Source organism: Salmo salar, chromosome 04, assembly GCF_965601325.2.
Source record: "Salmo salar chromosome 04, fSalSal1, whole genome shotgun sequence".
Taxonomy (NCBI): Eukaryota; Metazoa; Chordata; class Actinopteri; order Salmoniformes; family Salmonidae; genus Salmo; species Salmo salar.
The window spans coordinates 41,405,213-41,549,391 of NC_138294.1; the positions used below are offsets into that span (position 1 = coordinate 41,405,213).

Here is a 144,179-nt window from a genome sequence, read left to right on the forward strand (position 1 = left end):
TCTGTAGTGAATCGATAGTCTCAGAGTTTAACCATTTGCAACCTTAGCTTACATCGTGGTTTGCATGGTCCTAACCATTCGAGACGTCTGGCTTACCGTGGGTCTCTTTGGCATGAAATGTACATTTTGTCACGGGTGGTTTTATACGTTTCAGTAGAAAAGGCCGGTTCTATGACGCCGACGTAATGCCTATGCTCACGTGGGCGTGGCCACTGACTAGTTAATCTTTATATGAAAATCCATCTTTTCTCACTTAGAAGGTTAACATCACATTACATCTTTTCACAAATAGTTTCATTCTTAATGACATATGTTTCACAATATTTAGATGGAAACCTGACAGCTGGGAAATGAACACTTTGTTAGATACCGTTATGTGTGTTTCCTGTCCTCCATGAGATCACCAAATGAAACACTCATCATGACTGTCCCCTAAGTGTCCACGGACCATTCCCACATTCTCAAAGGTAGAAATAGATCCTCCCCCCAGGGCATGTCATGACACTGTAGTCAGTACAAAACCATTTAAACATCCGTATCATTGTATATTTTGCAATAAAATGTCAATTCTTACATTAGTTGACAAATATACACTATATATAAAAAAAAGCATGTGGACACCCCTTCAAATTAGAGGATTCGGCTATTTCAGCCACACCCGTTGCTGACAGGTGTATAAAATCAAGCATGCAGCCATGCAATCTCCATAGACAAACATTGGCAGTAGAATGGCCTTACTGAAGAACTCAGTGACACCGTCATATAATGCCGCTTACCAAACAAATCAGTTTGTCAAATTTATGCCCTTCTAGAGCTGCCCCGGTCAACCGTAAGTGCTTTTATTGTGAAGTGGAAACATCTAGGTGCAACAACGGCTCAGCCGCTAAGTGGTAGGTCACACAAGCTCGCAGAACGGGACCGTCGAGTACTGAAGTGCGTAGCACGTAAAAATCGTCCATCCTCGGTTGCAACACTCACTACCGAGTTCCAAACTGCCTCTGGAAGCAATGTCTGCACAAGGACTGTTCATCGGGGGCTTCATGAAATAGGTTTGCATGGCCAAGCAGTCGCACCCAAGCATCGGTTGGAGTAGTGTAATGCTCGCCGCCATTGGACTCTGGAGCAGTGGAAACACGTTCTCTGGAGTGAGGAATTACGCTTCACCATCTGGCAGTCTGACGGATGAATCTGGGTTTAGTGGATGCCAGGAGAGCAATCCCTGCTCGAATGCATAGTGCCAACTGTAAAGTTTGGGGGATGAGGAATAATGGTCTGGAGGTGTTTTTCATGGTTCGGGCTAGGCCCCTTAGGTCCAGTGAAGGGAAATCTTAACGCTACAGCTACAGAAACTGTAACTCGACTGAGGGAAGTCACAGATAATTGTATGTGTGGGGTACACAGATGAGGTACTCAAAAATCATGTTAAACCCTAATATTGCACACAGAGTCCATGCAACCTATTATGTGACTTGTTAAGCAATTTTCTTTCTCCTGAATTGATTTAGGTTGGCCATGACAAAGGGGTTGAATACTTATTGACTTTATGGTTTATTGTGTGTAGGCCAGTGACAAAACATCTCAAATTTAGGCTGTAACAGAACAAAATGTGGAAAAAGTCAAGGGGTGTGAATACTTTATTAAAGCACTGTATGTCTTACTGACACGTAGCTGGATCATGGTGCTATGCACGTAGTACTCAGTGGATTCTCCATGCAGCGGCAGGATTGGACGACGGCTTCGAGGAATATGAAATAAGGAGTGTGTTTCTTTTCATAAATAAAAACTGGTGTGCTGTAACGATCGTCGTATATAGTGGACCAAGGCGCAACGGGTGGAGTGCTCATTTTATCTTTTATTGAACACTAAACAAACAAAACAAGAAACCGTACGAACGAACAGTATTGCAGGCTAACACACAGAAGTGCAAAAACAACTTCCCACACTTCCCATTACAAACACACCCCTACACATACGACCTTCATTCAGTGGCAACGAGGAACAGCTGCCTCTAATTGAAGGCCAATCCCAATTAACTAAAGAGAACTAAACACCCTAGATCTAACATAGAAATACACTAACCTAGAACATAACCCATAAACCCCGGAACACTCTAAACAAACACCCCTCCACATAACACATATCCCAACAAACCCCGAACCACATAAAACAAACACCCCCCTGCCACGTCCTGACCAAACTACAATAACAAATAACCCCTTTACAGGTCAGGACGTGACAGTACCCCCCTCCCAAAGGTGCATACCCCGGATGCACCTCACACAAAAATAAACACAAAAATAAACCCCCTCAACTAAAGGGAGGGAAGAGAGGGTGGCTGCCGTCACCGACGGTTCCCGTGCTACACCCCCCCCCCTCCCCCAAACCTTCTACTGTGGAGGTGGCTCAGGCTCTGGCCTTAGTCCCCCACCTAACCTGTCCACCCCCGCTGAATACCTCGGGCTGAAGCGCGTCGCTGTAGACCTCGGGCTGAAGCGCTTCGCTGTAGACCTCGGGCAGAAGGGCGACTCTAGGAGCTCCGGACTGTAGGGCGACTCTGGGAGCTCCGGACTGTAGGGCGACTCTGGCTGCGACGGTTCCGGACTGTAGGCCGTCTCTCTCGGTCCCGGACTGTAGACCGTCTCACTCGGTTCCGGACTGTAGGCCGTCTCACTCGGTTCCGGACTGTAGGCCGTCTCACTCGGTCCCGGACTGTAGGCCGTCTCACTCGGTCCCGGACTGTCTCTCTCGGTTCCAGACTGTGGGCCGTCTCTCTCGGTTCCGGACTGTGGGCCGTCTCTCTCAGTTCCGGACTGTGGGCCGTCCCTCTCGGTTCCGGACTGTGGGCCGTCTCTCTTGGTTCCGGACTGTGGGCCGTCTCTCTCGGTTCCGGACTGTGGGCCGTCTCTCTCGGTTCCGGACTGTGGGCCGTCTCTCTCGGTTCCGGACTGTGGGCCGTCTCTCTCGGTTCCGGACGGTTCCGGACTCTCTACGGGGCACTGTCGCCGGAAGCTCTGGACGGGGCACTGTCGCCGGACACTCTGGACGAGCACTGTTGCCGGACACTCTGGACGAGGCACTGTTGCCGGAAACTCTGGACTAGGCACTGTTGCCGGACACTCTGGACGAGGCACTGTTGTCGGAAGGCCTGATGCGTGGGGCTGGCTTAGGACGCGCCAGACTAAGGACATGCACCACAGGGCTAGTACGAGGAGCAGGAGCAGGAGCAGGACGAGCTGGACTGGGCTGACGCACTGGAGGCCTAGTGCGTGGGGTGGTAGTGGAGGTACCAGACTGGAGACATGCACCCCAAGGCTAGTGCGAGGAGCAGGAACAGGACGAGTTGGACTGGGCTGACGCACTGGAGGCCTGGTACGTGGGGATGGTACTGGAGGTACCAGACTGGAGACACACACCTCAAGGCTAGTGCGAGGAGCAGGAACAGGACGAGTTGGACTGGGCTGACGCACAGGAAGCCTGGTGCGTGGTGCTGGCTTTGGAGACGCCATACTGGATACACGCACCTCAGGGCTAGTGCGAGGAGCGGGAACAGGATACACTGGGCCGTGAAGGTGCACTGGCGGTCTCGAGTGCAGTACTGGCACCACCCTTACTGGCTGGATGCCCGCTTCCCCCTGGCAAATGCGGGGCGCTGGCACCGCGCACACCTGCCTGTGAATGCTCGGCCTCGACGCCGTGTGCATCACCCCATAGCACGGGTCCTGACCAGTAACATGCTGCCTCCGGTAATCACGGGGAGTTGGCTTGGGTCTTAACCCTGGCCCAGCCAAACTACTCATGTGCCCCCCCCCCCCAAAAAAAATGCTTGGGGCTGCCTCTCAGGCTTAAATGCCAACCGTGTATCAATATAACAGTCCCGGTCCACTCCAGCCTTCCTGCATGGTCCATTCCCAGCTAAAATCTTCTCCCAGGTCCACGACTCCCGATAGCCTTTCTCCAGCTCCTTACCCCGCTGCTTGGTCCATTGTTGGTGGGAAGTTCTCTAACGATCGTCATATATAGTGGACCAAGGCACAGCGGGTTGAGTGCTCATTTTATCTTTTATTGAACACTAAACAAACAAAACAAGAAAATGTACGAATGAACAGTATTGCAGGCTAACACACCGAAGTGCAAAAACAACTTCCCACACTTCCCATTACAAACACACCCCTATACATAGGACCTTCAATCAGAGGCAACGAGGAACAGCTGCCTCTAATTGAAGGCCAATCCCAATTAACTAAACATAGAACTAAACACCCTAGTGTAACGGCCGTCGTTAGAGAAAGACCAAGGTGCAGCGGAGGATGTGTTCATCTTGAATGAATTTGAATACAAAAAGAGAACACTTGACAAAATAAACAAAATGACAGCCGATAGTTCTGTCAGGTACTAACAACGAAACAGAAAGCACTAAACAGAAATAATCACCCACAAAAACCCAAAGGAAAAACAGGCTACTTATGTGTGACTCCCAATCAGCAACAACAAACTACAGCTGTGCCTGACTGGAAGCCACACGGCCAAAATCAACTAAACAAACCAACCTAGAAAAAAGAACATAGAACGCCCACCCAATGTAACACCCTGGCCTAACCAAAATAACAAACAAAAAAAAACTTTCTATGGCCAGGGCGTTACATCTAGATCTAACATAGAAATACACTAACCTAGAACATAACCCATAAACCCCGGAACACTCTAAACAAACACCCCTCTACATAACACATATCCCAACAAACCTCGAACCACATAAAACATACACCCCCCTGCCACGTCCTGACCAAACTACAATATCAAATAACCCCTTTACTGGTCAGGACATGACATGTGCTGCTTCAAGTGTGAAGGAAATCTGAAGCTTTTGCTCACCTGATATTGAATACCTCATGAAAAGCTGCAGATTATTTTATCTACCAAGAGAGTTCTCATCCATAATTATCATGGCTGTCTACATCCCTCCACAAGCCAACATAACTCTTGAACAACAAAATGTATAGGGCCATAAACAAACAAGAAACGCGGGTAGACTTAAAACCGTCCTACCTCACTTTTATCCACACGTCTCCTGTGCCACTAGGGGCGCTAAACCACTTTTATTCTACCCTCATCCTCCCTTTGGCGAATCTGACCATGACTCCATTCTTCTGCTTCCTGTTTACAAACAAAAGCTCAAACAGGAAGTACCAGTGATGCGCTCAATACAGAAGTGGTCGGATAAAGCGGACATGAGGCTACAAGATTGTTTTGCTAGTACAGACTGGAATATGTTCTGGGGTTTCTCCGATAGCATTGAGGAGTTTACCACAACAGTCACAGGCTTCATCAATAAGTGCATAGACGATGCCATCCCCACAGTGACTATAAGAACTTATCCAAACCAAAAACCATGGATTACAGGCAATATCCACGCTGGGCTAAAGGCTAGCGTTATCGCTTACAAGGAACAGGACACGGACATGGAGACATACAATAAAGCCCGCTACGACCTCCGACAATACATCAAACATGCAAAAGAACAATATAGGAGGAAGGTGGAATCCTTTTACCCTGGCTCCAAAGCTAGTCGTATGTGGCAGTGCTGGCAGACGATAACAGATTAAAAAAGGGAAACCCAGCTGTCAGTTGCCCAGCGATGCAGAGCTCCCAAATTAGCTAAATGCCTTTTATGCTCACTGTGCCTTGTGTGAAAGCCGCTGTTTTTCTGTATGACTGAGTGATCTGATGTGAACAAAGTGTTTAAACAGGTTAACAATCACAAGGTGGCCGGGCCAGACGCAATACCAGGGTACGTTCCCAAAGAATGTGCAAACCAGCTGGCAAGTGTCTTCTTGGACATTTTCAATCTCTCCTTGTCCCAGTCTGTAATCCCAACATGTTTCAAGCTGACCATCATTGTCCCTTTTCCCAAGAGCCTAAATGACTATCGCGCTGTAGCACTCACATCTGTAATTATGAAGTGCTTTGAAAGGCTGGTCATGACACACATAAACACTATCATCCCAGATACCCTAGATCCACTGCAATGCGCATACTGCCCCAACAGATCCACAGATGACACAATGTTAATTGCACTTCACACTGCCCTCTCCCACTTGGACAAGAGGGGAAATTACTATGTGAGAATGCTGTTCATAGACTACAGCTCAGCGTTCAACACCATGGTCCCTTCAAAGCTCATCACCAAGCTAGGGACCCTGGACTCATGTACATACAGTGCATTCAGACCCCTTGACTTTTTCCCAAAAATTTTACGTTACAGCCTTCTTCTAAAATGAATTAAATTACATTTTAATGACAAAGCGAAAACATAATTTGTAGACATTTTTGTAAATAACAGAAATACCTTATTAGTATTCAAACCCTATGCAATGAGACTCGAAATTGAGCTCAGTTGCATCCTGTTTCCATTTATCATCCTTGAAGTTTTTCTTGATTGGAGTCCACCTGTGGTAAATTCAACTGATTGGACATGATTTAAAAAGGCACAAACCTGTCTATATGAGGTCCCACAGTTGACAGTGCATGTCAGAGCAAAAACCAAGCCATGAGGTCGAAGGAATTGTCCGTAGAGCTCCGAGACAGGATTGTGTATTATTGTTTACTTTTCTTATCATTACATCCTGTGATGTGATTCTCAAGGATGTCTCTTATTGCCACTTATTCTGTGCGTCCTAACATTGGTCTCCACAACATCTGTGTTCTTCTGGACTCCCCGGGGTCCTCGGATGTTTCCCTGCCTCACCTACATGGAGCACAACCTACGGGTGGATTGAGTTCCCAGGACCTCAGACTGGGGGCGAAGGACTGGGGCAAAGGTTCACCTTCCAACACGACAACGACCCAAAGCACACTGCCAAGACAACGCAGGAGTGGCTTCTGGACAACTCTCTGAATGTCCTTGAGTGGCCCAGCCAGAGCCTGGACTTGAACTCGATCGAACATCTCTGGAGAGACCTCAAAACAGCTGTGCAGCGATGCTCCCCTTCCAACCTGACAGACCTTGAGAGGATCTGCAGAGAAGAATGTGAGAAATTCCCCAAATACAGGTGTGCCAAGCTTGTAGCATCATACCCATGAAGAATTGAGGCTGTAATCGCTGCCAAAGGTGCTTCAACAAAGTACTGAGTAAAGGGTCAAATCAAATCAAATTTTATTCGTCACATACACATGGTTAGCAGATGTTAATGCGAGTGTAGTGAAATGCTTGTGCTTCTAGTTCCGACAATGCAGTAATATCTAACAAGTAATCTACCAAATTCACAACAACTATTTTATGCACACAAATGTAAGGGATGAAAAAGAATATGTACGTACAGTTGAAGTGAAAAGTTTACATACACTTAGGTTGGAGTCATTAAAACTTGTTTTTCAACCACCCCACAAATTTCTTGTTAACAAACTATAGTTTTGGCAAGTCGGCTAGGACATCTACTTTGTGCATGACACAAGTAATTTTTCCAACAATTATTTACAGATTATTTCACTTATAATTCACTGTATCACAATTTCAGTGGGCCAGAAGTTTGCATACAGTTGTTGACTGTGCCTTTAAACAGCTTGGAAAATTCCAGAAAAGGATGTCATGGCTTTAAAAGCTTCTGATAGGCTAATTGACATCATTTGAGACAATTGGAGGTGTACCTGTGGATGTATTTCAAGGCCTACCTTTAACTCAGTTCCTCTTTTCTTGACATCATGGGAAAATCAAAAGAAATCATCCAAGACCTCAGAAAAATAGTTGTAGACCTCCACAAGTCTGGTTCATTCTTGGGAGCAATTTCCAAACGCCTGATGGTACCACGTTCATCTGTACAAACAATAGTAAGTAATAAAAATCATGGTACCACGCAGCCGTCACACCGCTCAGGAAGGAGACACGTTCTGTCTCCTAGAGATGAATGTACTTTGGTGCGAAAAGTGCAAATCAATCCCAGAACAACAGCAAAGGACCTTATGAACGCTGGAGGAAACAGGTACAAAAGTATCTATGTCCACAGTAAAACGAGTCCTATATCAACATAACCTGAAAGGCCGCTCAACAAGGAAGAAGCCACTGTTCCAAAACCGCCATAAAAAATCCAAACTATGATTTGCAACTGCTCATGGGGACAAAGATTGTACTTTTTGGAGAAATGTCCTCTGGTCTGATGAAACAAAAATAGAACTGTTTGCCCATAATGACCATCGTTATGTTTGGAGGAAAAAGGGGGATGCTTGCAAGCCGAAGAACACCATCCCAACCATGAGGCACGGGGGTGGCAGCAACATCAAATCAAATTTATTTATATAGCCCTTCTTACATCAGCTGATATCTCAAAGTGCTGTACAGAAACCCAGCCTAAAACCCCAAACAGCAAGCAATGCAGGTGTAGAAGCACGGTGGCTAGGAAAAACTCCCTAGAAAGGCCAAAACCTAGGAAGAAACCTAGAGAGGAACCAGGCTATGAGGGGTGGCCTAGATGTTCAAATGTTCATAAATGACCAGCATTGTCAAATAATAATAATCACAGTAGTTGTCGAGGGTGCAACAAGTCAGTAACACAAGAGTAAGTGTCAGTTGGCTTTTTCATAGCCGATCTTTGAGAGTATCTCTACCGCTCCTGCTGTCTCTAGAGAGTTGAAAACAGCAGGTCTGGGACAGGTAGCACGTCCAGTGAATAGGTCAGGGTTCCAGCAGGTCTGGGACAACAGGTCTGGGACAGGTAGCATGTCCGGTGAACAGGTCAGGGTTCCATAGCTGCAGGCAGAACAGTTGGAACTGGAGCAGCAGCACGGCCAGGTGAACTGGGGACAGCAAGGAGTCATCAAGCCAGGTAGTCCTGAGGCATGGTCCTAGGGCTCAGGTCCTCCGAGAGAGAGAAAGAAAGATAGAGAAAGAGAGAATTAGAGAGAGCATATTTAAATTCACACAGGACACCGGAAAAGGCAAGAGAAATACTCCAGATGTGACAGACTGACCCTAGCCCCCCGACACATAAACTACTGCAGCATAAATACTGGAGGCTGAGACAGGAGGGGTCAGGAGACACTGTGGCCCCATCCGATCATGTTGTGGGGGTGCTTTGCTGCAGGAGGGACCGGTGCACTTCACAAAATAGATGGCATCATTAGGCAGGAAAAGGATGTGGATATATTGAAGCAACATCTCAAGACATCAGTCAGGAAGTTAAAGCTTGGTTGCAAATGGGTCTTACAAATGGACAACGACCCCAAGCATACTTCCAAAGTTGTGGCAAAATGGCTTAAGGATAACAAAGTCAAGGTATTGGAGTGGCCATCACAAAACCCTGACCTCCATCCTGTAGAAAATGTGTGGGCAGAACTGAAAAACTGTGAGCGAGCAAGGAGGCCTACAAACCTGACTCAGTTACACCAGCTCTGTCAGGAGGAATGGGCCAAAAGTTACCCAACTTATTGTGGGAAGCTTGTGGAAGGCTACCCGAAACATTTGACCCAAGTTAAACAATTTAACCTCCCTGGACAAGGTGGGACGCAAATACCTCATAAATGCTATAACTTCAATTTCTCAAACATGTGACTATTTTACAGCTATTTAAAGACAAGACTCTCGTTAATCTAACCACACTGTCCGATTTCAAAAAGGCTTTACAGCGAAAGCAAAACATTAGACTATGTCAGCAGAGTACCCAGCCAGAAATAATCAGACACCCATTTTTTCAAGCTAGCATATAATGTCACAAAAACCCAAACCACAGCTAAATGCAGCACTAACCTTTAATGATCTTCATCAGATGACACTCCTAGGACATTATGTTATACAATGCATGCATGTTTTGTTCAATCAAGTTCATATTTATATCAAAAACCAGCTTTTTACATTAGCATGTATTTGATACATTATGAATATGGTATTCAGGTGAGGTTATCTATGAGATTATCTGTTTACTGTTGTGCGCATTCAGTTTGCCTACAAAATAGCTTTACACACATACCTCAATGGAATATTAAACTAGTAAACTTCCGGCGAATTTACTAACAATTTACTAAATTACTCACGATAAACGTTCACAAAAAGCATAACAATTATTTTAAGAATTATAGATACAGAACTCCTCTATGCACTCGATATGTCTGATTTTAAAATAGCTTTTCGGTGAAAGCACATTTTGCAATATTCTCAGTAGATAGCCCGGCATCACAGGGCTAGCTATTTAGACACCCAGCAAATTTAGCCTTCACCAAAATCAGATTTACTATTACAAAAGTTTGATTACCTTTCCTGTTCTTCGTCAGAATGCACTCCCAGGGCTTCTACTTCAATAACAAATGTTGGTTTGGTCCAAAATAATCCATAGTTATGTTCCAACAGCGGCATTTTGTTTGTGCGTTCTAGACACTATCCGAATGGTAAATAAGGGTCACACGCACGGCGCATTTCGTGACAAAAGATTTCTAAATATTTCATTACCGTACTTCGAAGCATGTCAACCGCTGTTTAAAATCAATTTTTATGCCATTTTTCTCGTAAAAAAGCAATAATATTCCGACCGGGAATCTGCAATTAGGTAAACAGCCGAAAGAAAATATATCACTGGGTCGACTCGGGCACGCGCCTAATTCCTTTGTCCTCTGATCGGCCACTTGGCAAAGGCGATTATGTGTTTCAGCCTGGGGCTGCCTCGATATCATTCAGCTTTTTCCCGGGCTCTGAGAGCCTATTGCAGCCATAGGAAGTGTCACGTTACAGCTAAGATCCTGACTCTTCAATAAACAGAGGCAAGAACAACAACACCTTGTCAGACAGGCCACTTCCTGCATGAAATCTTCTCAGGTTTTTGCCTGCCATATGAGTTCTGTTATACTCACAGACACCATTCAAACAGTTTTAGAAACTTTAGGGTGTTTTCTATCCAAAGACAATAATTATATGCATATTCTAGTTACTGGGCATGAGTAGTAACCAGATTAAATCGGGTACGTTTTTTATCCGGCCGTGCAAATACTGCCCCCTATCCCCAACAGGTTAAGGTGACTAGTGATACCTTTATTAAGTCCATTTATTAGTGGCCAGAGATTTGAGTCTGTATGTTGACAGCAGCCTCTCTATGTTAGAGATGGCTGTTTAACAGTCTGATGGTCTTGAGATAGAACCTGTTTTTCAGTGTCTCAGTCCCAGCTTTGATGCACCTGTACTGACCTCGCCTTCTGGATGATAGCGGGGTGAACAAGTAATGGCTCGGGTGGTCGTTCCTGTGACATCGGGTGCTGTAGGTGTCCTGGAGGGAAAGTAGTTTTCCCCCGGTGATGCGTTGTGCAGACCGCACTACCCTCTGGAGAGCCTTGCGGTTGAGGGCAGTGCAGTTGTCATAACAGACGATGATACAGCCCGACAGGATGCTCTTGTGAGTTTTTAAGTGACAAGCCACATTTTTTCAGCCTCTTGCGTCTTCTTCACCACGCTGTCTGTTTGGGTGGACCATTTCAGTTTGTCCGTGATGTGTACTCCAAGGAACTTAAAACTTTCCACCTTCTCCACTACTATTTCATCTATGTGGATGGGGAGCGCTCCCTCTGCTGTTTCCTGAAGTCCACAATCATCTCCTTTGTTTTGTTGACGTTGAGTGAGAGGTTATTTTCCTGACACCACACTCCGAGGGCACTCACCTCCTCCCTGTAGGCCGTCTCATCATTGTTGGTAATCAAGCCTACCAAACTTGATGATTGAGTTGGAATCGTGCATGGCCACGCAGTCATGGGTGAACAGGGAGTACAGGAGAGGGCTGAGAACGCACCCTTATGGGGCCCCAGTGTTGAGGATCAGCGAAGTGGAGATGTTGTTTCCTACCTTCACCACCTGGGCTCGGCCCGTCAGAAAGTCGAGGACCCAGTTACACAGGGCGGGGTTGAGACCCAGGGTCTCGAGCCTAATGACGAGTTTGGAGGGTACTATGGTATTAAATGCTGAGCTGTAGTCACTGAACAGCATTCTTACATAGGTATTCCTCTTGTCCAGATGGGATAGAGCAGTGTGCACTGTGCAGTGTGATGGCGATTGCATCGTCAGTGGACCTATTGGCGCGGTATGCAAATTGGAGTGGGTCTAGGGTGTCAGGTAGGGTGGAGGTGATATGCCCCTTGACTAGTCTCTCAAAGCACTTCATGATGACAGAAGTGACTGCAACGGGGCGATAGTCTATTTGTTCAATTACCTTAGCTTCCTTGGGAACAGGAACAATGGTGGCCATCTTGAAGCATGTGGGGACAACAGACTGGGATAGGGATTGATTTAATATGTCCGTACACACACCAGCCAGCTGGTCTGCGCATGCTCTGAGGACGCGGCTAGGGATGCCGTATGGGCCTTGCCTTGCGAGGGTTAACACATTTAAATGTTTTACTCATGTTGGCCACGGAGATTGAGAGCCCACAGGCTTTGGTACCGGCCGTGTCAGTGGCACTGTATTGTCCTCAAAGCGAGCAAAGGAGATGTTTCATTTGTCTGGGAGCAAGATGTCGATGTCCGCGACGGCTCTGGTTTTCTTTTTGTAATCTGTGATTGACTGTAGACCCTGCCACATACGTCTCGTGTTTGAGCCGTTGAATAGCGACTCTACTTTTTCTCTATACTGACTCTTTGCTTGTTTGATTGCCTTGCGGAGGTAATAGCTGCACTGTTTGTATTCAGTCATGTTTCCAGTCGCCTTGCCATGATTAAAAGCAGTGGTTTGTGCTTTCAGTTTTGTGTGAATGCTGCCATCAATCCACGGTTTTTGGTTCGGAAATGTTTTAATAGTCACAGTGGGTACAACATCTCCGATGCACTTGCTAATATACTCGCTCACTGAGTCAGCGTATACATCAATATTGTTGTCTGAGGCTATCCAGAACATATCCCAGTTCACGTGATCGAAGCAATCCTGAAGCGTGGTATCTGGTTGGTCAGACCAGCGTTGGACGGACCTGAGCACGGGCGTTTCCTGTTTTAGTTTCTGTCTATAGACTGTGAGCAACAAAATGGAGTCATGGTCAGATTTGCCGAAAGAAGGGCGAGGGAGGGCTTTGTATGCATCACGGAAGTTAGAGTAGCAATGATCCAGAATGCTAGCAGCCCATGTCGCGCATTCGATATGCTGATAGAATTTAGGAAGTCTCGTTCTCAGGTTAGCTCTGTTAAAATCCCCGGCTACAATAAATGCAGTCTCAGGATATATGGTTTCCAGTTTACATAGAGTCCAATGAAGTTATTTCAGGGCCGACAAGGTATCTGTTTGGGGGGATATACACAGCTGTGACAATAATCGAAGAGAATTATCTTGGAAGCTAATGTGTTCTCTGTCAGATGAACAAAAGGACTTAAGTTCCTGTATGTTGTTGTGATTACACCATGAGTCGTTAATCATAAGGCATACACCCCCACCCTTCTTCTTACCAGAGAGATGTTTGTTTCTGTCGGCGGGTTGCATGAAGAAACCGGGTGGCTGTACCGACTCTGACAACATATCCCGAGTGAGCCATGTTTCCGTGAAACAGAGAATGTTACAATCTCTGATGTCTCTCTGGAAGGCAACTCGTGCCCTAATTTTGTCCTCCTTGTTGTCTAGAGATTGGACATTGGCGAGTAATATGCTCGGGAGCGGTGGATGGTGTGCTCGCCTTCTGAGTCTGATCAGTAGGCCGCTCCGTCTGCCTCTCCTGTGGCGCCCACTTTGTTTTGGGTTGGCCTCTGGTATAAGATCCCATGTCCAGGGTGGAGGTCCGAACAAAGGATCCACTTCGGGAAAGACCTATTCCTGGTCGTAATGTTGGTAAGTTTTCATCACTTTAATATCCAATAGTTCTTCCCGGCTGTATGTAATAACACTTGAGATTTCCTGGGCTAACAATGTAAGAAATAATACTTAAAATAATACATAAAAACAAATAACTGCATAGTTTCCTAAGGACCTAAAGCGAAGCGACCATCTCTGTCAGTGCCCTCTTAAATCTGAATACTTAAGTCTGAATACTTATGTAAATGTGATATTAAAGTGTTTTTTTACATATATACACTGCTCAAAAAAATAAAGGGAACACTTCAACAACACATCCTAGATCTGAATGAAAGAAATAATCTTATTAAATACTTTTTTCTTTACATAGTTGAATGTGCTGACAACAAAATCACACAAAAATAATCAATGGAAATCCAATTTATCAACCCATGGAGGTCTGGATTTGGAGTCACACTCAAAATTAAAGTGGAAAACCACACTACAGGCTGATCCAACTTTGATGTAATGTCCTTAAAACAAGTCAAAATGAGGCTCAGTAGTGTGTGTGGCCTCCACGTGCCTGTATGACCTCCCTACAATGCCTGGGCATGCTCCTGATGAGGTGGCGGATGGTCTCCTGAGGGATCTCCTCCCAGACCTGGACTAAAGCATCCGCCAACTCCTGGACAGTCTGTGGTGCAACGTGGCGTTGGTTGATGGAGCGAGACATGATGTCCCAGATGTGCTCAATTGGATTCAGGTCTGGGGAACGGGCGGGCCAGTCCACAGCATCAATGCCTTCCTCTTGCAGGAACTGCTGACACACTCCAGCCACATGAGGTCTAGCATTGTCTTGCATTAGGAGGAACCCAGGGCCAACCGCACCAGCATATGGTCTCACAAGGGTTCTGAGGATCTCATCTCGGTACCTAATGGCAGTCAGGCTACCTCTGGCGAGCACATGGAGGGCTGTGCGGCCCCCCAAAGAAATGCCACCCCACACCATGACTGACCCACCGCCAAACCGGTCATGCTGGAGGATGTTGCAGGCAGCAGAACGTTCTCCACGGCGTCTCCAGGCTCTGTCACGTCTATCACATGTGCTCAGTGTGAACCTGCTTTCATCTGTGAAGAGCACAGGGCGCCAGTGGCGAATTTGCCAATCTTGGTGTTCTCTGGCAAATGCCAAACGTCCTGCACGGTGTTGGGCTGTAAGCACAACCCCCACCTGTGGACGTCGGGCCCTCATACCACCCTCATGGAGTCTGTTTCTGACTGTTTGAGCAGACACATGCACATTTGTGGCCTGCTGGAGGTCATTTTGCAGGGCTCTGGCAGTGCTCCTCCTTGCACAAAGGCGGAGGTAGCGGTCCTGCTGCTGGGTTGTTGCCCTCCTACGGCCTCCTCCACGTCTCCTGATGTACTGGCCTGTCTCCTGGTAGCGCCTCCATGCTCTGGACACTACGCTGACAGACACAGCAAACCTTCTTGCCACAGCTCGCATTGATGTGCCATCCTGGATGAGCTGCACTACCTGAGCCACTTGTGTGGGTTGTAGACTCCGTGTCATGCTACCACTAGAGTGAAAGCACCGCCAGCATTCAAAAGTGACCAAAACATCAGCCAGGAAGCATAGGAACTGAGAAGTGGTCTGTGGTCTCCACCTGCAGAACCACTCCTTTATTGGGGGTGTCTTGCTTATTGCCTATAATTTCCACCTGTTGTCTATTCCATTTGCACAACAGCATGTGAAATTTATTGTCAATCAGTTGTAACGCCCTGGCCATAGAGAGGGGTTTTTTGTTCTTTATTTTGGTTAGGCCAGGGTGTTACATTGGGTGGGCGTTCTATGTTCCTTTTTCTATGTTTTGGTATTTCTTTGTTTTGGGCCATGTGTGTGGCTCCCAATCAGGCACAGCTGAAGCTCGTTGCTGCTGATTGGGAGTCACACATAAGGAGCATGTTTTTCCTTTGGGTTTTGTGGGTAATTGTTTCTGTTTTGAGTATTTTCCTAACAAGACTGTTTGCTGTCGTTTTTTGTTCATTTTGTAGTGTTCTCTTGTTTCTTGAATTAAAATTCTAATGATGAACACATCCTCTGCTGCACCTTGGTCCCCTCTTCCAGACATCCGTTACAGAATTACCCACCGAAAACGGACCAAGCAGCAGAGGAAGGAGAGGCACCAGGAGAAGGACTCATGGACTTTGGAGAAGATGGAGAGGATCGTTCAGGATTCCTGGAGATGGGAGGAATTACTGGACGAAGGTGAACCATGGGCTCAAGCTGGGGAGTATCGCCGCCCGCAGTGGGAGATCGAGGCGGCGAGAGCTGAGAGGCGCTGGTACGAGGCAAGGGAGCGCAACGGACACGGGAGGCAGCCCCACAATTTCTTTTTGGGGGGGGGCACACGGGGAGATTGGCAGAGTCAGGTGGTAGACCTAAGCCAATGCCCCGTGCTTACCGGAAGCAGCGTGGTACTGGTAAGACACCGTGTTATGCTGTGGAGCGCACTGTGTCCCCAGTGTGCGTTCAAAGCCCGGTGCGCTACATACCAGCCCCCCGCAAGTGCCATGTGAGTGCAGGCATCGAGCCAGGGCGGATGGTGCCAGCTCAGCGCGTCTGGTCTTCAGTGCGCCTCCTCGGTCCAGGTTATCCTGCGCCAGCGTTGCGCACTGTGTCTCCAGAGCGCTGGGAGGGTCCAGTTCGCCCAATGCCTGCTCTCCGCCCGTGCCGGGCCAAAGTGGGCATTCAGCCTGGAGTGTGGGTAAAGAGTGTCCGTACCAGAACTCCAGTGCTCCCCCACAGCCCGGTTTATCCTGTGCCTCCTCCTCGGACCAGGCCTCCAGTGGGTCTCCCCATCCTGGTCCATCCTGTGCCACCTCCCAGGACCAGGCCTCCAGTGGGTCTCCCCATCCTGGTCCATCCTGTGCCACCTCCCAGGACTAGGCCTCCAGTGGGTCTCCCCATCCTGGTCCGTCCTGTGCCACCTCCCAGGACTAGGCCTCCAGTGGGTCTCACCTGTCCAGAGCTGCCCGCCAGTCAACAGTCGTCAGAGCTGCCCGCCAGTCAACAGTCGTCAGAGCTGCCCGCCAGTCAACAGTCGTCAGAGCTGCCCGCCAGTCAACAGTCGTCAGAGCTTCCCGCCAGTCAACAGTCGTCAGAGCTTCCCGCCAGTCAACAGTCGTCAGAGCTTCCCGCCAGTCAACAGTCGCCAGAGAGGTCAGACTGCGCTGAACTGCCGGAGTGGCCAGACTGCGCTGAACTGCCGGAGTGGCCAGACTGCGCTGAACTGCCGGAGTGGCCAGACTGCGCTGAACTGCCAGAGTGGCCAGACTGCCCTGAACTGCCAGAGTGGCCAGGGACGCCCGCCAGCCCGGTGAGTCCTGTGCCTACGCCTAGGGCCAGGCCTCTGTCCTGTCTCCCCAGCCTGGTGAGTCCTGTGCCTGTGCCCAGGGCCAGGCATCCATCATGTCTCCCCAGCCTGGTTAATCCTGGGTCAGTGCCGTCGGAGCCGCCAGGGACGCCCGCCAGCCGGGCGCAGCCAGGGACGCCCGCCAGCCGGGCACAGCCAGGGTCGCCCGCCAGCCGGGCGCAACCATCGCCGCCCGCCAGCCGGGCGCAACCAGGGTCGCCCGCCAGCCGGGCGCAACCAGGGGCGCCCACCAGCCGGGCGCAACCATCGCCGGTCGCCAGCCGGGCGCAGCCATCGCCGCCCGCCAGCCGGGCGCAGCCATCGCCGCCCGCCAGCCGGGCGCAGCCATCGCCGCCCGCCAGCCGGGCGCAGCCATCGCCGCCCGCCAGCCGGGCGCAGTCAGCGTCGCCCGCCAGCCGGGCACAGTCAGCGTCGCCCACCAGACCTTCGGCGCGGCCAGGTGTTCCACATAAGAGGGCGACGTCAAGGGTGGAGCAGAGGCCATGTCCCGCACCTGAGCCGCCGCCGTAAGAAGGCCCACCCAGACCCTCCCCTTCAGAGTCAGGTTTTGCGGCCGGAGTCCGCACCTTTGGGGGGGGGGGGTACTGTAACGCCCTGGCCATAGAGAGGGGTTTTTTGTTCTTTATTTTGGTTAGGCCAGGGTGTTACATTGGGTGGGCGTTCTATGTTCCTTTTTCTATGTTTTGGTATTTCTTTGTTTTGGGCCATGTGGGTGGCTCCCAATCAGGCACAGCTGAAGCTCGTTGCTGCTGATTGGGAGTCACACATAAGGAGCATGTTTTTCCTTTGGGTTTTGTGGGTAATTGTTTCTGTTTTGAGTATTTTCCTAACAGGACTGTTTGCTGTCGTTTTTTGTTCATTTTGTAGTGTTCTCTTGTTTCTTGAATTACAATTCTAATGATGAACACATCCTCTGCTGCACCTTGGTCCCCTCTTCCAGACATCCGTTACATCAGTGTTGCTTCCTAAGTGGACAGTTTGATTTCACAGAAGTGTGATTGACTTGGAGTTACATTGTGTTGTTTAAGTGTTCCCTTTATTTTTTTGAGCAGTATATATATATATATTAGCAGAAATGTCTTCACCCGTTTTTGCTTTGTCATTATGAGGTATTGTGTGTAGATTGATAAGGGGGAAAATAACGAATTAATTAATTTTAGAATAAGGCTGTAATGTAACAAAATGTGGAAAAAGTCAAGGGGGCTGAATTCTTTCCGAATGCAGTGTATCTACCTCATACCTTGTACCTCTGCACGTTGGTCTTGTACTGGTGCTCTCTCTATATAGCTCCATTCTTTTGTATTTTATTTTATTCCTTGTGTTCTTGTTTTTAAGCTCTGCATCGTTGGGAAGGGCTCTGAGCAAGTATTTCATGGTAAAGTCTAAAGCAGGTGTATTAGGCGCATGTGAGAAATACAATTTGATTCGATCATACTAATTTGAGTGTCGTGTATTTATGTTTACTGTTACCTCTAATCTATAAAACCAGGCTGGACTGCACAGCAGCCATGTAATCGCCCACGCCCTCCCTACTCTGGCACTGTATCAGCCAATGACTGTATATACGAAGGTATCAGCACGCTTGGCTACATCGCATCTCCTTGCCGGATAGCCTTTGCTGTATCAGGACAGGACGTCACGGCTTTGACCTAGGGCAAAGAAGCACGAGTTACCCCCTTCCATCAGGTAAATGCGACAGAGTTATTTGATTGACTATTTGATAATGTTATATGCTTTCATTCTACAATTGGGTATAATGCACCATCGAAAATAGTAGGCTCTAGCAAATCGCCCTTTTCGAGACGCTTTCAAGCTGTCCTCTATTTAAACTCTCTATAAGGCTATGCTGTAAACGTGCTGTTTCATAGAAGCCGGTTTGGTGCAGTGTTATTTAAAATGAGACCGCATGGGCGTAGGCTTGTCTCCCCGCAGGCTCTTAGGATTTGTGTGGGTCCCGTTTAGACGAAAATATTATGTAGATTGTGCTGGCTGTGTGGGCTCTTTAGCCTACTCTCCAAAATATATGTCCAATGTCATTTTGGCTACAATGCCGAGTTTAACAGCCAAAATATTTTTTTATCCTGTTGGGATGATTTACATTTTTACATGATCGTGGAAGACGTGTGCTCTTGATAAGGCATGCAATGTGAAGGTATTTTTTATTTCACTTCTGGTTCTTAGTAGGGATGTAGTCTATCCCACTATTCACAGTGGTCTTTGTTGAAATTTGGCACGCAGAGCATCTGAACATACTTCAGTTTATCGGGCCGAGCACGCACGAGCCAGCAGGTGCCATGGAGTCGCATCTCTCTGCCACCGCATATCTCGTCCTAGGTAATGCACTCACTCTGCATGACAATCATCTGGGGTTTTTTGGGGGGGGGGGGGTCTACAAAACCTGCTTTCTAATCTTCCTTTGGCTATGAACTATTTCCTCTGTATTATTGTTTACGTTTCTTATCATTACATCCTGTGATGTGAGTCTCAAGGATGTTTCTTATTGCCTCTTATTCTGTGCGTCCTAGCATTGGTCTCCACAACATCTGGGTTCTTCTGGACTCCCCGAGGTCCTCAGATGTACCCATGCCTCACCTACATGGAGCGCAACCTGCGGGTAGACTGTGAGTTCCCTGTGGAAGACAACCCTGCACACCTAGGCCCCTACTGCGAGTACAAGCAGGACAGCCGACTGGTGGGATTTGATTGTTTTTGATAGATTTTCGTTCTCTTATTTTTCTCTTTCTTTATTTACACTGAGTGTAAAAACATGAGGAACGCCTGCTATTTCCATATCATAGACTGACCAGGTGAATCTAGGTGAAAGCTATTATCCCTTATAGATGTCACATGTTAAATCCACTTTAAATCAGTGTAGATGAAGGGGAGGAGGCAGGTTAAAGAAGGATTTTTAAGCCTTGAGACAATTGAGGCATAGATTGTGTATGTGTGCCATTCAGAGGGTGAATGGGCAAGACAAAAGATTTAAGTGCCTTTGAACGGGGTATGGTAGTAGGTGCCAGGCGCACGTACTGGTTTGGGTGTGTAAAGAACTGCAACGCTGCTGGGTTTTTCACGCTCAACAGTTTCCCACGTGTATCAAGAATGGTCCACCATCCAGCCAACTGTGGGAAGGATATCCAGCCAACTGTGGGAAGCATTGGAGTCAAAATGGGCCAGCATCCCTATGGAATGCTTTCGACACCTTGTAGAGTCCATGCCCCAACGAATTGAGACTGGTCTGAGGGCAAAAGGGGTGCAACTCAATATTAGGAAGGTGTTCCTAATATTTTGTACACTCAGTGTATATTTATTAAATTATTTATTTATTGCATTTAACCTTAATCTTCCCCTATATGCATTTAGCAGCGGCACACTGTTGATTTTAGACGTTTAAGTGTAAACTTAAATGACTAAACCAGATATAAAGTATGTAGAAAATATAATGGTATCAAGGCACAAGGCGAGACCCAAATGCAGACACAGGAGGCAGTTGGAGTCTTACAATGTTTATCAATCCAAAGGGGTAGGCAAGAGAATGGTCGTGGACAGGCAAAAAGGTCAAAACCAGATCAGAGTCCAGGAGGTACAGAGTGGCAGACAGGCTCGTGGTCAAGGCAGGCAGAATGGTCAGGCAGGCAGGTACAAAGTCCAGAAAACAGGCAAGGGTCAAAACCCAGGGGGACTAGAAAAAGGAGAATGCAAAAAGCAGGAGAACTGGAAAAACGCTGGTTGACTTGAAAACATACAAGACGAACTGGCACAGAGAGACAAGAAACACAGGGATAAATCCACTGGGGAAAACAAGCAACACCTGGAGGGAGTGGACAATAACGAGGACAGGTGAAACTGATCAGGCTGTAAGAAATGGAGCAATATATTTAAAAATAAGATCATCTTTGAGAACTAACAATCACCAAAGGGAAAAACTAGACAGACAGTGAGAATCTAAAATACCAAAAATGTCATGAGGCCCCCATTGATTTTGTTATAATGTTTGAGTCACTCAGATAGCATAAGAATAGCATCTGCCACATGGCAAAATGTGTAGAATTGCAGGAAATTAGTTTTCAAACTATAAAATGTTCTCTATGCCCCATAACAAAATGTGTGGAATTGCAAGAAATTAGCTTTAAAATGCCCACTACCACGCTAACTTAGCCACCGCTGCTGAAAATAATCATAGTAGAACACTGAAGCAAGTAAATTAAGAAAAACATCTAATTCACAATAGGTGGGCAGCACCTACCCCAACGCTGTGTCCCTGGTGTCCACAGACAACCGAAGGAGGGCCAACGTGAGCCTGGTCAACCCCACCGTGTGTCGTCTTACCTGGGCTCCGATGGCGGACGATAAGCCCTACACCTACACCTGCAGGGTGTACCAGGGGTCTACCTGGAAGGAGAACAGCATGGCTGTACACCAGCGTGAGTCATCATGGGTACAGGGATGAGCAGGAGGAAGGACAACTGAGATAGGAGTGGGGAGGGGAGTCAATATAGTTGATGGTGCAAACATATACAAACATAAATGATTGCAAAAAATGCAAACATATACAGCATTGGAGTTGTTCAGTGGGTTGCCCAAAGATATTAATTTACTCAATCAAATAAGCAGTAGGGTAGACAAGAATTATGACAAGAATTATGAAAGTATTTCCAAGCAAAATTCTCTTTGTGGATCTCTTTGTGTATATGTAGACCTATTTGTTCTTGTGTTATTGCACATCCATACAGATGAAGTGTGCATTTCGAAAGACATTTGAGTAATTTTAGTCTGGAAAATAAGTATGAAATCAAAAACTAGTACCTAAGTATAATTGAAAGAGAAGTGTGATGACATGATCTTTCAATAATGACTTGATGTAGTAGACAATATTAGCATTTTTCTAAATGCAATTTTATTTGTTGCAAGGGTTTGTTTGTTGTGTTTGTGTACAAGTGTTTAAATCTGATGGTCTGTTTTTGTCTGTCTAGGAATTCTTCCAATCTGTTCAGCCCTCAGCGTGATGTTCCATACTGGGCTATTTCTTCTGTCCCTTGTGATGTCACTTCCTGTAACTATGGGTCTCCTCTCTCCCTGATCTCCTTTCAATGTACAGATAGCTAGATGTTGTTACATGTTTTTAAACAGATTTTCATATCATTATTATAGTACACAATAATAACTACAATTTATTGAGATCATAGTCAATGTGTAATGAAACAGTGGTACGTTGGAGGCTGTGGCTCCATATTCACTGTTTTCTGACCACTTCAATGATCACTTTAAAAACTGATCCATCAGACTAGATCTTATTCTGTATTATCTATTCTCTATACTTTAGGCTTTGCTTTTGGAGTATCAGGTGAGAATCCTGTCAAAACAATTTCTTTATATCAGTCAAACTTTCAGAACGTCCAGACTTTCAGGCTCTCATCAGCCCTTTGGCTCAGGGATGCTAGTACTGGAATGGGTGGTCATGTCCTAAAGAGATTCACAATGGCTATGTTTACACAGGCAGACCAATTTTGATATTTTTCCACTAATCGTTTTTTTAAACAATCAGATTAGTTAAAAGCAGCCTTTGTGTAAAAGCAGCCTTTTTTTGGGGGGGGGGTATATTTTACAATAGTTATCTTGTTATTTTTAGAACCACCCTTCAGCTTCATTCAACCCCTCCCATCTATCTCTGAAAACCCTCAGGTTTTTTGCAGAGTTAGCTCCAGGTAAACGTTGCAATTCTTCAGTACCAAAACAAATGATCTAATGATTCTGTTTCTTCACAGCAAAATCTGCAGAGCTGGGATGGTTGTATAATCATTTAAATTATTTAACTAAGTTTTGAATCCAGCATCATTTTATGTATCAGTTCATGAACCATGAATTCATTAGGCCTATGGATTTTACATGTCTGGGCAGGTGCACAGCCATGGGTGGGTGGGAGCCTTTTATTGTCCCCAGCACAATGTGCACCTGTGTAATGATCATGCTGTTTAATCAGCTTCTTGATATGCCACACCTGTCAAGTGGATGGATTATCTTGGCAAAGGAGAAATGCTCACTAATAGGAATGTAAACACATTTGTGCACAACATTTGAGAGAAATAAGCTTTTTGTGCATATGGAACATATTAGATCTTTTATTTCAGATAATGAAACATGGGACAAACATTTTACATGTTGCTTTTATATATTTGTTCAGTGTATATAGCACAGCTGTATTGTCACAGTTGACTTGGACTGGTGTAAGGCGGAATCAGATGCAGGAGACAGGTGCTGGAGATGAGTGTCCTTTTAATAATTTGACACACAAAACAAAACCGCACAAGGCACAGGGCGCTACAGACAGACTGCCTGGGAAAAACACATTCCCAATGAACAAAATATATATATAAGTGGCACAAAAAGGCACGGGGCGCAGCCCGGTAAATCCTCTCTTCGTGAAACTGTCAGAAACAAACCCATAATAAAACACGGACCACCGTCCTGAGTAGACAATGAACAATCCGACACAAAACCCCAACTGAAAACACACACTAATAAGGCCCCACTAATGACAGACACAAAACAGGTGCGGAACAGACAGACGAAACCAAAAGACACAGAACCAACGATCGGTGGCAGCTAATAGGCCGGCGACGACGACCGCCGAGCACCGCCCGACCGAGGAGGGGCGCCACTTTCGTTGGATCCTGTGACATGTATATTTTTTGCTCCGTAAATGAAACTGGCATACTTTTTTTATTCATCACAATTTTCATTAACCAATTTTGGTCTTTAATGAAGGGGCGACAGACAAGTTTGCAAACGCAGCCTTTGTGAATCTCTTTAGGACATGATCACCCATTCCCATAGTAGCATCCCTGTAGCATTGAGGAGATAGTGGGGGGTGAAAAGTAAGGCCAACACTACCGTATCAGAGTGTGTATTTGGCTCACAGCCCCTGATTCTGGGGCACTTAAAGCTGCAATATTGTATGTAACTTTTTGGTTGACCCAACCAAATTCACATTGAAATGTGATATGTCATTCTCATTAAAAGTCTTAAGAAACTGTGGATCTGTTCTATGTGCGCTATGTCTATGCTTTCCGTGCTTAAGTTTCTTTTTGTATCTTTTATGTTTGGTTTTGTACACCAGCTATAAAGAGCTGGTTATACGTTGTTTTTGTACTTGAAAAAAATTAGGGCAACTATTATAATTTTAGTAACTAGGAAATGGCAGAGTGATTTCTGCCTATTGCATCATTAAGGATTTCCTCTGAATTACCATTAAGATAATGGATGAAATGGAAATGATTGGCTATGGAATGACTAAGATATTTACATGTCAGGTGGTATATGTTGTAACTATTCAATAATTGGTTAATGATCAACTCTTGCCTTTTATTTCAATCTCAAAGTATTTAGAAACCTTTCATGGATGCAAAGAAATCTGACGCTCTCTTTAGTTTGAAAGTTTTGTTTACATTTTGTCATTCCCATATGTTCTTGTAGATTTCATACAGTAGAAGCTTGAGCTTAGCTAAATTGTATATCAAAGGAAACATTACACTTAGTGATATCCCCTGTATTGCATAATTACCGATTGCTGATTAGCCATTGAAAGTTCAAGACATGTCAGGACTGTGTTAAATGTTTTGATACTCAGCTTCACATGGCACATTATTCGTTATTGTAATAATGTATTAAATCTATAGGCAACAATTATATTCAACATTTTGTAATGTTATTTTTAAGAAAATTATTAAGTGGAATTGCTTACAGATGTATCTTGCCAAAAATGATTGATCAAATTGTACTTTCACTGCACCATAGCATTATTTTGGAAATAATTATATAGGTTATTACAAGTAAAAGTCTTTCATATGCTTTGCAGATGTAAAAATTCTTGTAGCAATTTTTTTTAGGACTCATCATGGAGGTCATTCTAGATCTTTGTCCTCAAAAACCTCCAATCACTGTGAATGAGTTCAGAGTCTAGAAGACCACGCTGAAATCGAGGCTGTTTTAGGACAAGCCCAAATGATAGAAAAGTTATTTAGATAATAAGATCAGGTGGTGAATGAATGAGATAGTTATGGTAGTAAATCAAATGAACTAACTAAATGTTTCTGGACAAAAAAACTGACTAACTGAAATTAGCACTTGGAAATGGACCAGGGTCTCTGATACACATGACCATCACGTGTCCTGATAGTCGTTAGTACGTTGATAGTTTGTTGATGTTAGTTTATGGTATGTGCAGAATGAAAGAACATGTAGATGTGATAAATATGTCTAGTTGATGATGTCATTAGCTGCTTTCATTCTCTTCCTTTCTCATTCTAATGCTCTTATTGCTCCCACGCACAGCTTACACTGGCACTGCGCTAGCTATCTGCACATGCTTCAAGTGCCTAGGCTTTTTGAATGCTGCGTTATTGTTCATATCGGTATCTGTGTCCTTGCAGACAATTCTGCTTCTCTTACACGGCACACCTTACTTAGCAAATATCCTATGTGCTGTACCTTTTTGTTTTTATCACTGTAATAATAGTCTAGTCTTCCATGCACTGAAATCTCATTGTAGTTTGACTGCTTTGCAAAGTGGGATTTGTGAATGTGATGTGTACACATTAGTTTGCCAAACCAGTGTTTTCTCTCCTTTCTTTCTTGCCACTGAATGTGTACAAAATGCAATAGCAAGAAATAAAAGGTATAACAGTAAAAATTGTATTTTTGTCTTGCTAACATTTCAGCATCTTCACTTTATTTCCATGATGTTCACAGACAATCTACTGTATATATGCTATTGGCAAGTTTGGTGTTGGTACAGTATACATTCATTTCAGATTTTGGAGGAAGTTATTATAGAATCATAAATCTCTCTTTGGAACATTAAACTTTTTTTGACCAGGTCATGTGTTTTGTTCTCGTCCCTGGGGCCTATGCCTCAGGGCTCCAGTACTGTGACAATGCAGTCTGACACTAGAGAAGAGGAGAGCACCTTCACTGTGGATCAAACCAACACGCTTCTGTAATTGCTGAGGGAGCTGAGGGTACTGCCTGTGTCTCTGTAGCAGAGTTGGAGCAGACCTTATGCCACTAGATGGCGGTCCAATATGAAAATAAACATGGCTGAGAATAGTATTGAGAATTGTGCCATTACAGACCCAGCATGCCCTATATACACTATACAGTGCATTCGGAAAGTATTCAGACCCCTTCCCTTTTTCAACATTCTGTTACATTACAGCCTTATTCTAAAATTGCTTAAATATATTTTTTGTCCTCATGAATTTACACACATAATGACAAAGCAAAAACAGGGTGTAGCGAAATGCTTGTGATCCTAGCGCCAACAGTGCAGTAATATCTAACAATATACAAGAATAAACATGATGGAATGTATAGACATTATGGACAATATATGGATAGAATATGTAGTATATCTGAAGAATACATAGGATAGAATAGGGTATGTTCTCATCAATCTACACGTAATGACAAAGCAAAAATAGGTTTTTAGATTTTTTTGCAAATGTATTAACAATAAAAACAGAAATACCTTATTTACATAAGTATTTAGACCTTTTGCTATGAGACTCGCAATTAAGCTCAGGTGCATCCTGTTTCCATTGATCATCCTTGAGATGTTTCTACAACTTGATTGGAGTCCACCTGAGTTCAATTCAATTGATTGGACATAATTTGGAAAGGCACACATCTATCTATATAAGGTCCCATAGTTGACAGTGCATGTCAGAGCAAAAATCAAGCCATGAGGTCGAAGGAATTGTCCGTAGAGCTCCGAGACAGGATTGTGTCGAGGCACAGATCTGCGGAAGGGTAGCAAAAAAAAGTATGCAGCATTAAAGGTCCCCAAGAACACATTGGCCTCCATCATTCTTAAATGGAAGAACTTTGGAACCACCAAGACTCTTCTTAGAGCTGGCTGCTAGGCCAAACTGAGCAATCAGGGGAGAAGGGCCTTGGTCAGGGAGGTGACCAAGAACCTGGTGCACTCCGACAGAGCTCCAGAGTTCCTCTGTGGAGATGGCAAAACCTTCCAGAAGGACAACCATCTCTGCAGCACTCCACCAATCAGGCCTTTATGGTAGAATGGCTAGACGGAAGCCACTCCTTCGTAAAAGGCACTCGACAGCCCACTTGGAGTTTGCCAAAAGGCACCTAAAGGACTCTCAGACCAAGAGAAACAAGATTCTCTGGTCTGATGAAACCAAGATTGAACTCTTTGTCCTGAATGCCAAGTGTCACGTATGGAAGAAAACTGGCAACATCCCTACGGTGAAGCATGGTGGTGGCAGCATCAATCCAGTCAGGATTGGGGTGAAGATGAACAGAGCAAAGTACAGAGAGATCCTTGACGAAAACCTGCTCCAGAGCACTCAGGACCTCAGACTGGAGCGAACGTTCCCCTTCTAACAGGACAATGACCCTAAGCACACAGCCAAAACAACGCAGGAGTGGCTTCGGGACAAGTCTCTGAATGAGCTTGAGTGGCCCAGCCAGAGCCCGGACTTGAACCTGATGGAACATCTCTGGAGAGACCTGAAAATAGCTGTGCAGCGACGCTCCCCATTTAACCTGACAGAGCTTGATAGGATCTTCAGAGGAGAATGCAAGAAACTTTCCAAATACAGGTGTGCCAAGCTTGTCACGTCATACCCAATAAGACTCAAGGCTGTGATCGCTGCCAAAGGTGCTTCAACAAAAGTACTGAGTAAAGGGTCTGAATACCTATGTAAATGTAATACTTCAGTTTTTTTAATATTTATACATTAGCTAACATTTGTAAAAAAAAACATTTTTTGCTTTGACATTATGGGTTATTGAGTGTAGATTGATGTTTAATTTAATTTAATTCATTTTTAGAATAAGGCTGTAACGTAACAAAATGTGGAAAAAGTCAAGGGGTCTGAATACTTTCCGAATGCAATGTGGGAGTGTATCATCCTATTTCACAGAAGTGCAGATGGCTCCTAATAAGAATACATGTGATAAAGTTTCACCCGACATTTCCTTCGGTAGATTAAACATGAATTCCCCCATCTACATTCAAACCCATCTACACACGTCCTCAGGGCAGTACTGCAGTTATCTAGAAATAGATGGGAAGATAAATTGAGGGCAAGTGGTGGAGTAGAGGTGGGACTACAAATAAAATAAAATGTTATTGGTCAGCATACACATATTTAGCAGATATTATTGAGGGTGTAGCGAAATGCTTGTGTTCCTAGCGCCAACAGTGCAGTAATATTTGACAATATACAATAATACAAATGATGGGATGTATAGACATTTTGGACAGTATATGGACAGAATATGTAGTATATCTGAAGAATACATAGGATAGAATAGTATATGTACAGCAATAGTTAAATAGGATATGCCTTTACAAGAACACAGATTATAATGTACATATGAAGTGGGTAAAACAGTATGGAAAGATTATTAAAGTGACCAATGTTCCATTATTAAAGTGACCAGTGTTTCATGTCTATGTACATAGGCATCAGCCTCTAAGGTGCAGGGTTGAGTAACCAGGTGGTAGCCAGCTAGTGACCATGACTAAAGTTCAGGGCAAGGTAGTGGTGACTATTTAACAGTGATGGCCTTGAGATAGAAGCTGTTTTTCAGTCCCAGCATTGATGCACCTGTACTGACCTCCCTTTCTGGACGGTAGCGGGGTGAACAGGCCGTGGCTCAGGTGGCTGATGTCCTTGAGGATCTTTTTGGCCTTCCTGTGACACCGAGTGCTGTAGATGTCCTAGAGGACAGGCAGTGTGCCACCGGTGATGCATTGGGCAGACCGCACCACCCTCTGGAGAGCCCTGCTGTTACGGACGATGCAGTTTCCGTACCAGGCGGTGATACAGCCTGACAGGATGATCTCAATGGTGCATCTGTAAAAGTATGTGAGGGTCTTGGGGGCCAAGCCACATTTATTCCGCCTCTTGAGATTGAAGAGGCGTTGTTGCGCCTTCTTCACCACACTGTCTGTGTGGGTGGAACATTTTGGATTGTCAGTGATGTGTACGCCGAGGAACTTGAAGCTTTTCACCTTCTCCACTGCCGCCCCGTTGATGTGGATAGGGGCGTGCTCCCTCTGCTGTCTCCTGAAGTCCACGATCAGCTCCTTCATTTTGTTGACGTTCAGGGAGAGGTTATTTTCCTGGCACCACTCCCCCAGGGCCCTGTAGGCTGTCTTGCCGTTTTTGGTAATCAGGCCTACCTCTGTTGTGTTGTCTGCAAACTTGATGATTGAGTTGGAGACGTGGATGGCCACGCAGTCATAGGTGAACAGGGAGTACAGGAGGGGGCTGAGCACACACCCTTGTGGTGCCCCTGTGTTGAGGATCAGTGAAGTGGAGGTGTTGCCTACCTTCACCACCTGGGGGTGGCCGTCAGGAAGTCCAGGACCCAGTTACACAGGGCGGGGTTCAAACCCAAGGCCCCAAGCTTAATGATGAGCTTGGAGGGCACTATGGTGTTGATTGGCTGAGCTGTAATCAATGAACAACATTCTTACATAGGTATTCCTCTTCTCAAGATGGGATAGGGCAGTGCGCAGTGCAATGGTGATTGTGTCATCCGTGAATCTATTGGGGTTGTATGCAAATTGCAGTGGGTCTAGGGTTTCAGCTAAGGTGGGGGTGATATCATCCTTAACTACTATCGCTAAGGGGCGATAGTAATTTAGTTCAGTTACCTTCGCTTTCTTGGGTACATGAACAATGGTGGACATCGTGAAGCAAGTGTTGACAGCAGACTGAGATAGGGAGAGATTAAATATGTTCGGAAACACTCCAGCCAGATGGTCTGTGCATTCATATGGCTACACTGCGTTGTTGAGAGGGAGTGATCTATGAATACTCTGTTGACCACATATGGTAGCAGAGGGAAAAGTACCAACATTTACGAGACCAAAATCCATATGGTCTTGATTCCCAACATATTGCTTTGTATGGGGAAAGGAGGAGTGGAGAAGATACATTCTCATAGAAGTATAGCCTGCATTAATTTATTGTTAAAGGGGAACTGGTAAAAGTATACCGGATTGTTTATTTGATTTAGTGAGAGTGCAATGGTTAGAGATGGGGGGAGAGAAAGGGAGAGCGAGAAAGAGAGAAAAAGATGGGGGGGTGGGGACAGAAACAGTAGAAGTCGTCTAAAGTCAAAATAAAACTGTTACAGAGCTAAGTGAAAGTGAGAGTTAAACATGAAATACAACTCAATACATGTGCAATAAATCTGCCCGGCTGGTTTCTTGACAAAACACAATTTTACTGTTCTCTCTTCCATTCTCCTGCTGCCCCCTCCTCCTATCAGCAGCTTGGTTTTACTTCTGATGTCTATGGGGCTGTGAATTAAGAGAAGTAGTGAAGGTGAAGCTCAACACGATGAGGTGTGACATTGACTATCTGGAAGATGTCTCTCTCTCTCTCTCTCTCTCTCTCTCTAAGGATTTTCCAACGAAAAGATAGGGCGTGACAAACACAATAATGTCCAAACGAGGATATCAAAAGGTTTAGCATATCAAAAATCAGTAAATGGGCCAAAACTTAATAATCTAAAAATAATAACATAAAACCCCCAAAATATTACATACATACCAAAAACAACACAGATAAATACAAATTTAAATATTATTCACAGTTACACCACAATAGAAATGGACTTCAGTTATATCCATTTTTACCTTTAAGGTCCATTAGACAAAGCAATAAAGGGGCCCAAAGTATATTGAAAATCGTTGTTTACCCAGAAGAGAGTACGTTACTTTCTCATAGCTAGCCAGCTGTGCCATAGTTGTGGCCCACTCATCAAATCAAAGGGAGGTGGACAGTCTTTCTTCCAATACCTTAGGCTTCGGAGTAAGTGTTTAGCTGTCATGATGGCCAGAATAAGCCATCTCTGTAACAAAGACACAGGAGTCAGGTGCAGTTGGAGAGTTTAATAAAAACAAACACGTAATGATACAAAAACAAGGACTGCATCTGAACATAGAAACAGAGACAATAACACCTGATGGGAAATAACAACAGAGTGCTATATACAGTGGGGAGAACAAGTATTTGATACACTGCCGATTTTGCAGGTTTTCCTACTTACAAAGCATGTAGAGGTCTGTAATTTTTATCACAGGTACACTTCAACTGTGAGAGACGGAATATAAAACAAAAATCCAGAAAATCACATTGTATGATTTTTAAGTCATTAATTTGCATTTTATTGCATGACAAGTATTTGATCACCTACCAACCAGTAAGAATTCCGGCTCTCACAGACCTGTTCTTTAAGAAGCCCTCCTGTTCTCCACTCATTACCTGTATTAACTGCACCTGTTTGAACTCGTTACCTGTATAAAAGACACCTGTCCACACACTCAATCAAACAGACTCCAACCTCTCCACAATGGCCAAGACCAGAGAGCTGTGTAAGGACATCAGGGATAAAATTGTAGACCTGCCCAAGGCTGGGATGGGCTACAGGACAATAGGCAAGCAGCTTGGTGAGAAGGCAACTGTTGGCTCAATTATTAGAAATGGAAGAAGTTCAAGATGACGGTCAATCACCCTCGGTTTATAGCTCCATGCAAGATCTCACCTCGTGGGGCATCAATGATCATGAGGAATGTGAGGGATCAGCCCAGAACTACAAGAAAGGAGCTGGTCAATGACCTGAAGAGAGCTGGGACCACAGTCTCAAAGAAAACCATTAGTAACACACTACGCCACAACTTTGGAATCATGCTTGCGGTCATTGTCCATTTGGAAGACCCAATATCCCTTTGAGCATGGTGAAGTTATTAATTACATTTTGGATGGTGTATCGATACACCCAGTCACTACAAAGATACAGGTGTCCTTCCTAACTCAGTTGCCGGAAAGGAAGGAAACCGTGACGCAGAGAGAAACAAACCGTGACGCAGAGAGAAACAAACACTACTCAAAATATAATAACCCACAAAACCCAGGAAGAAAAACCTCTACTTAAATATGAACTCCAATTAGAGACAACGAGGACCAGCTGCCTCCAATTGGAGATCAACTCCCCAAAAAACAACATAGAAGTAGAAAACTAGAACTAAACATAGATATAGAAAACATAGGGGGAAAAAAATACAAAACACCCCCTGTCACACCCTGACCTACTCTCCCATAGAAAATAACATCTTACTATGGTCAGGACGTGACAGTACCCCCCCCCCCCCCCCACCCCCCAAAGGTGCAGACTCCGAATGCCACTAAACAAAACACAAACAAAAACTAAAGGGAGGGTTGGGTGGGTAACTCCTATCTATGGCGGCTCTAGTGCAGTCCACATAACCTTATCCTCCAGCAGAGGAGGCGGCTCCGGTGCGTAACCCCCGCTCCACCCGCTGATCCCTTAGTACCACCGGACCGTGGATCATCGTCGGAGGAACCGGACTGTAGATCATCGCTGGAGGTTCTGGGCTGCAGGCCGCCGCTGGAGGCTCCGGACTGGGGAGCGTCGCTGGAGGCTCCGGACTGGGGAGCGTCGCTGGAGGCTCCGTGCCATGGATCATCACTACAGGTTCCGCGCCATGGATCATCACTGGAGGCTTTGTGCCATGGATTATCACTGGAGGCTTTGTGCCATGGATCATCTCTACAGGCTCCGGGCCATGGATCATCCCTACAGGCTTCTTGCCATGGATTATCCCTACAGACTCCGGGCCATGGATTATCTCTGGAGGCTTCAGACCATAGATAATCACTGGAGGCTTCTTTTGTGGAGCTGGAATAGGTCTCACCGGACTAGAGAATGTAGCTGAGAGTTCTGGACTAGGGAACGTCGCTGGAGGCCAGGTGCGCGGAGCAGGCACAGGGTATACTGGGCCATGGAGGCGCACTGGAGGTCTGGAGCTTATGGCTGGCACAACCCTTCCTGGCTGGATAACCTCCGTGGCCTAGCAAGGGCGGAGCGCTGGCACGGGACGAACTGGGCTGTGCAGGTGCACTGGCGACACAGTGCGCAGAACTGGCGCAGGATATACTGGACCGTGGAGGCGCACTGGAGGTCTGGAGCGTATGGCTGGCACAACCCGACTTTGCTAGATGCTCAACCCAGCTCGACAACTGCAGGGTGCGGGCACAGATCGCACCGGCCTGTGAGTGCACACTGGCGACACAGTGCACATCACCGCATAACACGGTGCCTGCCTCGTCACTTGCTCCCCACGGTAAGCACGGGAAGTTGGCTCAGGTCTCCACCCTGACTCCGCCAATCTCCCCGTGTGCCCCCCTCCCCCCAATTTTTTGGGGGGGCTGCCTCTCGCACTTGCCTCGTGGTCGGTATAGTGCCTCATAATATCGCCGCTCCGGTTAACCTGTTGAGGGTAGGGGGCAGTATTGACACGGCTGGATAAAAAACGTACCCGATTTAATCTGGTTACTACTCCTGCCCAGTAACTAGAATATGCATATAATTATTGGCTTTGGATAGAAAACACTCAAATGGCAGGTCAAAACCTGAGAGATTCCTTTACAGGAAGTGGCCTGTCTGACCATTTATTGTCTTTCTTTGACATCTCATTCCAAAACTTAGGATCTCTGCGGTAACGTGACACTTCCCACGGCTCCAATAGGCTCTCAGAGCCCGGGAAAAACCTGAATGTCGTCATTCCAGCCCCAGGCTGAAACACATTATCGCCTTTCTCAAGTGGCCGATCATGGGACAGTGGGCTTAGGCGCGTCCACTGGCCGCCCCCGTCTTTGTGTTTTTTCCTCTGTTTACCGAAAAGGAGATTCCCGGTCGGAATATTATCGCTTTTTTACGAGATAAATTACATAAAAATTGATTTTAAACAGCGGTTGACATGCTTCGAAGTACGGTAATGGAATATTTAGAATTTTTTTGTCACGAATTGCGCCTTGCTCGTAACCCTGATTTACCCTTTAGGTTAGTGTCTAGAACGCACGAACAAAACGCCGCTATTTGGATATAACGATGGATTATTTGGGACCAAACCAACATTTGTTATTGAAGTAGAAGTCCTGGGAGTGCATTCTGACGAAGACAACAAAGGTAATAACATTTTTGTTATAGTAAATCTGATTTTGGTGAAGGCTAAACTTGCCGGGTGTCTAAATAGCTAGCCCGTGATGGCTGGGCTATGTACTTAGAATATTGCAAAATGTGCTTTCACCAAAAAGCTATTTTAAAATCGGACATATCGAGTGCATAGAGGAGTTCTGTATCTATAATTCTTAAAATAATTGTTATGTTTTTTGCGAACGTTTATCGTGAGTAATTTAGTAAATTGTTAGTAAATTCCCCGGAAGTTTGCTAGTATGCTAGTTCTGAACGTCACATGCTAATGTAAAAAGCTGTTTTTTGATATAAATATGAACTTGATTGAACAAAACATGCATGTATTGTATAACATAATGTCCTAGGATTGTCATCTGATGAAGATCATCAAAGGTTAGTGCTGCATTTAGCTGTCTTCTGGGTTTTGGTGACATTATATGCTAGCTTGAAAAATGGGTGTCTGATTATTTCTGGCTGGGTACTCTGCTGACATAATAATGTTTTGCTTTCGTTGTAAAGCCTTTTTTAAATCGGACAGTGTGGTTAGATTAACGAGAGTCTTGTCTTTAAATAGCTGTAAAATAGTCATATGTTTGAGAAATTGAAGTAATAGGATTTTTAAGGTATTTGAAAATCGCGCCACTGGATTACACTGGCTGTTGCGTAGGTGGGACGAATTCGTCCCGCCTAGCCCAGAGAGGTTAAAAAAGGCACACGTAGCCTACATATCAATGCATACACACAAACTATCTAGATCAAATAGGGGACACTGTATCATGAGGTGTTGCTTTATCTGTTTTTTGAAACCAGGTTTGCTGTTTATTAGAGCAATATAAGATGGAACGGAGTTGCAATAATGGCTCTATATAATAATGGCTCTATATAAAATGCTTTCTTGAATATGTTTTAGATTTGGGGACTGTAAAAAGACCCCAGGTGGCATGTCTGGTGCTGCAAGAGCTTTATGTAAATTGACTATGCAAACAATTTCGTATTTTCAACACATTAATGTTTCTTATAAAAATAAGTGATGCAGTCAGTCTCTCCTCAACTCTTAGCCAAGAGAGACTGGCATGCATAGTATTTATATCAACCCTCTGACTACAATGAATAGCGAAACATGCCGCTCTGTTCTGGGCCAGCTGCAGCTTAACTAAGTATTTCCTTGCAGCACTGGACACATGACTGGAGAATAATCAAGATAAGACAAAACTTGAACCTGCAGAACTATTGGAGTGCGGTGTCAAAGAAGCAGAGCATCTCTTAATTACGGACAGATCTCCTCTCCCCATCTTTACAACCATTGAATCAATATGTTTTGACCATGGCAGTTTACAATCTAAAGTAACGCCAAGTAATTTAGTCTCCTCAACTTGCTCAGCAGCCACACCATTCATTACCATATTCAGCTGAGGTCTAATACCAAATACAATGCTCTTAGTTTCAGAGATGTTCAGGACCAGTTTATTACTGGCCACCCATTCCAAAAGGCTACATATATTAATATGGGCTATTTTCAGCCCTTTCCTGGGTAGCTAATCAGAGATAGACATAATACTGGAAAGAGCAAACAAAGCAAGAGAACAAAATACATTCAGCAGTCTATTAATCAATTGGTGTGTGTGTATGTGCTGCGGGGTTAAAGCTACGAACCCATAGGATTGGCTCTCTCATCCCCTCCAGGCTTCTGGGAGGGAGGGTGGACAATGAGCCTGTCATAGCGGATGTAAACAATGTCCTCATGCGCTCTGGCAGCTTTCATGGCTGGGATCAGTTCTTTCCTCCTCTGGCGCACAGCTCTTTCCTCTGGCACACAGCTTCAGGATTATCCTCATTGAGGAAGATATACGTTCCTCTCAAGTTCTTGGCTCTTTCCAGAACAGCTACCTTGTCCTTAAAACTCAGGAACTTGACCACTATCGGCCTGGGCCTGTCACCTGGGCCGGTGATGGGTTTTCCAGTCCTTTGGGTGTGCTCCACCTCAATCTTCTTGTGGTCCATCTTCAATTTATCAGAGATAATTTCCTTCACTTTGTCCTCGGACTCCGTCCAGGTCTAATGTGGAAATTCTGCAATTCAGTCCACAACCATGTTGCTCCGCCTTGATTGTCCCTCAATATTTATCCGTCATTGTTATCATGGATTCACACACAGAACTGATGTATCTCAATGACTTACAGATTGCTGTCATCTTGCCGTTCTCCTGTTTCACCTCATCGAGCTGACCCTGGGAGAACTTCAAACTGATCTTCAGGTCCTGTACCTCTCTGGTCAGGTCGTCCATTCTTTTATTAGTTGAATCGACCAGTATTTGGACAAAACACTTGAAGCTATTTTCTTGTTGTTGTAACAACTGCTTGTAGAACTATTTCTGTTCGTTTAAAAGATCTTTCATGTGTGATAGAGAGACACCACTGTCCTCAATGATACTCCCGCCGGCTTTGGCCTTTGTCATGGTAGCTAGCAACGTAGGTTACAGTGTTAGTCGTTGCGGTTCCAGACAGGTCAGGTCACATGGAAGATTGAAAACAACAAACAGCAGGAATCTAGACAGACATCAACCCGGGACAATCCACGGTCCCAGCCACAATGGCTAACTGCGTTGCGGGCTGCGTTCAAGCTCTCAAGAAACCCAGCTAGCTTGATAAGCAGCTAGCTAGCAGCTAGGCTAGCTGAAACCCCAAATACCTCCTTAGTCAGCAGGATCACTGGACAGACACTAGCAGTCCCAGCAACTGATGCCAACTGCGTTGTGGGATCCAAACTAAAAAGTTAGCTATCTACTAAGAAATTTCCAATACACTTTCAAAACAACAAACAACAAACTTTTTCAAAACAACAAAACCAAGCTCTTCCTCGTTCAACCGGAAGTGGTGATGTTAGTTCTGCATGTGCATTTATGAGCAATGTGTGCTGCTTTGTTTTGAGCCACCTGCAGCTTTGCTAGGTCTTTCTTTGCTCCTCTTGACCATATTAACAGACAGTAATAAGATGGGACAAGACCAGAGCCAACCTCTTAAGGATCTGCCCATTTTGTTCAATTTTCGCCTAAAATGACACACCCAAATCTAACTGTCTGTTGCTCAGGACCTGAAGCAAGGATATGCATATTCTTGATAAAATTTGAAAGGAAACACTTTGAAGATTGTGGAAATTTGAAATTAATTTAGGAGAATTTGTGGGTATGTAAGTTTTAGGTTTCCCATTGGTTTTGGGAACGAAGCCATACATTTCCTGACCAGTAAAACTGAACATTTTTTAAACGTTCTGAGAATGGAAGTGAACATTTTGCCTGTTCTGGGAAAGTCCATTTTTAGGTTGCAGGGAGGTTCTAAGAACATTTTACTATGGTTTCCTAAATGTTTTGCTGGGAAGTTTTATTAACGTTCTGAGAAGAGAACATTCTCTAAATGTGAATGTTTCAATGAAATTTAAAGGTTATTTGGAGGTTTTTGAATAACTTTCTTTAAAACCTCTAATTAGCCTGTTGGGGCTAGGGGGCAGTATTTTCACGGCCGGATGAAAAATGTACCCAATTTAAACAGGTTACTACTCTGGCCCAGAAAATAGAATATGCATATTATTAGTAGATTTGGATGGTAAATACTCTGAAGTTTCTAAAACTGTTTGAATGGTGTCTGTGAGTATAACAGAACTCATATGGCAGGCAAAACACCTGAGAAAAATTGAATCAGGAAGTGGGAGAAATTAGAAATGTAGTTTTTGTTTTGAACCCCTTGAAAAACTACAGTGACATAGGATTTACGTTGCACCTCATAACTCTTCCATTGGCTGTCAACAATCTTTAGGAACTGGTTTCAACCGTCAGCTGTTACCAGGCAGATAATTATGGCTCAGTCAATCATTGGCCAGTCTGAGGGGAGGTGTCTTATGATGCAAGTGCATGTGACTTCGTCGTTTTTTTATTTTTCTTCTGGGATGAATACCTATTGCCCGGTTGTAAAATTATCGCAATTTTACGTTAAAAAATACCCTAAAGGATTGATTGTAAACATCGTTTGACGTGTTTCTACAAATGGTAATGGAACTTTGAACATTTCGTCTATGGATTTGCGTCCACGCCACATGGCATTGTAAAGTGTTCTGGATGGGTCAACAAAACGGACGTATTTGGACATAAATGATGGACTTTGCAGAACAAATGAACATTTCTTGTGGAAGTGGGTGCCCATCCGAGTGCATTCCGCCGAAGATCAGCAAAGGTAAGTAAATATTTCGAACATATTGTTAGAGATTTGTCGACGCCGTGGTTGTAGGCTAACTGTATAGCTTAGCATTGAAGGTTAAGTTCTGTACTCAGAATATTGAACAATGTGCTTTTTTCCGTAACGTTATTTTGAAATCTGACAAAGTGGTTGCATAAAGGAGTAGATTATCTCTAATTCTTTAAATAATTGTTATACATTTTTATCAACGTTTATAAGTTCTTCTGTAAATTAAATGTGCCTATTCACCGGAAGTTATGGGGAGAAAACATTTTCTGAACGTCACGCGCCAATGTAAAAATTGGTTTTGGATATAAATATAAACTTGATCGAACAAAAAACGCATGTATTGTCTAACATGATGTCCTAGGAGTGTCATCTGATGAAGATTGTCAAAGGTTAGTGCTTCATTTTAGCTGTATATCTGGTTTTGTGATGGCTATCGTGCTTGGAAAATGGCTATTTTTTTTTTTGTTGCTGAGGTGCTATGCTAAAATAATCGAATGTTTTGCTTTCACCATAAAGCCTTTTTGAAATCGGACAATGTGATTGGATTAACGAGTAGAGTATCTTTAAAATGCCGTATAATACTTGAATTTTAATTTTGAGATTATTTTGTTTTGAATATCGCGCCGTGCTATCTCACTGGTTGTTGTCCAACCAATCCCGTTAGCGGGATTGTATCTCGAAGGGGTCCTCAAGAGGATCGGCCCCTTTTTTTTCCCAATTTTCGCCTAAAATGACATACCCAAATCTAACTGCCTGCAGCTCAGGCCCTGAAGCAAGGATATGCATATTCTTAATACCATTTGAAAGGAAACACTTTGAAGTTTGTGGAAATTTGATATGAATGTAGAAGAATATAACATAATAGATCTGGTAAAACCAACTGTTTCTTTTTGTACCATCAATTTTGAAATGCAAGAAAAAAGGCCATAATGTATTATTCCAGCCCAGTTGCAATTTAGATTTTGGCCACTAAATGGCAGCAGTGTATGTGCAAAGATGTAGACTGATCCAATGAACCATTGCATTTGTGTCCAAAATGTTGTCTAAAGACTGCCCAAATGTTCCTCATTTGTTTATTAAGAACTTTTCATGTTCAAAACTGTGCACTCTCCTCAAACAATAGTATGGTATTCTTTCACTGTAATAGCTACTGTAAATTGGACAGTGCAGTTAGATTAACAAGAATTTAAGCTTTCTGCTAATATCAGAGATGTCTATGTCCTGAGAAATTTTCTTGTTACTTACCACCTCATGCTAATTGCATTAGCCTACATTAGCTCAACCGTCCCTAACCCTAACCCAGGGGACCCACTGATCCTAAAGAAGACCCCTTGAATTATGAAACGTGCAAATTGTTATTAGCCCATACAAATGTCCTAAATACAATTTAAAGGAAGTTTGTTCTGAAGTGTTTGTCCTATATCTGAGAGATACTGTATAAGAAAGATCAGAAAACATTTGTCATTTTTTGTATTTAACCCCTTCTGCTTGGCACTAAACAATCTCTATATACAGTATACTTCCATAAATGTTTTCAACTGGTTCCGGGGGACCTTCAGACGAGTCTTATGAGGCCTGCGGGCATCCTAGAGCAAAACAATGTGTTCGTTGTGTTTGTGAGAGTCTCACGAACACTATTGGTGTGTAGCTCAAACCATTTGGACACTACTTACAGAAGTTGTCAGATCGGCTGTATCGACATCAGATGAGTCCCAAGACGCTTGTGGGGGTAGTAGAGCAAAACAGAGAACACCATCATGTTCGGGAGAGTCTCATGTTTTGAATTAATATCCTAATTACATTTCTGCAGGGGTGTGGACATTAACCTTAGGGGTTAATTAAACAACATTCTTAGAAAGTTCTTTAAACTTTACTTATTTTTTCTTGTGGCTTTTCTGGAAAGTTTTCTTAATGTTCTGAGAACATGACTTTAAAATAGAACCATGAGGAAACCTGTAGAAAACATTATGCTAAAGTACTGAAATTCCCACAGAACGTTGATTCTTAATAGTCTCTGTACGTTCTGAGAACATTACTTTAAATAGAACCATGACGAAACCTGTAGGTAACATAATGCTGAAGTACTGAAATTCCCACAGAAGAATGTTACTTCTTAAAGTTCTCTGAACTATTTGAGAATATTACCAATGTCAAACCAATTGGAGAACATTCCTAGGCCATTGCCAAAATTTAAATGCAATGTAATCATGTTTGAACATTTAGGAAACATTCTGTTAAAGTGATAAAATACCAAAAAAAATCGTTTTTTTGTCAAGTTACTTAAATGTGTTGAGAACGTTCCAAAGCCAAGCAACTATCCTGCACCAATTCCAGAAATGTATGGGAAGGTTGTATGCAAAATAACCATAGGTCAACCACACTCTCATCAAGCTCTAAGAAACATATGGTTCTCGGAATGTTATGTGCTAGCTGGAAGATATTTCATCCCTAATAATCTTGATGAATATACTATCTTTCAACAGAGACATGCTTAAACTCCTTCTTCGGCTCTTACGAGTCTGCGAGAACTGGGAGAGGTAAATAAACACAGGTGCGTGGTCCGAAATGACTATATTACCTATGGTAGAACTGACAGTGATATCCACTAGTGACTGAGATTAGGAAGTAATCAATCCTAGTGTAAACAATATGAGGAGAAAAAATATAATAGTCCCTCCAATCTGTGTGCATTAAACTCCAGGTGTCTTTTAAACCTAGGTCTTCAGCTAGTAGTCTTATTGCAGCTGCAGATTTACCCTCCACACTATTTCTCAGCTGAGACTTGTCCAGATCTTGGTCTAGGATCTGATTGAAATCGCTCCCCCCAATATTATTGAGATGTCTCCCAATTCTAAAACAGTTTGAGATAACCCATGACAAAAATCGAGCATGTTTGCAATAGGTGCATATATATTGCATAGAACAACTGATGTTCCCATCAGGAGCCCAAACACTATTATATAGAGACCGTCTCAGTTAGAACATTAGTTTCTGTAAAGTTGACAGTCTTGTGTATGAGAACAGATACGCCTTGTTTTTACCTGTACCTGGGCTAGAGAAAGCCTTTTATTCAAATGTGTCTCCTGGACAAAAGCTATATCAGCTTTAGATTCATTGAGATATGCTAACGTTTTCTATTATTGATTATATGATTATCCCATTTGAAAATTCCAGCTGGCTACTTTTAATTCAGCTCAGTCTGTCAATAGCTAGGTTTCTATCCAATTGGCAACAGATTTTCATGCAAATATTTAACAATCGGCATAAAAACAATGTGCGCATTTTCCCACCATATAAGAAGTTATGCGTGATGACGTAGTGCACATAAAAATACCTTTTGTGGTTAAATTCCCATTTACCAAATAAAAAACACGAATTAAATGGGTTTCCATCGCATTTTAAACTGTACTGACGGTTTTCTCACTAAAAATGTTGCGTTATATAGCGAGTGTGCCAACAGCCCGCAGTATGCTGTTGGCTACAGTGCACGTCTAGCCTACGTGATGAGATTATTATGGACAAAAGAGCAAAATAATTTTTACTTGCCAAACGCAAATGTGTCACCAGAATAAGAATAAAACTCTCGATAATGACTGAAAAGGAGCATCAAGCTCATCACCTTGCAGTTTCACCATCATGTGAAGTTCATCATAATTGATTTCATCTGTAGCCTAATAAACTGCTTGCTTTCCAGATGATTCGTAGTGGGAGGACCACACGACCTGTCACATTTCCACATTTTGTTAAGTTACAGCCTTATTCTAAACTGGATTAAATAAACTGTTTTCCTCATCAATCTATACACAATACCCAATAATGAGAAAGTGAAAACAGGTTTCTAGAATTATTTTCTAATGTATTAACCCATTCAGACACTTTTCTATGAGTCTCGAAATTGACCTGTTTCTATTGATCATCCTTGAGATGTTTTTGCAACTATGGTAAATTAAATTGATTGGACATGACTTGGAAAGGTACACACCTGTCTATATAAGATCCCACAGCTGACAAATTAAATTGATTGGCCTTCCCTGTAGCTCAGTTGGTAGAGCATGGTGTTTGCAACACCAGGGTTGTGGGTTCGACTCCCACGGGGGGCCAGCACAGAAAAAAAAAAAAAGAAAAAAAAAAAAAAACATGTATGAAATGTATGCATTCACTACTGTAAGTCGCTCTGGATAAGAGCGTCTGCTAAATGACTCAAATGCAAATGTAACTTGGAAAGGCACACACCTGTCTATATAAGGTCCCACAGTTGACAGTGCATGTCAGAGCAAAAACCAAGCCAAGAGGTCAAAGGAATTGTCCGTAGAGCTCCGAAAGAGGATTGCGTCGACACACAGATCTGGGGAAGGGTACCAAAAAATTCTGCAACATTGAAGGTCCACGAGGATAACAGTCTCCTCTATCATTCTTAAATGGAAGAAGTTTGGAACCACCAAGACTCTTCCTAATGCTGGCCGCCCGGACCAAACTGTACAATCGGGGGAAAAGGGCCTTGGTCAGGGAGGTGACCAAGAACCCGATGGTCACTCTGACAGAGCTCCAGAGTTCTTCTGTGGAGATGGGAGAACCTTCCAGAAGGACAACCATCTCTGCAGCACTCCACCAATCAGGCCTTTATGGTAGAGTGGGCAGACGAAAGCCATTGAAGATTGAACTCTTTGGCCTGAATGCCAAGCGTCACGTCTGGAGGAAACCTGGCACCATCCCTATGGTAAAGCATGGTGGTGGCAGCACCATGCTGTGGGGACGTTTTTCAGCGGCAGGGACTAGGAGACTAGTCAGAAAGCGAAAGATGAATGGCGCAAAGTACAGAGAGATCCTTGATGAAAACCTGCTCCAGACCTCAGACTGGGGTGAAGGTTCATCTTCCAACAGGACAACGACCCTAAGCACACAGCCAAGACAATGCAGGAGTGGCTTCAGGACAAGTCTCTGAATGTTCTTGAGTGGTCCAGCCAGAGGCCGGACTTGAACCCGATCTAATATCTCTGGAGAGACCTAAAAATAGCTCTGCCTCGATGCTTTCCATCCAACCTGACAGCTTGAGAGGATCTGCAGAGAAGAATGGGAGAAACTCCCCAAATACAGGTGTGCCAGGCGCCATACCCAAGAAGACTCGAGGCTGTAATCGCTGCCAAAGGTGATTCAAAAAAGTAGAGTAAAGTGTCTGAATACTTATGTAAATGTGTTATTTCAGTTTTTTTTTAATACATTTGTAAAAAAATTCTAGAAACCTGTTTTTGCTTTGTCATTATTGTTTGAAGATTGATGAGGGGGAAAAATGATATAATCCATTTTAGAATAAGGCTGTAATGTAACAAAATGTGGAAAAGTCAAGGGGTCTGAATACTTTCCAAATGCACTGTAAATGGAATTTATAAATTTAAGAGAGTCACCCTAATTTCACTCTCCGACAACCTGACACTCTATGCAACTGCAATACCCATGTCAGTTATAGTAGGCTTTTTGAAGGCTTTCTCTCACCTATAAGTAGAGCCCTGTATTTTGGTTGATCATGTCACATGACCTGGATTTTAAAAATGCTTTAAAGCCTCTTCATCAAAAGTTCTATATATGACAGATGGCCCAGCATCATCCTCAGACAATTGCTTAAATTTTTGGTCTAATATTCATTTCTGAAAAATTAGACCCCCCTCCCACAAATCCAACTCCAGTAACTTAAATTAGGAGAGAGGCGTGGGTGTAACGATCGTCGTATGAATTGGACCAAGGCGCAGCGGGTTGAGTGCTCATTTTGACGTTTATTTTAAATAATCACAACACTTCACAAAAACAAGAAAACATGAAAACGGACGACAACATAACAGTTTGCAGGCTAACCCTAGCAGTGCAAAACACAATCTCCCACAATCCCCAAAATAAACAAACTCCTAATTATAGGACCTTCAATCAGAGGCAACGATAACCAGCTGCCTCCAATTGAAGGCCCCAATCCCAAATACTAAACATAGAAATAAACACCCTAGAAACAGACATAGAACTGTACAACATAAAACTAAACCAAAAACCCCAGAAACATAAATAAAACGCCCCTCTACATAAACACACACTCAAAACCATATAAAACAAATACCCCCTGCCACGTCCTGACCAAACTATAATAACAAATAACCCCTTTACTGGTCAGGACGTGACAGTACCCCCCCCCCAAAGGTGCAGACCCCGGATGCACCTGACAACAAAAATACCCACAAAATAAACCCCTAAACTAAAGGGAGGGAAGGGAGGGTGGCTGCCATCACAGACGGCTCCAGTGCTACACCCCCCTACCCAAACCTCCTACAGTGGAGGTGGCTCAGGCTCAGGCCTTAGTCCCCTACCTGACCAGTCCACCCCCACTGAATACCTCTGCCTGAAGTTTGTCACTGTGGACCCTGGACTGTACTCTGGGAGCTCGGGACTGTAGGACGACTCTGGGAGCTCCGGACTGTAGGACGACTCTCTTGGTTCCGGACTGTAGGACGACTCTCTTGGTTCCGGACTGTAGGACGACTCTCTTGGTTCCGGACAGTGGGGCCCGTCTCTCCTGGTTCCGGACAGTGGGCCGTCTCTCCTGGTTCCGGACAGTGGGCCGTCTCTCTTGGTTCTGGACACTCTGGACGAGGCACTGTTGCCGGACACTCTGGACGAGGCACTGTTGCCGGACACTCTGGACGAGGCACTGTTGCCGGACACTCTGGACGAGGCACTGTTACCGGACACTCTGGATGATGTACTGTCGTCGGAAGCTCGGGACTGGGCTGACGCACTGGAAGCCTGATGCGTGGGGCTGGTCGTGGAGGTACCAGACTGGGGACACGCACCTCAGGGCTAGTGCGGGAGGCAGGAACAGGACGTACTGGACTGGGCTGATGCACTGGAAGCCTAGTGCGTGGGGCTGGTACTGGAGGTATCAGACTGGAGACACACACCTCACGGCTAGTGCGAGGAGCGGGAACAGGATACACTGGGCCGTGAAGACGCACTGGCGGTCTTGAGCGCAGTACTGGCTCCACCCTTACTGGCTGGATGCCTGCTTCCCCCTGGCAAATGCGGGGCACTGGCACCGCGCACACCGGCCTGTGAATACTTGGCCTCGACGCCGTGCGCATCACTCCAAAGCACGGGACCTGACCAGTAATAGGCTGCCTCCAATAAGCATGGGGAGTTGGCTTGGGGCTTAACCCTGGCCCAGCCAAACTGCCCGTGTGCCCCCCCAAAAAAATTATTGGGGGTGCCTCTCCACTTCTACCTGCTTCCCAGGCAGGCTGTCACAATGGTCCAGTAGTTGTTCCCACGTCCAGTCTATCCTTGCCTCTAATACCTCCAGCGACCAGGATGCCATCACCTCTCGAGCGCTCTGCTTTCTCCACTCCAGGTGCTGCTCCCTTCTTTCCCTGGCCCAGGATCCTTGCTCCTCCTGGGACAACTGCTTGGTCCGTTGTTGGTGGGAGGTTCTGTAACGATCGTCGTATGAATTGGACCAAGGCGCAGCGGGTTGAGTGCTCATTTTGACGTTTATTTTAAATAACCACGAACACTTCACAAAAACAAGAAACCGGACTACAACATAACAGTTTGCAGGCTAACCCTAGCAGTGCAAAACACAATCTCCCACAATCCCCAAAACAAACAAACTCCTAATTATAGGACCTTCAATCAGAGGCAACGATAACCAGCTGCCTCCAATTGAAGCCCCAATCCCAAATACTAAACATAGAAATGAACACCCTAGAAACAGACATAGAACTGTACAACATAGAACTAAACCAAAAACCCCGGAAACATAAATAAAACGCCCCTCTACATAAACACACACTCAAAACCATATAAAACAAATACCCCCTGCCACGTCCTGACCAAACTATAATAACAAATAACCCCTTTACTGGTCAGGACGTGACAGTGGGATATAAAAGAAAAAAGTAAAAGATGACTCGTTCCAGTAGCCCAATAACTCTACCTACATTCTAAACCAACATGGTAAGAAATAATCATAGCAATGGCTAAAATAAATAACTTATCTGACAGTCCTTGATGGTCCTGATTCAAACAGATTTTTGGATTCAACAGTCCTCCCTGGTGGTGCATCTCTAGATGAAGGCTGATGCTTCATCTGGTGAGTCAAACTTGTGCTTGATCTCCAGTATTGCAGAACTAACTCAATCCCCCACCATTTCAGATCTGTTTTCACCTGTTTGAAGGCCATCCTCTGGTCTGCAAAGCTGAGTGTGCAAAGCTGTCATCAAGGCAAAGGGTGGCTATTTGAAGAATCTAAAATATACTTTGAGTTGTTTAACACTTTTGTGGTTACTACATGATTCCATATGTGTTATTTCATAGTTTTGATGTCTTCACTATTATTCTACATTGTAGAAAATGTAAAAAACAAAACAAAGAATGAGTAGATGTTCTAAAACTTTTGACCGGTAGTGTATTTAAAATCATGTTCTCAGGACATTTAAGAAAACTTTTCATAAAAACAAAAGAAAACATTAATGACGTTCAAAGAATGTTCTAAGAATGTTATTTAAAAACATATACATTCCGTTCTCGGCATCAACAAAACTCTCTCTGTCCTCTATCTTGTTAAGTGTGTTCAATAGTTTTTGCCGCTCCCACTAATTGGTCTTAATGAGTGCTTATTTCCTTTTGAAATGGGGTCTGTTTGAATAGATTAAAATGATCAGCTTTGTATTAGTTAAAAAACAAGGCACGTTAGCTCCATAATGGTGGCGCAGTGGACAAATTCCCATGGATGGAGAACCGAAGATCTTGGGTTCAAATCTTACTCATTGGTTTAAATCTCACTGATGCTTTGCCACAATATATAAATATATTTTTGCATGATTAATGCCTAAGGAAATTAGTTTCCATGTGTCCTATTTCAAAACAGTTCAACTAAGCTAGCAATGTTGTTGAAACGTTCTCAAAATGTTATTTATCTACCTTCATATATTCTATAATTTCCGTTCTGAGAATGTTAATACAATCTCCCAGGAAAACTTTCAGGGAACCATAGTAAAATGTTCTCAGAACCTCCCTGCAGCCTACAAATAAATTAACGTTCCCAGAACAGGCAGAATTTTGACTTCCGTTCTCAGAACGTTTTATCCATCAGGTAACTCATGGCGTCATTCCCAGAACCAATGGGAAACCAAAAACGTATGTTCCCACAACTTCCAAGGAGCCAAATGTGCTAGCTGGGCTGCCATGTCACCTTTCTCTTCCTCTCACTGCCTGGAAAATCTCCTCCTTCCCCTAACGCAGCATGTTGACCATGTTGTTCCAGCATGGTCGGAATCTCCTGTATGTAGGGGTATCATGTCCTTGTTTTCTGCCATCTCAGGACCGCCCAAGATTTTAATATTATCTCTGTTATCCAAATGATCCATTTTTGCATTTCCTTCTGGATTTCTTCTATCCAGTCTTTCACAGTGATGGCGGCATTTTCCAATGTTGCTATACGGTCCTTTGCTTCGCCAACGCAGTTGCTCAGTGTATACATTTTCCCCATCTTGGTCTTCATTTCTGATGATTCTTATTTTGCAGGGACACACAAATTGCTCTGATTTCTGAGGCAAGAATGCTCAGTGTGGGCTCGCCAGTGGCAGTATCTGGCTTGGCTGGCCTATCTGGCCTGTGAGAAGCGTTCATTTTCTTGCTAAACTTGGGGGGTTGTGTCAGCAGTGAATCCTTTGCGCACTTTGATTTACGGCTATCCCGGATACATTTATTTTTTGTTGTAACAAAGCTGCCTCTCACTTGCATGAGAATAATTATGCTCCAAAATTGCTAAATATCATTGTCAAAATCAATTTAGTGTCGAGTTCCCCGGAGGTCCTCAACTACACAGCCACCCTCGTCGAGCGCACATGTGCCCTCCCTCTTTCTCAACCTCTACTCTCTCTTTCTGTAAGTGAGCTTTGAAAGTAATCACTGTCCATCAAAAGGCTAAGGGAGAGTCACATAACACATTACCAATTAACCAAATTGCCATTTGAAGTGAAAAATAAGACATTGAGAGACTTATTGAACTGACCGTGTGTTATATTGATTTTCTATTGCCTTTAGCTGCAGGCTGTCCCCTTCAATGAAGTGGCGTGTTTACTAAAGGTCTGGCAGTGGACCAATGACATCACACTCTCTAGACAACAGTTTGGTGATATAGAACACTTTTCAAACCATCTGTGAAAATCACTTAACCCCCCAATTTACTGTTGACTTTTCACTAAATAGCCAGGTGTATTGCAAAGAGCATGAGCAGTGGTTTGTGGGACTAGTGAAGAGGTGTGTGTTAACCCTTACTAATGATTTACCTCCAGCAGCATCTGTTGAATGGTTCATTCCCCTCTCTTCCTGCTGTTCATAGTAAAGCCTAAACTCCAACAGAGCTCATAACAGCCACTGAATGTTGTTAGAGCTGACCATCATCAATTAAGATAAACATGACAGATCATTTTAACCAGGATTAACCAAGCATATGAATCCCCATAATCACCAAAATTGCTGTTACAGTTTTAAGAAAGAGTAATAGGCTGATGCCAAGTGATTCAATTCAGATAAAGTGGCGCAGCAGTGGAACTACAACTTCTCCACTGCTGAACGTTTTATTTGTTAATTAAGACTTCAAAGTAACAATATTTATTTACAATGTATTTACAAAACCAAGTCAAATTAGACATAGTGTTTCATACAAAAGGTGCGAATATGTTATTATAATAGAATAAACATAATACACAAAACATACATCATTCAAATTTGACAGATGTACATGGTTAGGGACTTCAATAGTCCCTGTTTATAGATATACTGTAAATAGACATGATAACAGTTCAAGATTATTGCAAGTTACCAGTAAAGGTTTATATATTTAAGGCAACACTAAGCCAACATGGGGGTACATAACATATTAATTAAATACAGGATATAAAATACTCACAATAACAAAGTAACATCAAAAGTAGAGTAATTTCTCTTTACCACAGGTTGTGCCATTACTTCAGTTACGATGAAGAGTTATAGTATAGGGACTGGAACACGACAGACTAGAGGGGGAATAGAGGAGCAACCAAACAAAACATGGAAAATAGAAAAGAGAGATGGAAACACATGTTGTTGCTCTTACTGTCAATGACAACCAAGTATGTAGACTCCACTCTTTGAAGTGCTCTGCAGAACAATGGAGTGTCTCATTACATGTGTTGTGTATTGCTTTCTACTGCAGCATCAAATACAGCACAAGGTGGTCCGCTCTTTTACTTTTCACTTATGACAGAGTGCATAGCTAGCCTACAGACTCTGTCCCCCTGATATTCTCCCTTGCTCTGAGTCTCAAATGTTTGGTGATGACAAGTGTTGTTTCAAGTTGTCATCATGGCTGTCCTGCCTTGATGCCATCAGTACGGGTATTGCTTCTGTCTCTTCCCAGCGAAGCAGGCCATCCAGGTACATAACATCATGGCTGCTGCTGCCCCTGCTCCTGTGCAGTAGAACGCCCAGCCAATCTCACAAGAACCTGGAGACAGACAGACAGACAGACAGACAGACAGACAGACAGACACAAACAGTGAATTAGAATCAGAGCTAACATAGCATAATATGAGCTGTGACCAAATTGAATGACTTGTTAATAATCAACGTGTGACTTGAATATGATGATGTTGTGTGGATGTGACTGTGTGTAGATGTTTGACCCGTACCAAGCTCAAAATGGTTGGATATGTTGCTGCATGTCTGTCGGACTTCCTCACTGTCCCAACCTAGAGGGTAGAGTGCACACCCCGACCCAATCAGCAACGCTGTGCAGAGAGAGAGAGCGGAGAGAGAGAGAGAGAGAGAGAGAGAGAGAGAGAGAGAGAGAGAGAGAGAGAGCATGTGCTAAGCTATGTCATAACAAACCCATCATACAGTGAATAGTGCAGCTTGCATTATTCAAAACCACTTAAGTTAAAAAGCTAACACGTTCCACTATGTCACATGATTTCCTGAGATGGTACTTTCATCAAGAGCCTACGAACACTTCCCAACATATTTATGTGGGCAGTGAAGGCAAAACTTTTACTCCAGCATTGTGGATTTGATATCAAATGTGTTATATGAGGAACCAGTACAGAACGTAACCTTTTATTTGAGGGTATTTTCATACATATCTGTTTTACCATTTACAAATTAATGCATTTTATTTATCTAGTCCCCCCATTTGAAGGTGTCATAAGAATTTGGACTAATTCACTTATAGTATTAAATTTAGCATTTGGTCCCATATTCTTAGCACGCAATGACTACATCAAGCTTGTGACTCGACAAACTTGTTGAATGCATTTGCAGTTTATTTTGGTTGTTTCAGATTATGTTTGCCCAACAGCAATGAATGGTAAATAATGTAGTGTCTAAGGCACTGCATCGCAGTGTTACGGCGTCACTACAGCCTGGGGGTTGTGTCACAACTGGCCGTGACTGCGAGTACCATAGCATGGCGCACAATTAGGCCAGCGTCCGAGTTAGGGGAGGGTTTGACAGGGGGGGCTTTGCTTGGCTCATCGCTCTCTAGCGACTCGAGGGGGTTTGCTTTGCTCATCGCTCTCTAGCGACTCCTTGTGGTAGGCCAGTTGCCTGCAAGCTGACTTCGGTTGTCAGTTGAACGGTGTTTCCTCTGACATATTGGTGCAGCTGGCTTCCGGGGTTAAGCGAGCTGGTGTTAAGAAGCAGTGTGGCTTGGCAGGTCATGTTTCAGAGGACACATGACTCGACTTTCGCCTCTCTCTCGAGCTTGATTGGGGAGTTGCAGCGATGAGACAAGATCGTAATTGGATATTACAAAATTGGGGAGAAAAAGGGCGTAAAAAAATAATGTAGTGTCATTTTGGAATTTAGTATAGACGCAACGATGTGTTTTGATTGGCCAATGCATCTTAACTAAAGTGAGTTTTTCCCCTTCCTCTGTCAATACCCATATTCTTGAACAAAATTTGACACCTCAGCTGAGAACTCCATTCCCTAAATGGTCAGCCGATGGCGCCACGTCTGTTTGCTAGTTTTCTGTCAAAAAGGGGGGTCGAAATATTAGCATTATGCCATAAGCGAGACCTCAGGAGACATTTAAGAAATGACACTCGAATCACAGGAAAGGATAAAATGCTAACAGCTAATAATTATATTTTGTTGGAGGAGAAACAGAAAAGATAGACACAATTAGGTTTATAGATCATACAGTCTCAGTTAACGTGAGAATGTAGAATGTCTTGATTGGAAATCTATTTAGTCTATGTTGAGGAATGTGACGTCGTTCTCTTGTCTAGACTAATTGGCACCGTTAGCAACCAGTAGCTAGCGGCATAAGTTATTAGCTAACTAGCTAACTACATAACGTTATATTCTGACATCATTGACGCTATATATATTTTGTTAAATTGTTAGCAATATTCACAATTGAATTCAAATCAGAATGCTTTAATTTAATATGTTTCTGTTAGCTTATGTTGTAGCTAGGTAGCTAGCTAGCTAACTGTTGTTAGCTAGAAGGCTCCAGAGTTGAATGTCCCTTCCCAGTGACCAACAACTAGCTAGTAACATTATAGCCATAGCTACCTCTCCGACCGGTGATGGCCACAGAGGAGGAATGCCTCTGCTGTCAGGAGTGTGTACAAGGGCAGGGACTGCTAACAGAAATTGAGGAGCATGCATGCCTCCTCGCCCACCCCAGCATTGCACCCCACACTGACAAAGGTATACTTTCCACCTTCCACATGCTGAAGAGGAACTGTAGTAAGCAGCCCAGACCAGAGGGAGCGGGAGGACAGATGTCCATCAGGTTTGTTATTTCATTAAATTCATTACTTTTTTGACAAGTTCCTTTGCTGCACATAAGTTAGCTAACGTTAGCTAGAACCAGTCTAGCTAACTAGCATTAGTAACTTGTCACGCCCTGATCTGTTTCACCTGTCTGTGTGATTGTCTCCACCCCCTCCAGGTGTCGCCCATCTTCCCCATTATCTATCCCCTGTGTATTTATACCTGTGTTCTCTCTTTGTCTGTTGCCAGTTCATTTTGTTCCTCAAACCTACCAGCGTTTTTCTCCTTCATCCTGCCTTGTCTATTTTCCTGTTTTTCTAGTTTTCCCGGTTTTGTCCTTTCTGCCTGCCCTAACCCTGAGCCTGCCTGCTGTCCTGTACCTTTGCCCTCTACTTTGGATTACCGACCCCTACCTGCCCTGACCCTGCCTGCCATCCTGTACCTTTGCCTGCCTGTATTCGAATTAATACACTTTTGTTACTTTGACATTGTCTGCACCTGGGTCTTACCTTCAAACGTGATAGTAACTAGCTGGCAGTAGCCAGCTAACTAGCCACGGTAGCTAGCTAGACTGGTTCTACCTAGCTAGCTGACTTGCGTCACCAGGTCACGTTAACCTTACATTAATTCATTTCCATACGAATAGCTAGCTACATTGTGAAAAAGTAATGAAACAATTTAGCTAGCTACCAAACAAACTTTCCCATACTGATGTACTCATACCTTTCTGAAAAGCCCATGGCTTTGTATAAAGACATGTTCATTCAACGTTTTGTGTGGAGGATGTAGCATAACTGGAAGGAATGTCACTTTTTATTTTCACCCATTCAAACCTACCCATTCATTTAAAAAAATCCCCCAGCCCCACATATTGCAATTATCAATGGCAATGATGGTATCGGGAGAGACAGAACCTGTTACCAGGTGAGGGACATGAATGTCTTGCTATCTATGGTGCCCGACAGATATTTGTTTAGTTCTTTGTAGACAATTCTGCCTGCCTTCTGGTGCCTGGAGTGGGTCATGCGAGGATAGTGGCTGGGGCCAGAACCCCAAGTGGTGCTGTGGCATGTGTTGTCAGCTCCACCAGGAGCAAATTCCCCTTTCCTGGTGGGCACTACGTGGGGTTCCTGGAGGTTGAGGATTCGCAAGATATATAATATATTAAATGTTTTATTAAACAAAAGTATAAAAACAGGCCAACTGCACGTCCTTGTCATTATTCGATTCATAACTTTGGTGAGGGGTTTGAAACAGTGGAACAGGTTTAGAGGAGGGTAAATAAATCAGGCCACAAAAGTAAAATGCATGCTTTATTCAGATACACAGATGTCTCCAACTACAGACTCGTGCTGTGAACTTCAGGTAGCCACTATTCATGGTGGGCAGGGTAGCCCTAACCCTACTGAGAAGACTGGTGGTACCTGCAGGGAAGAAAATACAGACAGAGAAAAGTCAGGTAGTAATAAGTCTTACCAGGTACCATTGGTCTCTAAAAATCCATTCTCTCCTACATCCACATCTCTGTGACTGGGAAAGTAATACCTTGACACAATATGTAAGGTCAGGGTTAAGTTTAAAATAAGGGTTATGGTAAGGGTTAAGGTTAGTGCTAGGGTTAAGTTTAGGGTTAGGATAAGGGTTACGGCTAGAGCTAGGGTTAGTAGGTAGAAATGTTACTGATGGTCTGTAGCAGAGGTGGGACCAGTTCACTATTATTCGAGTCACAAGCAAGTCTCAAGTCACAAGCTCCGAGTCTCAAGTTGAGTCCCAAGTAGAATGGGTTGAGTCAAGTCCAAGTCGTGCATTCTAAGGGCAAGTCAAGTCAAGACAAGTTTTTCAAGTCAAGTCTCAAGTCAAGTAAAAAAAATATATAATGGAAAAAAATGTAACACGAGGAATAAATACACAATGAGCAATGATAGCTTGACTATATACATGGGGTACCAGTATCAAGTCGATGTGCAGGGGTACAAGGAAATTGAGGTAGATATGTACATATAGTAGTGCAATGACTTTGACTACAAATCATTGTCTATTTATTGAGGCTACCAGACAGCCCTTTACATTATTTTGGCTACAACACATTTTGATGATGTAATTGTCAGCAGAAGACAAGGCATGTTGACGTGCTCTGTGTAGATTTACACTGATTGTACAAGACATTAAGAACACCTGCTCTTTCCATGACATAGACTGACCAGGTGAAAGCTATGATCCCTTATTGATGTCACTTGTTAAATCCACTTCAAATCAGTGTAGATGAATGGGAGGAGACATGTTAAAGAACGATTTTTAAGCCTTGAGACATGGATTGTGTAAGTGTGTCATTCAGGGTGAATGGGTAAGACAAGCTATTTAATGGGGTATTGTAGTAGGTGCCAGTCGCACCTGTTTGTGTCAAGAACTGCAACACTGTTGGGTTTTTCACGCTTAACAGTTTCACGTGTGTATCAAGAATGGTCCACCAGGACCTGAAACAAGGATATGCATATTATTGATACCTTTTTAAAGGAAACACTTTGAAGTTTGTGGAAATGTGAAATTAATGTAGAATATAACATTAGATCTGGTAAAAGACAATACAAAGAAATAAACATGCGTTTTCAATTTTTTTTATCATCTTTGAAATGCAAGAGAAAGGCCATAATATACGGGATCAATATCATGCCAAATGTAAATCACTTTCCACAAATGTAAATCACCAATCCACAAATGTAAATCACTTTCCACAAATGTAAATCATTTTCCACAAATGTAAATCGCTATCCACAAATGCTGTTCACTATCCACAAACAAACACATTTTGATTTGTATTTGTAAATCGAGGGCCTTAAGTAAAATGACTGCCATAAAGATATGCACATAGGAGAGATATGCACAAACATGACAGATATGGCAAACCTGCAACTCCATATTTGGAAGAGTTTAGGTCACTGGACTTTTGTCAGGGATTCAATGAGAACAAAAAGACAAGTTCTCATACCTAGAAAAACGTTCTCATGGCAGAAATCGATTTGTAGTCGTAGAAAACAGTTATCACGCGTATAAAAAAGTTAGCACGCATAGAAAGCGATTTGTAGTCTATAAAAAAAGTTGATCCAATAATGCTGTTGACCAGGATCAGTCGTTGGTGCGGAAACAAGTGGGTGAGTGTAACCGGTGTGAAATGGCTAGTTAGTTAGCGGTGTGCGCTAATAGCGTTTCAATGAAGTAGGTGTTTCCTTTGCTCTGCAAGGGCTGCGGAATGTTGTTGAGCAATGGGTAACGATGCTTTGACGGTGACTTGTCGATGTGTGTAGAGGGTCCCTGGTTCAAGCACAGGATGGGGCGAGGAGAGGGACTGAAGCAATACTGTTACAAAGTCTGATCCCATATCCTACACCTCCCCTCTACCTTTTACATGCCTCTCCTGGGGAAATAGTTAGAGGCCTCAGGAATACTTGTCTCCTTAATGCTCATCGTCTGTGCAACATGAGACAGCAGATGGATTATAATCACTTACAATGTATGACATGTGCTATCACACTGGCCAGCTAATTCAACTATTTGGGTGATGAACGGGTGTACACCGCAATAATGTTGCAAATATAGAGTAATCTAGGGCTATGGTTTTGATTATTTACGTTGGACATAGTATGGGTACAAATATGGTTAACATATTTGTCATGGCAGTTTGAAGGAGCGGACCAAGATGCAGCGTTTTCGTAGTTCCACATGTTTTATTAAATTAGTGTGTAACGGTCGTCGTACGTAATGGACCAAGGCGCAGCGGGTTGAGTGCTCATCAAATCAAATCAAAATCAAATTTATTTTGAACACGTAACAAACAAAACAAGAAAACGATCGAACAGTATTGCAGGCTAACACACAGCAGTGCAACATCAACTTCCCACAAAGGGACAGGTGAAACAGGGCTACCTAAGTATGACTCTCAATTAGTAACAACGATGTACAGCTGTTCCTGATTGAGAGCCATACCAGGCCAACACAAAGAAATACACAACATAGACAGATCCTAGAAATACAAAACATAGAACATAACCAAAAACCCCGGAATACTCTAAACCAACACCCCTCTACATAAACACATATACTAACAAACCCCAAACCACATAAAACAAACACATTCCCCTGCCACGTCCTGACCAAACTACAATAACAAATAACCCCTTAACTGGTCAGGATGTGACACAGTGAAACCGAATGCAACCATTAAACATTACAAGTATATACAAAACAACAAACCGTGACGCTGGAGGAACAAAAACCTCACGAAGAACAATCACCCACAAACACCTGTGGGACAAACCTAACTTAAATAGGACCTCCAATTAGAGACAATGACAACCTGCTGCCTCTAATTGGAGTTCATGCCAAACACCACCAACATAGAAATGCAAACCTAGAACCAAAACATAGACATACAAAACCCAGACAAACACCCCCTGTCACGCCCTAACCTATTCTACCATAGAAAATAACACTCACTATGGTCAGGACGTGACAATATTAGGGTTAAAATACTATAATTTATGCAGCCTTGAAAGGCAGGCATCAAAATGGCCGAACGAGAGGCTGCCAGCAGTTTATAGAAATCGCTTTCTACGGGTACAAACCTTTTTTCAATGACTACAAATCGCTTTCTACCGTGAGAACTTGTTTTCTATGTGTGAGAACTTCTTGTCTACGCGTGAGAACTTCTAGTGTTTTTCTTGTCGTTAAATCCCTGCCAAAAGTGCGGTGACCTAAGCGCTTCCAAATATAAAGTTGCAGGTTTGCCATATCTGTCATGTTTGCGCATATCTCTCCTATGTGCAAATCTTTATGGCAGTCATTTTACTTAAGGCCCTCGATTTACAAATACAAATCATAAGGTGTTTGCTTGTAGATAGTGAATTGCACAGGGCGGCAGGTAGCCTAGTGGTTAGAGCGTTGGACTAGTAACCAACTAGTGCCTATTTTCAATGTTAGCTAGTTAGACACGAATAAAGCGACACTTATGCCTCGATCATACCTACAGCGTCACTGCTCAATATCATATGCAGCATAATCTGGCTATGTTTTAGGGACTCCTGAGAAAACCAGCAAACCAGGCTGTCGTCTCGGGAAACAGAGGATGTAAAGAATCTAGCTAGCCAAAGCATTTACTGCAAATTGAATGTACAATTGTGTAAGCTTACCTTGCCATGCAATGCAGCTGAAGTAACATAGCTAGCTAACTATTTACTTGTTATTGCGTAGTGGAGGATACAAATAACTGTATGCCTATGCATGTGTAGCTAGCTACAGTATGCATGTGTAGCTAGCTACAGCTATCATAGTTGTTGTATCAACTTCAAGACTGAATGGCATTAATGAAGCCTATGGATTGAGTAGAATATAATAACTTGATTGTGCCAAGGAAGCAAGTTCTATATACATGTACTGTAGTTATTACCACGCATGAGATCCCCACATTGTAGCCTGTACATTGAATACATTCACTGATCATGTACTCTTCCTTGGCAAATAAAGGTGTGGTTCAGGTATGAATCTCTGTGAGACATTCTTTTTCAGTCATATCCAACACCAGGTGTATCAAACTCCATTATTTGAATGATGCTGTAACTATGCAATAGACTTGAAACATGATTTAAGTAAAGGCTGATTTGTAATTCATATATACAGAAACAAAACTATGCATATCTAACTCCCTTCATCTGAATTAATCTGAGGACACTGGATAGTATTTCAATGAGATACTTCATTTCAACCAGTGGAGAATGTGAAACGCTTTATTGAAAGAAGTTCATTATCCAGGTGTTATAAATATATAATACATGCATTCTACTTATGATAATTGTAATATTATAAATACAAGTTCAATCTGTACTTCAATGCACATATGGTGTGCATTATAAAACGAGGAAGAGAGACGGTGTAGAAGACAGAAAGGGAAAGGGGTAAGAACAGAGGCTGACAGCATATGATTAATGAATTACAGTGCTACCTAAATATTCTCTCAGTTCATCACAATTACAGTGTCTCTAGCGGTGTCTCCTAACCAGCCTTGGGCCCCCAGTTGGCCCGAAGGTTATCTTAAGAGCGGGTGAGGTGGCGATGACGGGACTGGCTTCCTCTCGCACATCAAAACATAACTGCAGACAAGAGACAGATGGATAGAGAGAGGGCACGATTAAGCCTTTTTTTTTTTTTTTTTTTATTCTAACACGGTCAGTCATCATAATCGTCAGGAGGTGAAATGCAAAACTGACCTTGGAACATTAACTTTGGGACTACTACATCTCTATTTCAAGGTAAAGCATCTCTTTAATAATACTTCCTGTTGACCTGACCTCTCACTTATGATCATGCTGTGCCCTCTGTGTCAGCCAGTTCAGATGCGGGAGGGGTTCACCAACACAGCTGATATAACCTAGAGGATTTAGGGAGAAGGGGGAGAGACTGTTATTGTGTGTGTGTGTGTGTGTGTGTGTGTGTGTGTGTGTGTGTGTGTGTGTGTGTGTGTGTGTGTGTGTGTGTGTGTGTGGTCTCACCTGGTGTCCACACTAAGTGGCTACAGAGTACTTTATGCTGAAAAACAGACACATGAGGACAAACAATAGAAGATAATGTCATTATTAGACATAAATACCACTTTAAGCTTGGTGATGACTTGATCATTTGAATCAGCTGTGTAGTGTTAAGGCAAAAACCAAAATGTGCCAGATGTTTGGAGCATTCCGATATTCCACAACTGGTGAGGCGTCAGGTTCGCCTCTGTACTTAAAGGGTGATTATTCCAACTCTCTGTGAAATGCTGCAGATCTGCCCGCAGACGAGGTAGGAACACATATCCCACACATAAGAGGTGGATAGAATTCGACAGGTCAAGGTATCCTTCTTCCTCTAAACTATGCATGTGAGACAGGTACCATGTACAACAAGACAGGCAGAGAGGAAGAGAGAAAAAGTACACAGAACAGTTTAATTACCTCTGGTTATGGACACTTTTGCCAGCAATAAAGCTTCCATGGCCTGTTCCTCGGACAGTGAACGTTTGGAAAAATCTACATTTTCGACTCCTTTATCAGCTCGGCACTCTGAAAGTAAAGAAAATATCTTATTTTTTGTAGATATGAAAACAATAACTGAGACATGACTTTCAATCTAAAGCAGCAGATGTCATTTTCTGGATGCGTCAATACAGCACAGAAAGCTTAACACCAGACTGGTATTGTGGTTGTTCAATAGGTGATGGGAAATATGCAATATGTATACAAAATAATATACTACCTGTAGTATCGTGAAAAAAAGCATTAGAATAAAAGTGAAATGTTTAACCTATTAACCTGCTTCATTATTTATGTATTACCAGTTGATGAAGAACAATTCCAATTTCATACATCATTGAAAATTTGTCTAGGAATAAGTAAGAATAAAAAAAGTTAAAATAACTTCTTAGATTTGATGGAGACATTATACATCTTAATACCTTAATACCAATTTATGATTTGTATCAATGTGGATGAGAGACAGGGGTGCAGCATGGGGATGGGGCATCCTTGCCTTAATGGTGCTGACTTTCTGGTCTAACTCTTCATCTGACATATCAGAATAGCATTCCCTGACAGACATATTGTGTTCTTTCATCCTTCTGTAAAAAAAAGCTAACCGTTACACTGTCATGAAATATGATTATATATCGACTATGAAACAAATAGGACATGGCCTGCTTATGAGTTGCCATGAAAGAAAGTTTGATTAATTCAGCTGAAAATGGTAAGAACAGGCATTCGTAGCTAAATGCTTTTGGTTAGTTTGAGAATAATAATTGCATGATTTATCATTATACGGTATGTATGTAATATAGTAGAATGTTACTAACCGACACTGTTGTAGGAGCTAACTACTAGATATGTAGAAGTTGGATGGAAGAACGCCCAGTGCTGCTTACCTGAGATGCCATCATCACACAGTCCTTCTTCGTAGGTGTCCGCTATGACTTCCTTTGTATCGGAAAGAAAAGCTGAACAGTATTGGTTGTAGCCAAACTGACACTCAAAAAAATGGCCAAAATGGAGGACGGTTGATAGCGAGTTTTGTTTTCAAATACATTTTTTGTTCTGAAAATATTTTGGGGGAATAAAATGCATAAACTTTTGCTCTCTATTACAAAATATTTGACTGCAAAAAATGTTTTCACTTTGAAGCCTCGTTTTTGCTTTCAGAAAAATTATTTGTGACTTGAAAATAAAAAAGTTTTGCTCTCGACAAAAATACATTAATTTGTTGCAAGTTGGAGAGGGGTGCTAATAGCGGAACAATAGACTATTCAACATTTACTAAAGAATAGCCGAGCTAGGTGTGAAAAAAAAACGTCCTATCATAGACCAGATTTGCCCTAACGACCATGGGGGAGTTAGAGCATTGATTATACTTTTGGGTCCCAATGCACTACTGTGTCTCTAACTGACAATGAATGGGCAATATAAACCACATAATCAACTGATAAATGTGCAGGACTTCAAATGAAACAAGCAGGGAGCAGGTTTCTAACCCTCAACCTTCTTGCCTGAAGTCCAGTGCGCTATCGACAGTGCACCAAAAGCATGCTCAAGCCGCAAAGTCAATAGAGCGCGTTCTCGCGGTAGCTTGCTACTCAATGTAATAAAGTAATGACTTTTCAAATAAGTTACCTTACACGTTTATGTTGGCTGACAATTTGCTAGCTACGCTGTGTACTTACATTCTGTGTGTGTACTTACATTCTGAAATCTTGCTCTGATTTATCATCCCAAGGGTCCCAGAGATAACATGAAGTGTTGTTTTGTTAGATAAAATCATTTTTCATATCCTAAAAAGGTCCATATAGCATACACAATCGATTTTGTATTTCCACTCGTCCAATTTGCAAAGAAAGGAATCTGTGAAAATCTAACCTTAAACATTGTTTCAACCAGTAAAATGACATTCATATTTATTCCTCAGAGATCCTAGAATGTAACCAGACTTCACTATATCATTAGGAGTGTAGTATATCCTATAGGACACCAAATCTGGTCAGAGTGCGACGCCTTCATGGCACGCCGATGATACGGGTGGTCTTCACTTTGATTGACTATAACTTTGTCAAATAAGCACCAATCGGGGTCAAACAAAGCTGGCTAGATAGCCAATGAGCTGGGCTCTACCGGAGTATGCAGAACCCTGTATCTGTCACACAATTTTGCTGCTAACCTTGTGCGACTGCAAGCCTTTTCCTTTTGGACAAAAATTGCTTAAAATATGGAGAGTTATGAAGTTATGACAACTGGGTGTTTTGCAAATGTTGAACTTACAATATGGCTACTAATACTGGAAAAGCTAAATCAATTCCAAGTATACAGATTTGACGCTATTCTTGCAGAAAAATGTAATGTAAATGTAAATGTGTCATTCACGATTTGCCCAAATGAACCTGGGTGACTTCACACTAAATGTCATGTAGCTTGCTCATACTTCAAGTTATCAATCTGAAACTTTGCACATACACTGCTACCCACTTGTGGGACACCATCGGAATTACAACCAGAGTGATGGCTAAATTTGGGACCTTTCTGTTGCATTTCAAAGATGGTGGTTGAAAAAAATACAAAAAAACAGTTGTTGTTTTTCTTTGTATTTTCTTCTACCAGATCTATTGTGTTATATTCTCCTACATTCAATTCACCTTTCCACAAACTTCAAAGTGTTTCCTTTCAAATGGTACCAAGAATATGCATATCCTTGCTTCAGGGCCTGAGCTACAGGCAGTTAGATTTGGGTATGTCATTTTAGGTGAAAATTGGGGAAAAAAGGGGTCTATCCCTAAGAATTAAGAACTAATTCTTATTTACAAGGACAGCCTACTCCTTCCTCCCCATTGGGGGATTGAGCCCCTGTCTCCCGCATGCCTGCAATATGGAAGACTATCAAATGCTTCTCAAAGATGCCCTCTGGTGGTCAAACTAGCAATAACTTGCATTAACAAAAGAAATGGCTGACAAATAGATAACGTGCCACAGAATGCTGCAGCAGCCCGCAAGGTGTGCCGCAACTTTTAAAGGAGGAACCACTGTAGTGTGAAATACTCACAGTGCCTTCAGAAAGTACACCCCTCAACTTTTTCAACATTTTGTTGTGTTACAAGGTGGGATTAAAACTTATTTAATTGTAATTTTTTGTCAACGATCTACACAAAAACATAGTTATGTCAAAGTGGAAGAGAAATTCTAACATATGTAAAACATTCATGAAAATAAAATACCTATAAGTATCTTATTTACATAAGTATTCAACCCCCTGAGTTAATACATGTTAGAATCACCTTTGGTAGCGATTACAGCTGTGAGTCTTTCTGGGTAAATCTCTTAGAGCTTTGCACACCTGGATTGTATAATATTTGTCAAATTGGTTGTTGATCATTGCTAGACAGACATTTAAGTCTTGCCATAGATTTCAAAGCAGATTTAATTCATTCACAGTCTTGGTAAGCATCTCCAGTGTAGATTTGGCCTTGTGTTTTAGGTTATTGTACTGTTGAAAGGCGAAATCATCTGCTATTGTCTAGTGGAAAGCAGACTGAAACAAGTTTTCCTCTAGGATTTTGCCTGTGCTTAGCTCCATTCCATTTCTTTTTTATCCTGGAAAACTACTCAGTCCTTAACAATTACAAGCATACCCATAACATGATGCAGCCATCCCTATGCTTGAAAATAGTGTGAGTTGTATTCAGTAATGTGTTGTATTAGGTTTTGCTCTAAACATAACAATTTGTATTCAGGACAAAATGTTAATTCTTTGCCACATTGTATGCAGTGTTTCTTTAGTGCCTTGTTGCAAACCGGATGCATGTTTTGGAATATTTTTGTTCTGTACAAGCTTCCTTCTTTTCACTCTCTCAATTAGGTTACTATTGTAGAGTAACTACAATCTTGTTCATCCATCCTCAGTTTTCTCCTATCACAGTCGTTGAACTCTGTAACTGTCTTAAAGTCACCATTGGCCTCATGGTGAAATCCATGAGCGGTTTCCTTCCCCTCCAGCAACTGAGTTAGGAAGGACGCCTGTATCTTTGTAGTGACTGGATTTATAGATACACTATCCAAAATGTCATTAATAACTTCACCATGCTCAATGGGATATTCAATGTCTGTTTTTAAAAACATTTTTAAACCATCTACAAATAGGTGTCCTTCGTTCACTGCTCGACTTTACAGATAATTGTGTGTGAGGTACAGAAACGAGGTAGTTATTCGAAAATCATAATATGCACTATTATTGCACACAGAGTGAGTCCATGCACCTTATTATGCGATTTGTTACGCAAATTGTTACTCCTGAACGTATTTAGGCTTGCCATAACAAAGGGGTTGAATACTTATTGACTCAAGACATTTCAGCTTTTCATTTTTAAATAATTTGTTTAAAAAAAAATCCTAAAATATAATTCCACTATATTGTGTGTAGGCCAGTGACAAAGACATCTCAATTTAATCCATTTTAAATTCAGGCTGTAACACAACAAAATGTGGAAATAAGTCAAGGGATGTGGATACTTTCTGAAGGCACTGAACTGAAGGCACTGTGCATGATCCTGCCAGCTGTAGCTTATTGATTTACCACATGAAAAGGTGTCAGGATTGTTTTTGTGAAATTATATAGCTACTTCCTTTTCAAACTGTGTGAAAAGTTGGACACCACCGTATCTCACTTTATGTGCAGTAAATGTCCCTCTAACTGACTGTGTATTTTTTAACAGTGATGGTAGTAGCTAAACCAGACTGAAAGTGTTGATTTGAAGGTGTGATGTGAGATGATAGTGGAGGTCCAAGCAACTGGAGCATGTGGCAGGAGGACTTTGGGCGGTGTCCCAAATAGCACCCTATTCCTTATATAGTGCACTACTTTTGATCAGGGCCCATAGTACTCTGGTTTAAAAGTATTGCACTCTATAGAGAATAGGGTGCCATTTGGGACGCACACAGACACTGTGGTCTGGGTTTATAACCTGGAGTCAAATACAGAAACACCACAGATAGTCTGCATGGTGACATGCTGTTTGTCTTTGACTGTCTGTCTGTTTCTTTCGGGAGGTTGTAAGAAGTTACAGATGAAAGCATGAATGCAGTGTCACCAGCAGTAGGCTATATCTAACAAAGTATATTGTTATGGGAATGGCAATTATTCAGAATATTCTGAAACCCTGACCTGAGAAGAAGAAGAATTTATGTTTTGCTCTTATTGAAAAGCAAATTCATTGGGAGCTTAGGGAGAGGTATTTTATTTAAGAGCCCTCTGAAGAACTTTTCGAATATAACTCAGCCAGCTGACACAAGTAGAAACCACTCACATGCATAGATAGATACATTGCATTGTCTTGTATTCAAATCATCCTCTTAGTTTGCTGCCAGCCCAGGCCCACTATATCATTGTGTCTTTCTCTAAGCCCCTTTTGTCTGTATGCATTGAATCCTTTCTATAGACATTCCACACATGCCTAAGTGTCTCCCTCCATTTCTTATGAATACAACCCCAGAAAATCCAGTATGTGTCATTTTAGACTCTTTACAATCGAATCCCAAATCATTCAAGGCATTTTCATCTGGGTTAAAAGGCTTTGCGAAATGTCCACAGACTACTGACTGCAGTATATGAGAGCAGGAGAGAGTAGTAGGAGAGAAATGCCTGTCTGGGAATAAACCACACCCTGAACATGACCTATAGGTTATTATGCCCTGAGTGATGCCATAAAGGAACAAGGTGATACAATAGAGGTTGGGTCCGTCTGTGAACGTTATCAGATAATACAGATAACAAAACCAAAGTGGGAAAAACAAAGAGGGTGAAAAATAGAACAAAATAAAACAGATAACAATCACAGAATATTAAAAGCGACACTTCACTATTTTAATTAAACAATAATTTTCTTAGGACCTTTTCTTATCTTTTGGACTACAAAACATAGAAAACTTAAGTTTTTACTTATGTAGACACTGGTATGGTGCTTGAGATGATAGGACGTTAAAAAGTGGTGGTGTCCCTTTAAATGGTTACTGCATAGTGTGAAGGTTTAGGGAAAAGTGAGTCACGCCTAATTAACATTATACTGACTCTTGAGTGATTTGGTAAACATTTATCTACAGCTCCGAACTTATCAGGATGGTGAAATGCATACTACAGTGAAGAACTCCAGCCAGAGTCCTGAGCTCTACCACTCTTTAGGAGAGCACACACGCACGCACACACACACACTTCAACATTTTGTCTCTCAGACTTCGATAAGATTTCCAAGATGTCTATGTTAGCTCTTAGAAGAAACATTGACCAGATTTTCACCACAGATTTTCCTTCCAATCCTCATAGTTTTCACGACTGGCAAGTTCATTCCTTTTAGTTGAGTCATTATCTGTGCACCCCTTAGAATAGTCTTGCCTAGTTAACTGACTTGCCTAGTTAAATAAAGCTTAAATAAAACATTTTAAATAGTCTTGGAAGGAGAACTGCCTGATGACCCACGAGAACAGCTGCCCTCTCTGCAGTGAGTGTGTTCAAACGTCGAGCCGTTGTTGTGTCCCAGAGAGAGTTCCTACCGACAGCTCTCTGATCTCACTACAGAACAGGTGGCATGCTGTCGGCAGCCCTCTGTCGGAGTCGCTCGACAGCACAACCAAACCTTAAAACTGTTCACTAAACTTGACGTCTCTACAGAAACAGGTGGTGCGCCGCACCGTCAAGAGGCTCTGCTGTCGAAGACTAGCTTTACAGGACCTTAAAACTGTTCACTCAACACAAGAGCCCCAAACAACATAGAGACAGCTGGAATGACAACTGTGTGTTGTTTAAACTGTTATGGCTAGGGGCAGTATTTTCACGGCTGGATAAAAAACGTACCCGATTTAATCTGATTATTAGTCCTGCCCAGAAACTAGAATATGCATATAATTATTAGCTTTGGATAGAAAACACTCCAAAGTTTCTAAAACTGTTTGAATGGTGTCTGTGAGTATAACAGAACTCATTTGGCAGGTCAAAACGTGAGAAGATTCTGTACAGGAAGTACCCTGTCTGACCATTTCTTGCCCTTCTTTGTCATCTCTATCCATTACAAAGGATCTCTGCTGTTACGTGACACTTCCTACGGCTCCAATGGGCTCTCAGAGCCCGGGAAAAAGCTGAATGACGTAATTCAAAGCCCTGGCTGAAACACAGGAGCGCTTTTGCTAAGTGGTCTATCAGAGGACAAAGGGCTTAGGCTCGTGCACTGGCCGCCCCCGTCTTTCTGTTTTTTCCTCTATTTACCGAAACACAGATTCCCGGTCGGAATATTATCGCTTTTTTACAAGAAAAATGGCATAAAAATTGATTTTAAACAGCGGTTGACATGCTTCGAAGTACGGTAATGAAATATTTAGAAATCTTTTGTCACGAAATGCGCCATGCGCACGACCCTTATTTACCATTCGGATAGTGTCTAGAACGCACGAACAAAACGCCGCTATTTGGATATAACGATGGATTATTTTGGACCAAACCAACATTTGTTATTGAAGTAGAAGTCCTGAGAGTGCATTCTGACGAAGAACAGGAAAGGTAATCAAACTTTTCTAATAGTAAATCTGATATTGGTGAGTGCTAAACTTGGTGGGTGTCTAAATAGCTAGCCCTGTGATGCCGGGCTATCTACTGAGAATATTGTAAAATGTGCTTTCACCGAAAAGCTATTTTAAAATCGGACATATCGAGTGCATAGAGGAGTTCTGTATCTATAATTCTTAAAATAATTATGTTTTTTGTGAACGTTTATCGTGAGTAATTTAGTAAATTCAATGCAAAAACTTCAATTTTTCAAACATATGACTATTTTACACCATTTTAAAGACAAGACTCTCGTTAATCTAACCACACTGTCCGATTTCAAAAAGGCTTTACAACGAAAGCAAAACATTAGATTATGTCAGCAGAGTACCCAGCCAGAAATAATCAGACACCCATTTTCAAGCTAGCATATAATGTCACATAAACCCAAACCACAGCTAAATGCAGCACTAACCTTTGATGATCTTCATCAGATGACAACCCTAGGACATTATGTTATACAATACATGCATGTTTTGTTCAATCAAGTTCATATTTATATCAAAAACCAGCTTTTTACATTAGCATGTGACTAGCATTCCCACCGAACACTGCCGGTGAATTTACTAAATTACTCACGATAAACGTTCACAAAAAACATAACAATTATTTTAAGAATTATAGATACAGAACTCCTCTATGCACTCGATATGTCCGATTTTAAAATAGCTTTTCGGTGAAAGCACATTTTGCAATATTCTCAGTAGATAGCCCGGCATCACAGGGCTAGCTATTTAGACACCCAGCAAGTTTAGCACTCACCAAAGTCAGATTTACTATAAGAAAAATGTTATTACCTTTGCTGTTCTTCGTCAGAATGCACTCCCAGGCCTTCTACTTCAATAACAAATGTTGGTTTGGTCCCAAATAATCCATTCTTATATCCAAATAGCGGCGTTTTGTTTGTGCGTTCAAGACACGATCCGAAAGGGTAAATAAGGGTGACGAGCATGGCGCATTTCGTGACAAAAAAAATCTAAATATTCCATTACCGTACTTCGAAGCATGTCAACCGCTGTTTAAAATCAATTTTTATGCCATTTTTCTCGTAAAAAAGCGATAGTATTCCGACCGGGAAAGCCTGTATACGTACAAAGAGAGAGAAAATAAATACATCTCGTGCCCTCGTGCACGAGCGTGAGTCTCAGAGTACTCTGACCAACCACTATCCAAACGCGATAATGTGTTTCAGCCAGAGGCTGCCTCGATATCATTCAGCTTTTTCCCGGGTTCTGAGAGCCTATGGGAGCCGTAGGAAGTGTCACGTTACGGCAAAGATCCTCAGTCTTCAATAAAAAGAGCCAAGATGAACAACAACTTGTCAGAGAGGGCGCTTCCTGTTTGGAATCTTCTCAGGTTTTTGCCTGCCGTATGAGTTCTGTTATACTCACAGACACCATTCAAACAGTTTTAGAAACTTTAGGGTGTTTTCCATCCAAAGCCAATAATTATATGCATATTCTAGTTACTGGGCAGGAGTAGTAACCAGATTAAATCGGGTACGTTTTTTATCCGGCCGTGTCAATACTGCCCCCTAGCCCTAACAGGTTAATGGGGGCCTGTTTTTCCCTCCTTTTCCTATAGTCCACAATCAGCTCCTTTGTCTTGCTCACATGTAGAAGCAGATGTAGAAGCATCTTTCACACCGCCCTCCTCTCATAAAACTCACCCAAACAGGCCTACTCCACTCACAAGACTAATTGTATGCATAGTATGCAGTGAGCAATGCAGAGTGGGGAAAGATCATTATTTTTTACTCAATACACTGTACAACTTGAACTATTAATAACTTGACACAAGCTAACTTTTTCACCATATAACAAGATAATATTTTCATCCAGCATGAACTCTGACTCAACTTTCTATATTCTTCTTTAGCCCTCTCAAAGATAAGGGAATGATACAGTGTTTGCATTAAGCACAGCTATGTGAATGATAATAACAAACCAAGGATATGCCTTTGAGAGCATGAAGGGGAGAACAATGAGGAAATTAGCTAGAGGGATAAGGATAACAATAGTTGGGCTAACTTACTGTGATTATGGTAAGACTTTTCCATCCTCAGTGTCTGACACATTTCAGCTTTGCTACATCGCTGCAAAAGTAATTTCCCACAACCAATCTATCGTTGTCTGATTCATTTTTGAAGACTTCATCTTTGAAGACTTTTTAAAATACTAATTAAAGGTCAATTGTCATTGTCTATTGGCATTGCCTGCAGCAACGAGTGTATTATAGTGTTTCCCACGACCTTCTTTTCACTCTAGGAAAAGAGACCATGGGGAGACATGGAATGAGGTTGGGCCAAGGGCTGGAAAGTAGGAAAGGAAAACACAACCCCCACAATTCTGTCTGGGGAAAAATAGTTTAGCTGAACATCAAAAGCAATATGGATTCTAAACTCAGCAAAAAAATAAACATCTCTTTTTCAGTGCCCTTGTCTTTCAAAGATAATTCGTAAAAATCCAAATAACTTCACAGATCTTCATTGTAAAGGGTTTAAACACTGTTCCCATGCTTGTTCAATGAACCATAAACAATTAATGAACATGCACCTGTGGAACGGTCGTAAGACACTTACAGCTTACAGACGGTAGGCAATTAAGGTCACAGTTATGAAAACTTAGGACACTACAGAGGCCTTTCTACTGACTCTGAAAAACTCCAAAAGAAAGATGCCCAGGGTCCCTGCTCATCTGCGTGAACGTGCCTTAGGAATGTAGATGTGGCCAGGGCAATAAATTGCAATGTCCGTACTGTGAGACGCCTAAGACAGCGCTACAGGGAGACAGGACGGACAGCTGATCGTCCTCGCAGTGACAGACCACGTGTAACAACACCTGCACAGGATCGGTACATCCGAACATCACACCTGCGGGACAGGTAGAGGATGGCAACAACAACTGCCCGAGTTACACCAGGAATGCACAATCCCTCCATCAGTGCTCAGACTTTCCGCAATAGGCTGAGAGAGGCAGGACTGTTGTAAGGCATGTCCTCACCAGACATCACTGGCAACAACGTCGCCTATGGGCACAAACCCAGACGGGACTGGCTGGACCAGACAGGACTGGCAAAAAGTGCTCTTCACTGATGAGTCGCGGTTTTGTCTCACCAGGGGTGATGGTCGGATTCGCGTTTATCGTCGAAGGAATGAGCGTTACACCGAGGCCTGTACTCTGGAACAGGATCGATTTGGTGGTGGAGGGTCCATCATGATCTGGGGCGGTGTGTCACAGCATCATCAGACTGAGCTTGTTGTCATTGCAGGCAATCTCAACGCTGTGCATTACAGGCAAGATATCCTCCTCCCTCATGTGGTACCCTTCCTGCAGCCTCATCCTGACATGACCCTCCAGCATGACAATGCCTCCAGCCATACTGCTCGTTCTGTGCGTGATTTCCTGCAAGACAGGAATGTCAGTGTTGTACCATGACCAGCGAAGAGACCTGATCTCATTCCCATTGAGCATGTCTGGGACCTGTTGGATCGGAGAGTGAGGGTTAGGGCCATTCCCCCCCGAAATGTCCAGGAACTTGCAGGTGCCTTGGTGGAAGAGTGGGGTAACATCTCACAGCAAGAACTGGCAAATCTGGTGCAGTCCATGAGGAGGAGATGCACTGCAGTACTTAATGCAGCTGGTGGCCACACCAGATACTGACTGTTACTTTTGATTTTGAACCCCCCTTCGTTCAGGGACACATTATTCCATTTCTGTAAGTCACATGTCTGTGGAACTTGTTCAGTTTATGTCTCAGTTGTAGAATCTTATGTTCATACAAATATTTACACGTTAAGTTTGCTAAAAATAAATGCAGTTGACAGTGAGAGGACGTTTATTTTTTTGCTGAGTTCATAATGGTTGGAAAAGGATAGTGCTCCAAATTTGGTAGGAAATAATCTTCAAAGGAGAACCTTTTTCATTATTTCCTCGACCTGATATGAATATGCCAAATGCATACAAAATCCTCAACTTTACTGGCAATTTATCAGTCTGTAACAGATAAGATCTGTTAGGTATGCCAGTGCCAATGGAACCACTTTGAAGATTTTGCTTCCCTGAAATAGATCATGCAGCTGCTTAAGCGAATCTTGACAAAATTATTACAGAACAAGTGCACAATATTGCTCATACAGAACCCCGAGGCCCCCTAACGGCACTACTGTAGTTCGGCTATAACATTTCTCTGACAGCCATCTGCTTACTGTATGAATCAGCTTAAATAAAGAACTGATATGCCGTCATAGCTGCTCTGATGTTGCCCTTTTATGAAGCTGCCAAGTGCTATTTTTGGATACAGGAAAAGGACCTTGTCTTAATGGAATAAGATACACAGTGACATTATTTGTGTATTTTAACTGCTTAGCAACTCCCTTTGGGGATTCCAATTCCAGCCTGTTTTGATTAGTGACATTCTATACATTCTGCAGAACTGAGGTGACTTTCACAAAAACAACACAATAGTGTTCGCTCCGAATTCACAATAACAACATATTGTTAATGCAGCTCCCTTCAGGTGGCTAACCTACGATAACCTTAGTGTTTGTGCTAACTGAACTGCCCAACAGGGCATGAAGTCATTACAATTCGGAGGGCACAGAGGAGCTGCAGCAACCCTTCACTGTTACCCAACCTTAACCTCAAGCTGACCTGGGACAGTCAAAACAGCTCACTTCCTACCTTGCTATTGTATCAGAACCTGGTGACCTCACCCCATTGGGAGAGGGAGGGGGGATGAGGGAGGGAGATCTATTGTCAGCCGCAAAAACATAATTTGTTCCAGTCACAGAGCAGAACACACACACTTTAGATTAGATAGGTGAGGCCTCAACTCCACACCTGCTTGCTCACGTCACAACAGAAATGTCTTTCTGCTGAAAAGGTCAAGTGTGGAATTCTAGTGCCACTGACCTACAATTCCTTGTCTTTGTTATGTTGAAGTGATTGTTTTTCCCCATTTCTATATTGGAGTGAATATAGAGCCTCCGGTCAAAGCGGTAACAGAAAAACATCTCTCTTCTTCTACCCTTTTTAGAGCCTTTCCCTTCTTAGGCAATAGACAAACATCATCCATCAACTTTCTATGACAAAGCTGAGGCTTTTTTTAAACAAAAAAATAAGAGTACAGATTATTGTATGGGACAATATACAAACGTTTTTGTGAAAGATAATTTTGAAAAATAAAATGTATTTGTTTCCTTTTCATTTTGAAAATGTAATGGATTGAAGTTTATCTGTTGATGTAAAAATCGAAATTCACAATTTTAAGGTTGTGTCATTAGTTTTGGGGTGGGGTTGTGAGAAATTATTGTGAAAAAAATGGGGTCCCCAGAAATTCTGGCGGAAAAAAATTGGGTCCTTGCTGAATACCACTGGGCTAACTCAATCAGCCAAAGACACAAAGTGTAAAAACAAAAGTTGAAGTAGTATCAGTCCTACTGGCTCCAATCCCTTTCGTGTTTAGTTTTCTGTTACTTTTTAATATGACTCCTTTCAACATGCTAGGGAGTCTTGTGTCCTGCTACCCTTCTCTGCTCATTATTCATTACCAGACGCCGGTGAAATCCTGGCTCACGTATACAAGCTGCTGCAGATGGCTGCATTAAAACAAATACTATTAAGGGAGAGGCGACACCTTAGGGCTGTCAAAGTTTATTTTATTTGAACCTGATGCACTTCAAAAAATGTCTAATGTTTCTGGATTCCTCAATAAACAGGACAGGTCCACGACCTCCACAATGAGAGAGAAAATGCTAAGTCATTCCTTAAAGAGCAAGGGCATACTGCACCTCAAGTGTACTTTTTTCCAAATACAGTAAGACTAGTGCAAGTGTATTGAGTCAAATCCAATAAAAAAATCTAACGGAAGCGAGATGGCGCATGCGAGCAAGATGTAACATCATTGCCAGAGCAAATACTTGAGTTGAGAGAGAAGAAATGTGGTAGAGCAAGCAAAGGATGGTCCAGCGAGCGCAGGCCAGCGTGGTGCACGCAAATTAAACTTCAGAGCTTGTGAGTGGGACTTTGAGTGAGCAGAACTGCATTGCTGCATGTAGTAAATTCATTGGAGGAGCGATTTTTGTTTTTTGTCAAGACTCAGAAATTGCTGAACTCTTCCGAATACACCAGATCCCCAAACAATGTCTCCTCTCCCTCTCACACCAATTTTCCAATTTGCTCTCCAAAATCCATTTTGCTCTCAACTGTTTACTATAATTTTATATCAGGGGAAAATTCTAGCCAATGAACATAGCCTGTAGCAGTCTACTGAAACGCAATTGGTCAGGTTTTGAACCAATCCGGCTTTACTGCCCTTTTTTTATCACAGATGAATGGGGATGGTGAAAGGTGAATGATGGCTGACAAAGAGGTAAGTTTGCTCATTTTTAGTAGAGAAACTAGCTAAACAACGAACTAGCTAGTTAACCAACTAGGATTACAATATTGAAATTTAAGTAGATAGCTATTTGGTCCTTGTTCTTAAAGAAAGCAATTGATGAGGCAAGCTAGGTTAACGTCAGTTAGCTAGGAAGCTAACTAACGTTAGCTAACTAGTTAAGGTTTAACCCTGTGGTTTAACCAAAGCCAAGGTGGTTTCGTTTTCTATACCGTCTCTGGTTTAACTAAAAGCATTGTAGCTAAGTCTAGGGCTCCCGAGTGGCGCAGCGGTCTAAGGCACTGATTGACGAGGGGGAGCCAAGAGAGGTCAAGTGCCAAACCAAATAAAGATTTGATAACTTTTAGTCTGTCAGTTTTTGTGCAGTTACAATAAATGAAGTCAAACCATTTATCTCTCCATCCAGGTCCACGGTCACTAATATGTGGTAGTGACGTTTTTATCTGCTTAGCTGACAGAGATAGGAGATACAGAAGTCCATTCTGTTCCAAGTAGGTTACATTGGCCCTCCTCTATCCACAGCACTCTGGAGATTTCCTGCAGGTAACCACGCCACCCACCAATCACCCTCATTACTTAATCATTAGTGGTACTGAGAGTTCCTCTAATTACTTTGACGGTGTATGAAGGCATTGTATATAGGACATTTGTCATGTATAGATGATGATAATGATGACCAGCTGCTGTCTATTGGTTAGAAAGATGGTTCTATACAGAGTATGGTTCTATACTGAATGTATAGGATAGTCATTGCTCAAAAATATGTGGAATGTAGGTAAGGGATGAAGCTCTCCACAAGGTAGGTTGGGCATGAAATTACAGCAGGCTGTTTAATACTGAGCCTTGTTGACTGACAAGTGGCGTGGATTCGAACAGGGTAATTCCATGGAAACAGAGTGATGCTGAGACTCAGGTTTTTCCACTTTAAAATGTATGTCAAACAAACCAATAATTGCAAATTGTTAACAGTTCATAGAGTTGTATGGTTTGTTACATTTTGAAATCAGAGGTTTTTGTTTGACATACATTTTAAAGTACAAATCTGAGGGATCACTCTATTAACATGTAATTGCCCTACAGCTCAGTCCCACAGTGTGTTATCACTTATCTGGCTAAATGATTAGCAATATTTGCCTCTTTTGATACAGCCACAGCTGTCTTAACCTGTCTGGGCTAGGGGGCAGTATTTTCACGGCCGGATAAAAAACGTACCCGATTTAAACTGGTTACTACTCTTGCCCAGAAATGAGAATATGCATAGTATTAGTAGATTTGGATAGAAAACACCCGAAAGTTTCTAAAACTGTTTGAATGGTGTCTGTGAGTATAACAGAACTCATATGGCAGGCAAAAACCTGAGAAGATTCCAAGCAGGAAGAGGCCTGTCTGACAATTTGTTGTCCTTCTTTTGCATCTCTATCGAAATTACAGTATCTGTGCTGTTACGTGACACTTTCTAAGGCTTCCATTGGCTCTCTAAAGCCTTCAGAAACCGGATTGATGCGTCTCCTGTCTCTGGGCAGATAACAGCAGCAGAGTTTGTCAGTGGACTGCCTGGTGACAGAGAGATTGGAGATGCGCGTTCACGAGACCTCGCCATTTTTTTCTTTCCCTCTTTGAATGAATACAACGTTGTCCGGTTGGAATATTATCGCTATTTATGAGAAAAAGGAACATTTTGAATTTTTTTGTCACGAAATGCGCTCGCGCGTTACCCTTTGGATAGTGACCTGAACGCACAAACAAAACGGAGGTATTTGGATATAACTATGGATTATTTGGAACCAAAATAACATTTGTTGTTGAAGTAGAAGTCCTGGGAGTGCATTCTGACGAAGAACAGCAAAGGTAATCCAATTTTTCTAATAGTAATTCTGAGTTTAGTGAGCCCTAAGTTGGCGGGTGTCTGAATAGCTAGCCTGTGATGGCCGAGCTATGTACTCAGAATATTGCAAAATGTGCTTTCGCCGAAAAGCTATTTTAAAATCTGACATAGCGATTGCATAAAGGAGTTCTGTATCTATAATTCTTAAAATAATTGTAATGTACTTTATCAATGTTTATGATGAGTAATTTAGTAAATTCACCGGAAGTTTTCGGTGGGTATTCTAGTTCTGAACATCACATGCTAATGTAAAAAGCTGGTTTTTGAAATAAATATGAACTTGATTGAACAAAACATGCATGTATTGTATAACATAATGTCCTAGGAGTGTCATCTGATGAAGATCATCAAAGGTTAGTGCTGCATTTAGCTGTGGTTTGGGTTTTTGTGACATATATGCTTGCTTTGAAAATGGCTGTGTGATTGTTTTTGGCTATGTACTCTCCTAACATAATCTAATGTTTTGTTTTCGCTGTAAAGCCTTTTTGAAATCGGACAATGTGGTTAGATTAACGAGAATCTTATCTTTCAAATGGTGTAAAATAGTCATATGTTTGAGAAATTGAAGTTACAGCATTTTTTAGGTATTTGTATTTCGCGCCACGCGATTCCACTGGCTGTTGAATAGAGTGGGATGCTAACGTCCCACCTAGCCCATAGAGGTTAAAATGGACTGTTACCTTGAATGCAACATTAAGATCTTAAAACATTTTAACTCTAATTGAACTCTGCGACATTTCCTGACATCTTATTTCCTCTCTCTCGTTCACTCCAGCTGTTCTCAGGAGACATGTCAGTGTGTGTAGAGAACACGTTTGACCAGGTGGAGTCAGGCTTCTACTTCATCACCCTGGACCACTACACGAATGAGGCAGAGGATCTCAAGTTTGGACCAGTGAGTCACCAACTCATCTTATGCCCTACACAACTCAGCACATATGTATCGCTCCACCTTCCACAAACTCCCGTACCCTTCTTTTGTTTATCTTTTTAACAATGTTAATGGATTGTACAAGTTGGGACTTCGATTCCATGCTAAATCTAATTCCATCTTCTGTATTGTTTTGCCCTCTCTATAGATTATGCTGATGCTCCACTGTAAGAACCTGGAGATCTTCACTGGTTCTGAGGGAGGTGACGTGGCCACAAACAGTGCCTGGGACGCCTTCAGCTCTACCGCTGTCTAGAGAACAGTCGGAGGGTGGTCAAGACATCTGCCACAACTTCGTGTCAGCTCTGCTTCACCTGGGATCTAAAGGTATGGCACCGCACTACCAACAGTCATGTATAATGACCTTTTAAGGAGCCGGGTAAATAGAAAAAGGGCTTGATTGAAAAAAACAGACCACTATCCCTTTAAAGAACAGTCTTGATAATAAAACGTAGTGAAAGCGCATTTATGTTTGTCATGACTTGGATATCACAATCTTCCCTGCTTCTATCTTAAAAATCCTGACATTGCTGACATGTAAAGTAAGGATAGTGAGGAAAAAGATTGTGATAAATTCACTGCTGCTTTGCAGTTTTAAACCAAGTCAGGATTTTACATAATCCACCAACTGCCTCCCCCTGAAATTGAGTGTAAGCACCTTCTGTGTATATTTCTGTAAATATAGACAGTACTGTAGCTATTCCTGCATAATGAGGTGAGTGTGTGAGAGAGAAGCATAAAGTAGCCCACCACAAAAATGCTGTGATTAAAATGATTTCGCAGAAGACCACTCACTCTCTCCCTTAGAATACCACAGAAATAAAGCTTTCCTCTCAGAAACGGAATATGACACAAATAGAACTCAGCTGTAAAGTAGACTTGAGCCTTAAAGAGATTCCCCAGACAGATGTTGACGGCCTCCGTGAACAGAACACAGTCTTTCTGACATCTTTGTATGTCTCTCTGTGAAGTCTGTATACACTGAGTGTATACAGACTTCACAGAGAGACATACACAGAGACTGACCAGGTGAATCCAGGTGAAAGCTAAGATGAAAGCAATGATCCCTTATTGATGCCACTTGTTAAATCCACTTCAGTCAGTGTAAATTAAGAGGAAGAGACAGGTTAAAGAAGGATTTTAAAGCCTTGATATAATTAAGATGGGCCAACATCCCTGTGGAACGATTTCGACACCTTGTAGAGTCCATGCATGGACTAATTGAGGCTGTTCTGAGGGCAAAAATGGGTGCAAATCAATATTAGGAAGGTGTTCTTAATGTTTTGTAAACTCAGTTTACAGTATGTCTCCAGTGAGCACTGAGCAGCAGATAGAGTTTCCCATACTAGACATGAAGGATCCTTACAGCCAGGATCTCTGGTACAGGAATATGATAGGGGACAATGTTTTAATTCACCACTAGTACCAATAGAAACCCACATCTGGACATACTTGAGCTCCAACACACGAGGTGGTTCAGCCAAAAGTACCACACCTAGAAAGTAGCTTGGCCTTCTTTGTATGGGGGACAGTGCTCTCTTTCTCTTAAAAAACCCATCTGAAACATCTGGACACACTCAAGCTCTAACTTAACACAATATAGCTAGTGCAGCCAAAAGCACCACAACTAGAAACACATTGGTAAAAGGTGAAGAGTGGGGAAGCCTGCAGTTGTAAGAAAAGTCTCACTGATTACAGGACTCAAAGAAGCAGATGCTGACATACTTTTGGTCATGTAGTGTATGTGGACACCTGCTTGTCAAACATCTCATTCCAAAATCATGTGCATTGATATGGAGTTGGTCCCCCCTTTGCTGCTATAACAGCCTCCACTTGTCTGGGAAGGCTTTCCACTAGATGTTGGAACATTGTTACAGGGACTTGCTTCCATTCAGCCACAAGAGCATTAGTGAGCTTGGGCACTTTCTCTTAAAAAACCCATCTGAAACATCTGGACACACTCAAGCTCTAACTTAACACAATATAGCTAGTGCAGCCAAAAGCACCACAACTAGAAACACATTGGTAAAAGGTGAAGAGTGGGGAAGCCTGCAGTTGTAAGAAAAGTCTCACTGATTACAGGACTCAAAGAAGCAGATGCTGACATACTTTTGGTCATGTAGTGTATGTGGACACCTGCTTGTCAAACATCTCATTCCAAAATCATGTGCATTGATATGGAGTTGGTCCCCCCTTTGCTGCTATAACAGCCTCCACTTGTCTGGGAAGGCTTTCCACTAGATGTTGGAACATTGTTACAGGGACTTGCTTCCATTCAGCCACAAGAGCATTAGTGAGCTTGGGCACTTTCTCTTAAAAAACCCATCTGAAACATCTGGACACACTCAAGCTCTAACTTAACACAATATAGCTAGTGCAGCCAAAAGCACCACAACTAGAAACACATTGGTAAAAGGTGAAGAGTGGGGAAGCCTGCAGTTGTAAGAAAAGTCTCACTGATTACAGGACTCAAAGAAGCAGATGCTGACATACTTTTGGTCATGTATTGTATGTGGACACCTGCTTGTCGAACATCTCATTCCAAAATCATGTGCATTGATATGGAGTTGGTCCCCCCTTTGCTGCTATAACAGCCTCCACTTGTCTGGGAAGGCTTTCCACTAGATGTTGGAACATTGTTACAGGGACTTGCTTCCATTCAGCCACAATAGCATTAGTGAGGTCGGGCACTGATGTTGGGCGATTAGGCCTGGCTTGCAGTCGGTGTTCCAATTCATCCCAAAGGTGTTTGATGGGGTTGAGGTCAGGGTTCTGTGGAGGCCAGTAAAGTTCTTCCACACCGATCTCGACACCATTTCTGTGTGGACCTGGATTTGTGCATCGGGGCACTGTCATGCTGAAACAGGAAAGGGCCTTCCCCAAACTGTTGCCATAAAGTTGGAAGCACAGAATCGCTTAGGATTTCATCGTATGCAGTAGCGTTAAGATTTCCCTTCACTTGGAACTAAGGGACCTAGCCCCAACCATGAAAAACAGCCCCAGGCCATTATTCCTCCTCCACCAAACTTTACAGTTGGCACTATGCATTCGTGCAGATAACATTCTCCTGGCATCTGCCAAACCTAGATTTGTCCGTCGGACTGCCAGATCATGAAGCGTGATTCATCACTCCAGAAAACGAGTTTCCACTGCTCCAAAGCCCAATGGCAGCGAGCTTTACACCACTCCAGCCGATGCTCGGCCATGGAAATCCACTTCATGAAGCTCCCGACAAACAGTTCTTGTGCTGACGTTGCTTCAGGAAGCAGTTTGGTACTCGATATTGAGTGTTGCAACCGTTAAGCACTATGCTCTTCAGCACTCGGCGGTCCCGTTCTGTGAGTTTGTGTGGCCTACCACTTCGCGGCTGAGCTGTTGTTGCTCCTAGACGTTACTGCTTCACAATAACAGCACATACAATTGACCGGACCAGCTCTAGCATGGCAGAAATTTGACAAACTGACTTGTTGGAAAGGTGGCATCCTATGACAGTGCCACGTTGAAAGTGACTGAGCTCTTCAGTAAAGCCATTCTACTGCCAATGTTTGTCTATTTAAATAATATTTTTTTACCTTTATTTAACTAGGCAAGTCAGTTAAGAACAAATTCTTATTTTCAATGACGGCCTAGGAACAGTGGCCTTGTTCAGGGGTAGAACGACAGATTTGTACCTTGTCAGCTCGGGGATTTGAACTTGAAACCTTTCAGTTACTAGTCCAACACTCTAACCACTAGGCTACGCTGCTGCTGCCTATGGAGATTGAATGGCTGTGTGCTCGATTTTATACACCTGTCAGCAACGGATGTGGCTGAAATAGCCGAATCTACTAGTTTGAAGAGATGTCCACATACTTTTGTATATGTGACTCGTTTCAGGAAACCAGGCATATGTCGCGTGTCACTACTTTACAGGAGACCATTTCGACATAAACTTTTTTAATCAAAATGCGTTTTTGGGCAGAAATGCCTTCTGGAACATATGAACTTTCATGTGCCTTAATAACAAACTTGTATGCAATCTGTAAATACTAATACAATTGTTATATTACGAGCGTAGTTGGTTTAGCCACAGAAAAAGGTGGCAATCTTCCCATTAGCCATGATTGGCTTAGATAATAAGTGGGCTAGATATGCCGAGAGATGAGTTCGGATTGGTCTGCCATGTAGCATGCTTCTGTCTACTTGAGCTGGTCAGTATGTGTAGGTAATCCTGTCTAACGCAGCATTTTTAAATAATATATTGCGTAATAGAACTGCATAAGCATTGTCAACATGCATGTGTAAAGTTATATTGTCTGACATTTTGTCATTTATACCATTGATTTTTGTTGTTGGTAACATTAGAAATAATTGATGTTGAGTCATCAAAATTGAATGATCATATCCTTAAAATGTTTACTAATGAATGTAGCAACAGTTAGGTAGATACAAAAACCATATTCAATTGGGCCACTCTGATGCCAGAACACCAATACGCAATACCAGTGACGCAAGGTAACACCAGTAACACAATGTGAAACCAATGACAAACATAAGATTATTTCAAACAAATGTTATAAATTCATTAGTAATATTTTTAATTACAAATAATTTCAGATTTCATAAGATGGGTTGATTTAATATGAACAATAAAATGAGGGTTATTGTTCAAAGACTAAGATCAAAAGATGAAGCCTATTGACTAAAATGTGTCTTTCATAACACAACATTGTTATACAATCATATAAAACATGTCCACTAGAACATTAGAAACAAAAAAATGTAACATAAACTAAAACTGGTTTCCTAACCACACTGATAAACATTTTGTATGCAGTAAAACATGTTCATGGAATTTTTCCTGTATTGTTCTTCACTTTTACTTCAGACATGTTTGTCTTTGCCAAGTTATTGTGTCACGTCCATCTCTTATCATCTCCATTGCTTTCTAGCTACTGACGGCTTCTTCACTAGTAGCCAGTTCACATATGCCACTTTCACACAGTCAGGTGCTCTTCCAAGTACTTCCAGATACTGTGACAAATTTGAACTGATCTTTTGTTCACTTGCAGTGGCTCTGGCATCAGACAAACAATCTGGTCATCCCCATACCAGTTTATATTATCTCTTGGGCTTGGCCAGTAGAACTTGTTGACACCATTCCTGTGCATGCACTTTACTTTGACATTATGTTCTTCAACCTCCAGTACAATGCAAGGGTATGGTTGTTCATCGTAGTTCACGATACACCACTGTCCACTGTGGTGAGACTCGATGACATGTGGACGAAGTGGAGCTGAGGTATCCAGGTCGATGACATCTGGTTGTTGTGGAGGTGAGAGATCATGGCCATTAGCCGTCATTGTCGGGAGGGTGACTTCTTGGAGTCCGTAACATGGGCAATCCCACATGCTTGGCAGAGACAATTTACGTTTCTATATTTTAGGATGCCAGCAGTGATTACTTACAACCTGGTGCATTCGCATGGTTCCTTTTATGGTAACCAGAGATACTTCCTCTGTGCCTTTCTTTCCACCTCTTCCTCGCTGACATAATGCAACTGTATTTGACTGCCAGAGTCCCTCAACTCCTGGTAGAAAGACATTGCATCCGTTATGTCTCTCCCGTGGCCGACCAAGAGGTCGGCTGACCTCTTCATTGAACCCCCCACTCCACCCGGAGCACCTTTTCCGTGACTGGCGTCAAAAAAGTTCCACGTAGTCCCCTGGAAGCCCTTCATGTAAGGTTCTGTGTAAACTATGTAAAAGTTGCCCTTCTATTTACAGTTGAAGTCGGAAGTTTACATACACCTTAGCCAAATACATTTAAACTCTGTTTTTCACAATTCTTGATATTTAATCCTAGTAAAAATTCCATGTCTTAGGTCAGTTAGGATCACCACTTTATTTTAAGAATGTGAAATGGCAGAATAATAGCAGAGAGAATGATTTATTTCAGCTTTTATTTCTTTCATCACATTCCCAGTGGGTCAGAAGTTTACATACACTCAATTAGTATTTGGTAGCATTGCCTTTAAATTGTTTAACTTGGGTCAAACGTTACGGCTAGCCTTCCACAAGCTTCCCACAATAAGTTGGGTGAATTTTGGCCCATTCCTCCTGACAGAGCTGGTGTAACTGAGTCAGGTTTGTAGGCCTCCTTGCTTGCACACACTTTTTCAGTTCTGGACACACATTTTCTACAGGATTGAGGTCAGGGCTTTGTGATGGCCACTCCAATACCTTGACTTTGTTGTCCTTAAGCCATTTTGCCACTTTGGGGTCATTGTCCATTTGGAAGACGCATTTGCAACCAAGCTTTAACTTCCTGACTGATGTCTTGAGATGTTGCTTCAATATTTACATTTACATTTTAGTCATTTAGCAGACGCTCTTATCCAGAGCGACTTACAGTAGTGAATGCATACATTTCATTTCATACAATTTTTTTTTTTTTTTTTTTCTGTGCTGGCCCCCCGTGGGAATCGAACCCACAACCCAATATATATCCACATCATTTTCCTGCCTGATGATGCCATCTATTTTGTGAAGTGCACCAGTCCCTCATTCAGCAAAGCACCTCTACAACATGATGCTGCCACCCCCGTGCTTCACAGTTGGGATGGTGTTCTTCGGCTTGCAAGCCTCCCCCTTTTCCTCAAAACATAACAATGGCCAAACAGTTCTATTTTTGTTTCATCAGACCAGAGGACATTTCTCAAAAAACTAAAATCTTTGTCCCCATGTGCATTTGCAAACCATAGTCTGGCTTTTTTAATGGCAGTTTTGGAGCAGTGGCTTCTTCCTTGCTGAGGGCCTTTCAGGTTATGTCGATATAGGACTCATTTTACTGTGGATATAGATACTTTTGTACCTGTTTCCTCCAGCATCTTCACAAGGTCCTTTGCTGTTGTTCAGGGATTGATTTGCACTTTTCGCACCAAAGTACGTTCATCTCTAGGAGACAGAACCCGACTCCTTCCTGAGCGGTATGATGGCTGTGTGGTCCCATGGTGTTTATACTTGCGTACTATTGTTTGTACAGATGAACGTGGTACCTTCAGGCGTTTGGAAATTGCTCCCAAGGATTAATCACACTTTTTTTTCTAAGATCTTGGCTATTTCTTTTGATTTTCCCGTAATGTCAAGGAAAGAGGCACTGAGTTTGAAGGTAGGCCTTGAAATACATCCATGTCAATTAGCCTATCAGACGCTTCTAAAGCCATGACATAATTCTCTTGAATTTTCCAAGCTGTTTAAAGGCACAGTCAACTTAGTGTATGTAAACTTCTGACCCACTGGAATTGTAATACAGTGAATTCCAAGTTAAATAAATCTGTCTGTAAACAATTGTTGGAAAAATTACTTGTGTCATGCACAAAGTAGATGTCCTAACCGACTTGCTAAAACTATAGTTTGATACCAAGACATTTGTGGAGTGGTTGAAAAACTAGTAAACTTACGACTTCAACTGTATATTGTGTGGCAGGGCAATCACTGAAGAAATGAAGGTGTTGCATGGCAGGGTACTGGTGTTTTATCATGTCCAGAATGGGGTCCAGGTGAGCCCATATGGTTGCTGGATAATGCCTTCTGCTGGGTGAGATGGTGCAGAAGGAGATGGGGGGCTCCTCTGCCACATAGAGGACACCAGTGTGGAGCGTCACTTGCTTGTGTGACCCCCGAAGTGAACTGACTGGATCTCTGAATCATACTTGCAAGTGATGTGTGATTAGAATATTGAAACAGTTATACAATGCAAAGTATTTTTTTATATAATTGTTGAGGGTTTTATAAAACATTACGTTGAGAAAAAAGTTTGTGCTGTTATTGGCGTTATCGTCACTGGGGTTACCAGCAAGAACAGTGACGATAACACCAGTGACAAATCTGCAGACAAGATGGCATATCTAAGATTGTGGCCACTGTGGCTCAAATCACACTTCTTAAATAGTAAATAAATGACTTAATCATGCAATTTTATCAATAATTTTAATCCAATTTCCTTTCTCCTTACTATAAACTGTATAACAAAAGTAACACATCTTAAGTCCCCACATGAAATTACCAAGTTAATCATGAAATTGTTGACATATGAAGAGAGAGTGCACACTCACCATGTGCTTTTCAAAACAGTCTCATCTCCAATGAACCTTTGACCCAGGAAGAACTTGGCAAGGATGTTGCATTTTCATACATTTTAACACAAGTGACATGAAATTGAGGGACAGCTATTACTTGTAAATTGCATGCTCTACAATATCTAAAAAAATGTTTTGCAATATAACTGTCTTACATATGGTTTATTAATAATAAAACACTTAAATATGGAAAGCCACCATTTTCGTAGACTGACCTGCTTGGGTTATTGATGCTGGGTTATTGGTGCTTGGTTATTGAGATATGACTCAGTGGGTCAGATCAAAAGACTGAAGGTATTGTTTAGTAGGGGTGTGGCTTTCAGATAGTTATTTTTAGCCAGCTGTGAGAGTAAATGTCAATCCTGTTAATCTGTTCTGTTGTATCACATGTTAAGGTTGAACTAAGGTTGAGCTTCAATGACGTTCCCTAAAAGCCTATGTAAATCCCATTGTTGTGATGCAACAAGGTGGTATACCTTAATATGCAATATGGTTGTATAAATTATTATAATATGTAATAAATAATCAGAATATTCTAGAATGTGCAAAATAAAAAATACAAATCGCCTAAATTAAATGCAGTATGTACACTTAACATAATGAACAGAAATGACATACTACTTGTCAAACAGAGAACTGATACTGTATACTGGTTGTTAGGTTGGGATTGGCGTGGGGGGTCCGTGGGTGGTTTTTACATTTTTGGGGGAATCCCTCATGTCTTACTCATTGGTAGGAAGAAGGTGGATCCAAATCAGATGTTCGGTACTATATTTATTTAAAATGATCTGAATCCTATAAATGAAAATTGAGAATTTGGGTGCAATCAATTAGCTTAATTTCTCTGAGATAAAATTCAATTTCAACAAAATAATGTTTCAAGAATGCCAATCTTACCGGTTTCTAACTACATAAATAATTTCAGAACATTCTGTGATGGTGGGTGTAATGCCTTGCTGAAGTGACATGCAATGACTCTCCTGTCTGTGGCTGCAGCCCCCAGATCCTAACCCTGCTGGCCTGACTGAGCAGTGGAAGCAGAGGACCAGGTGAAAGAGACAGGCTCAGATAAGATAATATTCATCCCCCCTATTGAGGCATGAAGCAGACAGCAGGGGAGCTGGCAGGCTATATGGTCACAGAAGAATATCCAGCCAGCCAGAGCCTGTCGAGGATGCATCCCAAATGCATCCGAAAAAACTAGATCACCTTTACCCCACACACAGAAACGCATACATAGCTCTCCCTTGCCCTCCATTTGGCTAATCTGACCAAAACTCTATCCTTCTAATTCCTTTTTACAAGCATAAACTCAAAAACAGGAATTGCCAGTGATGTGCTTAAAACGGAAGTGGTCCGATGAAGCGGATACTAAGCTACAGGACTGTTTCACTAGCACACGCTGGAATATGTTCTAGGATTCATCCGATAACATTGAGGATTTTTACCACCTCAGTCACCGGCTTCATTAATAAGTGCATCGACGACGATGTCCCCCCAGTGACTGTACGTACATATCTCAACCAGAAGCCATGGATTACAGGCAACATCCGCACTGAGCTAAAGGCTAGAGTTGCCGCTTTCAAGGAGCGGGACACTAATCCGGATGCTTATTTATTTTATTTATTTATTTTATTTCACCTTTATTTAACCAGGTAGGCAAGTTGAGAACAAGTTCTCATTTATCTTGGCCAGGTCGCAATTGTAAAGCAAAGCACTTCGACAACATACAACAACACAGAGTTACACATGGAGTAAAACAAACATACAGTCAATAATACAGTAGAAAATAAGTCTATATACAATGTGAGCAAATGAGGTGAGATAAGGGAGGTAAAGGCCATGGTGGCAAAGTAAATACAATATAGCAAGTAAAAACACGAATGGTAGATTTGTAGTAGAAGAAAGTGCAAAGTAGAAATAATGGGGTGCAAAGGAGCAAAATAAATTAAATAAATAAATACAGTAGGGGAAGAGGTAGTTGTTTGGGCTAAATTATAGATGGACTATGTACAGGTGCAGTGATCTGTGAGCTGCTCTGACAGCTGGTGCTTAAAGCTAGTGAGGGAGATAAGTGTTTCTAGTTTCAGAGATTTTTGTAGATTTTTGTAGTTCCAGTCATTGGCAGCAGAGAACTGGAAGGAGAGACAGCCAAAGGAGGAATTGGCTTTGGGGGTGACCAGAGAGATATACCTGCTGGAGCGCGTGCTACAGGTGGGTGCTGCTATGGTGACCAGTGAGCGGAGATAAGGGGGGACTTTACCTAGCAGGGTCTTGTAGATGACCTGGAGCCAGTGGGTTTGGCGACGATTATGAAGCGAAGGCCAGCCAACGAGAGCGTACAGGTCGCAGTGGTGGGTAGTATATGGGGCTTTGGTGACAAAACGGATTATAAGAAATAAGAAATTCAGCTACGACCTCCGATGTGAGTAAGACCTTTAATCCTTTGACACGTACGAACACACGGTGTGATCATTCTGCAGTGGTCCCTGCAGTGTACGCTCAAACCGGTGTGATTAGAACACTTCACTAAAACGTCTAGTTATGATTGACGAAACAGTCAGCGTTTGAGCTCGCCACACTGTTTTTTCAAATAAACATTTTGCACAAACTCAGTCTTTACAACATTGTGTCATCAATGTGAACAGTTTATTTTTGGATGCAGATGTTCAGACATTCACAGAAGTAGCAACAGCATAACACAATTCTCAACCAAATCTGAAAAAAATGTAGACTGCAACCGAGTAAAGAGTGAGATAACACAAGCGGTCATATTTAGCCAACTCTTGGGTGATAGAAACCATAATATGAATTAGCGTATAGCAATTACTATTTACAATTCATCACATCATGGGTGAGCTCACCAGTGATCGAAATAATTGAGTAAAATTATGGTGGGTAGTTTATGCACGCCGCCATGATTGTTTTTCTTCGTCAATCAAAGATGAGAAGATTAGTTGGGTTTGTTTGCAGAATGCATGTTGAAGGCGAAGGGGGTGTGTCGTCTACCTTCATTCACTTTCCATCATTAATTTCTGGAAGTTTGCTTGAAAGACGAGTGAACCATCCCTTAACCTCATTTGGCTATAACATCTTTGGTCTGACAGACATTTACGTGACACCCAGAATGCATTGAATGATGTCAACAAACATGGCTTCACACATAGCTGGCAAATAGCTTAGCAGTAGCTCATCATAAATCAGTACAACCTTCAAAAAAGTACTTTACACGCGTGTCCATTACAATCTATGCAAGAATCAACATTTTTGATTAGTCAACAGTACTTGAAAATGTGAATAAAACAGAAAATAAATAAATGATTACCACACAAAACATTTTCTAATAGTTATTTGTTGATACAAGTTGCCCGTCCTGGTGTTATGATAACTGATGACAGAAGGTTTGTTTATGCTTCTACCAGTGGCTAGATGGAGAAGCTAGGCCTACAACAGCTCTATCTATCTATCTATCTATCTATCTATCTATCTATCTATCTATCTATCTCTCTAACTGTAGCATTGTAGCTAAGCCTAACCCTTTTCCTAACCTTAACCTCATTCTCTTAACCTCCTATGTTAATTCACCTAATCTACCACGTTAATTATCCTAACCTGCTATGTAAACAAACCATCTGTGGAGACAAATCATCAGTATCACCACACCGGCAGCCAATCACGTCACCCCTGACACTCACTTGGAGACAGTGTTGTTGATTACAAGACCATGGTGATTGCCTACGGAGCTGTGAAGGGAACGGCACCTCCATACCTTCTGGCTCTGATCAGGCCCTACACCCAAACAAGGGCACTGCGTTCATCCACCTCTGGCCTGCTGGCCCCCCTACCTCAGTTCCCGTTCAGCCCAGTCAAAACTGTTCGCTGCTCTGGCACCCCAATGGTGGAACAAGCTCCCTCACGACGCCAGGACAGCGGAGTCAATCACCACCTTCCGGAGACACCTGAAACCCCACCTCTTTAAGGAATACCTAGGATAGGATAAAGTAATCCTTCTAACCCCCCCCCCCCCTTAAAAGATTTAGATGCACTATTGTAAAGTGGTTGTTCCACTGGATATCATAAGGTGAATGCACCAATTTCTAAGTCGCTCTGGATAAGAGCGTCTGCTAAATGACTTAAATGTAAATGTAAATGATTATGTATGTAGCTGTAGCAATAGCAATGTATTTCAAAAGGAGACAACTGTCCCTCTGAAGTCATAGGTCCCTCTGAAGATGCTGGTGGTGATGTAGTCAGACCAACAGTGGGTGAAGTACAGTTAGTCTGCGATAGTTGGAAGGTCTCCAGCCATTTCACCCCTCCTGGCCCTGCAGTTGGCTTTGATGAGTTCTAGTCTGGAGTGCAAAGCCACCTTTAGGCAGGGCAGAGCTATGCAGGCCAAATACAGGCCAACGCAATGGTCATGATAAGGTCAGCCTGGGCAGCTTCAGGATATAACACAAGGTAATACTTATTTGACGGAATTAGCATTTGCATTGTTTTATAGAATTAATTGAAAAATGCGAGAGCCTGAAGTTCCTCGTTGTCCACATCACTAAGGAATTATCATGGTTCACACACACACACCAACACAGTCACGAAGAAGGCACGACAACACTTCTTCCCCCTCAGCAGGCTGAAAAGATTTGGCATGGGCCTTCAGATGCTCAAAACATTCTACAGCTGAACCATTGAGAGCATCTTGACTGGCTGCATCACTGCTTGGTATGGCAACTGCTTGGCATCCGACCGCAGGACGCTGCAGAGGGTAGCTCCCTGCCATCCAGGACCTCTATACCAAGGGGTGTCAGAGGAAGGCCCCCAAAAAATTGTCAGACTCCAGCCACACAAGTCATAGACTGTTCTCTCTGCTACTGAACAGCAACTTTTGGCTCATCACATACTGTATACTGCTGCTACTGTTTATTATTTATACTGTTGCCTAGTCACTTTATCCCTTCCTATATTTACATATTACCTCATACCCCAGCACATCTACTCGGTTACCGGTACCCCATGTATATAGCCAAGTTATCGTTGTGTATTTATTTCTTGTGTTATATTTCTATTATTTATATTTGTCTCTCTCTGCATTGTTAGGAAGAGCCTGAAAGCATTTCACTGTTCGTAAACAACAGGTGTAGACTAAGCATGTGACAAATAACATTCGATTTTGTTTGAAATGGCACCCTATTCCCTTTATAGTGCACCACTTTTCATCAAAAGTAGTGCACTATAATAGGGAATAGGTTTTTATTTGGGATAGTCCCAGAGACTTCAACATCTAAAACACCACATTCCAGAGATTATAACACTCGGCTCTCTACTGCAGATCTGCATAATGCTGGGAAGAGAAAGGAGCAGAGAAGGGCATGATTCCTCTGATCAAATTTCACTATTGCAGACATCTACAGTATAGTCCGCGTATTTTATAGCACTATTTATTTTCTGTCATATTAATTTGATCCCAGTGTATGTAAACAGTTTAACTTCCAAACTAAAATGTTGATATTTTGGTGAAAAAACTAACTGGGAAGGAGTTTGACTGTGTCTATTGGAAAAGATCAGAACAACGTGCCAGAGAAAGGAGTGAGGAGGAGATTGTGAACGAGTGGGAGAAGATAACTTCAGTATGTACTGATAATGAAGTGTTCGTAGATTAGGAGGTGTGTGTGAGAGAGAGTGAAAGAGTGAGAGTGTGTGAGTGAGAGAGAAAGAGAGAGACAAGGGGGTGCAATGAAGCTGGAAGGAAATATAGTGTGACGGTTTACAGTGAGTCTGTGACTATGGTTATAGAGGCTGGGAATAGATACGTGTGAGTGGGAAAATTAGGTCAAGACTGACTGACTGAACTGAGCAGTAGCGGCAGCACTACAGAGCACAGCATGGGTCGATGTCTTCTTACAAACCTCTGAAGTGCCATAGGCCACAACACACCGGCAGAATAGGTGCCAGGAGAAAATTCTGTGTTTACATCCGGCACCGTATAAGACTTCTTACACTATCTTATGGGGATGGCATCCTTTTAACTAAAGCAATAACATTCTCTCTTCATCTCGTCTCACTTCGGTTATGGGTACTGTATACACAACACTAAGGGCAGGATTCAATCCAATGTCAAGTGCGTAACACGGCACGATGGGATTGTATCCCGACCTAAATGCCAAACACTGAATAACATGTAGTTGCTGGTTTAATACTGAGTGGATGTCCTTCAATCAGTCAGGTAGCCATAACTCCTCTCGTCTGCCAAAACAATGTTGAGGTACTCTCATTTAGCCCGCACAGTTCTGTTTTAAATCAGGACACCCCCTGTGAGGATTCTTAATTATTGTGCCTCTAGATGTCTCACCACCATGACTCATACATATTCATTCTTTCTTTCTTTCTGGTTTCTTTTTCACACCCTTCGGCGAGTCTTTGAAGTTGTATTCTGAAATTGTCAGTCTGCTGCTCAGATGAAAGTAGGGAGCCGTCTTGCTTTTGCCTGTTTTTTTGTCAGAGGTTGTTGTGTTGTAAAGCTCAGCTCTTTACATGGAGAAGAAGAAGAAAAAGAGGGAGACTGTTTCAACTGGTATCAACTCCAGTCTGATGTTGGAAGAGCAGAAGTTTCCAAGCCACATAGGGAGTGTGATTTGGATAGAGCATCTCCAATCTTCAAACCATGACCGTAGGGTGTAATTGGGTTTCTTCCCCCTGGTCTGAAATGACATCTCCTTTGCAGTGCCTCTCTCCCCAACGTTGTCTCAGAGCATTTCGTATTATTCTGTACACAAATCCGAAACACTACGTTTAGTATGATATGTTACGTTTCATATGGTATGTATTCATTTGTGGATGTCCGTCACCCATTTCTTACGAACAAAAATATAAATACAACATGTAAAGTGTTGGTCCCATGTTTCATGAGCTGATTATTTTTTTGTTTATGCTTATTTCTATCAAACGTTTTGCACAAATGTGTTTACTGTACATCCCTGTTAGTGAGCATTTCTCCTTTGCCAAGGTAATCCATCCACCTGACACGTATGGCATATCAAAAAGCTGATTAAACAGAATGAAGTTTACACAGGTGCACCTTCTGCTGGGGACAATAAAAGCCTACTCTAAAGAAATGCCGTTTTGTCAAACAACACAATGCCAAATTTTGAGGGAGCGTGCAATTGGCATGCTGACTGCAGGAATGTCCACCAGAGCTGTTGCCAGATAATGAAATGTTCATTTCTCTTCCATTTGCCACCTCCAACATTGTTTTAGATAATTTGGCACTACGTCCAACCGGCCTCACAACCGCAGACCACGTGTAACCACGCCAGCCCAGGACTTCACCTGCGGGATCATCTGAGACCAGCCACCCGGACAGGTGATGAAAGAGTATTTCGGTCTGTAATAAAGCCCTTTTGTGGGGAAAAACTCATTCTGATATGCTGGAAGGGTTAGCTAACATGTTAAATAGTTGCAAAGTAGCTAAAAAGTAGTAAGTAGTTGAAAAGTTGCAAATGAGCTAAAATGCTAAAGTTGTCCGTGATGAGATTCTAACTCGCAACCTTTGGGTTGCTAGACGTTTGCGTTATATACCCACCAACCAACCACCCTACTTACATTTTTGCCTTAAGTAACCATCTGTCTTATGTAACCATTCCAAAAGTTAAATATTATACTAATGTCCTGCATTTACATTTACTGTGTTACGTCTAGTCTCCCCCATTGTAGTACCTTTCTTCACATTTGCGGTGCCTCTCTCCCCCATTGTGGTGCCTCTCTCCCCCATTGCGGTGCCTCTCTCCGCAATGGGGGAGAGACTTCACGGTTGTCAGCAGGCCCCAATAAGGCCAGTCAGAGAGACAGAGGCACTGAGTCTTCTCAATCACTCCACTGAGCTCAGATTGAGACAATAGTATGTGTGGGTGGCGGTGAGAGCGCACCTGTGTGTTCAAGCATGTTAATAATGAATTAATTTCAAAGCTGCGAAATGCTTGACGAAGGAGAGCTTTATGGGAATAACAATCCTAGATGATTGTGAGAGAAAGACTATCTCATATCATACCGTGGAGGATGGTTCAACATATTTACAACATTAGATAGTGTTGCTACAACACAGGATATCCATCAAGTAAACAATGTCTATACTGGTTTACAGTGGATATACTGTACATTTCTGATTTGGAACATATTGTATATACAGCATTCTTGTGATCCTAGATGTATCAAATGCTTTGGACATTCCAGCACATTGCAGAACTGAGTTACTGCACTTGCAGATAATACAATTACAAACATTGTGTCTGATTGGGATGTTTAGTTCATTCCAAGTTTGGGCTTGAAGCAGAGGTTATCCTGGTATGTTGCATACTGTAGCTCCCTTGCAGTCAAGTGAACTAGAAATCACATTTCCTTAAACACTTTGGGTGAAGGCCGGAACTTAAAGTTTAGACAAAAAGCAGTAGGGCACGGTGGGGTAAATTGAGCAATTTTTTAACAATCAGCATCAATCTGTCAAGGGAAATATAGTATTCTTTCTAACAAGGATATCTACATATATTTCAGGATGTTGTGTATTCCTGGAGATAAATCAGAATTCAGGTAAACATTACAGTTTGAAAACATAGCTTGTCCAAAACAAAGTTGTCTCGGGTAAGGGGTAGGCCTACATTGAGCCGTGGGACAGGGTAAGTTAAGCCACCTACACATTTCTGTAATGAATTAAATTACAAATCACTTCTAATAACTTTTAATCACTTTTTTTAATCACACACATTTTAACACAGGCTTAACACCTAACAAACAATTTGTACTTTTTTAAAACACTTTTAACATACAGTGGGGGACACAAGTATTTGATTCCCTGCTGATTTTGTACGTTTGCCCACTGACAAAGAAAGGATCAGTCTATAATTTTAATGGTAGGTTTATTTGAACAATGAGAGACAGAATAACAACAAAAATATCCAGAAAAACATGTCAAAAATGTTATCAATTGATTTGCATTTTAATGAGGTCAATAAGTATTTCAGATAATATTTTTGCAGGAATCTCCTTGCGAATGATTTTGCCGAAGATTGTATCTCCGCAGGCCTGGGCGTTTTTTGTCCAGTATTTTTTGTTTTTTTGTTGTGCGCCTATTTTGTTATTTTTATTAAGTGAAGTGTTAATTATTATTATCAAAATATAGGACAAAACACACATCACGACAAGAGACACCACAACACTACATAAAGAGAGACCTAAGAAAACAACATAGCATTGCAGCAACACAACATGGCAGCAGCCCAACATGGTGGCAGCACAAAACATGGTACTAACATCGGGCACAGACAACAGCACAAAAGGCAAAAAGGTAGAGACAACAATACATACGCAAAGCAGCCACAACTGTCAGTAAGAGTGTCCATGATTGAGTCTGAATGAAGAGATGGAGATAAAACTGTCCAGTTTGAGTGTTTGTTGCAGCTTGTTCCAATCGCTAGCTGCAGTTGAGACATGGATTGTGTATGTGTGCCATTCAGAAGATTCAAAAGATTTATTGTAAGTGCGTTTGAACGAGGTATGGTAGTAGGTGCCAGGCACACCGGTTTGTTTCAAGAACTGCAATGCTGCGGGGTTTCTCACGCTCAACAGTTTCCCGTGCGTATAAAGAATGGGTCACCAACCAAAGGACACCTAGCCAACTTGACACAACTGTGGGAATAATTTCATTCAACATGGGCCAGCATCAGTGGAACGCTTTCCACACCTTTTAGAGTCCATCTCCGGACAATAAAAAACATGGAATAATGTATTTAACCTTTATTTAACTAGGCAAGTCAGTTAAGAACAAATTCTTATTTACAATGATGGCCTACACCTCTGCAAATTGGGGGGGGGGGGGGGGGGGGGGGGGGGTGCAACAGGAAAGTGTTCCTAATGTTTGGTATACTCATCGTATAGAAACGCAGGAGAAATCATGTTTTTGACTCCAATGGGTCTTTAAGGAGGCGAGAGTAAGATAAAGTTAGCAATATAGACTTATGGTTGTGGGTTTAAGAGAGAGAGGGATATAAATTATTGTAGGATTAAAAAGACTGCAAAGGATGAGCTTTAGAGAAATCAGAAGTGGGAGAAGAAACGGTAGGAAGAAAAACAGCAAACGTGGGCTACGTTTGTGTAAAGCCTGTCGCATGCATCCCAGTTGAAACAGTTTGAGCATATACACTGCTCCAAAAAATTAAGGGAACACTTAAACACATCCTAGATCTGAATGAAAGAAATAATCTTATTAAATACTTTTTTCTTTACATAGTTGAATGTGCTGACAACAAAATCACACAAAAATAATCAATGGAAATCCAATTTATCAACCCATTGAGGTCTGGATTTGGAGTCACACAAAATTAAAGTGGAAAACCACACTAAAGGCTGATCCAACTTTGATGTAATGTCCTTAAAACAAGTCAAAATGAGGCTCAGTAGTGTGTGTGGCCTCCAAGTGCCTGTATGACCTCCCTACAATGCCTGGGCATGCTCCTGATGAGGTGGCGGATGGTCTCCTGAGGGATCTCCTCCCAGACCTGGACTAAAGCATCCGCCAACTACTGGACAGTCTGTGGTGCAACGTGGCGTTGGTGGATGGAGCGAGACATGATGTCCCAGATGTGCTCAATTGGATTCAGGTCTGGGGAACGGGCGGGCCAGTCCATAGCATCAATGCCTTCCTCTTGCAGGAACTGCTGACACACTCTAGCCCCATGAGGTCTAGCATTGTCTTGCATTAGGAGGAACCCAGGGCCAACCGCACCAGCATATCGTCTCACAAGGGGTCTGAGGATCTCATCTCGGTACCTAATGGCAGTCAGGCTACCTCTGGCGAGCACATGGAGGGCTGTGCGGCCCCCCAAAGAAATGCCACCCCACACCATGACTGACCCACCGCCAAACCGGTCATGCTGGAGGATGTTGCAGGCAGCAGAACGTTCTCCACGGCGTCTCCAGACTCTGTCACGTCTGTCACGTGCTCAGTGTGAACCTGCTTTCATCTGTGAAGAGCACAGGGCGCCAGTGGCGAATTTGCCAATCTTGGTATTCTCTGGCAAATGCCAAACGTCCTGCACGGTGTTGGGCTGTAAGCACAACCCCCACCTGTGGACGTCGGGCCCTCATACCACCCTCATGGAGTCTGTTTCTGACCGTTTGAGCAGACACATGCACATTTGTGGCCTGCTGGAGGTCATTTTGCAGGGCTCTGGCAGTGCTCTTCCTGCTCCTCCTTGCACAAACGTGGAGGTAGCGGTCCTGCTGCTGGGTTGTTGCCCTCCTACGGCCTCCTCCACATCTCCTGATGTACTGGCCTGTCTCCTGGTAGCGCCTCCATGCTCTGGACACTACGCTGACAGACACAGCAAACCTTGCCACAGCTCGCATTGATGTGCCATCCTGGATGAGCTGCACTACCTGAGCCACTTGTGTGGGTTGTAGACTCCGTCTCATGCTACCACTAGAGTGAAAGCACCTCCAGCATTCAAAAGTGACCAAAACATCAGCCAGGAAGCATAGGAACTGAGAAGTGGTCTGTGGTCTCCACCTGCAGAACCACTCCTTTATTGGGGGTGTCTTGCTTATTGCCTATAGTTTCCACATGTTGTCTATTCCATTTGCACAACAGCATGTGAAATTTATTGTCAATCAGTGTTGCTTCCTAAGTGGACAGTTTGATTTCACAGAAGTGTGATTGACTTGGAGTTACATTGTGTTGTTTAAGTGTTCCCTTTATTTTTTTGAGCAGTGTATTATGATGACATTTTAGTTCGTTTTGATGTCAGGCAGGGTTTTTTTTCCCGGCTGTTCGCGCACACATTTTTTCTTGAGGAAAGTCGAAGTTCGGTAGCCAAAGTCTACGACCTTTCATTGGTGATTGGTCAACAGTAGGGGATGGGAACTTTGGACGGGATTCTTCCATTAAGTGTTTGTTGTCATTTAACGAGAGCACAGCAGCAGCTACGCCCTACTAGATTTCATGAAGTACTGCACCAAGTATCTTAGCTAGACGTAAAATTGTGGAACTAAAACATCCTCTGCAAAAATGTAAACATTACAGATCTCTTGATTTATCTTAGATAAATTCTGATAATTTTGAGGAAGCATTACTAGTTATGTTGTTGCACGGTGGCTCAAGAGAGATTAACAGCAGCAATATTGCCGTTTTTTTTTCAAGTTTTTCAAGCAAAGGTCTTTAGGGAGTATGCGAGCACATACAGTCGCTTCACCTAGCCAAGTTCTGCTGGGCGCAAACCGAACCTATGTATGCGGATGACTCTTAAGAATCCACCCCTTTCTTTAAATTTTCGCCTAAAATTACATACCCAAATCTAACTGCCTATAGCTCAGGCCCTGAAGCAAGGATATGCATATTCTTGGTACCATTTGAAAGGAAACACTTTGAAGTTTGTGGAAATGTGGAAGAAATGTAGGAGAATATAACACAATAGATCTGGTAAAAGATAATACAAAGAAATAAAACAACCGTTCTTTTGAAATGCAATATTAACATATTTGAAATGCAAGAGAAAGGCCATAATGTATTATTCCAGCCCAGGTGCAATTTAGATTTTGGCCACTAGATGGCAGCAGTCTATGTGCAAAGTTTTAGACTGATCCAATGAACCATTGCATTTCTGTTCAGAATTTTAGGTCAAGCCTGCCCAAATGTGCCTAATTTGTTTATTAAAGGAAGCGTTTCACCTTATTAAAACTAGAATTCAGTTCACGTAACAGGATTGAGGGACAGACGTAAATGAATCACTAATCACTTGAAATAAAAAAAAATCTTCAGAAATGACTTGTCAAAGCAAGAACATCCCTTTACAATGATGGTGAAAACATGGAGAAATTTGGGGGTTAAGTGGGTTAAAACCTTCCTAGAAGTCGTAAAAACATGACAAGGGACATGTTAAAATTGAGATTTTTGGCACTTTAGCAAGTCTTTATTGAAATAAAAAATCTGATTTATTGAATTTTCCATGTTGTCTATACTTAAGGGCTCTTCATCTAATATAACAGGCTTTTAAAACGCAATATTGGTGCACAATTTCTTCTTAAAATATCAAAGGGACGCAAACTGTACAAAATGTATTAGCTGAACAACCCACCTACCCTGACCATTGGCCACACAGTAAGAATAGCAGTCAACCAACCCAGCACCATTCCATTTAGCCTTCTAGAACCCTTACAGAACACTGACCACAGAGTAAAGAACTTCAGACAGTCACCAACCAAACTGTTATAACCAAGGAGAATAAAACATCTACTGTGATTGGCTTCTAAAAGCAGGACAGTGTGTGCAGCAGCAGTGTTGACAGACAGTGTCCGCCAGGCAGCATGGTTTTCAAATGAGGGGAAATTAGAAAGTTGGTCACGAGGCAATTTACAGCTGTTAATTATGCAACGCAACCACTCTGCATATTTAACAACCTGCCTGAGAGGCAGTGATTTACTCCATATTGGATGTCTAAATGACTGTACTGTGGTGTGTGTGTGTGTGTGTGTGTGTGTCTGGTTCGCTTGCCTGCGTGCGTATGGGGTTAGGATTCCGAACAACGTCTGAGACTTACCTCCTTGTCTGAGACTAACCTTGACAGCTATAGAGAGAAAGGGATCAACTGAAGTAAAGTTGTCTGTATTTACAGGCTATAATATAATGAAAGCCAATAGATTTTCCATTGAGGGTGGTTGGTCAGAGGAGGCATAATGTCACTGGCACGTCCATGAGGCTGGAGAACAAAGGAGACTGTGTAGCTTTCAAAGATATCCCTCTGGGCTGCATCCAGCCTGCCAGTAGCCCTACTGTGCCTAAACAGACTAAACAGACTGGTCCCAATACATTTGCCATTCTCTCTGGACTGAACCCTTTTACTGTGTCTTTTACTTGTTAAGATGGTTCTAAAACGTCCCAATTGGTGATGTTTGTATAATAAAAATGTTTGTCAATAACTGGAATTTAAGCAAAGAGTGATGACGCAATATATATATTTTTTTTTATCTGAATCTCACATTTCCATGATTGCTACAAGTTGGCCTCATTGCTAATGTATTCCTATAAAGACTGTTGATAAAAGGGTGGATTGGAATCTCTGTCTAAACCTTGGGTGTTTGCATAGTGATTATATATCTTATATCTTCAGACTTTCACAGAGTCTGCCTGCTGCTACAGTAATTCAGCCCAGGAATGACAGTATTAGCAAACGCAAGATGTTGTCTGGGGGATATGTTCAGATTAAACAGAACCAGAATGAGGCAGGGAAACACTCAAAGTGAAAAACATGGCAAAAATCACAAGGAAATAAAAACCTATAATGGAAGATCTTATCAGCACAACAGATCCGTTTCTTCTTGCCAACTGATTGCTAAAAACTGCAAAGCTAAATCATTTGCGGATGCGGTATTGTGAGTGTACCCATAGATATCAGCTTTCCCTGCACACATAAATGAATTGAGAAGATCTAATGTCTGATAGTGAAAATGAGAGCAGTTGCAGGCAGCAGCCAACCAAAACAGTATACAGAAGCCCACCCTAAGCACTGGAGCATGGCCTGCCCTCACAGCCACATAGCAAGGCAGCATAACCTATTATGTGGCCATGGAAAGTGGCAGCTGTAGGTGGCTTTATATTCTGGAGTGGTGAGATGGTGGGGGTGGCGGGGAGGGTTTAGAAAGTCCTGCACTCTGACATTCTATGTGAATTCCAAGGCATTCCAAACATTCCGTAGGCAGACTCAGAGGCCCCTGACACGCTCTCCAAAACCCACAAGAATGGAATGGACAGTGACACCATGACACACACGCATACGGAAAGTATTCAGATCCCTTTACTTTTTCCACATTGATCCTTAGAAAACCCTTTTGCAATTATGTTAGCACAGCTGAAAACTGTTGTTCTGATTAAAGAAGAAATAAAACTGTCCTTCTTTAGACTGGTTGAGTATCTGGAGCGTCAGCATATGGGGGTTCGATTACAGGCTCAAAATGGTCAGAAAACAAATAACTTTCTTCTGAAACTCGTCAGTCTATTCTTGTTTTGAGAAATGAAGGCTATTCCATGTGAGACATTTCCAAGAAACTGAAGATCTCGTAAAACGCTATGTACTACTCCCTTCACAGAACAGCGCAAACTGGTTCTAACCAGAATAGAAAGAGGAGTGGGAGGCCCCGGTGCACAATTGAGCAAGAGGATAAGTACAATAGTGTCTAGAAACAGACGCCTCACAAGTCCTCAACTGGCAACTTCATTAAATTATACCCGCAAAACACAAGTCTCAACGTCAACAGTGCTGGCCTTCTAGGCAGAGTTACTCTGTCCAGTGTCTGTGTTCTTTTGCCCAACTTAATCTTTTATTTTTATTGGCCAGTCTGAGATATGGCTTTTTCTTTGTAACTCTGCCTAGAAGGCCAGCATCCCGGAGTCGCCTCTTCACTCTTGACGTTGAGGCTGGTGTGGGCCTCTGTACGCCTATGTAGATATTCCATTAAAAAAAATCTGCCGTTTCCAGGTACAATAGTTATTTACAACATTAACAATGTCTACACTGTATTTCTGATCAATTGGATGTTATTTTAATGTTACATTTTTTTGCCTTTCTTTCAAAAACAAGGACATTTCTAAGTGACCCCAAACTTTTGAACGGTTGTGTGTGTGTGATATATATATATATATATATATATATATATATATAGTGGCTTTTGCCTGAAGTTTGGACAAAACAAGCCACAGATCTGGTTTCTGGGAAAGAAACTTGTTTGTTGTTTTAGCAATTAATGAATGCGTTTTCCTTCAAATCTCCCTTTTTTTTGACAGGATGACATCTCTTGGAGGATAATTGACATATTTACATGAGTGAGTCTCCAGTTGAGAAGGGTATAATTTCCACAGCAGCACGTTCAGTCTCTATTTGTGGAACCAAACTTTGAGCCAATCCAGTCCATGCTGTCTTCAGGTCACTGATTTACTCTACTGCTATTCCTTCATGCTCTCTCTCTCCATTTCTTTCTCTCTCTCTCTACCTCCCTCTCTCTGTCCTTCTGTCTCTTTCCTCCCCTCTCTACTCCCCTCCACTTCCTATCTCTCCCTCTTTTGATGAACTGCCGGGCCATACATAAGGGAGACTGGAGGTATGGGGCCCTTTGTGGGAAATGAATGGGAGATTGATTGCAGAGAGAACAGTGTTATACTTCAAAAAACCAGAGTTGAGACCAGGGAGAAGGAAAGAGAAACAAGAGGGATTGGGTGGGAGATGAGCAGACAAGTACCACCTGGCACCTGTTGATATGTATGATGCAGTAGATTGATAGAAGAACTGATAGACAGAGTGACCAAACAGACAGACGGTGAGAAGCATGAAAATAAACAGACAGAATGACTTTTTTGTTCCTTCTCTCTCACTTCCAAGAGGAGAAATACTTCTAAGAGCACATATTTTGTGCTTTACCATACAATAATATATGATATAGCCTCTCAAGCGAATAGGATCAATTTCACAGCTTTGGTTTAGCTTTTGCTGTTGGTTTCTGGATAACTCGTAAATCGTCTGAAACAGTGAAATATTACCTATGCAAGGCTCCATCTGAACCTCATCCTTCATACTAGGATTTAAAGCATGCAAAACAGAACATATAGCCCTATTAAAGTGATACACCACTCCGTTTTTATAGTTTACTGTGCTACTTGCGTCGGCTCTCTCCTTCTCTCATCAAGCCCCACCCACAGTCACTCAATGAGCGCAGTTGTTGTTGCTCGACCACGAGATCATTTGCTGACCGTTCACTCTTTAGTCTGCATGATTACAGCAGATGCAACAATATGTTGATGACAACAATGCAGCTTTCCACTTTGCTTCCTAATATAAATCCTCAAGTGTTCCATAATTATACTATTAGTTTGTGTATCTTACTGTCTGCAAACAGCTAGTTTGTCTATTCTTATCAAGTTGCTAAAATAAATTGTGTTAGCTGCTTATGTTAATTGCTATTAAGTTGGCTAGCTAGCTAATAAATGTACTGAGTCAATACAGCCTCACACAAGTGCTGGTGTAGGCCAGCATGTTGTTTGTGCAATGGTATATTCTAAATCAGAGAGGAATAGGTGAAGCATGAATGTTAGCTACATGAAGAAAGAGAAAACATTTAATGTAGCCAAAGATTATATGGTCCTACTCCCCTGGAAACACTGACCAACACTTTTGTTCCTACCCTGTCACAATAATGCCTCAATAGAGATCCTATTAGCTAGTATTCTAATTCCCAGCCTCTTGGTTGTTTCATGTCAAACAACACTGTATTCAAAGTGCCCTCTATTACATTTGAACTATAGAATGTTGCATTGTTGGCGCTAGAAACATAAGCAATTTGCTGCACCTGTGATAACATCTGCAAAACTGTGTACACGACCAATAAACATTGAATTGATTAAGAATGACAAATCATTCTATTTCCTTGATTCCAACAGTTCACCCAAAAGTGTTGATCTAAATCGCAAGTCAAATCGCAATTACAATATTTGGTAAACAATAAGGCCAACATTTTTTGCCCATATTGTGCAGCTCTACGTGGCAGTAAACAGAGTGTGCAAAGCTGTCATCAAGGCAAAGAGTGGCTAAAATCTCATAAAACATACACTTTTTTGGTTACTACATGATTCCATCTGTTATTTCATAGTTTTGATGTCTTCACTATTATTCTACATGTAGAAAAAAAATAGTCAAACTAAAGAAAAACCCTGGAATGGGTAGGTGTGTTCAAACTTTTGACTGATACTGTATGTCTTGCCACCCTAGGGTCATGCACACCTCATAATGTTTAACTTGTATTATTCAAAAACATAAAATACCAGCATACTGGCCAAAATTGGAAAAATATTGTGATATGTTATTTTGGCCATAACGCCCAGACCTAGGGTAGAATTATTAGCTTGCTCGCTCCTTTAGCTCAACCCACTACCATGCCGCAATCATCCTAGAAAACCGGTAAGTATTCAGACCCCTTGACTTTTTCCATATTTTGATACATTACAGCCTTCAAAAATGGATGAAGTACATTTTTTCTCTCATAAATCTACACACAATAGCCCATAATGGCAATCACAGAGGTCAGACGTTTCTTGTAGTTGGCCACCAGGTTTGCACACATCTCAGGAGGGATTTTGTCCCACTCCTCTTTGCAGATCTTCTCCAAGTCATTAAGGTTTCGAGGCTGACGTTTGGCAACTCGAACCTTCAGCTCCCTCCACAGATTTTCTATGGGATTAAGGTCTGGAGACTGGCTAGGCCACTCCAGGACCTTAATGTGCTTCTTCTTGAGCCACTCCTTTGTTGCCTTGGCCGTGTGTTTTGGGTCATTGTCATGCTGGAATACCCATCCACGACCCATTTTCAATGCCCTGGCTGAGGGAAGGAGGTTCTCACCCAAGATTTGACGGTACATGGCCCCGTCCATCGTCCCTTTGATGCGGTGAAGTTGTCCTGTCCCCTTAGCAGAAAAACACCCCCAAAGCATAATGTTTCCACCTCCATGTTTGACGGTGGAGATGGTGTTCTTGGGGTCATAGGCAGCATTCCTCCTCCTTCAAACACGGCGTGTTGAGTTGATGCCGAAGAGCTCCATTTCGGTCTCATCTGACCACAACACTTTCACCCAGTTGTCCTCTGACTCATTCAGATGTTCATTGGCAAACTTCAGACGGGCATGTATATGTATTCTTGAGCAGGGGGACCTTGCGGGCGCTGCAGGATTTCAGTCCTTCACGGCGTAGTGTGCTACCAATTGTTTTCTTGGTGACTATGGTCCCAGCTGCCTTGAGATCATTGACAAGATCCTCCCGTGTAGTTCTGGGCTGATTCCTTACCGTTCTCATGATCATTGCAACTCCACGAGGTGAGATCTTGCATGGAGCCCCAGGCCGAGGGATATTGACAGTTCTTTTGTGTTTCTTCCATTTGCAAATAATCTCACCAAATGTTGTCAACTTCTCACCAAGCTGCTTGGCGATGGTCTTGTAGCCCATTCCAGCCTTGTGTAGGTCTACAATCTTGTCCCTGACATCCTTGGAGAGCTCTTTGGTCTTGGCCATGGTGGAGAGTTTGGAATCTGATTGATTGCTTCTGTGGACAGGTGTCTTTTATACAGGTAACAAGCTGCGGTTAGGAGCACTCCCTTTAAGAGTGTGCTCCTAATCTCAGCTCGTTACTTGTATAAAAAGACACCTGGGAGCCAGAAATCTTTCTAATTGAGAGGGGGTCAAATACTTATTTCCCTCATTAAAATGCAAATTAATTTATAAAATTTTTAACATGTGTTTTTCTGGATATTTTTGTTGTTATTCTGTCTGTCACTGTTCAAATAAACCTACCATTAAAATTATAGACTGATCCTTTCTTTGTCAGTGGGCAAACGTACAAAATCAGCAGGGGATCAAATACTTTTTTCCCCCCACTGTACCATGGCTATGCCTCCATGGGATGACAATGCCCCATCCACAGGGCACGAGTTGTCACAAATTGTTTGATGAGCATGACAACGATGTAAACCATATGCCATGGCCATCTCAGTCACCAGATCTCAACCAAAGATTGTCTATTATATTGACAAGACAGCTGTAACAATGGAAATAGATGTCCTCAAAGATAGAAGGCAGGCAAGAGGAGGAGAGATCAGGTGGGACCATTCTAGCCAATGAAAGGACAGATAAGCGTGTGAACAACAGGCCATGTTTGTATCTGTGCCACAATGGTGTCTGTGACAGCATGGGCAGCACCATTGAGGCTTAGTCCATTTTCTTATTCATTGGCTGATTGCTACCAACTCATAGCCAGTTGACAACTTTAAAAAATGGTGGAAGCCCTCAATGGCAATGTGCATGGTAAACCGATTATATCCAGTGGCGACCCGTCATTCAGGGCAGGTGGGCCACATTTCTTTGGGGGGGGGCTTTCCCGGTTTTGCATGTTATTTTGGCATTAATACGTGTCACATCAGTTTGTAAACAATGTAGAACAATATATATATATCATTGAGCTAACCTGTTAGGGCTAGGGGGCAGTATTGACACGGCTGGATAAAAAACATACCCGATTTAATCTGGTTACCACTCCTACCCAGTAACTAGAATATGCATATACTTATTACATATGGATAGAAAACACCCTAAATTTTCTAAAACTGTTTGAATGGTGTCTGTGAGTATAACAGAACTCAAATGGCAGGTCAAAACCTGAGAGATTCCTTTACAGGAAGTGGCCTGTCTGACCATTTGTTGAACTTCTTTTCCATCTCTATCATTTACTAAGGATCTCTGCTCTAACGTGACACTTCCCACGTCGTCCATAGGCGCTCAGAGCCCGGGAAAAAACAGAATGTCGTCATTCCAGCCCCAGGCTGAAACACATTATCGCCTTTCTCAAGTGGCCGATCAAGGGACACTGGCTTATGCGCATGACCCCGACCGCCCCCGCCTTTGGGATTTTTTCCTCTGTTTGCCGAAAAGGAGATTCCCTGTCGGAATATTATCGCTTTTCTACGAGAAAAATGTCGTAAAAATTGATTTTAAACAGCGGTTGACATGCTTCGAAGTACGGTAATGGAATACTTAGAATTTTATTGTCACGAATTGCGCCATGCGCGCGACACTTCTTTACTATTTCGGATAGTGTCTGGAACGCACGAACAAAACGCCGCTATTCGGATATAACGATGGATTATTTTGGACCAAACCAACATTTGTTATTGAAGTAGCAGTCCTGGGTGTGTATTCTGACGAAGACAACAAAAGGTAATCAAACTTTTATAATAGTAAATATGATTATGGTGAGTGCTAAACTTGCCGGGTGTCTAAATAGCGAGCCCGTGATGCCTGGGCTATGTACTTAGAATATTGCAAAATGTGCTTTCACCAAAAAGCTATTTTAAAATCGGACATATCGAGTGCATAGAGGAGGTCTGTATCTATAATTCTTAAAATAATTGTTATGCTTTTTGTGAACGTTTATCGTGAGTAATTTAGTAAAATGTTAGCGAATTCCCCGGAAGTTTGCGGGGGGTATGCTAGTTCTGAACGTCACATGCTAATGTAAAAAGCTGGTTTTTGATATAAATATGAACTTGATTGAACAAAACATGCATGTATTGTATAACATAATGTCCTAGGGTTGTCATCTGATGAAGATCATCAAAGGTGAGTGCTGCATTTAGCTGTCTTCTGGGTTTTGGTGACATTATATGCTAGCTTGAAAAATGGGTGTCTGATTATTTCTGGCTTGGTACTCTGCTGACATAATCTAATGTTTTGCTTTCGTTGTAAAGCCTTTTTGAAATCGGACAGTGTGGTTAGATTAACGAGAGTCTTGTCTTTAAATGGCTGTAAAATAGTCATATGTTTGAGAAATTGAAGTAATAGGATTTTTAAGGTTTTGAAAATCGCGCCACAGGATAGCAGTGGCTGTTACGTAGGTGGGACGAATTCGTCCCGCCTAGCCTAGAGAGGTTAATAAAGCCACATACAAACATGGTCTCTTTTTTTGTTTTCTTGAGTAAGGCAGCCTATCTCAGTGCTTTCTGTGGTGGTGGTGGTGATACAAGCCAGCAGAAAATACAGAGCGTTGAGACGTGATTGGCTCAGTGTTCTGTCACTCATGGGGACAGAACATCACCGCCAAGTCTAAGGGTAGAGCTACATTAGAAGTGCCCATCCTAGAAGGCACAAGGTCATTGGCCACAGATAAAATGATGTCAAATCACGTTATATCTAGTGGCTTTGATTGTACTGATCATGTCAATATCATACTTCAATATCTTAGCAAGCAGTTATCATCATGAATCAAATCGACAATCTTCTGGCAAATCCTTTTTAATCCTTGTCATATGAAGAGAAATAATGAAGAAATTATAGATAAAACGTATCGGTGCTCGTCGGCCATAAACAACAAGTTGGAAATCGCGAATTCAACAATGAGTGGTTTGGAAGGAATCAGTGGCTTGCAAAGCAATCACTAGCCTGCTACTTAGTGGATTAGCAGTGTGGTCACAAGTCTAAGATTAAAGGGTCTCTTTTCCTAGTTTAAAATTATAAACATTGAACATTGGCCATGCTGTCAATGAAGCATGATTTGTGCCGCGCTCAAAACAACAACTTAACTCAGAACTGCAAAATCTGACAGTGAGTTCAAGACAACTGGGCACTTGGGAAAACTTTCATTCAACTGAGAATTGTAAATTCGGAACTTGGGCTCCTTTCTAGATCTACGACCTGAAGATCACTGACATCATCATGATTATACACCCCCCCCCCCCCCCCCCCCGAGTTCCCAGTTGTCTTGAAAGCACCATACCTTCACAGAATGCCAGACTTTGATGACAAAGTTTGCCCTCGAAGGACCACCGCGCCACCTTCAAGTGAGCACAGACCAAGTCCAAAAATGTCTTGTATGATGCTGCATAAATTATGTAATATGCCAGGGAGATATGTATACTGTAGCTAAGAAAGTAATAATACGTGTATGTTGTGTAGTAAGCTGTTAGTAGCCCATGTGCCTCACCCTAATAATTTGGTATATTTTCACCTCTTAATTTCACCTACTGTTCTGACTTGGTGTACATGTAGCCTATAGACTGTTTTTGAGAAATGTAATCATCGAACATTGTAAGAGCTTTCATTGTCTGTTTATATGCCCCCTTTATTTATCCTACGGTTCTGACTTGGTGTACAGGTAGAAGACTAAGAACAGCCCATGTTCTGAATTCTGTTGGTGTACATTTCAAAAGTGCTGAACAAATTTATATTGACTACGTCCGTCTTAGCTCGCTCAATGTCTCTTATCCGCTTGTTGTCCCCTTATGCCATATTTTGTACACCGCGATTGTCAGTAGAAACCATATTTGTGTAAGCAAGTCAGCCATATCAGCTATGTTTTTTTAAAAGGCAGTAAATGAGGCTGAATGAACTATTTTGCTGCCAGACAAGGCTCCGCTGATAGCCAGGTGTAGCAGTGGTAGCTGCCGTTGGGACTGCTGTTGGGACTCTGCTGTTGGGACAGCTTTATGTAGGCCCTAACAGTTTATGGGCACCGTTTGTCACCATTATAGTGCAATTAATGTATTGTGTAGTGGCTTTGCTGGCATGCATCCCACAATATTTTTTTTTGCCCCACCAAGATTTACATGCTAAAAATTGCCACTGGTTATATCCATGATGATTCCTCTATCTCTATGACAGAAGGCATAACGCCCAGATAAGTTGTATTTAACGTCGCCGAAACACCACGGGCATCCAGTAATATATCAGTGCTTTTATAACTTAACCATTACAAAATGTCTATTCGATCAAATAAGCTTTACGTAGCAAATTGGCAATTACATTTTTTTGTTGACCAAATTCAACACTTCCTCATTGACCTCCATACAAAAATTCCTCACTTCATGGGCTTATTTTTGTGGACAAATTTAGGGTGGAGTAAAACCTCTCACTTGGTCTCTTCCACTCTGTCTTAAACCAACTGAACACTAATGGGAGATTCTGGACAGCGTTTTCCACCACCATAAAAAAAACACCAAATGATGGAATTTCTGGTGGAAGAATGGTGTAACATACTGTAAGAATATGTTGAAGATAAATACACAACGCAGAGACAGAGGACTAGAGGTCAAAAGGACGAAAGGTCAAAAGGACGAGAAGTCAAAAGAGTAATAACGATCAATAGAAAGTGCTTTTTCTGTAATAGGGGATTAATGAGCAAAGGGTCAGAAACATGGGAGGAATATGTCTTCTGAAATAGGATACTTGTTATTTGACCATTGGCTAGTTTTATTGCAAGGAATTCTAATTGGTCAACCACAGGCTAGGGCTGGGTTATAAAACTACATGTTGTCCCTTTGTTCTGGGGAGAGAATCACTGGAGAGAACCACTGGAGAGAATCACTAAGAGCATCACTAAGAGCATCACTGAGGACAGGGGAGCATGACCATCTACTTCCAAGCATGATTTGTCCTTTTTGAATACACCTATTTTCCTCCCCCTGATTTGCCTTGTGGTCTGTGTTATTAAAGAATAACATAAATTGCTAACAATACCTCCAATGGAGTTCCAGACACTTGTAAAATCTATGCCAAGGCACATTGCTGTTCTGGCTTGTGGCGGCCCAACACCCTATTAAGACACTTCATGTAGGGGTTTCCATTATTTGGCAGATGCCTGTATATTTAGTATTATAGCTAATATTCTCATTCTTGTCCATGTTGTTTTCATACTTTTTATGTGTATCGCTTTGGCAACATTGCCCTCGTCATTCATGCCATTAAAGCATACCGAATTTGAGAGAGACAGAGCGAGGACTCCAAGGCCCTGATACGCAAGCATGAAGAGGTCACACTTAATCAACCCCAGTCCCCCACACTGGCTGAATGAAAATAGCGGTCAAAGTCTTTATACAGATGGAGGAGAGGGGGATGAGTGCATGAGGGGGAAGAGAAGCAGTATGCTCTGATTTAATGCTGAGGCCTTTCCTCTATAAGAGGCATTTTACTTTAGAGGACACACACCACATGTTGAGTGTGTTGCATCTGGATCAGGAAGTCCCCACCATCACCACCTCATTTCTCTCTCCTCAGACCCCCAAGGTTCGAAAAAATAAGACAAACAGTGAAACCAAGAAAAACGTTGTGGAGTCGCTGTTCAGCCCAGCTTCATTCTATTAAATCATATCAAGATAACATTCTACACCCATTGGTGGAGGAGTCAGTCTACTCATTATTGTATCCATCCATCAATCCATCCTTCCACCCATCCAATCTTCAAATCACTTAAAAACCAACAGCGCAATGATTTTAACTTACCCCCTACAAACTGGATGCCCCCGGCCACCCGTCCAATGGTCCTGGAGATGAGGTCAGATACACAGCAGCCCATCAGGGCCGTGAGGGACACCAGGAGCAGCAGGCCACAGCCCACCCCTGTCACCACCGTACAGATCCTCCACTCCAGACTGGGGATACCCTGAAACGAGGCGTAACGCCCGCACTGCTCCAGCATCACCGTGGCCTGGTGAACCTCATCACGCACCGGGTACGAGCACCGCCGGAAGGTCCCAAAGGAGACCGGTTTACCCATCTGGGACCCTAGGAGCCAGTATGGCATAAAGAAACCCACACAGGAGGCCGCCGCACACAGGAAGGAGAGCAGAGCCCACACCACGCCCGCACATGTCAGGCTAGAACCCATATCTCAGTATCTCAGTGACCAGCAACAACGATGACCCCAATTTTTTTTTTTTTTTATCCCACAGAAGTTGTTTGCTTTTATCAGCAGCTCTGTTGTTGATGAATAATGTCCAGGCTAGCACCAGCAGTGTTCCTCATCCAGCCTCTTCTCTGTATGATGACCCCTGGTGAGAGAGAGAGGGAGAGAGAGAAAGACCGAGGGAGAGAGAGAGAAAGACATAGGGAGAGATAGAGAAAGACCAAGGGAGCAAGACAAGAGAGAGACCGAGTGAGGGGGAGAGAAAGAGAGACCGAGTGAGGGAGGGAGAGAGACCGAGTGAGGGAGGGAGAGAGAGACCGAGTGAGGGAGGGAGAGAGAGAGAGAGAGAGAGAGAGAGAGAGAGAGAGTTGGATTTGAGGTACAGACAGGAAAAACAACTATACTGTCACTGGATACATGAAGGTTAGTACCCCATGGGGAATAACATCAGATTAAGGGATCATTAACTAAAAAAGACTTACAGTGCTATTAAATAATGCAAGTGGCAACTCTTGACTTTGTTAATGTGCCCTTAATTTCAACGGGTGATTCATTTTAACAATACATACGTGTAATTATTTACATAGGTAATAATTATAATAGCTTCCTACATAAGTACAATACTGCATATGAGCTTTAAAATTCAGACGTGCTAAGCCTTAGCCTACTAATAATAACCCAAGGCAATCAAGGCTATTTTTAGAATGTAATGGCCTGACAAGTCTGCAGTGTTTATTTCCATAACAAAAGTTGCTAAATATAAACATAATTACCGCTCAGGCATAGATGTCCGTGTGTTCATAGATATTTCCTAATTCCTTTCATCTCGGCACCATAGGCGCTTAATTTCGAAGCAAACATACATTGTGTCGAGCATTCTATTCTATTCTTGTAACGCAAGGGAAAGTTTTCAAAAATCTTACGTTTCAATTCCTCAACGTGATCCCAAACGTGTAGGTGAGAGGTGGATTTCAAAGTTCAATGTAATTGATAAAGAGCAGAGCAACAAGACTTCAATAAAGTGCCCACCGTCGGTACAGCTCTCGTTTATCGAAAAAAAATATACAATATGTCAAACTCGCTCAGTTACTATAGGCAAAGCGGTCCGCGTTCTGGAGTTAACGGGAAACTGAAAACACCTCTGTCCCAATGCAGTGACCAGAGCAACATTCCTTGGCTTCGAAGTGAGTGACGACGACGTCGGCTTGAACACAATTATTCTGTGAGCAGCAGAATGAGGGTTGGTTTCTGTTTGCCTACTGCGGTTGCAGCTTGGTCTCATAGACTAGACGTAACACAGTACATTTAAATCCGGAACAATCAATTTAGTATGTTACATATGGTATGGTTACATGAGACAAAAGGTTATTTAAGGCAAAAACGAACAGCCTGGTCTCAGTCTAGACGTAACATAGTAAAGGTAAATCCAGGACAATCAAATGTATATAAGATGTTACGTTTGGTATGGTTACATAAAACAGAAGGTTACTTAAGGCAAATAGGAAAGGAGGTTGGTTGGTCGCAATCTAGTCCCAGAGCATTTCTCATTATTCTGTATGTAAATCTGAGAAACTTAATTTAGTATGATATGTTACGTTTTGTATGGTTTGTATTAATTTGGGGATGTCCATCAGCCATTTTATGTGTTACAAATTACAATTCGTATTATATGTTACTAATGTGCAAAACGTATGATATGATATTCTAGCTAGGTGGCTAATGTTAGCTAGGCTAGGGGTTATGATTAGGGGTTACGGTTAGGGTTAAGTTTAAGAGTTAGGTTAACTTGTTATGGATAGGGGGCAGTATTTTCACAGCCGGATAAAAAACGTACCCGATTTAATCTGATTATTACTCCTGCCCAGAAACTAGAATATGCATATAATTATTAGCTTTGGATAGAAAACACTCCAAAGTTTCTAAAACTGTTTGAATGGTGTCTGTGAGTATAACAGAACTCAAATGGCAGGCCAAAACCTGAGAAGATTCTGTACAGGAAGTACCCTGTCTGACCATTTCTTGGCCTTCTTTGCCATCTCTACCCAAAACAGGGGATCTCTGCTGTAACGTGACATTTTCTAATGCTCCCATAGGCTCTCAGAAGGCGCCAGAACGTTGAATGATGATTTTGCAGGCCATGGCTGAAAAACAGTAGCGCATTTGGTAAGTGGTCAATCTGAGATCAATGAGACTGGGGCGCGCGTGCACGAGACGACTCCATGTTTACATTTTCAGTCTTTGAACGAAAACAACGACTCCCGGTCGGAATATTATCACTTTTTTACGAGAAAATCGCATAAAAATTGATTTTAAACAGCGTTTGACATGCTTCGAAGTACGGTAATGGAATATTTTGAATTTTTTTGTCACGATACGCGCCGGGCGCGTTACCCTTCAGATAGTGTCTTGAACGCACAACAAAACACCGCTATTTGGATATAACTATGGATTATTTGGAACCAAACCAACATTTGTTATTGAAGTAGAAGTCCTGGGAGTGCATTCTGACGAAGAACACCAAAGGTAATAACACATTTCTTATAGTAAATCTGACTTTGGTGAGTGCTAAACTTGGTGGGTGTCAAAATAGCTAGCCATGATGGCCGGGCTATCTACTCAGAATATTGCAAAATGTGCTTTCACCGAAAAGCTATTTTAAAATCGGACATAGCGATTGCATTAAGGAGTTCGGTATCTATAATTCTTTAAATAATTGTTATGTTTTTTTGTGAACGTTTATCGTGAGTAATTTAGTAAATTCCCCGGAAGTGTTCGGTGGGAATGCTAGTTCTGAACGTCACATGCTAATGTAAAAAGCTGGTTTTTGATATAAATATGAACTTGATTGAACAAAACATGCATGTATTGTATAACATAATGTCCTAGGAGTGTCATCTGATGAAGATCATCAAAGGTTAGTGCTGCATTTAGCTGTGGTTTTGTTTTTTGTGACATTATATGCTAGCTTGAATAATGGGTGTCTGATTATTTCTGGCTGGGTACTCTCCTGACATAATCTAATGTTTTGCTTTCGTTGTAAAGCCTTTTTGAAATCGGACAGTGTGGTTAGATAAAGGAGAGTCTTGTCTTTAAAATGGTGTAAAATAGTAATATGTTTGAAAAATTGAAGTTTTCGGATTTTCGAGGAGTTTGTATTTCGCGCCACGCCCATCATTGGATATTGGAGCAGGTGTTCCGCTAGCGGAACGTCTAGATGTAAGAGGTTAAAAGGTTAGGGGAAGTGTTAGCGAAAAGGGTTAAGGTTAGGGGAAGGGTTAAAGTTAGGGTTAGGGGAAGGGTCAGCTAAATTGGTAAGGAGTTGCAATGTATCAACCCCTATTACTAGCCTGTTCAACCTCTTTCGTGTCGTCTCAGATTCCAAAAGATTGGAAAGCAGCTGCTGTCATCCCCCTCTTCAAAAGAGGGGACACTCTTGACCCAAACTGCTACAGACCTATATCTATCCTACCCTGCCTTTCTAAGGTCTTCGAAAGCCAAGTCAACAAACAGATTACCGACCATTTCGAATCCCACCGTACCTTCTCCGCTATGCAATCTGGTTTCAGAGCTGGTCATGGGTGCACCTCAGCCACGCTCAAGGTCCTAAACGATATCGTAACCGCCAACGATAAGAAACAATACTGTGCTGCCGTATTCATTGACCTGGCCAAGGCTTTCGACTGTGTCAATCACCACATCCTCATCGGCAGACTCAATAGCCTTGGTTTCTCAAATGATTGCCTCGCCTGGTTCACCAACTACTTCTCTGATAGAGTTCAATGTGTCAAATCTGTTGTCCGGGCCTCTGGTAGTCTCTATGGGGGTGCCACAGGGTTCAATTCTTGGGCCAACTCTTTTCTCTATATACATCAATGATGTCGCTCTTGCTGCTGGCGAGTCTCTGATCCACCTCTACGCAGACGACACCATTCTGTATACTTCTGGCCCTTCTTTGGACACTGTGTTAACAACCCTCCAGACGAGCTTCAATGCCATACAACTCTCCTTCCGTGGCCTCCAACTGCTCTTAAATACAATTAAAACTAAATGCATGCTCTTCAACCGATCCTGCCCGCACCTGCCCACCCGTCCAGCATCACTACCCTGGACGGTTCTGACTTAGAATATGTGGACATCTACAAATACCTAGGTGTCTGGTTAGACTGTAAGCTCTCCTTCCAGACTCACATCAAACATCTCCAATCCAAAGTTAAATCTAGAATTGGCTTCCTATTTCGCAACAAAGCATCCTTCACTCATGCTGCCAAACATACCCTTGTAAAACCGACCATCCTACCGATCCTCGACTTCGGCGATGTCATTTACAAAATAGCCTCCAATACCCTACTCAATAAACTGGATGCAGTCTATCACAGTGCCATCCGTTTTATCACCAAAGCCCCATATACTACCCACCACTGCGACCTGTACGCTCTTGTTGGCTGGACTACAATCTACCATTTCAGTGTTTTACTTGCTATATTGTATTTACTTTGCCACTATGGCCTTTTTTGCCTTTACCTCCCTTATCTCACCTCATTTTCTCACATTGTATATAGACTTATTTTCTACTGTATTATTGACTGTATGTTTGTTTTACTCCATGTGTGACTCTGTGTTGTTGTATGTGTCGAACTGCTTTACTTTATCTTGGCCAGGTCGCAATTGTAAATGAGAACTTGTTCTCAACTTGCCTACCTGGTTAAATAAAGGTGAAATAAATAAAATAAATAAAAAGTATCTAAAAAAATAGTAAGTAGTTGAAAAGTTGCTAGATAGCAAAAAATGCTGAAGTTGTCCGTGATGAGATTCAAACTCGCAAACTTTTGGTACACCTGACCAACCCCCCTACTTTTGTTTTGCATGAAATAACCATCTGTCTTATGTAACCATACAAAACGTAACATATTATACTCATTTCAGTATTTCTGATCAGATTTACTATATTACGTCTAGTGTATGAGACCAGGCTGAAAGTAGGGCAATATAAAACTAATGGACATCAATCTAATTATCTAATACACTCGTTCAAACAGGCATCACTGTCCACTCACGCTTATCAATCTAATGATCCAATAACTCGCATGTACCCGCACGCATACACCAAGTTTAACCCTGTTAATGTCAGACTAAAGGCATACACTCTTCTAACCGCGATGGTGGGTTAAGAGCACAAACAAAAATTGTTTTGGTCACTGTCACTGAATGCGAAAAGAACTGGGGTTAAGTCCCTTTCAGTCTGCCTCCGAATTCGCCATACAACGTTCTGCTGCGTAGCCTAGGCGAAAAAAATCTGTGCATAATGGCAACTATTAACGACCTTATCCATGGTGTTTTATCAACAGTAGTATTTCAGTCTCATTGCAACTATCCTTCTAACGACTATAGGCTAGTAGGCTGCGTGAGCACACCCAATAAAATGAATTATCTTGGCATCCTGCTCTCCAAATTTGCTACAACACCGCTATTTTGCAGCCCATTATAAACTTATAGCGGCACATTAGATTCAGTACCCTAACCTGTAGGCTAATCGTACATTGCACAGTGGGCAAGTGAAAGTAAATTATAGGCATAAACAACGGCCGTGTAGGAATAAACAATGGAGAAGGGGTCGGAGGAGAGGCAACTCAGAAACACTCCTGCATGCGCAAAGCAGCTGATCTGAGGCACTGTTTGAATATATTCATGGGTGGATTCTCCCTCTCTTGAAACAGTCAATGATCCAAATATAGGCCTATTAGATCAATTATGATAGGCTATATGCAGTACCAGTCAAAAGTTTGGACACACCTACTCTTCCAGGGTTTTTCTTTATTTTTACTATATTCTACAATGTACAATAATAGTGAAGACATCAAAACTAGGAAATAACACATTGAATCGTGTAGTAACCAAAAAAAGTGTTAAACAAATCAAGATATATTTTATATTTGAGAATCTTCAAAGTAGCCACCCTTTGCCTTGATGACAGCTTTGCACACTCTTGGCATTCTTTCATCCAGCTTCACGAGGTAGTCACCTGGAATGCATTTCAATTAACAGGTGTTCAAAACCTGAGGTGACAAGGTAAAAACCTGTCGTTCTGCCCCTGAGCAAGGCATTAACCCACTGTTCCCCGGGCGCAGAAGACCTGGATGTCGATTAAGGCAGCCCCCCGCACCTCTCTGATTCAGAGGTTAAATGCCGAATACACATTTCAGTTGAAGGCATTCAGTTCTACAACTGACTAGGTATCCTCCCTTTCCTTTCCTTTCCTTGCTAAAAGTACATTTTTGGAATTTATTTCCTTCTTAATGTGTTTGAGCCAATCAATTGTGTTGTGACAAGGTAGGGATGGTATACCGAAGATAGCCCTATTTCACAAAAGACCAAGTCCATATTATGGAGAACAGCTCAAATAAGCAAAGAGAAATTACAGTCCATCATTACTACGGGATTGGTGTCCCGAAATCGGGCCAGCTGTTGCTAAATATGCGATAATGTTTTTGTTTTTTTTCACCTTTATATCACCAGGTAGGTTAGTTGAGAACAAGTTCTCATTTACAACTGCGACCTGGCCAAGATAAAGCAAAGCAGTGCGACAAAAACAACACCGAGTTACACATGGGATAAACAAATGTACAGTCAATACACAATAGAAATATATGTATACAGTGTGTGCAAATGAAGTAAGGAGGTAAGGCAATAAATAGGCCATAGTGGCAAAGTAATAACAATTTAGAAATTTACACTGGAGTGATAGAAGTGCAGATCAGGATGTGCAAGTAGAAATACTGGTGTGCAAAAGAGCAGAAAAGCAAAAATGGGATGAGGTAGGTAGTTGGTTGGATGGATAGGCTATTTACAGATGGGCTGTGTACAGCTGCAGCGATCGGTAAGCTGCTCTGACAGCTGATGCTTAAAGTTAGTGAGGGAGATATAAGTCTCCAACTTCAGTGATTTTTGCAATTCGTTCCAGTCATTGGCAGCAGAGAACTCGAAGGAAAGGCAGCCAAAGCAGGTGTTGGCTTTGGGGATGACCAGTGAAATATACCCGCTGGAACGCGTGCTACGGGTGGGTGTTGCTATGGTGACCAGTGAGCTGAGATAAGGCAGAGCTTTACCTAGAAAAGACTTATAGATGACCTGGAGCCAGTGGGTTTGGCGATGAATATGTAGCCAGGACCAGCCAATGAGCGTACAGGTAGCAGTGGTGGGTAGTATATGGGGCTTTGGTGACAAAACGGATGGCAATGTTATAGACTACATCTAATTTGCTGAGTAGAGTGTTGGAGGCTATTTTGTAAATGACATCGCCGAAGTCAAGGATTGGTAGGATAGTCAGTTTTACGAGGGTATGTTTGGCAGCATGAGTGAAGGAAACTTTGTTGTGAAATAAGAAGCCGATTCTATATTTAATTTTGGATTGGAGATGCTTGATGTGAGTCTGGGAGGAAAGTTTACAGTCTAACCAGACAGCTAGGTATTTGTAGTTGTCCACATATTAAGTCAGAACCGTCAAGAGTAGTGATGCTAGTCGGTCGGGCGTGTACGGGCAGTGATCGGTTGAAGAGGATGCATTTAGTTTTACTAGCATTTAAGAGCATTTGGAGGCCACGGAAGGAGAGTTGTATGGCATTGAAGCTTGTTTGGAGGTTTGTTAACACAGTGTCCAAAGAAGGGCCAGATGTATACAGAATGGTGTCGTCTGCGTAGAGGTGGATCAAAGAATCACCCGCAGCAAGAGCGACATTGTTGATATATACAGAGAAAAGAGTCGGCCCGAGAATTGAACCCTGTGGCACCCCCATAGAGACTGCCAGAGTTCCGGACAACAGGCCCTCCTATTTGACACACGGAACTCTATCTGAGATGTAATTAGTGAACCGGGCGAGGCAGTCATTAGAAAAACCAAGGCTAATGAGTCTGTCGATAAGAATACGTGATTGACAGAGTCGAAAGCCTTGGCCAGGTCGACGAAGACAGCTGCACAGTACTGTCTTTTATCGACGGTGGTTATGATATCGTTTAGGACCTTAAGCGTGGCTGAGGTGCACCTGTGACCAGCTTGGAAACCGGATTGCATTGCAGAGAAGGTACGGTGGGATTCGAAATGGTCGGTGATCTGTTTGTTCACTTGGCTTTCGAAGACTTTAGAAAGGCAGGGTAGGATGGATATCGGTCTGTAACAGTTTGGGTCTAGAGTGTCTCCCCCTTTAGAGAGGGAGATGACCGCAGTTGCTTTCCAATCTTTAGGAATCTCAGACGATATGAAAGTGAGGTTGAACAGACTAGTAATAGGGGTTGCAACAATGGCGGTGGATAATTTTAGGAAGAGAGGGTCCAGATTGTCTAGCCCAGCTCATTTGTAGGGATCCATATTTTGCAGCTCTATCAGAACATCAGCTGTCTGGATTTGGGTGAAGGAGAATCGGGGGGGGGGGGGGGGGGGGGACTTGGGCCAGTTGCTGCGGGGGTGCAGAGCTGTTGGCCGGGGTTGGGGTAGCCAGGTGGAAAGCATGGCCAGCCGTAGAGAAGTGCTTATTGAAATTCTCGATTATCGTGGATTTATTGGTGGTGACAGTGTTTCCTAGCCTCAGTGCAGTGGGCAGCTGGGAGGAGGTGCTCTTATTCTCCATGGACTTTACAGTGTCCCCAATTTTGGGGGGAATTAGTGCTGCAGGATGGACATTTCTGTTTGAAAAAGCTAGCCTTTGTTTTCCTAACTGACTGTATATATTGGTTCCTGACTTCATACATTCAGTTATCTTGCTCTGATTTGTCATCCTGAGGGTCCCATTATAATAATGCAAAAAAAGTATAGAAAATACATGTTTTTTGGTTTGTATTATCTTTTACCTGATCTAATATGTTATATTCTCCTACATTAATTTCACATTTACACAAACTTCCGAGTGTTTCCTTTCAAATAGTATCAAGAATATGCATATCCTTGCTTCAGGTCCTGAGCTACAGGCAGTTAGATTTGGGTATGTCATTTTAAGTGGAAATTGAAAAGAAGGGTAAGATCATGAAGGTCAGTCAATGAAGAAAAACTTGTAAAAGTTTCTTCAAGTGCAGTCACAAAAACCATCAAACGCTATGATGAAACTGGCTCTCATGAGGACCGCCACAGGAAAGGAAGAACCAGAGTTACCTCTGCTGCAGAGGATACGTTCATTAGAGTTACCAGCCTCAGAAAATGCAGCCCAAATAAATGCTTCACAGAGTTCAAGTAACAGACACATCTCAACATCAACTGTTCAGAGGAGACTGCGTGAATCAGGCCTTCATGGTCGAATTGTTGCAAAGAAACCACTACTAAAGGACACCAATAAGAAGAGACTTGCTTGGGCCAAGACACACAAGCAATGGACATTAGACTGATGGAAATCTGTCCTTTCGTCTGATGAGTCCAAATTTGAAATTTTTGGTTCCAACCGCCATGTCTTTGTGAGACGCAGATTCGGTGAACGGATTATCTCCGCATGTGTGGTTCCCACCTTGAAGCATGGAGGAGGAGGTCTGATGGTGTTTAGGTGCTTTTCTGGTGACACTGTCAGTGATTTATTTAGAATTCAAGGCACACTTAACCAGCATGGCTCAGCATATGTGGGAACTTCTTCAAGACTTTTGGAATGCATTCCAGGTGAAGCTGGTTGACAGAATGCCAAGAGTGTGCAAAGGAAGACCACTAAAAACCCTGACATTTCCATCCCCAACTACAACATCTTCTGACAAGATAGAACTGCCAAAGGGGGCGGTGTTGCAATCTACTGCAGAGATAGCCTGCAGAGTTCTGTCTTACTATCCAGGTCTGTACCCAAACAATTCGAGCTTCTACTTTTAAAAATCCACCTTTCCAGAAACAAGTCTCTCACCGCTACCGCTTGTTATAGACCAACCTCTGCCCCCAGCTGTGCCCTGGACACCATATGTGAATTGATCGCCACCCATCTATCTTCAGAGATTGTGCTGCTAGGTGACCTAAACTGGGACATGCTTAATTAACACCCCGGCCATCCTACAATCTAAGCCTGATGCCCTCTATCTCCCACAAATTATCAATGAACCCACCAGGTACAACCCCAAATCCGTAAACACGGGCACCCTCATAGATATCATCCTAACCAACTTGCCCTCCAAATACACCTCTGCTGTTTTCAACCAATATCTCAGCCATCACTGACTCATTGCCTGCATCCGTAATGGGTCTGCGGTCAAATGACCACCCCTCATTACTGGCAAACGCTCCCTAAAACACTTCAGTGAGCAGGCCTTTCTAATCGACCTGGCCCGGGTATCCTGGAAGGATATTGACCTCATCCCGTCAGTAGAGGATGCCTGGTTATTCTTTAAAAGTGCCTTCCTCGCCATCTTAAGTAAGCATGCCCCTTTCAAAAAATGTAGAACCAGGAACTGATATAGACCTTGGTTCTCTCCAGACCTGACTGCCCTTGACCAGCACAAACACATCCTGTGGCGTTCTGCATTAGCATCGAAAAGCCCCCGTGATATGCAACTTTTGAGGGAAGTTAGGAACCAATATATACAGGCAGTTAGGAAAGCAAAGGCTAGCTTTTTCAAGCAGAAATGTGCATCCTGTAGCACAAACTCAAAAAGGTTCTGAGACACTGTAAAGTCCATGGAGAATAAGAGCAACTCCTCCCAGCTGCCCACTGCACTGCGGCTAGGAAACACTGTCACCACCAATAAATCCATGATAATTGAGAATTTCAATAAGCATTTTTCTACGGCTGGCCATGCTTTCCACCTGGCTACCCCTACCCTGATCAACAGCCCTGTACCCCCCACAGCAACTCGCCCAAGCCTCCTCCATTTCTCCTTCACCCAAAACCAGATAGCTGATGTTCTGAAAGAACTGCAAAATCTGGACCCCTACAAATCTGCTGGGCTAGACAATCTGGACCCTCTCTTTCTAACATTATCTGCCCGAAATCGTTGCAACCCCTATTACTAGCCTGTTCAACCTCTTTCGTATCATCTGAGATTCCCAAAGATTGGAAAGCTGTCGCGGTCATCCGCCTCTTCAAAGGGGGAGACACTCTACACCCAAACTGCTACAGACCTATATCCATCCTACCCTGCCTTTCTAAGGTCTTCGAAAGCCAAGTTAACAAACAGATTACCAACCATTTCGAATCCCACCGTACCTTCTCCGCTATGCAATCTGGTTTCAGAGCTGGTCATGGGTGCACCTCAGCCACGCTTAAGGTCCTAAACGATATCATAACCGCCATCGATAAGAGACATTACTGTGCAGCCGTGTTCATCGACCTGGCCAAGGCTTTCAACACTTTCAATCACCACATGCTTATCGGCAGACTCATTAGCCTTGGTTTCTCAAATGATTGCCTCGCCTGGTTCACCAACTACTTCTCTGATAGAGTTCAATGTGTCAAATCGGATGGCCTGTTGTCCGGACCTCTGGCAGTCTATGGGGGTGCCACAGGGTTCAATTCTCGGGCCGATTCTCTTCTCTGTATGTATCAATGATGTCGCTCTTGCTAGTGGTGAGTCTCTGATCCACCTCTACGCAGACGACACCATTCTGTATACTTCTGGCCCTTCTTTGGACACTGTGTTAACAACCCTCCAGACGAGCTTCAATGCCATACAACTCTCCTTCTGTGGCCTCCAACTGCTCTTAAATACAAGTAAAACTAAATGCATGCTCTTCAACCGATCGCTGCCTGCACCTGCCCACCCATCCAGCATCACTACTCTGGATTTTTCTGAGAACATGTGGACAACTACAAATACCTAGGTGTCTGGTTAGACTGTAAGCTCTCCTTCCAGACTCACATCAAACATCTCCAATCCAAAATTAAATATAGAATCGGCCTCCTATTTCGCAACATAGCATCCTTCACTCATGCTGCCAAACATACCCTTGTAAAACTGACCTTCCTACCGATCCTCGACTTCGGCGATGTCATTTACAAAATAGCCTCCAATACCCTACTCAATAAACTGGATGCAGTCTATCACAGTGCCATCCGTTTTGTCACCAAAGCCCCATATACTACCCACCACTGCGACCTGTACGCTCTCGTTGGCTGGCCCTCGCCTCATACTCGCCACCAAACCCACTGGCTCCAGGTCATCTACAAGTCTCTGCTAGGTAAAGCCCCGCCTTATCTCAGCTCACTGGTCACCATAGCAGCACCCACCCGTAGCACGCGCTCCAGCAGGTATATCTCACTGGTCACCCCCAAAGCCATTTCTTCCTTTGGCCACCTTTCCTTCCAGTTCTCTGCTGCCAATGGCTGGGATGAACTGCAAAAATTACTGAAGCTGGAGACTCATATCTCCCTCACTAGCATTAAGCACTAGCTGTCAGAGGAGCTCACAGATCACTGCACCTGTACATAGCCCATCTATAAATAGCCCATCCAACTACCTCATCCCCATACTGTATTTATTTATCTTGCTCCTTTGCACCCCAGTATCTCTACTTGCACATTCATCTTCTGCACATCTACCATTCCAGTGTGTAATTGCTATATTGTAATTATTTTGCCACCATGGCCTATTTATTGCCTTACCTCCCTTATTTGCACACACTCTATATAGACTTTTTCTACTGTATTATTGACTGTGTGTTTGTTTATTCCATGTGTAACTCTGTGTTGATGTACAGTATGTGTTGAACTGCTTTGCTTTATCTTGGCCGGGTCGCAATTGTAAATGAGAACTTGTTCTCAACTAGCCTACCTGGTTAAATAAAGGTGAAATGAAAAAAATAAAAAATGTATCTACAATGTAGAAAATAGTCAATATAAAGAAAACCCTTGAATGAGTGAGTGTGTCCAAATTCTTGACTGGTATTGTAAGTTATAAAGAAATAATCACTTGTCTGACATGACTTGGGTGGTAGCCTAGCATATTATCTCCTTTCACTATCCATCTATAGGCGATGTCTTCAAGGATGGGAGGAATGAAGGATGCATAGGTTATCCCAAAAAAGAGGCATCGTCTCCTTCATAGTTTATTTGTCTCAGCTATACCGCTAACACTGGTTCACCTTGTAGAGGCTAGTGGCTAGACCTGTTGGCTGTTAGTAATTTTACGTTCCATTATTATAACCTGTCTCAGAAGTGGCTTTACCCAAAACCCTGCCCCCTTTCCCATGGCTATGCAAGGTCCATGACCAGTGGCGACCCGTCATTTAGGGCAGGTGGGGCATGTTTTGCATGTTATTTTGTCATTAATACGTGTCACATATCAGTGTACAAACAATGTAAAAGATAAATAATTAATTGAGTTAATAAAGTCGTGGAAAATTGGTCTCTTTTTTGAGTAAGGCAGCTCCAAAATGCAGGTTTTTCAGCCTAGCTCCCTGCTATCTGTGGTGGTGGGGCAGCCAGTGGAAAATACGGAACATAGGGGTTGGTAATGTTCTCTAGGTGCGCTGTGATTGGCTCAATGTTCTGTCACTCATGGGGACGCTACGTCACCGCAAAACCTACAGGGAGAGATAAAAAATTCAAGCCACTTGGGTGCTGCCATTGAGTTACATTCGAAGTACCCATCCAAGAAGGCTCAAGGGCATTGGCCGCAGATAAAATAACGTCAAATCACATATCTACATTAGCTTTGATGTCAACATCATACTTCCAAAATCTTAGCTAGCAAGCTTGCAGTTATCATCATGAATCAAGTCGACAATCTACTGTCAAATCCTTTTCAATCCTTGTTATATGAAGAGAAATTATAGATAAAACGTATCGGTGCTCATCGGCCATTGGACATAAACAACAAGTTGGAAATTGCAAATGAGTGGTTTGGAAGGAATCAGTGTGTCAAAGATGTCGTAAGAATTGGACCAAGGTGCAGCGGGAACGTGTATGCACATCTTCTTTATTATATAAAAAGAAGGAAAAAACAAACAAAACACGTATACAAACGCAACGAACGACACTAACAGACCTGTCAGGCGAACATACACTAAACAGGCGACAACTACCCACAAATCCCAATACAAAAACACCCCTATACATAGGATCTTCAATCAGAGGCAACGAGGAACAGCTGCCTCCAATTGAAGGTCCATCAAAACCCTAAACATAGAACTAAAAGGACTAGACTCGAACATAGAAATAACTAACATAGAATATAAACCAACAAACCCCGGAACACATAAACCAAACACCCCTCTACCTAAATACATAGCCCGAACCACATAAAACAAACACCCCCTGCCACGTCCTGACCAAACTACAATAACAAATAACCCCTTTATTGGTCAGGACGTGACACAGTGGCTAACTGCAAGCATTTCAAAGCAATCACTAGTCTGCTATTCAGTGGAGTGGGTGTGTGGTCCAAGTCTTGGTTTAAGGGTCTCTTTTCCGAGCTTAAAACGATAAACATTGAACATTGATCATGCTGTCAATCCAGCATGCTGTCAATCAGCATGACTTCTGCCGCGTTCAAAACAACTGGAAACTCTGAACTGGGAATTCTCAGACTTCAGTGAGTTCAAGACAACTGGGAACTCAGAAAATAACAAGCTCCGACTGGGATAATACGTTTTTGACCGTCATCCAATTCAGAATTTTTGGGCGGCAGGTAGCCTAGTGGTTAGAGCGTTGGATCGAATCCCCGAGCTGACAAGGTAAAAATCTAGCGTTTGCCTCTGAGCAAGGCAGTTAACCCACTGTTCCTAGGCTGTCATTGTAAATAAGAATTTGTTCTTAACTGACTTGCCTAGTTAAATAAAGGTTAAATAAAAATATATAACATTTAAAAATTAAAAAATTGCAAGTAGGGATCTTTGGCCTCTTCCTTGAGCTCCGACCTGAAGATCACTGATGTCATCAATTCTTAGAGTTTCCAGTTGTCTTGAAAGCACCATAAATCCAGAGAATGCTAGACTTCGATGACCAAGTTTGATAACAAAATTTGCCCACGAAGGACCACCGCGCCACCTTGCTCTTCAAGTGAAAGGAACTAGACACGGACACGAATGATCCATTGATAGTTTGTTGTAACCAAGTATTGGTGCTAATCGTGTGTTATTGGATGCTAGCATGCTAGTTAGCTACGGCGTCATAAGACACGGTGCACTGGGTGGATTTCACGGAAGAATACTGGACCAAGTTATCTAGCTGAATAAACTAAGTTTGAGCCTATTCCTGGGAACATTGAACCACTGTAGTTTACATCAATTATCATTTCTAAGTGGAAGTTGGAATAGTTATATTTGAGTGTTTCAGCGAATGGTTAGTGAGGGAGGCCCTGCTCTCTCGCTTCCCCAGTTGTTTAGTTAATTTTCCTTCCAATCTCCTTTGCATTAGCGTAGCCTCTCCTGTAGCCTGTCAACTATGTGTCTGTCTATCCCTGTTCTCTCTTCTCTGCACAGGCCACACAAACGCTTCACACCGCATGGCCGCTGCCACTCTAACCTGGTGGTCCCAGCACGCACAACCCACGTGGAGTTCCAGGTCTCCGGCAGCCTCTGGAACTGCCGGTCTGCGGCCAACAAGGCAGAGTTCATCTCAGACTATACTACCCTCCAGTCCCTCGACTTCTTGGCGCTGACGGAAACATGGATTACCACAGAAAACACTGCTACTCCTACTGCTCTCTCCTCGTCTGACCACGTGTTCTCGCATACCCCGAGAGCATCTGGTCAGCGGGGTGGCGGGACTGGAATCCTCATCTCTCCCAAGTGGACATTCTGTCTTTCTCCCCTGACCTATCTGTCTATCTCCTCCTTTGAATTCCATGCTGTCACAATCACTAGCCCATTCAAGCTTAACATCCTTATCATTTATCGCCCTCCAGGTTCCCTTGGAGAGTTCATCAATGAGCTTGACGCCTTGATACGTTTCTTTCCTGAGGATGGCTCACCCCTCACAATTCTGGGTGACTTTAACCTCCCTACGTCTACCTTTGACTCATTTCTCTCAGCCTCCTTCTTTCCACTCCTCTCCTCTTTTGGCCTCACCCTCTCACCGTCCCCCCCTACTCACAAGGCAGGCAACACGCTTGACCTCATCTTTACTAGATGCTGTTCTTCTACCAATCTCACTGCAACTCCTCTCCAAGTCTCTGACCACTACCTTGTATCCTTTTCCCTCTCGCTCTCCTCCAACACTACTCACTCTGCCCCTACTCAGATGGTATTGCGCTGTCGCAACCTTCGCTCTCTCTCTCCTGCTACTCTCTCCTCTTCCATTCTATCATTTCTTCCCTCTGCTCAATCCTTCTCCAACCAATCTCCTGATTCTGCCTCCTCAACCCTCCTCTGCTCCCTTTCTGCATCCTTTGACTCTCTCTGTCCCCTATCCTCCCGGCCGGCTCGGGTCTCCCCTCAGGCTCCGTGGCTTGACGACTCATTGCGAGCTCACAGAACAGGGCTCCGGGCAGCCGAGCGGAAATGGAGGAAAACTAGCCTCCCTGCGGACCTGGCATCTTTTCACTCCCTCCTCTCCACATTTTCTTCCTCTGTTTCTGCTGCTAAAGCCACTTTCTACCACTCTAAATTCCAAGCATCTGCCTCTAACCCTAGGAAGCTCTTTGCCACCTTCTCCATCTCCGGCGCGGCTCACTCTTGGATTGCGTCCTACCTGACAGGTCGCTCCTACCAGGTGGCGTGGCGAGAATCCGTCTCCGCACCACGTGCTCTCACCACTGGTGTCCCCCAGGGCTCAGTTCTAGGCCCTCTCCTTTTCTCGCTATACACCAAGTCACTTGGCTCTGTCATATCCTCACATGGTCTCTCCTATCATTGCTACTCAGACGACACACAATTAATCTTCTCCTTTCCCCCTTCTGATAACCAGGTGGCGAATCGCATCTCTGCATGTCTGGCAGACATATCAGTGTGGATGACGGCTCACCACCTCAAGCTGAACCTCGGCAAGATGGAGCTGCTCTTCCTCCCGGGGAAGGACTGCCCGTTCCATGATCTCGCCATCACGGTTGACAACTCCATTGTGTCCTCCTCCAGAGTGCTAAGAGCCTTGGCGTGACCCTGGACAACACCCTGTCGTTCTCCGCTAACATCAAGGCGGTGACCCGATCCTGTAGGTTCATGCTCTACAACATTCGCAGAGTACGACCCTGCCTCACACAGGAAGCGGCGCAGGTCCTAATCCAGGCACTTGTCATCTCCCGTCTGGATTACTGCAACTCGCTGTTGGCGGGGCTCCCTGCCTGTGCCATCAAACCCCTACAACTCATCCAGAACGCCGCAGCCCGTTTGATGTTCAACCTTCCCAAGTTCTCTCACGTCACCCCGCTCCTCCGCACACTCCACTGGCTTCCAGTTGAAGCTCGCATCTGCTACAAGACCATGGTGCTTGCCTTACGGAGCTGTGTGGGGAACGGCACCTCCGTACCTTCAGGCTCTGATCAGTCCCTACACCCAAAGAAGGGCACTGCGTTCATCCACCTCTGGCCTGCTCACCTCCCTACCTCTGTGGAAGCACAGTTCCCGCTCAGCCCAGTCAAAACTGTTCGCTGCTCTGGCACCCCAATGGTGGAACAAGCTCCCTCACGAAGCCAGGACAGCGGAGTCAATCACCACCTTCCGGAGACACCTGAAACCCCACCTCTTTAACCTGTTATGGATAGGGGGCAGTATTTTCACGGCCGGATAAAAAACGTACCCGATTTAATCTGATTATTACTCCTGCCCAGAAACTAGAATATGCATAGAATTATTAGCTTTGGATAGAAAACACTCCAAAGTTTCTAAAACTGTTTGAATGGTGTCTGTGAGTATAACAGAACTCATTTGGCAGGCCAAAACCTGAGAAGATTCTGTACAGGAAGTACCCTGTCTGACCATTTCTTGGCCTTCTTGATTATCTCTATCCAAAACAGGGGATCTCTGCTGTTACGTGACACTTCCTACGGCTCCCATGTGCTCTCAGAAGGCGGAAAAAAGCTGAATCGTGGCTTTGCAGGCCCTGGCTGAAAAACATTAGCGCGTTTGGATAGTGGCCGGTCAGAGAACTATGAGACTGAGGCTCGTGCACGAGTCGACTCCATGTTTACTTTCTCTCTCTTTGAACGAAAACCACCACTCCCTGTCGGAATATTATCGCTTTTTTACGAGAAAAATTGCATAAAAATGTATTTTAAACAGCGGTTGACATGTTTCGAAGTACGGTAATGGAATATTTCGACATTTTTTGTCACGAAACGCGTCGGGCGCGTAACCCTTCGTCACCCTTGGATAGTGTCTTGAACGCACGAACAAAACGCCGCTATTTGGATAAAACTATGGATTATTTTGAACCAAACCAACATTTGTTATTGAAGTAGCAGTCCTGGGAGTGCATTCTGACGAAGAACACCAAATGTTATCAAACTTTTCTAATAGTAAATCGGAGTTTGGTCAGGGCTAAACTTGGTCGGTGTCAAAATAGCTAGCCGTGATGGCTGGGCTATCTACTCAGAATATTGCAAAATGTGCTTTCACCGAAAAGCTATTTTAAAATCGGACACCTCGATTGCACAAAGGAGTTCTGTATCTATAATTCTTAAAATAATTGTTATGAATTTTGTCAACGTTTATCATGAGTAATTTAGTAAATTCACTGGAAGTTTACTAGTATGCTAGTTCTGAACGTCACATGCTAATGTAAAAAGCTGGTTTTTGGATATAAATATGAACTTGATTGAACAAAACATGCATGTATTGTATAACATAATGTCCTAAGATTGTCATCTGATGAAGATCATCAAAGGTTAGTGCTGCATTTAGCTGTGATTTGGGTTTATGTGACATTCTATGCTAGCTTGAAAAATCGGTGTCTGATAATTTCTGGCTGGGTACTCTGCTGACATAATCTAATGTTTTTCTTTCGCTGTAAAGCCTTTTTGAAATCGGACAGTGTGGTTAGATAAAGGAGAGTCTTGTCTTTAAAATGGTGTAAAATAGTCATATGTTTGAAAAATTGAAGTTTTTTTTTTTTTTAGGAATTTGTCATTCGCGCCACTTCCGCCGCTAGCGGAACGTCTAGATGTAAGAGGTTAAGGAATACCTGGGATAGGATTAAGTAATCCTTCTAAACCCCCCCCCCCCCCTACCCTCCCCCCCAAAAAGATATAGATGTACTATTGTAAAGTGGTTGTTGCACTGGATATCATAAGGTGAATGCACCAATTTGTAAGTCGCTCTGGATAAGAGCGTCTGCTAAATGACGTAAATGTAAATGTAAGTGAGCACAGCACAACAAGGTGAGTCCAAAAATGTCTTGTATGCTGCTGCATAAATTATGTAATATGCCAGGGAGATATGTATACTGTAGCTAAGAAAGTAATGCTAATTGTATGTTGTGTAGTAAGCTGTTAGTAGCCCGTTAGTAGCCCATGTGCCTCACCATAATAATTTGGTCCCTTTTCCCTACATAATTTAGCCTACTGTTCTGACTTGGTGGTGCACATGTAGCCTATAGACTGTTTTAGAGAAATGCAATCATTGAATATTGTAAGAGCTTTCATTGTCTGCTTATGAGCCCCCTTTATTTATCCTACGGTTCTGACTTTGTGTACAGGGAGAATACTGTAAGAACGGCCCCTGTTCTGAATTCTGTCACTGCACATTTCAAAAGTGCTGAATAAATAGTTATATTGACTTTGTTCGTCCTAGCTCACTCATTAATGTCTTAATCGAAATTACGGATTGCCTCTTATCCGCTTGTCATACCCTCATGCCATAGTTTGTACATCTCAATTCTCAGTAGAAACCACATTTGTTTAAGCAAGTCAGCCATATCAGCTGTTTTTTTAAAGGCAGTAAATGAGGCTGAATGAACTGTTTCGCTGCCCGACAAGGCTCCACTTGTAGACAGGTGTAGCAGTGGTAAGGTGTTGGGTCTGCTGTTGGGTCTGCTGTAGGCCCTAAGAGATCGTGGGCACCATTTGTCACCATTACAGTGCAATTCATGTATTGTTTAGTGTTGTGTTGTGTAGTGGATTTTCTGGCATGCATCAAAACTATTTTGGGGGAGTTTTCCCCACCAAGATTTACATGCTAAAATCGCCGCTGTCCATGACAGGGGTTTGAGGCAGCTCTTGAACCCGACAGGGGCGTGCAATCCTTACCCACGCAGTCCGTGACTTAAATTCACAAGATAATAAGCATAGGCCTATGAGGCTACTTCATTTGAAGTGCAGCCTACATAAAACACCATGTCATTACGCACACATTTGTAAGTTTACCTTTCGTTTCAACTTAGCTGTTACTCTCTTAAAGATACTATGAAAGGTGTTGACATATGCATGGGATTGAGGATAACATTGTAGCAAATTCAAAGGGCACCATGACAGGTACTTATACACGTAACTACGTGTCTCTTCGCAGTCTGACATGGCCGTTAGAATGGTATTTCTTTGGGGATACCTGCATACACAGACAACCCACCTGTCTCTACCTCAAATCAAAATGTATTAGTCACATGCGCCAAATACAACAGGTGTAGACCTTAGTGAAATGCTTACTTACGAACCCCTAACCAACAATGCAGTTTAAAAAAATCCGGATAAAAATAAGAGATCATAGTAACAAGTAATTAAATAGCAGCAGTGAAAAACGAAATAACAATATATACAGGGGGGTGCCGGTACAGAGTCAGTGTGCGGGGGCACCGGTTTGTTGAGGTAGTATGTACATGTAGGGAGAGTTAATTAAAGTGATAATGCATAGATGACAACAGAGAGTGGCAGTGGTGTGGAGAGGGGAGGGGGGGCACAATGCGAATAGTCTGGGTAGCCATTTGACTAGATGTTCAGGAGTCTTATGGTTTGGGGGTAGAAGCTGTTTAGAAGCCTCTTGGACCTAGACTTGGCGCTCCGGTATCGCTTGCCATGTGGTAGCCGAGAGAACAGTCTATTACTGGGGTGGCTGGAGTCCTTGACAATTTTTAGCGCCTTTCTCTGACACCGCCTGGTATAGAGGTCCTGGACGTCAGGAAGCTTGGTCCCAGTACTGGGCAGTTCGCACTACCCTCTGTTGTGCCTTGTGGTCGGAGGCTGAGCAGTTGCCATACAAGGCAGTGATGCAACCAGTCAGGATGCTCTCGATGGTGCAGCTGTAGAACCTTTTGAGGATCTGAGGACCCATGCCAAATATTTTTAGTCTCCTGAGGGGGAATAGATTTTGTCGTGCCTGCTTCATGACTTGGACCATGTTAGTTTGTTGGTGATGTGGACACCAAGGAACTTGAAGCTCTCAACCTGCTCCACTGCAGCCCTGTCGATGAGAATGGGGGCGTGCTCGGTCCTCTTTTCCTGTAGTCCACAATCATCTCCTTTGTCTTGATCATGTTGAGGGAGAGGTTGTTGTCCTGGCACCACACAGCCAGGTCTCTGAACTCCTCCCTATAGGCTGTCTAGTTGTTGTCGGTGATCAGGCCTACCACTGTTGTCATCGGCAAATGTAATGATGGTGTTGGAGTCATGCCTGGCCATGCAGTCATGAGTGAACAGGGAGTACAGGAGGGGGCTGAGCATGCACCCCTGAGGGGCCCCTGTGTTGAGGATCAGCATGGCAGATGTGTTGTTACCTACCCATAGGCCGCCCCCAGGTGTTATCAGGAAGTCCAGGATCCAGTTGCAGAGGGAGGTGTTTAGTCCCGAAGTCCTTAGGTTATTGATGAGCTTTGAGGGCACTATGGTGTTGAACGCTGAGCTGTAGTCAATGAATAGCATTCTCACATAGGTGTTCCTTTTGTCCAGATGGGAAAAGGGAGTGTGGAGTGCAATAGAGACTGCATGATCTGTGGATCTGTTGGGACGATATGCAAATTGGAGTGGGTCTAGGGTTTCTGGGATGATGGTGTTGATGTGAGCCATGACCAGCCTTTAAAAGCACTTCATGGCTACAGATGTGAGTGCTACGGGTCGGTAGTCATTTAGGCAGGTTACCTTAGTGTTCTTGTGCGCAAGCACTATGGTGGTCTGCTTAAAACATGTTGGTATTACAGGGAGAGGATGAAAATGTCAGTGAAGACACTTGTTAGTTGGTCAGCGCATGCTCGTAGTAAACGTCCTGGTAATCCGTCTGGCCCTGCGGCCTTGTGAATGTTGACCCGTCTAAAGGTCTTACATCGGCTGCAGAGAGCGTGATCACACAGTCTTCCGGTACAGCTGGTGCTCTCATGCATGTTTCAGTGTTATTTGCTTCGAAGCGAGCAGCGAAGTAGTTTAGCTTGTCCGGTAGGCTCGTGTCACTGGGCAGCTCTCGGCTGTGCTTCCCTTTGTAGTCTGTAATGGTTTGCAGGCCCTGCCACATTTGACGAGCATCAGAGCTGGTGTAGTACGACTCGATCTTAGTCCTGTATTGATGCTTTGCCTGTTTGATGGTTCGGCGGAGGGCATTGCGGAATTTCTTATAAGCTTCCGGGTTAGAGTCCCGCTCCTTGAAAGCAGCAGCTCCAGCCTTTAGCTCAGTGCGGATGCTGCCTGTAATCCATGGCTTCTGGTTGGGGTATGTACTTACGGTCACTGTGGGGACAACGTCATCGATTCACTTATTGATGAGGCCAATGACAGATGTGGTGTACTCCTCAATGCCATTGGAGGAATCCCGGAACATATTCCAGTCTGTGCTAGCAAAACAGTCCTGTAGCTTAGCATCTTCTTCATCTGACCACTTTTATATTGATCTAGTCACTGGTGCTTCCTGCTTTAATTTTTGCTTGTATGCAGGAAATAGGAGGATGGAAGTAGGGTCAGATTTGGCATTTGGGTGCGAAGGAGAGCTTTCTATGCATCTCTATGTGTGGAGTGTAGGTGGTCCAGAGTTTTTTTCCATCTGGTTTCACATTTAACATGCTGATAGAAATTTGGTAAAACTGATTTAAGTTTCCCTGCATTAAAGTCCCCGGCTACTAGGAGTGCCGCTTCTGGGTGAGCGTTTTCTTGTTTGCTTATGGCGGAATACAGCTCATTCAATGCTATCTTAGTGCCAGCCTCTGACTTTGGTGGTATGTAAACAGCTACAAAGAATATAGATGAAAACTCTCTCGGTGGGTAATGTGGTCTGCAGCTTATTTAGAAACTCTACCTCAGGCGAGCAATAGCTCGAGACTTCCTTAGATATCGTGCACTAGCTGTTGTTTACAAAAATACATAGACTGCCGCCCCTTGTCTTACCAGATGCCGCTGTTCTATCCTGCCTGTACATCGTATAACCAGCCAGATGTATCTTTCTCCGCCTCCTCTTCACGCAGATTGCTGGGGTAGGGACCTGTTCCCGAGGGAGCCTTATATCCTCTGCTTCGGGCTCATCAGAGTCATGAAAGAAGAAAAAGGATTCTGCTAGTCATTGGTGAGTAATCGTAGTCCTGATGTCTAGAAGTTATTTTCGGTCATAAGAGACGTTAGTGGCAACATTATGTACAAAAAGAGTAAAAAAATAAGTTACAAACAACGCAGATAAACAAACAAAAAAACACAATTGGTTGGGGACACGTAAAACGTCTGCCTTCTGCTTCGGTACCATCTTACATGGTGGTGAATGTTGCAACACAATCTCACACTCAATTCGTGCAAACATGTACAAAATGTATTTTGTGTGGCTTAATTCATGTGAAAGTACAAAAAAAATGTTTTGACTTCATTCGTAGGAAAATACACATTTTTGTGCGACTTCATATGGAAATACATTTTTGGGGGGCAAACTGTAAAAATCTTTTGAAAGTTATTGGAGAAATGCAGAAAACAAACCTGTTAGCAACCCAATATTGTTAATCAACCAGTGTCACCGAAATACTTATATAATAGTAGCCTTACGTTTATTTTTTGTATTTTTATTAATGCCAATACTGTTTTCTATGCTTGTTTTCGCTTAATACTTTGGGATACTGGTGCTATGTCAGATTTTATGAGGGTCGCCAAAAAACTGTATTTGTCTTTCTTTTTTTGTGGTATTGATAAAGGTATTATAAGGGCCATAGGCGGAAATCCCAGGGGGACCGACCCCCCCATCCTGGAAAAAATATGATTTGTCCCCCCCAATATATCACTGTAAACATAATTATGTAATTTAAATAATATGAATAATACGCAATGAAAGCAATTGTGCTGATTATAGACACTTAATAGCGCGTTTATAAATTTCAAAATATTGCGACCCCCCCACCCTTTGCCTGGTAGACAGGTGGTTTGATCCACTGCTAGTTCCTTAGTTGTCAAGGTAACAGAGGGGTCGTGTCTACTGTGTGAAAGGCACTCAATGCACGTAACTGACGTAAGGTTCATCCAGTCAATCGTGCCAATGCAATGTTTTGTTTTATGTTGGCAGGGTTCACACACACACTAGCTGAATTTGCAGAGCTAGCGCGCAAATAGTAACTATTAAGCTAGCTAGTACCTATTCCATTTATGTGGCGTCGTCAAAGATGGAATCTTTTCTATCGTCAATTTATTCCAAGATCAGCATGCTAGTGAGTTAGTAAGTTAGTGCTTCAAAGTCCCTGTGATAAGGTCCAAACTGAACAGAACTACACTCTGTTCTACCATTGTCTTAAATATATCTAATGGTCTCGTTGCAAAAGCTAAATTGTCGCAAGGGAACTTTTATTTATTTATTTTATTTCACCTTTATTTAACCCGGGTAGCAAGGATTATAGCAAACACCACTGAAACGGAATTGGTGCTCGCTAGCTTTGCAAATTCAGCTATTGTTGGAAGCCAGCCAATATGAAACAAATGATTAAAATTACAAAAGGATGCAGCATATGTTGTGTAAATGGTGAACTCATACAGCTGTCACCTCTTGTCACTGCAATCCGTTTCACATTTGCTAGCTACCTTTTAGATCGAAGTCCATATAGAATGATAGAAGATAAGATGATAGAAGCCCATCTCCTACTGTAAATAACCTACACACTGTGTGTGTAGCCAGCCAGCCAGCCAGACGGCCAGCCAGCCAGCCAGGTAGAAAAATGGCAGAAAAAAGAAAAAAGACGGACATCATTTTTCAGTACACCAAAACGCAAAGTAAGAACCCTAGTAGCCTAATATCTCAAAGACTAGTTGATAAAATGTTCATAAGAAAGAAGTGAAATGCTAATAGAAATGTTTCACATTGATGTCATTAGGCAGAGCAGGCAACAGATGGCACACAGACAGCAGAGTTGGGGACAGATATGCAGGGACAGACTGGCAGAGACAGGGAGTCTCAGGTAAGTTTGAGTCTTTGTTTGGCAACATTATGACAGGTTCACATTTTTTTAAACTTGTAAAATAGGGACAAAATTGGAAAATACCATAGATACCCCCACTCTCAACCTAAACTGGTGACTGAACTAAGATTTGTTTATTAAGGCAATGATATTGCTGTTGTGAATAATTGTGTAGTTTTGGGTACCGGTAGTTAGGAGTACGGCAAACACCTTATTTCTTTTCTAGGAGACACACTGTGAGTCAGTGAGGGTAGTGAAAGGGAAAGAGCCAGGGAGAGAGACTTCAGAGGACAGTGTCACAGCCACGGCAGGACCAGGTGTCACCCTTGTTACCAGCAGCACCAGTATAGGGGACAGTGGCACAGCATTGTCCAGTTACCTCAGTGATGGCACAAAACCATATCAGCCACACCCACAATTTATAGAACCGCAAACTCTTGCCAACAGAGTGTTGACGTTTCAAGAGAGATGGTTTCACGATTTCCCCTGGCTACATTATAACCCATCAATAAAAGGAGTGTTGTGTTTTCGCTGTAGCCAAGGGTTTTCAAGCCAGCCATCTTTTGGCCAAAGAGCAGATGCTGCCTTCATTAGTGCAGGATTTAGGAACCTTTTGCAATTATGTTAGCACAGCTTAAAACTGCTCAATCAATAAATAACATGTATTTACAAAGCCCTTCTTACATCAGCTGATGTCAAAGTGCTGTATAGAAACCCAGCTTAAAACTCCAAACAGCAAGCAATGCAGATGTAGAAGCACGGTGGCTCGGGAGAAACTCCCTAGAAAGGCCGGAACCTAGGAAAAAACCTAGAGAGGAACCAGGCTATGAGGGGTGCCCAGTCCTCTTCTGGCTGTGCCGGGTGGAGATTATAACAGAACATGGCCAAGATGTTCAAATGTTCATAGATGACCAGCAGGATCAAATAATAATAATCACAGTGGTTGTAGAGGGTGCAACAGGTCAGCATCTCAGGAGTAAATGTCAGTTGGCTTTTCATAGCCGATTATTCAGAGTATCTCTACCACTCCTGCTGTCTCTAGAGAGTTGAAAACAGCAGGTCTGGGACAAGGTAGCACGTCCGGTGAACAGGTCAGGGCTCCATAGCCGCAGGCAGAAAATTTGAAACTGGAGCAGAAATATGACCAGGTGGACTGGGGACAGCAAGGAGTCATCAGGCCAGGTAGTCCCGAGGAATGGTCCTAGGGCTCAGGTCCTCAGAGAGAGAATTAGAGGGAACATACTTAAATTCACACAGGACACCGGATAAGACAGGAGAAATACTCCAGATATAACAGACTGACCCTAGCCCCCCGACACAAACTATTGCAGCGTAATTACTGGAGGCTGAGACAGGAGGGGGCGTCCGACGATACCCCTGGACAGGGCCAAACAGGCAGGATATAACCCCACCCACTTTGCCAAAGCACAGCCCCCACACCACTAGAGGGATATCTTCAACCACCAACTTAGTATCCTGAGACAAGGCCAAGAATAGCCCACAAAGATCTTACCCACGGCGCCAACCCGGACAGGAAGATCACGTCAGTGACTCAACCCACTCAAGTGACGCACCCCTCCTAGGGACGGCATGGAAGAGCACCAGTAAGCCAGTGACTCAGCCCCTGTAATAGGGTTTGAGGCAGAGAATCCCAGTGGAGAGAGGGGAACCGGCCAGGCAGAAACAGCAAGGGTGGTTCGTTGCTCCAGTGCCTTTCCATTCACCTTCACACTCCTGGGCCAGACTACACTCAATCATAGGACCTACTGAAGAGATGAGTCTTTAATAAAGACTTAAAGGTCGAGACCGAGTCTGCGTCTCTCACATGGATAAGCAGACCATTCCATAAAAGTGGAACTCTGTAGGAGAAAGCCTTGCCTACAGCTGTTTGCTTAGAAATTCTAGGGACAGTAAGGAGGCCTGCGTCTTGTGAACATAGCGTACGTGTAGGTATGTACGGCAGGACTAAATAGTTAGGAGACATAGTTAGGAGCAAGCCCATGTAATGCTTTGTAGGTTAGCAGAAAAACCTTGAAATCAGCCCTAGCCTTAACAGGAAGCCAGTGTAGAGAGGCTAGCACTGGAGTAATATGATCAAATTGTTTGGTTCTAATCAAGATTCCAGCAGCCATGTTTAGCACTAACTGTAGTTTTTTTACTGCTTTATCTGGGTAGCCAGAGAGTAGAGCCTTGCAGTAGTCTAATCTAGAAGTGACAAAAGCAGTGATTAATTTTTCTGCATCATTTTTGGACAATCTTTCAGATTTTTGCAATGTTACGTAGATGTAAAAAACAGCTGTCCTTGAAACAGTCTTGATATGTTCGTCAAAAGAGAGATCAGGGACCAGAGTAATGCCGAGGTCCTTTACAGTTTGATTTGAGACAACTGTACAACCATCAAGATTAATTGTCAGATTCAACAGAAGATTTATTTTTTATTTTACCTTTATTTAACTAGGAAAGTCAGTTAAGAACAAATTCTTATTTTCAATGACGGCCTAGGCAGGGGCAGAACTGCCTTGTTCAGGGGCAGAACGACAGATTTGTATCTTTGGACCTAGAACTAGCATCTCTGTTTGTCCGAGTTTAAAAGTAGAACACTTGCCACCATCCACTTCATTGTATCTGAAACACAGGCTCCAGGGAGGGACATTTTTGGGGCTTCACCATGTTTCATCGAAATGTACAGCTGTGTCGTCCGCATAGCAGTGAAAGTTAACATTATGTTTCCGAATGACATCACCAAGAGGTAAAATATACAGTTGAAGTCGGAAGTTTACATACACTTAGGTTGGAGTCATGAAAACTCGTTTTTCAACCACTCCACAAATTTCTTGTGAAATACTGCCCCCTATCCCTAACAGGTTAAACAGCTTGGAAAATTCCAGAAAATTATGTCATGGCTTTAGAAGCTTCTGAAGTCTAATTGACATCATTTGAGTCAATTGGAGGTGTACCTGTGGATGTATTTCAAGGCCTACCTTCAAACTCAGTGCCTTTTTGCTTGACATCATGGGAAAATATAAAGAAATCAGCCAAGACCTCAGAAAAAAATTGTAGACCTCCACAAGTCTGGTTCATCCTTGGGAGCAATTTCCAAAATCCTGAAGGTACCACGTTCAAATGTACAAACAATAGTACGCAAGTATAAACACCATGGGACCACGCAGCAGTCATACCGCTCAGGAAGGAGATGTGTTCTGTCTCCTAGAGATGAGCGTACTTTGGTGCGAAAGGTGCAAATCAATCCCAGAACAACAGCAAAGGACCTTGTGAAGATGCTGGAGGAAACAGGTACAAAAGTATCTATATCCACAGTAAAACAAGTCCTATATCAACATAACCTGAAAGGCCGCTCAGCAAGGAAGAAGCCACTGCTCCAAAACCGCCATCAAAAAGCCAGACTACGGTTTGCAACTGCACATGGGGACAAAGAAAAATGTCCTCTGGTCTGATGAAACAAAAATAGAACTGTTTGGCCATAATGACCATCATTATGTTTGGAGGAAAAAGGGGGAGGCTTGCAAGCCAAAGAACACCATCCCAACCGTGAAGCACGGGGGTGGCAGCAACATGTTGTGGGGGTTCTTTGCTGCAGGAGGAATTGATGCACTTCACAAAATTGATGCTATCATGAGCCAGGAAAATGATGTGGATATATTGAAACAAAATCTCAAGACATCAGTCAGGAAGTTAAAGCTTGGTCGCAAATGGGTCTTCCAAATGGACAATGACCCCAAGCATACTTCCAAAGTTGTGGCAAAATGGCTTAAGAACAGCAAAGTCAAGGTACTGGAGTGGCCATCACAAAGCCCTTACCTCAATTCTATAGAACATTTGTGGGCAGAACTGAAAAAGCATGTGTGAGCAAGGAAGCCTTAGAACCTGACTCCGTTACACCAGCTCTGTCAGGAGGAATGGGCCAAAATTCACCCAGCTTATTGTGGGAAGCTTGTGGAAGGCTACCCAAAATGTTTGACCGAAGTTAAACAATTTAAAGGCAATGCTAACAAATACTAATTGAGTGTATGTCAATTTCTGACTCACTGGGAATGTGATGAAAGAAATTAAAGCTTAAATAAATAATTATCTCTACTATTATTCTGACATTTCACATTCTTCAAATAAAGTGGTGATCCTAACTGACCTAAGACAGGGACTTTTTTCTAGGATTAAATGTCAGGAATTGTGAAAAACTGAGTTTAAATGTATTTGGCTAAGGTGTATGTAAACTTCCGACTTCAACTGTATGTATAGTACTGGTGAAAGAACACTGCCCTGTGGGGTTCCAACTGAAGTAGTGTGCACGTCAGTGTGTTGCCATCTCATACCTGCTGAGACCTATCAGTTAGGAAGTTGGTGATCCATGTGATAAGCATAGCATCAAGTCTGAAGTCTCCCCTCAGTCTGTGCCCGAGGACCAACGGATTGATTGTGTTCAATGCCAAGGAGAAATCTGCAAACATGGTACGCAAATGGGATTACTGCCCTCCAAATGCATGTACACCTGATGTAAGAGTGAAAGGATGGATTCATCTGTCCCTCTCTCTGACCGATATGCAAATTAGGGGGTCAAGAAGGTGTCTGTCTGGTGGTGTTGATGATGTATGTCTTGATGATCTTTTCAAGAGATTGAATCAAAAGAGAGGTCAAAGTGACATGTCTGTAATCATTTGATGCAGACGGATGAGAGGTTTTTGGGACAGGTACATCAATAGATTTTTTCCATAAAGCTGGAATTTCCAATGCATCCAGTGACCGCTGAAAGAGAGAGCAGAAGACACCGCTCAGCTGAGTGGAATAGTGTTTCAAGACACGACCACTTATGTTATCAGGCCCCGGGCTCTTTCGCGCTCCAGTGCTTTGAACACTCGTTGTACGACTTCCTCATCGATGACAAGTGCGCTCTTGCCATGACATCTTCCTCCAGACAGGCCAGGGAAGCGGGGGCAACAGCTGTTTCAAAGTGGGTGAAGAAGCGGGTGAAGTTCATTAGCAGATGAAGTTCATTGGCTATAGAGAGGCACACCCTCTCATCCAGGCAGGGATTGATACATTGCCTACCTTTGAAGGGGGTGTTTGCCATATTCTTAATGCCCAACCAGGCAGACCGAGAGTCTCCCTGTAACATGATCTGTTGCATCTTATCCTTGTACTGACATCTCGCCTTTTTTAATATTTTTGTTCACCTCTCTCTGTACCTCTTTGCTTTCGAGTAGATTCCCAGAGGCAAACACTTGTTTCTTCTTATTAAGCACCACTTTCAATAATTTGGTCACCCATGGTTTGTTGTTAGGAAATATCTTACATGTTTTTTTGGAGATCACCAATTCAACACAGAATTCAATATAGCCAGATGTTATGTGGGTCAACTCTTTCAGGTGGTACAATCAAGCATCCCTGCAATTGATCAATACTATCATTGTTTTTCCACCACCTTCTCCCTTTTGAGTAACTGTCTATAAGTTGGTCATAGAAAAACAGTGTTATGATCTGATCCACCCAGTGGAGGTCTGGCCAAGGATGAATACGCTTTGGGGACCGAGCCGTAACATAAGTCAATGATCTTATTTTTCCTTGTTAGACAAGTCACATACTGGTAAGTACTCAAAGTGCGCTTAAGAGTACAGCCATTGAAATCCCCCATGATGAATTTGGGCACATCAGGGGAAATAGCATCAGGCTCTTGAGTGAGGTTAAAAATTATGTCAGCTGCCTTGACACTGTCGTATCTTTGGCTATGCCAGATTAAGTGATATGACATGCTAACCTATACAATTCTTTCTCTGTAATTAATATTACCTGATTAAGCTAATCATGTAAATGTAATTAACTAGAAAGTCGGGGCACCACGGAAGAACGTTTATAGAGCTGTTATCTTCTGAATAAACTCTTAAAATACTTAGTAATATTTTACATCGATAGCAGTCAATATTAACCCTTATCTTATTTTCAGTCTCATAATGAAAGTTGTAAATTCTTGGCTATCTTCACGAACCCTGGCTAACAAGTTGAATCAGCAATACAAAATTGGGTTTAATTATTTATTTACTAAATACCTAACTAATCACACAGAATTACAAATACAGAGAATACAATGATGTCATACAGAATTCACCCCTGGTGAACGGAACCTGTATCATGGCTGGTTACACAAAGGAAAGGGGGTTGGGCTTGAATGAAAGAGTGGGAAGATTTAGGAACAGAGAAACAGCAGCTAGGCTATCGTAAATACATTATCTTATGCATTCTAAATTACCGCCCATTTGGAAAAGGAAAATGCAATAAATATTTACTCTGAGCTGCGCTTCGGTAGATTGGTCGTAGATGCTGGCCGGGTTGGCCAACAGATCTTCCTGTAAACTCTTAAGAATGTCTCCGGTGGTAAATTGGATACGTGGTGGTATCTTCGTCCGTCTGTTAGACTGGATTCCGTCATCCGTCCTTTCCTAGCCCCCGTCTACAGCGGCCAGGAAGTATCACTTCTGTAGTGAATAAGCTCAAAGTTCATACCATTCGCCACCAAAGCTCACGCCGAGGTTGGCTTAGTTCTGTCCTTGACATGTGTGTCCTTCTAACGTAGAGGCTGCAGACCTCACGTGCTGGAACAACCTGGTTATCTTTTCGTCAAAGGCTTATATAGTGGAGAGGGGGGGAAGGATGTGTTTCATCGTTTATAACCCCTGTCTCTTCACAGGGGTGGGCCACTGATCAAGCAGGGCACTTTCCTTATGAAAACCCAAATCTCTCATTTGGAAGCTAAAATTACATTTAATCTCCTAACAAACAATTTCAATATCAAACATTTCAATTGCATAACAATTCCATGTGACTCTGATAACTAGAGGGTGGATACTTTCCCAGGTACAGTTTATGTCGTCCTGTCATCAGTCATAATGTCTCAGATGACAACTGAAATTAAATCCATACTCATTACGTTCCCAAGCATATTTCCAACTGGTTTTATTACCAAAATATGGTTCCTTTTCCCCATTTGTTTGATGTTCCCAGACTCTCTATATTTAACACAGGCTATTCAAGTCCTTCAGTAGGGTCAGAGAGGGGACGGGAGAAAGGTATTTATGGGGGGGGGGGGGGGGGGGGGGGTCATAAACCTTACCCACAGGCCAACGTCATGACACAACTGTCAAAAAAAGCTGGTGAATTCACGGGGGAGGTACAAGGGGCGTAGTGACGCTGATAGTAGCTCTATATCAGGAATGCATATTTTATTCCTGACAATCGTAGTTTTACATGATTTATCAGAACACAGACTCTGCCTTATGAGTGATAGTGAATCCGTCAGGGGTGACTTCAGAGTCGGGCACCACCTCCGCCAGCCAAGTTTCAGATAAAGCCATCACACAGACCTCCCTGTATTCATATAACTACCGTGAGTTTGCCCGCAATTCGTCCATTTTTCCCTTAAGCGATTTGTTCCTTCTCAACCTCTGCCGCACACCGCCTTTCCTGACCCTTTTCCTCTTCCTTCTTAGTTGTCCTTCACCCAGGTTGTTTCATCTCACGATCTCTGCAGGTATGTCCCCTTTCATCCGTTCTCCCGAACGGGAGTTATTACATTGTAAAAGATAGTTTCTGCTGTAGCGGATGTGTGGTGTAGCCGATTTTCTCAAAGATTCGCATGCTGTTTCAGGTACCAGCAAAAGTAATCCAAGTAGGAGAATAATCCACTGTACCCACTTCATGTCGCTCTACCGTAGCCTAATCGGTAATCCAATGCAACATAAAACACTGAACTACTAAAAGCAAAGCAACAAAAACGGACAAGTTTAAAAAACGAACAAGGAACAACCAAACGCTGCAGGGCACCACTGCGCAGCGCCCCAATCACCACAGCCGGCCGTTAACTGGCATCAGTTTGCTGTATGTTCATAGTAAACCAATGGTATGGAATTGTGTTTGAATAAATACAATGTTATTTTTCAGAGAACAAGTTAACTGACTTTCAACATGCATATGGAGAAGGGCACTCAACTTGTACTACACTGATTCAGATGACTGATGATTGGTTAAAATAAATGGATAATAAGATGATAGTTGAAGCTGTATTGTTTTCCATGCAGCCTTTGTTATCGATCATAAATTGTTATTGAAGGAAACCTCACTTGCTATGGCTTTACATCACTTGCTATCACATGGTTGGAGAGTTATTTATTCAATAGAACCCAGAGAGTGTTCTTCAATGGAAGCTTCTCTAACATTAGATATGTACAGTGCGGTGTCCCTCAGGGCAGTGAGCTCACTGAAATTCTAAATAAGGAGTTGGTTATCAGAATGGGTGATTAATAATAAGCGGGTCTTAAATACATCTAAAACTAAAAGCATTGTATTTGGTTCAAAACATTCTCTAAGACCTGAACCTCAACTGGAGTTGTACATAATGGGTGTGACCATTGAAGACGTTGAGGAAACTAAACTTCTACAGTAGGTATAACATTAGATGGTCAGTTATCATAGTCAAGTCATATTGAAAAAGTTGTTGTGAAGAGGAGGGGTATGGCTGTTATAAAAAGATGTTCTGCGCTTTTGACACAAAAATGAACTGTACTAGTTAAGGCTCTGGTCTTGTCCCATATTGATTAGTGTGCGGCAATATGGTTAATTGCAGCAAAGAAAGACCCAGGAAGCTGCAACTGGCTCAAAACGGAGCAACATGTAACGGCTGTTGCAGGGAGTAGACCAAGGCGCAGCGTGGTTAGTGCTCATCATTAATTTATTATACTGAGAACACAATAAACAGAGAAACAAAAGACGACAGCCAAACAGTTCTGTCAGGTAAGATATACTAAACAGAAATAAACCACCCACAAAACCAAAAGGAAAACAGGCTACCTAAGTATGGCTCACAATCAGTGACAACGATGTACAGTTGTCCCTGATTGAGAGCCATACCAGCCAGAACAAAGAAATACAAAACATAGAAGGACACACATAAAAGGATATAGAATGCCCACCCTAGTCACACCCTGGCCTAACCAAAATAGAGAATAAAACCCTTTATGGCCAGGGCGTGACACAACAACATGCATGTCAGTCTTTCCTGGTCGAGGGTTAACAAGAGATTAACCGCTTCTCTTCTAGTTATGAGAAATATTACTGTGACACAAATTCCAGATTGTCTGAACAATCAAATAACATTCAGCTCAGACACCAATACATACTCAGCAAGACATGCCACCAACTGTCTCTTCACAGTACCCAAGTCCAAAACGAATTCACAACAACACACATTTTACACAGAGCCATGATCACAAGAAACTTCTTTTCGATTTCCAATTACTCAAGCAAACAGCAAAATGACCTTTAAAAAATGTATTAAAACAAGAATTTTTTTGCTGTATTTTTTGTATATCATTGAATTTTACATTTGTGTGCCTGTCCTTGTCTATTAGTGTATCAGTTTTGTGTTACTTTTCCTGGGGTTCTCAAAAATCATAAAACATGACAAGTATCTGCTGCGTCTACAAAAACGAATGGCGATCAAAATAATAAACAAACAGAGGCTGGGAAACGCACAGTAGGAACATAGTGGCCATCATTATTAACTTGTTATGGATAGGGGGCA

The 144,179-nt window shown here is 42.8% G+C and overlaps 2 protein-coding genes and 1 long non-coding RNA gene across 5 annotated transcripts; 1 reads left to right on the forward strand and 2 right to left on the reverse strand.

Moving 5' to 3' along the window:
- The first annotated feature begins 18,618 nt into the window (after positions 1 to 18,618).
- On the forward strand, positions 18,619 to 24,842 carry LOC123742444 (uncharacterized). Its single transcript, XM_045716862.2, has 5 exons — positions 18,619 to 18,835; positions 19,388 to 19,483; positions 19,675 to 19,841; positions 21,381 to 21,573; positions 22,123 to 24,842. The coding sequence occupies exons 2-5, from the start codon at positions 19,444 to 19,446 to the stop codon at positions 22,227 to 22,229; spliced, it is 507 nt and encodes a 168-aa protein (XP_045572818.1). The 5' UTR covers positions 18,619 to 18,835; positions 19,388 to 19,443; the 3' UTR covers positions 22,230 to 24,842.
- A 24,140-nt stretch (positions 24,843 to 48,982) lies between these two features.
- Positions 48,983 to 110,690, reverse strand: lhfpl6 (LHFPL tetraspan subfamily member 6). 3 transcript variants are annotated; one of them, XM_014195872.3, is made up of 4 exons: positions 110,366 to 110,690; positions 109,040 to 109,587; positions 50,133 to 50,231; positions 48,983 to 49,948 (listed from the first exon to the last, which is right to left on the reverse strand). In XM_014195872.3, exons 2-4 carry the CDS (start codon positions 109,422 to 109,424, stop codon positions 49,830 to 49,832), a joined length of 603 nt encoding a protein of 200 aa, XP_014051347.1. In that variant the 5' UTR covers positions 109,425 to 109,587; positions 110,366 to 110,690; the 3' UTR covers positions 48,983 to 49,829. The 3 variants fall into 3 exon arrangements, with proteins under 3 accessions (XP_014051347.1, XP_014051346.1, XP_014051348.1); XM_014195871.3 differs by having other exon boundaries at positions 110,216 to 110,673; XM_014195873.3 differs by lacking the exons at positions 48,983 to 49,948; positions 50,133 to 50,231 and adding an exon at positions 53,525 to 53,648 and having other exon boundaries at positions 110,216 to 110,687.
- On the reverse strand, positions 57,988 to 66,129 carry LOC145878638 (uncharacterized). The gene is made up of 2 exons (XR_014392140.1): positions 58,764 to 66,129; positions 57,988 to 58,642 (listed from the first exon to the last, which is right to left on the reverse strand). It is a non-coding gene; the product is annotated as an uncharacterized LOC145878638 (long non-coding RNA).
- Positions 110,691 to 144,179: the final 33,489 nt, after the last annotated feature.

What these genes read in the sequence shown, in the direction of transcription:
- LOC123742444 (XM_045716862.2), top strand. Translation starts at nt 19,444, where the DNA reads ATGGAGTCGCATCTCTCTGCCACCGCATATCTCGTCCTAG. An exon ending in ACAAGCAGGACAGCCGACTG is followed by an intron (nt 19,842 to 21,380) that starts GTGGGATTTGAT and finishes AATTCACAATAG; the next exon opens with GTGGGCAGCACCTACCCCAA. An exon ending in CAGCATGGCTGTACACCAGC is followed by an intron (nt 21,574 to 22,122) that starts GTGAGTCATCAT and finishes TTGTCTGTCTAG; the next exon opens with GAATTCTTCCAATCTGTTCA.
- lhfpl6 (XM_014195872.3), bottom strand. Translation starts at nt 109,424, where the DNA reads ATGGGTTCTAGCCTGACATGTGCGGGCGTGGTGTGGGCTCTGCTCTCC. An exon ending in GGGCATCCAGTTTGTAGGGG is followed by an intron (nt 50,232 to 109,039) that starts GTAAGTTAAAAT and finishes CTCTCTGCACAG; the next exon opens with CGTTGCTGATTGGGTCGGGG. An exon ending in ATCCAACCATTTTGAGCTTG is followed by an intron (nt 49,949 to 50,132) that starts GTACGGGTCAAA and finishes GTCTGTCTCCAG; the next exon opens with GTTCTTGTGAGATTGGCTGG.